This window comes from Centropristis striata, chromosome 16 (assembly GCF_030273125.1).
Source record: "Centropristis striata isolate RG_2023a ecotype Rhode Island chromosome 16, C.striata_1.0, whole genome shotgun sequence".
Taxonomy (NCBI): domain Eukaryota; kingdom Metazoa; phylum Chordata; class Actinopteri; order Perciformes; family Serranidae; genus Centropristis; species Centropristis striata.
This window is the reverse complement of record NC_081532.1, coordinates 27,823,923-27,945,818: the sequence shown is the minus strand read 5'-3', so window position 1 is coordinate 27,945,818 and position 121,896 is coordinate 27,823,923. Positions and strand designations below refer to the sequence as shown.

General features: G+C 41.1%; 2 protein-coding genes across 4 annotated transcripts; one reads left to right on the top strand and one right to left on the bottom strand.

Annotated features, from left to right (window-relative positions):
* Positions 1-260: 260 nt before the first annotated feature.
* Positions 261-56,158, top strand: kidins220a (kinase D-interacting substrate 220a). 3 transcript variants are annotated; one of them, XM_059353231.1, is made up of 33 exons: positions 261-402; positions 6,482-6,640; positions 8,444-8,542; positions 9,232-9,330; positions 11,294-11,392; positions 12,409-12,507; positions 12,672-12,770; positions 14,287-14,484; positions 14,606-14,704; positions 14,982-15,080; positions 15,972-16,070; positions 16,227-16,404; positions 16,549-16,713; positions 17,585-17,764; positions 19,167-19,332; positions 20,401-20,552; positions 21,178-21,278; positions 21,388-21,573; positions 22,155-22,295; positions 23,598-23,835; positions 23,999-24,084; positions 26,886-27,030; positions 27,744-27,906; positions 41,992-42,170; positions 45,191-45,402; positions 45,895-46,008; positions 48,041-48,100; positions 49,847-49,879; positions 51,047-51,163; positions 51,821-51,919; positions 53,470-53,688; positions 54,446-54,667; positions 55,044-56,158. In XM_059353231.1, exons 2-33 carry the CDS (start codon positions 6,509-6,511, stop codon positions 55,932-55,934), a joined length of 5,169 nt encoding a protein of 1,722 aa, XP_059209214.1. In that variant the 5' UTR covers positions 261-402; positions 6,482-6,508; the 3' UTR covers positions 55,935-56,158. The 3 variants fall into 3 exon arrangements, with proteins under 3 accessions (XP_059209214.1, XP_059209212.1, XP_059209213.1); XM_059353229.1 differs by lacking the exons at positions 48,041-48,100; positions 49,847-49,879; XM_059353230.1 differs by lacking the exons at positions 261-402; positions 48,041-48,100; positions 49,847-49,879 and adding an exon at positions 3,465-3,552.
* Positions 56,159-57,912: 1,754 nt separating this feature from the next.
* id2a (inhibitor of DNA binding 2a) lies at positions 57,913-60,173 on the bottom strand. Its single transcript, XM_059353292.1, has 3 exons — positions 59,710-60,173; positions 59,366-59,426; positions 57,913-58,542 (listed from the first exon to the last, which is right to left on the bottom strand). Exons 1-2 carry the CDS (start codon positions 60,061-60,063, stop codon positions 59,370-59,372), a joined length of 411 nt encoding a protein of 136 aa, XP_059209275.1. The 5' UTR covers positions 60,064-60,173; the 3' UTR covers positions 57,913-58,542; positions 59,366-59,369.
* Positions 60,174-121,896: the final 61,723 nt, after the last annotated feature.

Below are 121,896 nucleotides of genomic sequence, written 5' to 3'. Positions count from 1 at the left end.
TGGGTTTCATGAAAACAATTAATATGGTCATAAAGGTTTATTTTTTTTAACCCACAAAAGTAGTTAAAACTGCAGTATATCCTGCCACCATTGGTCCTGACATTTTAAAATGTTCAGTAGAAACATCCCATCTTCCAGCAGTAATCCTGTCAGAGGCCCTGCTGCAGACAGACACCATATAATCAGACTGAGGGGGCTGTGACCCCTCTGCCCCCCCGCCACATGTGACGCCATGGTAACCATGGGGGGGAGGAGCTAGTGACTTACTGTAGCAGCAGGTTAACGTCTGTCTGTCCAACACACACGCACAGAAGCCACAGTATGACGTTAAACAACGGGCTTTGTGACTAGTTTTACCGGGCGGGAACAAAACACACGCGGTAACAGAGCAGCCCTGAGTAGGTAAGAGTACTTCAGTTTGTTCACTGTATTTTTTTCTTTCCTTTTAGAGGTGATAAAAGTGTAGAGGACCTGTTGGGGGAGCTAGCCGCTCTGAGCTAACGTTAGCCTGTTAGCCGCTGGGAGTTAGCGAGTGTTTTTCTGTTGCTTCCTAGTGATAGTAGTAAACACGGAAAGGCAGTCTGCTCCTAACATCCCTGTGAAAACACGTACATTAAAAACGAGAAAAATAACAACTTTACTATTTATTTCCTTATCTTGTCACATTTGTGGACACATGTGATATCTCTCTCTCTGTGGGTGGGTGTCATCCAGATGTTTACTTTTTGGGGAGCGTAGTGTTATCTATATTCTCAGGGTCCTGTTTGATATTAAGAGACACTTCAAATCGTCACCCTGTTAAAATAATCGCCGAACTCATTTTTTTTTTCAAGTTTTGCGGGAAACACAAAAAACTTCACCAAAAGTGTAACATATGACATTTATTTGATCATTTCACTTAAAAATGAAGTAACAAAGGATGGCTATTGGCATAGTAATAACACTATGTGTAAATGATGTAACTTAAGAGAAATAAATGACTTAGGCAATTTTCTGAACATGCCTTTGTGACTTAAGCAAGATATGGTAAGAGTCACACAAGCCTGTCAGAAACATGACATGACAAGCATCATGAGCATTAATGTTAAAAGTGTCATTAATGTTTATGACACGCTCTTATGTAGACACCTTCAAAATAAAGTGTTACCATATCTTGCTTAAGTCACAAAGGCATGTTAAAAAAATTAAATGTAAATAAAATGTGACTTAGGCATAATGAATCCGCTTAAGTCTCACACTTGACATAGGCCATTATCTTAAAGGGGTAAAATCACATGATCTGATCAACTGAGGATGTAGGCGATTTTACCAAAGGTGGCCGGCGTCATGAGGAGATGATATAGGCAAAAAAAAACAGTGTTGACAAAAAATGACTTGGGCGATTATTTTTCTCAGCAGTGTTTTCCCTCGGTCAAATGTTCAATGTACAGTTATGGAAAAAAATATTAGATCATTGTTTTCTTCAATTTGTTGTTCATTTTAATGCCTGGTACAACATAAGGTGCATTTGTTTGGACACATATAATGATAACAACAAAAATAGCTCATAAGAGTTTAATTTAAGAGCTGATATCTAAACATTTTCCATGGTTTTCTTGATAGTAACCAAAATCATTATCAAATGTCTAGATGTCAGCTCTTAAATTAAACTCTTATGAGCTATTTTTGTTGTATCATTTCATGTATCATTATATTTGTCCAAACAATTGTACCTTTAGTTTTACCAGGCATTAAAATGAACAAGAAATTGAAGAAAACAGTGGTAAAATACTTTTTTCCATGACTGAGACATGCAAGACAGTTTTTCTTGACTTTACACATTCAAATCTCTACAGTGGCTTTATATATTTTTACTGTTAAACTTTTTCCCTGTTTTATATAAAAAAAAACAAAGGGCCCTAATAGAAGTGGGAACTTCTGGATGACCTCCATTTTTTGACAACCTGAAGACAGGCAGTCAGGTCAGCTGGTGCACCATACTAGTGTCTGAGAAGGTTTACTTAATGTTGCAGTTGCAGGCAGGAAATATGCAGCAAACCCACACCCTGCTTCTCACAACTATGTTGAAACGGTGTTCTAGTGGTTGTCCGACTTATTTAGTTTCTCTCCAGCAGCTCCTGTGACCAGGGATTAGTTTCAAGTGCAAGGTTTACTTGGTTAGTAACCTTTCAGAGTAAAACCCAGAGCTGCCCTGCGCATAGACTAGTTCAGGTTGTGCTTCTTAAGTTTGTCACATAACTCGACCTGTTTTTTGGAGCAGACCCTGGTATGTGACAGGGAACTGAATCCTCAGCAGTTCCCTACACACATGACCAGCCAAGAAGAGCTGACTGGTTAAATTTAGAGATTGGATCTAGTGCTGTGCCTCACAAGTTCATGTTTGTGTGTGTTCAAAAAGCTGCACAGCTGATAACAGGTTTTAGGAATCTACCTGATAATATCAAGAGTGGTCTTTGTTTTTACACAAATACTGGACCACATATGACCTGAAAATAGATCTTTGGTCTTCTGTTTTTCTCAAGACCAGCCCTAAATGTGTGTTTTCCTGTACAGTTATGTGACAAAGATTTCTTTGATTATTTTAATGTTGTAGTGGTAAGGCTGCAAACAGTGAATGCCTGCGCCTGTTTGGCCTTCGTGTCCACTTTACAACTAATTTCCCTATTCAAAATTCTGCCTTGTGTGCCTTATTTTTCTTCTTTGTAAATGTATGGTAAAAGCACCGACAACATTTTTTTGGCTGAAGTTGATCAATACAAAACTAATTGGCAGCTATTTTGAAGGTTTAATTGAAATAATATTTTTAAGCAAAAAACAAAAAAACTTAAGTGTTTAGTGTTATTTTTTGGAAGAAAACTGATTGTAATCTTGGTTTGGAAAACATTTAAACAAACATTTGCCACAATTTTCTGACATATTATTATTATTTTCAATGAAAGTAATTGTAAGTAGCAGCCCTACTCTAAAATGCTGTGAATTAAATTTAAGGATACAAATGTATGTTGAGGTTTTTAATTTTCAATTTTTCTTCATTTAGATTTTGTCAGTATATCCCAACCCAACCTGAAGGTTAAGAGCTTTCTTATGGCTAACAGTAGTAGATATTGGAATAAAATTAGAGTGTTTCAGCATCAATTTGACATTTTGACTTTGACTGATTAGCAATTAAGCTCTTTAAACAAACCAAAGTAACAAGACAGTAATAATCTGCCTGTGACCGCTCCCTTTGATATAAATGTTACTCTATTTATTGCAGCCATTATTTGTTAAATACAATAACACAAATTAAGCCAACATCTTAATTGTCTCTCCCCTTTTATCTTTATAATTTGGAGCTGAGCCAGTGTATGTAATGAATGGAAATGGTCGCGTGTCTATTGTGTTGGGAAGAGATGGGCGTGGGCCAGCCCCCTCATCTAATATTCAGCCTTGAGTGGAAGGGGGATGCTGAGCGTTTTCCCGGCAGAGCTTGTTGATACTGTGTGCGAGTGAGCAGGGGATAAAGATTTGTGTTGAATAGCCAAATAGATATAAGCTTCACCCTACACCAAGGTAAGGGGTTCTTCTGTTTACTTTTTTTTGTGTTTTCTAGAGACCTCAATTGTGTCTCTTTTAGCATCCTTTAAAGCCTTTGTTATAATAGCTTTTTCATTTTTACTATTGTCATTTTCCCCCTGCTGGTTTTTACTTGTGTGTGTTTTTTGTTGAGAGGTTGTGTGAACTCCCATCTAATTATTGCTCAACACAGAACCGGCAAAATGTTTACTGATTGGTTCTTGTGTGGTGTTACCGTCCACCCATTGTGCTGAGAGGGACAAGGAGCTGAGGAGGGTGTGTCAACAGGCTCCTATTGCCTTCACTGTAAACAAAGGATTTTTTTTATTTAAGCATGCCACTGTCTGATATGGGAGAACAGGTGGCAGGTGAACCCTGACTGAAGAAACAGACTCAGACTTTAAAAAAAAAAAAAAAAAAATGTAGTTAATTATTGGTAGACTGCCCTGAATTTGACTGAACTGAGTATTTTAGGCCTTTGTGCTAACAGCCCAACAGCCATGTGACATTTAAGCGTTTATTGACCTGAGCCTGAGCTGCTTGCCTCACAGATTATGTTGAAATATTGAGCAGCATGTTTGCTAGTCTTTATGTGAAACCCATTGCCAAGGTAACATGCAGGCAATGAATGCAGCTGATTAATTCTGTGTTGCTGCTGTGGCAGGAAGTGAGTCTGACCATGATGGAAGAGCCCAACTTGATGAATCTTTAATGAGTTTTGTTATCGATTGGCTGAATCCCTACAGCTAAAACAACCATTTTGATTGTGGTTTCTTTTGTCAGAAGAAATAATTCATGTAATGTCTGAGAGGTTTTTTATATTTAACAGTGTATTAGAAGAGAGGAAATATTGTCAGAGTCCAATAGATACAGAAATGTTTGTCCTGTGTATTCCAGGATGAAAATGGTTAAAAAGGGTTTGGATGAGCATGGCAGTCTATTTCATGGGTTTAAAATATTTCTTTAGAATGGTGGAGCCTAATTAAAGATAATCTCTTCAAACTGGGCCGTCAGCATTGATTTGTCTGATAGTCATTAGCCTAACTCTTTCTGCTATTCCCATCAATGCAAAGCAGTTTTAGTGCACCTTGTACTTTCAGGCACTTTTCTTTTGTAGGGTACACAAGTTCCACAAGTCCAATTTAAGGCAGTGGATGAGGGCAGAACTGAGGGTTAGTCTTGATATAATTGGAGCACACAGTCGAGTGCACCAATTGTCCAAGTCATCATTAACTTCAAACGATCAAAGTTTAAAGACTATTGTTTGTCTTTAGTGGTATTTGATGACTTCATGGACTTTCTTTAGCGGAGCATTGTGATTGCTCTGCCTTCATTATACTGAGCAGAGCGAGTTTAGATCATGTTTTCAGCATGAGCAGGCAGACTGAACTGAACTAAACTGAACTGACCCAAGTGCCCCCGTTAGCTCTCTACATGAGAGCTAACGGTTTGTTCAGTGCATTGTCTTATTGTAACATCACTTTTACATACTGGTTGAAACAGACACATATAACTGTGTCCTACAGGTTGTTTGTGCACTTTCTTTCTGTTTAATTGTTATTTTTTTAAACAAAGTTCAAAATAATATGCATCACAAAATTTAAATACACCACACCATCCTAAAACTTGTAAACACCACATAAACAGTTGGCCTTGATTGTCCAAAGAAGAGTGGACACAAGAAACAAACAAACAATAGCAAAACAAGTCAGTAAGTAAAGATTTTTGTACATACAGGTGCATCTCAATAAATTAGAATATGATGGAAAAGTCCATTTCCAGTAGTTCAAGTCAAATAGCCCCAACCAAGTCTTGAGTCATATAGATGGACATACTTTTCAGAGGCCAACATTTCCATATTTAATATACTTTTTAAAATTGGTCTTTTGTAATATAACATTTTTTGAGACACTGCATTTTAGCTCTTCATTAAATGTAAGCCATAATTAGAAGAAATTATATAAATTAAGACATGAAATGTTTCATTCTGTGTGTAATGGATCTATATAATGTGTTATTTCCACTTTTTGAATTTAATTACTGAAATAAATAAACTTTCTATGACTTTCTAATTTACTGAGATGCACCTGTACATGTATTAAGACACTAATCACGCAACATGTGAATCCCTACAGAATTTGGCCCATAGCATTAGCCCTCCAAAGAGGTTAAGTACCTGCCTTATAAGTGCTGCCATTCTTGCCACCTTAGCATCTCATTATTTGACTGAAGATGCTCTCTGAAATTTTCCAGAGATAATCATATATCCTGGCCCAAAACTGTTTTCAAAGGAAAATAAATATCAATTACATGACATTACCGTAAATTGCATTTACAGCACTTTAGTGTTTCCCTAATCATAGTCCATACAATCCGAAGGGAGTCCAGTAGAAGTTTCCAGTAATGTTTCCTTTCCTCTCTTCTATTTAAGTGGCTTTGGATAAAACAGACTGCTAAATGACTAAATGTAAATGTAGAATTCATGCATAAATCTGATTCAAATTTTACAGTAAAAAAACAAAACAAAAATGTATGAAAACAACAAGCATATCCATATTGAAGCAAGAGCACACATTTTTTTCCATCTGTGTGTACACAGCAGTATATAGTCCTTTTCCAGTAAGCCTTGCATATGTTTTTGTTTTTTTAAAGATATGCCCCTTTTTCTGATTGTATGTCGTGATGTTTATGTGGCCTCTGTTTTTTGTTTGTAGGGGTGAGTTTGTGCGTGTGAGCTAGTTTTGGCCAGTACTTGTTTATTGCTCACTAGCATCACTTCAAAGATACACCACACCCTCTTCCTGGCTTTAAAGTTTCTGCTTCTCTCTCTCAGCAGTGCTGTACATTTAGCTGTGCTGGCCACATAGATACCATTAGTATCTTTAATCTTTCGTGAATGCTAATCTGCTTTCCTCTCGCTCTGCAGTGGTGTATTGGGGGTTAGCAGTCAGCCATGGATACCACCACCTCCCTGAAGATGACCTCTCTGGCCGTACAGAGTCTCTTCAGCTTCGTGGAGGAGGAGAACCTGGCTGCCATCAAAGCACATTTGGACAAGTTCAAAGATGTGGACAGCAGGAGCGATGTAAGTCAGCCATGTTACAACTCAGCAGTATGAAGTAATGAGAAGCTCTTTGAGAACAGGTGTTTTATTAGTAAAGGGATACTACAATCTATTTTGAAGCTGTTGTGAAGCGATCCTTCTGAGACTAATTTGTAAAACCGTTTGCAAAGAGAAGACACTGTGCCTGATACTCTATTTTTGGCTTATGGAGGGTTAATATTTAAAAAAAAAAAGCATTTATACGCTCAGGAAGTTTCCATGTGTCATTGTCAATTTGTGGAGATGTGAATTTATTTTTGCATTTTTTTCTGTTGATCAATGTGGAAAACAGCACATTTAATCTCCTTTGATTTAATGTTGTAAAAGGGTAAAACATGAAAATGTACAATGGAAGTAAATACTTTTAGAAAAACTTAACATTGATGTAATGTTTAGAGGGGTTTGTGAAAAGCTCAACCCTTGTCCAGTCCATTCTTCTGTTCCATATACCCCCATTGTTGTTGAAAATCTTTTATTAAACATACATTTTTTAGGTGTTTTGGGGACGTATTTATACATACTTAACTCTTTGTTAAGTATGTATAAGTGTTCATCAGTTTTTTTAAGACTTATGCCCTCAGTAAGAACAGAAGGTTGGGTGAAATGTATTGAAAGACACACTAAAGCACTGTTGGTTTTGGTCTTTAAGAGATGTGTTGACATAGGAAAAATGTAGAATAACACCATCTTTGACCTTTAACCTGAATAATTGAAAGCCTTATGTGTAGGTCATATTGCAAAAAGTAATAATTGCTCAGAAATCACCCATTTCATCATTAATCACCTCTTGTGACCATGATTTTTTTTCTTTTGGGGGCGAAACAGTCAAACAAAAATCCCTTGTTTTATTAGAGTAAATGGGGCCACATTTAATAAGCTCACAGGGTTTTTTTTGTTAAGTGTTTATAAATGGATGTTTTGATATAGCTTTGCTGTTGTTAATCAAGCCCCTATTTACTTCATCCATCAAGGATTTACTCCTTGATTTGTGGAGGCATGCAAGAAAAACTAATGTATTTTTTAAGGTAACACAGGCTGACTAACTGATGGTCATACTAAATGGTCATCGTAAGGGTGAAATAGTTTTCTTTAAGGGAATGATTGTCAGGTTGTCTTTTAGTATAGGGCAGGTGTAGGCACATGCGGCTCCGGAGCCACATGTGGCTCTTCAGGCCGTCTGCAGCGGCTCCCTGTGGCTGTGACAAAAAAAAAATTATACAAAATGAAACTTTTATTTCTTAACATTTTTAATTCAATGTATCATTGGTGTAGGTCCAAAGCAATTTGTATTCTTCAGTTGTAAACATGTGTAGATTATATATGGCAGTAAAAATGTTTTAGTCAACTAAAATGTGCACCATAGCTTATGAAAGTCTATGAGCTGGTCTAAATTTTCCCAACTTCAAGTCTAGTTTTCCAAATCCAAATCTTTTGAGATATTTCTTCAGTCTCCAGCCTCTTTTTTGCACTTGGGTCCTCACTGCATTCTGACAAAATCATAGAAATAAATGCTCATTATGACCTTTTATTAGTGTTGGTAGGCTAATTTAGTTTTCGGCTCCATTCCGACTGTTTTTCTCATATTTTGGCCAACAATGGCTCTTCTGTTAGTAAAGGTTGCTGAACCCTGGTAAAGGGTAAGACTTAGTTAAGTACAAAACAAATACAACCTCTATTCCAAAATAGTTGGGATGTTGTCTAAAAAACAAAGTAAGTTCTCAGAGGGTCACAGGGAAAACAGTGTAGTTAATTGGTTTGTGCTCCTTCCCTCTTTCCTTTTTTCAGAATGGACAGACTCCCCTGATGGTGGCAGCAGAGCAGGGCAATCTGGAGATAGTTCAGGAGCTCATTCGGAGAGGAGCCAACGTGAACTTGGATGATGTTGTAAGCATGCGCACACATGTAACATCACAAACTTGCCCTAATACGCACACTAGGCGTTATATTAAACATCAGGAGCCCTAGAGTCCAGGCACAGGTGAAAAACAATGCGGTAATTTTTACCACATTATCCACTTGACAAAGAAGACGTAGCTGAGCTAGTGGTCCTGATGTTCCATCTTGCTGAACTCACCACGCTCGGGCTTAGTCCACAGCTATTATGAGCCATCATGAGCCATAATGACGACTTATTACACACTTTTACCTTCGCTCTTTTGACTAAATGACAGGATCCACTCGCTGGCCAACACCCTGTGCCTTCAGAAGCCAGCCCCTACACACGCACACACTCACGCATGCATACAGTTCGCCTCCCACTTGAGCACACACATGCACGCTCACACACTACACCTCTCATTAACATCTCACGTACATGTAACCTGCTATTACGCATTGGCACACTCAAAACTTGTGCTCACTCTCGCTGAAGAGGAAAGGAGAAGCATCACATGCTCTAGTTGCACTTGTCTTCCACACTTTACTCTCTGACACTCCTGTCCGTCCATGCGACACCGCGTTCCCATGAGCACTTGGTATGACCAGCTGGTAGGTACAAGGATTTGAGCTCACCGGGGCTGGATTTTGGAGTCTGATGGCAGTTCCTGCGATAACGGGTTTGTCTGTGTGTGCAGGACTGCTGGACAGCGTTGATCTCTGCATCGAAGGAGGGCCACATCGAGGTGGTGCGGGAACTGCTGGAGAACAATGCTAACCTGGAACATCGAGACATGGTGAGAACACAGAGTGACTGGGACGTTTTCCTTCATTTGAAATCTGATGTTTTTGGGGTTTTATTTATGAAAAACTTGGTTCTAAAATGCAATTATCCAAAACTGTTTACTGTAGGACAGGGGGAGGCTACTGTGGCCCCGGAGCCACATGTGGCTCTTCAAGCCATCTGCAGTGGCTCCCTGTGGCCGTGATAAAAAATGTTTGTTGCTTTACATTTAAAATTAAAAAATGTTTTTCATTGGTGTATGGCCAAAGTGATTTGTATTCTTCAATTGTAAAAATGTTTAAAATCATTTTAAAAACATCAAAAACAAGTCAGGTTTTGAGTTAGGCTACCTTTCCATTCCAAATCTCCTGAGATATTTCATCGGTTTCCAGCCACTGATTTGCTCCTGGGTCCTCACTGCATTCTGACAAAATTACATAATAAATGCTCATTATGACCTGTTATTAATGTTGCCGCGCTAATTTACTAATTTGACCTAGTTGGCTGTTTTTTCTTCATTCTAAGGTTCAGAAGAAGGTATGCGGCTCATTTTTCGACAGTTTGTGTTTCTTATTTTGGCCGACGATGGCTCTTTTGTTAGCAAAGGTTGCCGCCCCCTGCTGTAGGATAATAATAATGATATCACATTCTCTGGAAAGGCTTTATAGCTTGATCCCAGCTGACTTTGGGTGAGAGGCGGGGTGCACCTTTGACAGGTCACCAGACTATCACAGGGCTGACACATAGAGACAGAAAAAACCATTCACGCTCTCATTCACACCTTTATTAACTTAGAATCACCAGTTAACCTAACCTGAATGTATTTGGACTGTGGAAAGAAGCTGGAGGACCCAGAGAGAACCCACGCTGACACGGGGAAAGCATGTAAACCCCTAGAGAAATTATTATTAAAACTGGGCTGGAGGCTGGTGCAAGATTAAATATACTTCTGTATCCTCCTCAGAGCTGAAATCATTTCACAATAGTCATTTAAGGGGAAAAATATGATAGCCAAACAACATGGAACAATAAGGCACTTCTAAACTACAGAGGTTGATTTACAAGCTCCTTTAATTTGGACTGTAAGTTGACTCTTAATACGAGGCCTACGGTTGAAAATACAGTAAAGTCTTGGTTCTATGTGCATTAGTGGTTCCTGTAAATTGTAATGACCCCAGTGCTGGTTGAACAGAATGATCCATTAGCCTTGATATGGACATAAAATGAAATTACTTGATGTGTGATGGCTCCTCTCCAGAAGTAATACCATTTACTGAGCTCTGGTTGTCTCGGCATGGGGCAGTGATGTGATTTAGTCTAAACCTTTCTGAGGCAGACAGTCTGCAGGCTTGATGTAGCAGCTATCCTGTATATTCATGAGCAGATTATTGGCAACATGCAGATGAGATGCACATATTTATTACCTAAGGATGGGCACATTTGGTATTAGTTGTGATGTAATCCATTTCCAGCAGCCAGAAACCTAAAAACATATAATCCTATCCATCAGTAGGTTGTGCAAGTGATGCATTAAATGTCTACATAGCCACTCAAAGATTACACTTTTTATTTCCTCCACTATATATCAAGTATGATCAGACATTTAGAGTTGGTTTTACATCCTTGGCCTCTGTGACTTTATGGAAATAACTCAGGACATCAACTGACTCATTGGCCTGTGGGGCGTATCTAAGCTGCACAGGACAGATCACAGCCAGTCATCACAGTGGGATTATTATAAACCACACTGTGTGATACTGTTCCCTCACTGGAAAGTGTGTCACACCAGCTGTAAATAGCACATTTTCCAACCACAAAATCTGCTCAGATTTGACCTATTATGCTTGAATTTAATACCAATGTTACCCTTAAGTACACCCTTATCACGTTTAAAAAAAAAAACACCTACACTGCATGTAGAGATGATTTACAGTCATGAACAAATTCTCTCCGCTATGTATGTTTTTTCCTATCAGGGAGGTTGGACTGCTGTCATGTGGGGAGCCTATAAAGGTCGTACAGATGTGGTCCAGCTGCTCTTGGAAAAAGGAGCTAACCCCAACATCACTGGTCAGGTACTGAGACTGGACACACTTTATTTTTTATTTTTTTTGTACTCATTTTTTATTGGTTTTCACAGGTATATGTATGCATCAATACAAAAGACAGAGAATATTTTCTGAAAACATCACCTTTGAATTTACCCTCCCTTCTAGACCTTTCATTCATACAAATTTGAGAGTCATCATCCAGACGATGTCAATTACATTCGACAGTGTCCGTACAACAATTTTCCAAAAGTTATGGTGCAGTCCCACATTATATGCATAAAAGTCCCTGCTGTATTTTGGGAGCATACATACTTGGCAACATACAGAATGACACACTTTATTTTGTATTACCTCCATATAAAAATAAAAGAAATAGCATCATAACATGACATGGAAATAGTCTCTTTAGTTTAATTGAAAGAAGGTTTTGAGAAGGAGATTTTACTCTGATTGCCTCATAAATATTTTCCAATTTTCAGGTCAATTGTTAAAAATGCTAAACATTTCACTTTGAATATTATCATACGTTTTTTAATACCATTATTGCCATTTCTCTTTGATTTTATTTCAATTTGTCATTTCTTTACTTTGATTTTTATTTATTATTATCATGATGATGATGATGATGATGATGATGATTATTGTTGTTGTTGTTGTTGACTTTATTACGTACTATTTCTATATCTCTATCTCTCCATGTATAGAGGCATTTACCTATGTAAATTTACCTGTCTGAAAATGGGCATTGAAACTTAGAAACTGAACAGCTGGTCCATGAATGCCCTGAACATTTCAATAAACAAAACAGGAAAAAAAAAACCTGAAACTTTAGTTATAAATGTCAGTACACATAATTTTACATGAACAAAAATGCGAACGCCAACCACAACCCTGCTCTTCACCTGCGCAGTGCGAAGCCTCCCCCATTACCTGCTGATTCAGTCATGTAAAGTGGCTTAAAGCGTTAGTATGACCGCAGGCCTGACACTGATCATTAGTTACTGTCAGCATGACTTCACCCCTCTCCTCTGGCCCAACAGTACAGCGTCTACCCCATTATCTGGGCGGCGGGTCGAGGCCACGCAGAGATCGTGCATCTCCTGCTGCAGCACGGAGCCAAGGTCAACTGCTCCGACAAGGTAACTACACACTGACAGATGTTCATCATTTACTTGTTTTAATTAGTGCTATAAGAGTTTTGGTCCACATCAGACATTCCATTTCCCAAAGTTCCGCTTCCTTTATTTATTATCCTTCCTTCATGTCCCCATACATAAGAACATATTTCTTTCTTTAATTGCAGTATGGTACCACTCCTTTGATCTGGGCAGCCAGGAAGGGCCACTACGACAGCGTGATGCACCTTCTAGCCAACGGAGCAGATGTGGACCAAGAAGGAGCCGTAAGTAGATTCTGTAGTTCTTGTGAATGCTTGCTTAAGAGATCTAACACCATCATGCTTTCATGTAGAAAGACTTCACAAAGTTTCACTTACAAAGCAATATTGGGACTTTTTGTACTTTTTGTACTCTGTCTATAAGATAAGATAAGATATGACTTTATCTATCCCGCGGTGGGGAAATGTAGTTGTCACAGCAGCTCAAGATGCAGACACATAGATATAGAAGACAAAATATGTATATAAAAAAATAAGACATATACATACATTCTGTACAAATTTTATACATACATTTCAGCTATTTGGCATTTATTATTAATATATATTTTTGTGTTTGTTTGTTCCTGAGAATGCTTTGCATTTTGCAGATATTGCACTTTGGAGAAAATATATTAATTATAAGCATGTTAAATAAGTTTAAATAAGTTGTTACATGTAGTAGTATGAACATCAATGAATAAATATGTTTAAATATATGCAGAGATATACACAGTATAGAATAAGTGATGCGACTAACATATTTTGAATAATTGTCCTGCTTCAATAAAGTAGAATTGAAGTTTACAGCTGAAGTTGACATAATTATAAAATATAGAAATTATTATTTTTTCAGATTCAGATACAATGTCAAGTTATTAATTAAAGTACAATGTGATTCAAATGATCAAATAATAAAATAATTGATTATTACCTTTGGCCACAATAATAGCAGTTTTTATCTTCAGGGGTTTTTGATATGTCTGGAATGGTTGGGGAGCCTTTGCAACTTTGAAGTTATTATTTTAGTTTTTGAGTGCTAATACCCATGTTACGGTGCCTTATATGTGGCTTTGCATGTACAGTTATCTGACATGCTATAACATTTGGTAGTGTTTCTGCAACAATGTTAATATTTGATTCTGTAGTCTGCACAGGTAGTTTAACAGCTGAGCAAGTTTAATTTCGTTTTGGGTTCATCTTGGGTGCTGTGACACACAAAGCGGCCTGTTATCACCAGTGTAGTTTTCACATAATCAAGATTTAATGCTCCCAAGCGCCACAAACTCATTAGTAAACTGAAATATTAAATAATTGATTGCATCCATGACGCAGCGCATCTGTGCTCCTTCGAGTCATGTTGCATCTGTGCTGTCACAAACTGAACGATGCGATAGTTGGATATATGACATCAATAATCAGATGGAACTATAGGAGCTAATGATGCAGAGCAATTAATTTATGTGTGATTTAGAGACTCTAGTGCCTGGAAAAATATATGAGTTATTGGGATTGCTAGACAGTATATCAGGGATAAATTGCCATTAAGCCTGTAGTGTATCCCAGAGCTGCTGAAATAAACTGATAACATTTGTGCAATACAGTTTGTTAATTGTCAGCCATAAATTATTGAACATTTGCCATATTAAACACCAACCAAAACCATGACACCTAGTCAATAAACGGAGGAAACATCTTTAGTCTTGAAATTTTTTGGGTGGAATATTTGTACATTTAAATTCCTAATGTTGTGTCTTTTCAGAACTCAATGACAGCTCTGATTGTGGGAGTGAAAGGTGGCTATACGGAGGTTGTAAAGGAGCTGCTGAAGAGTAACCCAAACGTCAACATGACCGACAAGGATGGTAACACAGCCCTGGCCATCGCTGCCAAGGAAGGTCACACTGAGATTGTACAGGACCTGCTGGATGCCGGCACCTATGTCAACATCCTAGACAGGGTGAGGCCACCTGCAGCAGCACTACACGCTCGCTGTTTGAAGATGTGGAAATAGTAGTTGATATGAAACATAATTCATGCCTCTCTGTGTTTTTCTGTCACTCTTACACCATCTCTGTCAGAGCGGGGAGACGATGCTTATCGGAGCAGTGAGAGGAGGTCATGTGGAGATAGTCCGAGCTCTACTGAACAAATATGCTGATATTGACGTCAGGGGCCAGGTAGGAGCTCCACTCCCACTGTTCTCTCTGCCTTATTGATGTTTGAAAACAGACATGAGGTCTCCTTGTGTTCCCAATGTGATATGTCACAGTGCTACTCAATACTGTTCACCTCTCTTGTTGTCTTGCTAAAGTGAACTTTAATCCATGGGGGTGCACTAATATCATTGCCATATAAACAGACGCTACTTGATGCCCCATGCATAATGCTACACATGTATATACATATGACTTTAAAACAGTTTATTAAGATCAAGCCTTGTCCTTTCCACATCAGGATGGAAAGACTGCCCTCTACTGGGCTGTGGAGAAAGGTAACGCTACCATGGTGAGAGACATCCTTCAGTGTAACCCTGACACCGAGAGCTGCACTAAGGTAGGGCATACTCGGCAGTGAAGAAGTTAAATGCACGATTTCTTGACCATTAAACTCCTTAATTGGTGCCTCTACAGCACATTTCTTAAATTCTACTGATTTCTCTTATACTTATACTTCTACACACATAATCGACAAACAGAACAATACAAAAATAAATAATCTTGCACCATCTGCACTCACTACTGAAAAGAACTTTCGTCCTGAAAACACTTGAGTGTTACACTTTATGTAACTTTTTACTTCTACTCCACTACGTTTTGAGGCAAATATTGTACTTTTTAATCCACTACATTTAGCTGACAGCTTTAGTTACTTTTTCAGGTTGAGATTTAACATAAAAAACATGATCAATTTAAAGTGATTAGACTTTTTTTAATAAAATCTTACAAGACTGTATTAAGTAATTGAATGAGCCCTATCTTTACAAAATTAAAACACTACTTACATAAATGTATTAATACAAATAATGTATTGACATATTCAGAATATAAAAACAGTCTGAATGGGGCCATTCTGTATAACAAGTACTTTTACTTTTGATGATTTAAGTACATTTTGATGCTGATACTTTTGTACTTTTACTCCAGTAAGTTTTGAATGCAGGACTTGACTTGTAGTGGAGTAATTTCACAGTGTTTTATTTGTACTTTTACTTAAAGTAAGTAAGTAAGGGATCTGAATACTTTTTCCACCACTGCTCTCCTTACCTTTGGCTGCATCTGATCTATTTGTTATTGTGTTTAAACAAGTCTCACTCAATGAGAAGTCTTGTTCTTGAATTGATGATCTTTTTTCTCTTCTGTACTGTGGGTCCTGGTCAAAATGTGTTCTGTTCAAAATACATTTTAAAGTGATGTTAATTAAATATTGTGTATTTTTGCATTTTAGGAGGGGGAGACCCCACTTATTAAAGCCACAAAAATGAGGAACATAGAAATAGTGGAACTCCTGCTGGATAAAGGAGCCAAAGTGTCCGCAGTGGAAAAGGTACTTTTTAAAAGACACTTTGCACATAAACACACTTGTCCAAAAAAAATCTTGTCAGAACAGAACTTTGATTATGTTATTTCCTTTTCCCACACTATTTTGGTGTATTTTCCTGATGGTTATTTTTCAGTCAACTCAGTGTTTTTCTCCCCGCAGAAAGGAGACACTCCTCTCCACATCGCCATCCGAGGACGAAGCCGGAAGTTGGCCGAGCTGCTGCTGAGGAACCCAAAAGATGGCCGCCTGCTTTACCGCCCCAACAAAGCTGGAGAGACACCGTACAACATCGACTGTACCCACCAGAAAAGCATCCTCACTCAGATATTTGGAGCCAGTATGAACCATTTTTTCCCATTTCATCCAGAAAGAAATCCATGACAAAACAAATATAGCCTTGTCGTAAAAAAGAAATCAGAAAAGATGCATTACTTTGTCTTCTCTTATCTTCTTCTGCACTGTTTTTCTCTTTCTCTCTCAGAGCACCTGTCCCCCTCTGAGTCAGATGGAGACATGTTGGGTTATGACCTGTATAGCAGCGCTCTAGCCGACATCCTCAGTGAGCCCACCATGCAGCCACCTATCTGTGTTGGACTGTATGCTCAGTGGGGCAGCGGAAAGTCTTTCCTTCTTAAGAAACTGGAGGGTAAGTAAGCCCACGGTCTCTTACAAAGATAAAAAGTACCAAATTGTGAAAAATTATCTTTTAGACTGTGCCTTTTTTCTTGTTTATTCAAGCCCTGTTAAATGGCAATGTTTTTACATGATTTCATATCCTCACATAGTAGAGGTGTGAATCAGCAGAGGCCCCGCAATTTGATTTTATCCTGATACTTGAGTCACGATACGATATTATTGCGATTTTAAGCATTTTGCGATATGGTGAGTATTGCGATAAAATATAATGCGATTTAACTTTTTAACTGCATTTTGTGTCCACAAAATAAAATTCAATCAAGAATTGTTTTGTCAAATAAGAGAAAACTCTCAGTCTATTCATCTCACTTCAGTCTTTTTATTTCTCCACAATGAGAGTCAAACCCACAGACTGACCAACAAAGTATTCAGTCAAACTGAACTCAACTGATATCAAACATGTATGGACGACAACAACTGCAGCATTTTAACAAACTTTCCTCACCTTTAAGCTTCACTGCTCTGAATTTTTTGGAATGGAACATAAAAAAACCCTAACTTTGCAGCGTAATTTCGACAACTTCTCAACATTATATATTGACGCACATTTCCTATAGATTCCTTAGATCTTCTAGTTTCATATGATACCAGTATATCCAGGATATTCTTAAAAGTGAGCCCGCAACAACTCCGGAAAACGGCGAAAATACTGGCGGCCCACCGGAACACTTGAACCATGAATCGATATTAAACTGCCACGCAAAATATCTCGATACTATGCTAAATTTTTTTCCTCCACCTCTTTCATATATTGTACTATATTTTAATATTCCTTTATATGTGATTAAAACATCCAATAAGAGATTCTCTTTCTCCTTCAGATGAGATGAAGACCTTTGCAGGCCAGCAGATAGAGCCATTGTTCCAGTTCTCGTGGCTGGTGGTGTTTCTCACACTGCTGCTCTGCGGCTCAGTGGCCGTGGTTCTGGGCTTCACTGTCGATCCCCGGCTGGCCATCGCCGTCTCCCTCAGCCTCCTCGCTCTGCTTTACATCTTTTTTGGTGAGGAAACAGATGAGGTAGAAATGCAATGAGACTGTGTGGAAATTCAGTGTGCAGCCTCCTTGAAGTGGTTGATTTACATGATGAAATATTTTCATGTTTTGTTTTTGTGACCACAAAACATGGTTGAATTGTTGGAAAACAAATTCCCACAGAATTATTATATAGATTATTAAAATACTAATACTTATTATTTTTTTACAAGATTAAAGAAGATGGGAATAACTGTGCTTGCATCTATTTTTAAGTGTTTTATCTCAAGATGACGAGGTTTATATTTTTTGTCTCAAGAAAACAAGCTTTGCTCTCTTGAGATAATGAAAACAAAAAGTTGTTTCCTCTTTGCTACTTATTCTTGTTAAGCATACAGATGGTCAAACTCTCTTCTTTGGCCACTCTGATCGTCTGCTGTGATGACCACACTGCAGCGGACAAAACTATGCATTTATGCCTTAAATTTGGTGACTGTTCAGTGAGGAATCCTCCCAGACAGTCAGGACTGTAAATTGATGACAAGTCAGGTGTGATAAGATGAAGCAGACTCTAATTTTAAGTTTTCTCATGATAAATCATCTTGTTATCACGATAAATTCAGCATTCTTATCTTGAGATAACAAAACAATTAACGTAATCGCCACATAATAGCATTAAAAAATAATTGCAAGCACATCTGTCCTGTACAAGATAAAGCTTTTCTGTATGATGCTTTAAGATAACATATTCATAGGATAAGATATTTTTCCCCACATTGGGGACATTTAATTTGTTACAGCAGCTGAAAGTACAGACATATAGATATAGAAAGCAGAATAAAGAATTTTAAAAAAGTAAGACATATACATACATTCTATACATACATTTCTGCTATTTGGCATTTATTATTAATAGACATTTGTTGTGTTTGTTTGTTTATGGAAAGTACTTTGATTTTTACAGATATTGCACATTGGAGAAGATATATTTTAGCATGTTAAATAGGTTAAAAATGTTGTAGCATGTAGTAGTATGGACATCAATTAATAAATATATTTAAATATATAAGTGGTATATGCCACATATAATATAGAAAAAATACAGAAGGTCTAATCTAGGCCTAATGTGGTTGGATGTAAACAGATATTGTGCAAATAAACCAGTAAAGTGACCTGGTGGAACAAACAGTGCTGTATTATGTGGTGCTGCTGTTAAACAGTCTGATTGGAGTCGGAATGAAACTCTGCTTTGCTCACTAGAGCATGCCATTATACAACCAATAACAAACATGATGATGAGCTTTTCAGCTTTTTAACACTCATTATTATTGATTTTTAAGAGAGCTTTCTAACCATGGTAATTGTGAAATGATCATTTTTCTGGCATCACTAAGAAGCTAAAACCAAACCACCTCTTCTGTTGTCTCCAGTGTTGGTGTACTTTGGGAGTCGGCGTGAGAGGGAGAGCTGGAACTGGGCGTGGGTCATCAGCACCCGTCTGGCGCGCCAGGTCGGTTACCTGGAGCTGCTGCTCAAACTGATGTTTGTCAACCCCCCTGAACTTCCTGAGCAGACCACCCGCGCACTGCCTGTCAGGTGATGGCCACACACACACACACACACACACACACACAAACACTCACTGCTGAGTTCTATTAGTATTCCCAAGTCCAAGACAAAAAAATGTAATATTTCACGTGCTTTCACACCGCTAGTTCGATTATTTGGTCCGCACCAGGCAGTAAAATTGTTACATTGTAGCATACAGACTACGTGTGGTCCGCGTTCACACATGCAAACGAACCACATTGGTCTGAATGATGTTTCGTCATCTTCCGGTGGAAATAACGCCAATTTCAACTTTCACAATGGAGCGACACGTTCACACACTGTTTCGCGCGCTGGCCCTTGCTTTTTATATCATCAACATTACACATTTCTGGCAAAATATCCAGTTCTAGAATGAGTCGCGGCTGCAGCTGGAGAACAATCATCGGAAATAATGGATCCGGCGAAGGCACATATCACGTCATTTCAGGCAGAGGAGACGCGCTATTTTCACTAATGCTGTCCTGCTGATGTGGATGATATTGTTATCAGTATGCGTACTCTGAGAAGTATTTTGAAATGTATGGGGTTGGATCGAATGAAACATGTATATTACAGATTAAATTAATTTCATACCAGTGTTTCCCCAACATTCTTTCAGCAGCTGCGCAACACATGGCTAATTTGAATATTCAAATTAGCCATGTGTTGGTAGGTCATGACATGAATGAATGTAGGAGAATATACAGGCAGAACGCAAATTAAGCATTGGTGCATTTCGAATAGTTAGTTTAGACCTGAGTTGGTCCAGGTTTGCGTTCTCACCAGAGGGACCGCACCAGAGGTTGGCATTTGGTGCGGAATCAAGCGGACCGAGACCACCTCTTTTTGGAGGACTCGGTCCACTTGATTTAGTGCGCACCCGAGTGCGATTGATGCTTTCACACCGACGAAAACGAACCGAACTAAGGGCTTTTGATTCGAATGGACTGTTTAGAGCGCACCAACTGCTGTTGGTGTGAAAGCACCCACTTTGTTTAGTCCCTGTCCCATGTGCCGTTTGCTGTAATTGTAACTGATCAAATCAAAGCATGATTTCTCTCACACGTCACACAGGTTCCTGTTCACAGACTATAATCGGCTGTCCAGTGTTGGAGGGGAGACCTCCATGGCTGAGATGGTCGCCACGCTCTCTGATGCCTGTGAGAGGGAGTTTGGCTTCATGGCCACCAGGCTCTTCAGGGTTTTCAAGAAAGATGAGATCCAAGGTAACGTTGGCTTTTACATGTCAGTCATATTACCCTAAAAGTTGGAAAGCTGGCTAAACTTGTGTGTTTTTTGATATATATTCAGTTGAAAACATTTTAACCCTACTTATATGTTGTGAAATAAAATAGTAAAAAAAAATTTTTGGGGGGGGGAATGAAACTTGCTTGGCTTAATAAGTGTAATCAACATATACAATGAAAATGGTTAATTTCACATATCAATATCATGTAATACCATTGTATTTTGTAGGTCTTTCCAATTTACATTAAAAAAAGTTTTAACATGCATTTTTAATGAAAAATGTGTGAATTATCCTCATTAAAACATGATCTGTGAAAGGTAAAGAACACCATTGCACTAAACATTGATTGAGATGGTAAGTAATGGAGTTAATGATGAAATATAAACAATGTTTATTGGGATTGGGTTACTGACACTTTTAGATAATGCCCCGGGTCAAATTGACCCGCAAACATTTTTGCTATTCTTGAAAAACGAACAGAACGGGAGGGTTAAATGTGTAAACGTCTCAATTCAGTGTACATAAAAAGATCTAGTTTTTTGGGGGTTTCTAAGCTAAGTGTGTCTCTTTGACATCATCCTCTACTTTCTCTCATACCACAGGTAAGAAGTGGAAGAAAACATGCTGTGTCCCCTCCTTCGTGCTGTTTGCCTTGACACTGGGATGCCTGATCACTGGTATGGCCCTTTTGGCCATCTTCAGGGTGAGTTAGAGCAATGAACTGGTGCCACTGTGTTTAAACAGTGTGCCCTCGAACCACTAGGTCAGTGAAGGCCCCAGCAATCAGTTCCAATGGTTTTATTTTGTTGCAGGTGGACCCTGAGAACTTGACGGTGAATGCAGTGCTGATAGCCATGGCCAGTGTGGTCGGCCTGGCCTTACTGCTCAACTGTAGAACCTGGTGGCAGGTTGCAGACTCCGTCCTTAACTCCCAGAGGAAACGGCTGCACAGTGCTGCCAACAACTTGCACAGACTCAAGAGTGAAGGATTTATGAAGGTAGACTCACACACTTTATTTACTTGATAAATGCAAAGTCTTTTACCTCCTGTTGCCATGGCTTTCCATACTCCCCACACACACACACACACACACACACACTGGCACACACCAAAAAAACACACACTGGCACACAAAATGGCTTAATATTTTAAAATGCAGAGCAAAATATGTCCTTAAGTGGGTTTATACAGACTTTTGATTATTCCATTTTCCTTAACCGATTATCTGAACTCGGGCCGTAGGGGATGAGAGGCAGGGTACACCCTGGACAGGTCTCCAGACTAACTCAGGTCTGACATAGAAACAACCATTCATGCTCTCATTCACTCCTAAGGCCAATTTAGAGTCACCAGTTAAATCTTGGCTGCATGTTTTTTAGACTGGTTTTTTTGTTGGTTTAACAAATATATTGATAACCTCAAAGCAGAGAAAGTTTCGCGCACCCCCTGTGATCTCTGGTGCCTCCCTAAGGGGGGCCCGGACCTCAGGTTGGGAACCCCTGCTGTAGTTCATAATCCAATGAATTTCTTCTTATTTACTTGTTTTGAGCCATTGATTTTCTGCCCGTCTCTCACCAGGTTCTGAAGCATGAAGTGGAACTAATGTCAAAAATGGCGAAAACCATTGATGGCTTTACTCAGAACCAGACACGCATGGCTGTCATCATCGACGGACTGGACGCCTGTGAGCAGGATAAAGTTCTGCAGATGCTGGACACGGTGGGTGTTTTCACATGCTTCTGTGAACATGAATAATGAATGGAGCTTCGTGTTAACTGATAACGAGATAATATGAAGCATTACATTTTCAACATCTGTCACTCAAGCAAATTTCTAACCATGAGACGGACTGTTGTGGAGCTGCTGCCATGTGGCCTGAACTTTCAGTGGGTCTTTCACCTGCACACACAGAGCCCACACATCTCCAGCGCTGTGCAGCCACCCTGGTGTTCCCAGCTGCCTCAGCTCGCCTCCAAGTATAGAATCCTCCTCTCAGCTGCTGTAATAAAATTTCCTTTAGCTAAATGTTATTATTTTATGAAGTAATCCCAGAGAGGATGGCAACCTCCTGTGTGTTAATGTAATCTCCTCATGTCTGCAAGCAAATCCCAGTCACTCTGAAACCATCTTGTATTCAGAGATCCACAAACACAAATGACACAAAACATTTTTTCTTCAGTCTGTTTACTTTTCCTACCAGATAATGTGAGTTAAAGACACAAACATGTGACGGTACGTTAATTGATGGTGCAGCCAGCTGCAGTAGAGGCGGAAGTTCATCATCATCTGAGGGGTGAGGGGTTAACAAGCCGTGTAAGCATGTAGCACAAATCGATGTCCTGTGACACTTGGACAATGTCCTTTAGTTAGCAAAGTGGAAATCCCCGACACCATGTGCTCTCACAGTCCGCTCTCACGGGAGTCATTAGGTTTAAACACAACAGCTGACTGTTGCCTCGAGCTGTCATGCTGTTGTTGGTCATTTAGATTGTAAACTACCTATTTTTGATAACAAATCAGTTGAACATCTGTTTTTTTTTTCTCATTAGATATAGTACAGGTTATCTACCAGTGCTGTAAATCCTTGAAAATTCTTCAATTTAAATATTGGGCTTCCAAGGTTTAAAAAAAAGTGCTTGCATTTTGAATGTACTTGCTTGAAGTTTAGATTAAATGGGATGCCAAGTCTACTTATAACTACTACAGGTGACAACAAACAGGTGACGCATGTGGAAATATGAAACTGTGTTTTAATTTGTCACCATTCTTATTTTGGTTGTTTGTGTCACAATAACATCTCATTTATTGTGATAAAAAAGTGAAGTATAATGTTACCACAGCTATGAGCTGCTGCAAAACCTTCAAAATGTAACCTAAAATGCTTTAAAATTCCTTGAATTTGACTGTAGGAACTGTGTAGCAGTGCAGCAAGTATCTAGTTTAAAAACATTTCATGTAATAATAAAAAATTTGTGAATGATGTCCTATACAAACTCACTTATGGTTCCTTTCGCATTCCAGGTGAGGGTACTCTTCTCCAAAGGCCCTTTTATCTCCATCTTTGCCAGTGACCCCCATATTATCATCAAAGCTATCAACCAAAACCTCAACAGCGTTCTGAGAGACTCCAACATCAACGGGCACGACTACATGAGGAACATCGTCCACCTGCCTGTGTTCCTCAACAGCAGAGGCCTCAGCGCGGCCAAGAAGCTCTGCATGGCAACCCCTGTCAATGGAGAGCCAGCGCCTGCTGAGGGTACATAATAAGGGCTTATATACATCATATTGTATGTACAGTTTTGGGCCATTAGGAGCATGGATTGATAGGTTCTGAAGATTCTGTTCGATAAAAGACATGTAATACTCTCTTCATTCAAAGGCATTCATTAATCTTTGTCCCTACCTCTCTCTCCGTCCAGGATGGCATGAAGAAATGGACAGGAAAATGTCTCTGGGCAGTCAAGACCAGGCCAAGTTTGGCAGCAAGACCGCCCTAAACCGCAGGGTAACACCTACTTAAGTCAAGTTTATTTGTTTCGACCAATATCACAAACAATATTTCATCTGGGATTTTATGGCCCCACATCAATGTTTCCCAACAAAGCTCTCTAACTAAAGAAGACAAGAAAGAACCATGGCACTAGAACAAAAGACTTCTATGGGAAAGGCAACTCAAAGAGAAATCCCTTCTCAGATGGCTGTGGGTGCAATATGAGTCATAGGTGGAAGAATGATAATAAATATAGACAGGCAATTATAGGAATCAAAGTCCAGGGCCCTGTTCCACAGAGCGAGTTTGCCAAATAAGCCACTTTTTTCTGACTTGCTTTCAGTTGATTCAGTTCCATAAAGCAAATTCAGCTTAGTTCAAGCTCAGTTACTATGATAACTTGTGCTGGGGAAACTAGTTGAATTCGCTCTATGGAACCGAATCCACTGAAAATTAGTCAGATAAAATGAAATACGCCTGGCTTATTTGATAAACTTGCTTAATGGAACAGGCTCCAAGAGTAGGATTATACTGTGGCTAATCCAAATTACAAATACCAAGACCAATATATCAAGCACTGTTTATTCTACTTGTCACCCTAAATAGACACAGTTCACACCCCGCCCTAACCCATAAAAACCAAATCAACAAGCCAACAATAATAACAAATTGCAGAGAAGCTCTTGATAGTAAATTAAAAATGGAGACATATGTGTGTTTTTTATAGAAAGAGGTATAATAAAAAAATGTTCCCACCACACTGATTCCCACATGTTATCAGGAAATATACAGCTGGAAATTAATGCTTGACGTCTTGACATTAATCAAGCAAAATTAAAATGCAGTTTGTTCACCACAACATGAATAGAAAACAACGGATTAGGGTTAGAGATGCTGCCTTGGAAACCCTCTCTCTTTTCAGCCTCCTCCCTGAAGGAGGGGGGGTTGAGTACAGGCGTGGTGTTGGCAGGCAGCGTGCAGGCCAGAGGACAGAAGGAGACACACAGAGACGAGAAGAGAGGTGCTCGGTGTGCGGCCAAGGTTCCTGGTGTAATTGATGTAATGACTGTTTATCCTTCCTGCTGCGTTGCCACAGCCTAATGACAAGGCCTAGCAGCAGTGGGTCCCTGTGACAAAACACTGGCACCAGGTCTGCTGGCAGGAGGCTAAGTGACTCTGCTGCTGTCGCTGATGCCTTCCTCCCCCCCTGCGAGACCTTCCCACTACCCCTCCTTCCTTCCCGCCTCCCTCTCTTGTTTGTTTGTTTGACATTTGTTTGTACCTCGGGTTTATCTAGTACCCTCAATTATTGGTGTTGGCCCTTCTATTATGGAGAGCCATGCTCTTTTTATTTGCCCTCCGCCACTAGCTAGCTCTTGGCAGGAGGGCCCTCTCTCTACAAGTGGAGATTAAAATGAGGGCACGAGGGGAAAATGAATTAGTGGCTCTCCATTTTCATGTGGCTTCTCAAGTCGTGGATGACATTAGGACTATCTCTGGCATCTTATTTCTATTTATTGGAATTAAATGAACCCCCTTTACAACGAAGATTACCATCATCTTGAACTGAACTCTGCATTCAGTATTTTTGAAGAATAAATCAAAACCATCGGTACTCAATACCTTTTTAAGGCAAGGACTGAAATAATCATATTTCCTGCTCTAGTGAAATTAAATCATGAAAATCATTTGATTACTTTTGTCCTCAGATCTAGAAAAACAAATCAATCATTGCACCCTCCCAAAGTGTAACCATGTTTCACAGAATGACCAGCATGTCAGCAGGGAGAATGACCAGTCGAAGTAAGAAAACACAGACAGAATTATCTCAGTGAAGCTATAAAGGTGTAAAGCTACCGTAAAATTCAATATGTGTTGAAAAGTCAGCCTTTCTGTCTGTATGATGGACCTTTTCAGTTCTGACTGAGTGGTGGCCATATGTTTCATCTCTCTGAGAAAGAGGTCATGAGACTGGCGTTACGACTTCAAAGTCAACCAAAAGCCTCGCCTTGGCTCATGACCATGGCAGCTGTCTGATATCATCACAGATGTTCTCTGCTAGATCTGTGTCAATAGCTTGCCTGTTTGTCATGACTGTTCAGCTTTGGACAGCGGCTCTTTTTTATCGGCTGTTTCAGGGAATTATATGTTTTACTCATGCAAAGATGGATGATATAGAAGGGAAGATGGAAAAAGCGACTAATTACAGTGACAAAAATCATCAAAAAAATGCTTTTAATTGGTTTCACTCACCACATTCATAGTCAGATAGCACATAAATGTATAAATTGGTTGTATGGTAGTATGCTTAAACATGGATAGGGTGCACAGGGAGTCAGAAGTCAGAATATGAGAGGCCCTAGGCACTTATTTACATGTTTTCCTCAGGGCATAAGGTTTTATGACATGGCCTGAGATCACATGTTGATCCTGAAATGCCTGTTCTCCTGTCTCATGATGCAGCTTGCAGGGATGACGCATAAGTAATCAAAACCTCTGCAAGGGTCAAGAGTAATATTCATGCTTTTGTTCCACTTGTGCTTTCAATTTGCCTTCAGAGAGATCTTATTTTCCCTTCCCTGTTGAGTAGAAGGCTGATAAATGTTTTCTGTGGCTGTATTGGTTTTACAGCTGTAACTGTAGGACACTTCCTGCTCTCCCTGCTGACACAGAGTCCTCATAAAAATGTCATTCTGATTCTTGTCAAGAAATTTGATACAGTAAAAAGTTGCACTGGAACAAGATGACTCACACATCAAATGTCTCTTCTTATCCTGACATCAGTTTTTCTTTGCTTCCTTGTCTGTTCTGTTAAGGACACATACCGGCGTCGGCACATGCAGCGCTCCATCACCAGACAGATGTCCTTCGACTTGACCAAGCTGCTGGTGACTGAGGACTGGTTCAGCGACATCAGCCCACAGACTATGAGGAGGCTGCTCAACATTGTTTCTATCACAGGTGAAGATAATAAACCACATTCTGCTTCAGCACCGCCCTTCCCTTGTTATATGAGCAAATTACATTGTATTTTTCCTTCAACATCCGAGTCATTCATTCCCAATTTAATTGTTAGGTTAAGTCATTGGAAAATATTAGTGGTGATGGAGCAGGAAAAAAACAAAAAACAAAGCTCTGATGGGGGTTACCATGTGGTTGCAGAGGCGGTGCATTTAAGCAAGCATTTTATTAAAGAATTGACAGGCATTTAAATTAAAAATATATGTTATTTGTGTTTGCAATAATGACACGACAGCACATTAAGATTTAAAAGAAGATGGTACACATATGCATCAATATATTGACAACAGATTCTACAGCACTAACAGAACCGATCAGCAGTTTAAGAAGCAGTTGACACTCAACAGTTTGAAGTTGAGACAACAAGCCTCCATAGCTTGTGGGATGGGAACCATAATATGTGACACACGTCATATACTGCAGTTAGAGTATATCAGATGCTTGCAGGAACTAACAATATCCTGTCATGCAACAACTCAGTGGCATTTCTTGGTGATTTAAACTGATAACCAGCCCACTTTTTTAGATTATTTATAGATGAGATGATCAGGACGTTGCACAATCCTGAGATGTTTGTTTTCTCGGGGCAGATTTGCAGAATAAGTACACCAGTGACTTTAAGGCCACTAATTCTCCACACTGTTGTTCGACAGGTCGTCTGCTGAGGGCCAATCAGATCATCTTCAACTGGGACCGGCTGGCATCGTGGATCAACCTGACAGAAGAGTGGCCTTACAGGACGTCATGGATCATCCTGTTTTTGGAAGAGAGTGACGGAGTGTCCGACCAGGTCTCTCTCAAAACCATCTATGAGAGGTACAAACACACAGGAAGACACAACCACCCCCTCTGTGATTACATATCTTATCTACAGGGTGTACACGTTTCTGTAACACAGCTGCATAGTTTCATCACTCTCTTTCTAACTTGTCGTGACATTAGCAGACTGAGGTGACCTTTAACACAAGATAAAATAGAAAGTAGGTCAGATGGATTCAATTTAAGGTAAATCACTGAATCCCTGCTTCTGTTTACTGAGGGGATCAAAAAGCCAGAACAGAATTCAAGGGTTGGAGTGAATAAATAATCACCATTCTTTATGTTCTCTCTTTAAAATGTTGCTATTAGTAGCTTCGACCAGCAGGTGGCAGTAGAGGATTTTGTTCTCTGCGTGGGCAACATTAGTCCACTGTCACTGCCAATGGCTTTGAGTGCCACACTAATTGGCAACTGACAGACAGATTTTGTAATTGATCATAATGCACAAGGCAAATGATGGCTGTATTATAGCCTTGACTTCTCCAGATTCATAAAGTGACACGTTTCCTTAAAACTGAACAGTCAGACATCTCTGGTTGAGCAGTGAAGGGAAAGTCTAGTGTCTGTGTGTGTGTGTGTATACAGTATGACTGTTCCTGCCTTTGTATGTGTGTGGTCACGGATGCTTTTAGGCGTGCTCACCGCAGACAAGAGGAGGAGGCCGACACAGGCCGAGTCGCTGGGTTTGGGTGCTGCTGTGCATCAGTTGATGGCCTTTAAAGGTTGCACTCTGTCACAATACACTAGTGCCTACGACTCCTGCGGCAGAGAAGCGTCACAGACAGTTACTGTCAGCCAGTCAGCCAGCTAGATTCAGCAGACAACCCTCCCTCCCCCGTCTCCAAGGCAAACCACTGCCTCATTAGACTAGGTTTTTGCTGTTCGGTTTTCAGAGGACAATAGGAATTACCTTTCATTTTTTCAAGTGTTTCATGGGACGTGTTCAGCATGAGTTGAGCTGTAACTCCTGATGATCTCTACCTCTTATTATTGTTAATTTATGTGGAAAAATATGTCACGACACTCTGTTGTATATCTTTATTATATTTAAGTATAGTGGATATCTTAAAGGAAATGTCCACACTTTGACCATAATTATTGTGGAAAATAAGACTGGGAGATATAATTATACACTGGTACAGCCATAAAATTCTGCAGTGTTTCTACATCATTCAAGTGCCTTCACCACAGCGTGGGACTGTGCTTACACTGCTCATTAGACTTAATATAGGCGTCATCTTGTTTCTGACCAACGGTCCTGTCTTCCTTCATCTTCCTCCTCACTGGGTGTCTTTCCAAATGGCTGCTCTGTTCTGCAGTGGCCGTCGGAGAAGCGGCCTTAATGATGATGACAGGAAGCCTCAAACAGGCTAAACACAACGCCTTGCCTAGAGGCCTTATCTCCAGCACTAATCTTCCGCTGATAAGACTCAGGCCTCTGTCTGCGTATCTTTTTCTGTCTCTCTGCTCTTTTCTTCCCCTTCCTTATGATCTGAGGCTCTTAAGTCCCTTTTTTGTTCTGGATGAGATATTCTGTCTTTTTCCCTTAGCGATGGATGGGCACTTGACTGGCCTCTCACAACCTCAGGCCCCTCTCTTGACTGTCTGTCTGCTTGAGAAATGGATATCTACTTTCCTTTTTTTAGCAGTACATGTGAATACGCACATGTACCACACATGTGCACACATCGTATATTATTTTGGAACTTAAATTTAACCAGTGGCTCATTTCCTGTATCTCATAGTTAACATCTTTGTATTGTTTTTTTAGATTCTGTTACCACAAAACCAATGTGGTTCAGACTTTGTGTGTGCTTTTTTGGTGTGTTCGAACATGCATACATCGGATGTGTTGTTGTGTTCAACCATTTTTACATCCCCTGAGCGTTACTAAGTGAATATATTAGTGGTGAAGTGAATGTGGGGGTGAGTCAGCCCCTTATAGGTCAACTGTCGCCCTGCATCTCAGTCACAAAGCTGCATGCTCTTCCTCTCCTCTCCTCTTTGTAAGGCTTGCTGCAGCTCAGTAGGCCACTGTACACAGAGCAGAAATATTACATTTTATTCTATGTAAAGCATACAACTGCGGTGGCTCTGAGGAGATCTTTCCAGTTTCCATCTCCATATTTTTAAATGTACAAATAAAATTCAGGTTTGAGCCTTGCCTGAGGTTCTTTAAATTTGGCTCAGTGTCTGTCTCAGTTTAGACTTTAGAAATTAAAACTAAATTGACCCATACACTACTAAACCATGGGGGAATGTTGCATAGAGTGTCTCTCAGTGATGCAGGTGACAGCTACTCTCTTTGACATGTACCTGAACTCTTAGGAAGGAGAGAAAAAATAGAAACCTCCGCCCACCTTCTCTCATATCTCGCACAAACACACACGCTTTCAAAACGGCTAAAAGCTGTTTTTAGCAACTTGCCTGGCAATAACAAGTGCCATGAAGTGTCATTGTAGGACACGGCGTGAAGAGAAATGTGTAGCGCTAATTCCCGTAGCGGGAGTGGGCCAGTACAGCCCTCCTAATCTGATGGAGAATGTGTAATCGGTTAATAACCTCAGCGATTTCTATCATTTACGGTTAGAACCGGGGGGCTGCCCAGACTAATGCAAGGTAGCAGAGGGAAAGAACTGTGTGACAAAAGATGGCACTGTCTGTTGAAGATATTGGCTCAAAGCAATCAAGCTTACAGACACACATGCACACACAAGAGTGCAGCTAAATGTTTGTCTCACTAGTCCTGCAGGGAAAACTACAAATTACACCTCGTGCAGTGAGCCAGCATCGTGGCCTGCCCAGCACACTGACAGAAGCGGAACAGAAAACAAAACAAGAAGTGTTTTGGACCCAGCCTCATATTTGTAGCCGTCAAATTAACAGCCCTAAATCCGTGTTTGAATGCTGTTTTTATTTTTGTTTTTTATCACTAGCAAATTGAATTTAGAGCCTGCAGCCTTGTGACTATCATTTTCAGCTGTATCATTTCTTCCTCCTCTGTATCTCTTCTCAGGAGTCAGTTGTTCCTTGTTCTAGCTGCCATTACAGACTTAATGACTACAGCTAACCTAGCTCTCTCCTGCTTCATGGTTATTGCTTTAAAGCAGCCCTGCCATTTCCAAAGACTGTTAATGGGCTTTTGTATGTTTATTTCCTTGATGTTGTTTAGACTCATTACATTACAGAAAAGCTTCAACTAAATAGCTTAATGTAGAGTGATTTCAAGTGACTGGTACAGCAGGTACAGGTTCTGGATGTTGCTCAGGGACACATGTTAGACACGTGGCTGTTGTTAGGATTTTTGCTATGTTTTTGTAAATCTACCCACTTTTATTGATGCTTTGTGAATTCAATAAGCAAAAAAATGTAATACTTAAGTTGCAGATGGTCACATTAAAGATGCTGATCTGATTTGATTTCAAAGCACCTCACTGCATACATTTGCTTGTGTAGTAGAGACACGGCTGGACATGATGATACTATAAGTCAGATTTTTTTCTTTCGTAGATCACAGAAGCTCCATTTGCAACATCAAAAAAGACAACAATTTAAGACAAGAGACAAGGGTACATATATTTAACATTACATAACATAACAATTACCAAAGATTATATTATATTCAAGACATTTCAATGTACTTTTGATCTGGGATTCAGTGATCACTGTTTCACTGTAATCAACAACTTTCTTTCTTTCAAAGTCAGGTTCGCAATATGAAGATGCTACTGTTTTGTTGATTTTAATTGTTTTCTCTGATAGTAATTTGAATATCTTTGTTTTCTGGATTGTTGATCAGACAAATCAAGCAATTTGAAGATGACAACTTGTGTTCTTGGAAATGGGTGTTTTTGGCATTGTGAGGTTTTTTAGAGTGAAGCTTGAAATGTCTGTCACTGATTTATGACAAACATAATTTCAGCGGAAGATGTCTTTCCCATACATCGGTACATTGGTACAAATAATCATCTGATAGAGGAAATAATTGGCAGATTAATTGATAATGAAAAGAGGAAAAAGCTTAAGGAATCAATCACATAGTCAAACATGAAGTATAAGAGAATCTCATCATAATCAGTCAGCTCCTGTAACTCTGGAAAACAATTTTAAAGGTCTGTTCATGTTGTCTGTAAACAGCAATGTCAGTCAATACCCCTCATTATTAGTTTAACATTTATGACAATGGAGATTTGTTTGAATTAGTTCTGTGTTTCTGTTGAAGGGTTAACATATTTGGGCCTAATGATGTACGGGGGCGGGTACAGTCGGGCCCCTCAGAGAGTTTATTCCTGGATGCCCAGATCCCGTTTTCAGCACGAGAGTCAAAAAAAAAGTGTCACTGGTCCACTGAGCAGGTTCCTGCACTGCTCTGACATCTGGTGCCCTGTCTGTGCCAGGATGCCCCCGCCGCACTCAGGAGTGTGTTTCTGGCGCTGCACCTGAATCCTCTGTTCATTACACACACCCACACATGCGTACATACACACAAACTTTTGCATATAGACACACTTGCACAAATTGTTGCAAAATGCATGCACGCTGTAACTGAAACAGGCACACATACAAACACTATTTGCAAACTACAAGCATTTGCGATTGAACATATGCATGCACACACACCTCAGATCACACATAAAGCTGGTGTGTGTGGTACACATGCAACACACACACACACACACACACACACACACACACACACACACACACACAGCTCTCGCACCAGTGCAAGACCATATGTCACCCCCAACTCCTCTGAGAATCAGTGTAATTAATCAGACCCTGAGATGCAGGCTGCATTCAACAAACACACTTATGTATACACACACACACACACACATACACTCAAACAGTGCAGGTTGCAGAACAGGGCAGAGAAATTGTAGTCAGGTAAAATTGTAGTGTTTAGAAGTGATGTGTCTCTGTATTTGCCCGTATTTGTAAAACAAATCTCCAAATCTTAATGCACTTCATGCTCTTTTTATGTCACAGCTTTATGGAGAATCAAGTCTTCCTGTCTTCATCCGCTCTTCCTCTTTGTTTTGTTGTTCTGACCCTGCATTCATCCACTAAACAATCCCCCTCTCAGAAACGTGACTAGAGCCAGGCACTTCTCGGACACTTCAAAACTTTTCCCTTTTTTTTTTTCTTCACTAATCGCACTCTGAATGAATACATAGCCAAGCAATTCAGTCTTAATTAGAGAGACTCTTATCCCAAGTACTGAAACATTAAGATGACACTCTCTTCATTCAGGATTACTTTAATTGGCACAATTATTATAATTTGGTTGCAATTATGTGCCGGGATAAAAGTGCTGTTCCAAAGCTCATGCGGGTGATTCCCTTTATGTGGAATCCTTTAATAAGCTCTTAAATATCTGGTCGCCAAGAAAAAAAAGGCGAGATCCTATTCTTTTCTTATGATGAATACTTTTGAACTTTTTCTGCCCTCAAATGAAAAGTCTTTATTCTTTTGCGACACGGCCTATTGTTCATGTGAATTTCCCGTCGTATTCGTGACACTTTCTGTCATCTAGATGCAAAAAAAAAAAATCTTTTTCTCCCCCTCTGTGTCCTCTTCAGAGGGAGCCCATTGTCCCCGTGCTAAATCCCTCCAGGAGGTGTTTCAGTGAAAGACAGTCTTTTTCGCCAAGAGGCCTGAAAACTTGTGCAAATCTGTAAAAGGCTGGTGTGAAACCACCTATGTCTCAATAGAATTCTGGCTCCATCGCTGATAGGACACGGGCATTGATTCTACACACCAGCGTGCAGACAGACCCCCTGACTGACGGGCAGATAAAGACAGACGGAGACAAAAAAAGAAAGTATGGTAGGTGTGAGATAAAGATGGAAAACGGAGAGGGTTGGTATTAGATAAGAAAGGGCATTAAGAGAGAGAGAGTGAGGAGAAAAGAGTCCAGTCTCAGGAGGTAAAACGAGGTAAAAGAATTAAAGTGTGTGAATACTGTAGAGGATCAGAGCAGATACCAGCAGGGTTACTGCTAGAGACTAGTTTGCCATTGGTGTAGTCGTGTCTCAGGTGTATTCAAAGCCTCAGGTGATGCTGCTGCTCAGAGTGAGATAGTCTAGATGGTGGACACACACAGATTCATGTGCATGTCCCCTGGATCCCACATGGCTGTTCATACAGTGAAAACGGTCCTCTGCTGATTCAGTGTGTGTGTGTGTGTGTGTGTGTGTGTGTGTGTGTGTGTGTGTGTGTGTGTGTGTGTAGTGTGTGTAGTGTGTGTAGTGTGTGTAGTGTGTGTGTTGGCCATGCTAGCATTGTCGTTCCTGCATCCCTCAGGTGTTTGGCGGTGGTGATTCAGACATGAATCAGCCACAGCCAGCTCCACCACCACTCAGCCCCCACTGAGCTGCTCGAAATATATTTAAAAAAAAAAAAAAAACAACTATTGCAGCCTCAGCCAGTGCATACAGGTGACACAGGAGGAGGTGTGTGTGTGCGCACTAGGTGAGTTTTCGATTGTGTATTCGTGTGCGGAGGCAACCACGTGAGGACGGAAAGAACGTCATGCAGCATTCTTTGTTAGAAAATCCTCAAAGCCCTTTTCATTTCTGCCTGTAAGCCGAGGTTGAAGGATTAGTCTAATTGGTCTGAAACAAGAGAGCTGCTCTGTTCCCTTTTTGTGCAAATGCATAAAGAATCATTTCAAATGCAATAGCAGCCTCGACTACACCTCCGACCGGCCTCTGCTCTTTAGTCATAGAGTCGTCCATCAATGACGACAAGGTTAGATTAACATTTAAATGTGACACTGAGATTCGAGAGCCGAGAAGCAGACATCTGCCTGATACTCTGGTATTTCTGTGGTGTCGAGCATTATCGCTGATCTCTCTCCCGCGCTGCTGTCTCTTTGTGCCGGAACTGCTGGAAGGTGGGGGGCTGATTATAAATAGCAGCGCAGGGTTGCAAGAGGGTCAGCGCTGACCTTTAAGTGGACAACGAGATTTGCCACTCAGCCGCCGCAGGAGCCACGGATACACTTGATAGTTACACACACACAGACACACACATACACACGGTCAGCCCTTAAATGACGTTAACATCTTGGCCCTTCAAAAGTCAATGGAGGTCAGGCCCTTTTAGGGTGTGTGTGTGTGTTTAGAAACCACAATGAAATGGCAAAGAACGACTAGGCAAGCAAGCAGCCCACAGCAAGGCGAAGTAAAGATTGAACTCATCCTGCCTATATTGGGATGGATTCAGGCGTCCCTTTCTTCCCCATCTTTGCTTTGAAAGCGTCTTTTAATTTGGCTTGTGATCATGCTACCAACCACTGTAAAATTCAAGGATTTAGTAATCAGATTTGCCTGCTGAGGTCTCTCAAGCAATGTGCTTCAGGAAGTTTCTAAATAACGAGGAGAGGCTTTTCCTCGCGACACAAACTCGGCACAAATTGAAGTAAAGAAGCTTTTTGTAACTAGAAGGGCATTTGAATGGTGCAGACCACCACCAGGGCCATACCATGTTATATTTTACCAAGGTGAAAAATAATTTGTGTATAACGATAATATTGCGAAAGCACATGGACCAGCGGCTTAGTTTTCGTCCCAATCCCGTCTCCTCCACCACTCTCTACACTCTCCACTCTATTCATTTGCATTAGGAACTATTATTGATAACGTTGTGTGTTCTAGCATTCTATTTTAGTGTCTATTTATACTTATTAAATATTTCTCCCTGTTCTGTCCCTTATTTCATTAAATTTTGCACCACATGGCTCAGGGAGATGCGTCACTGTCTTGCTGCTTCGTACAATGACTGTGAAGATACTTGACTATTCTCCACAGAATTCAGATTTGCTCCACAAGTTAATGGGTTCTGTCTTGGCCAATGCTACACCCTTCCTCCAAGTTTCATGAAAATTGGGCCAGTAGATTTCCATAATCCTTCTGACAAACGGACAAACAAACGAAACTGAAAACATAATCTCACTGGCAGAGGTAATGATCAGTTAAACGACACAACATACTCTCAACTCATTCTCTCCATTGCTCATATGCTCATTGACATTCTCCTATCCCTCTCTAATCTTGTTTCTGATGCACACATCTCGCTCTGTGAGGTTAATCAGAGGATTACTGGTTCAGCCTGAGATTCCCAAGCTTAATTTGTCACATTCATCACTCACTGTATGGATTTTAGCTCCATAACAGACTTATTCCAGATGTAGTCTGATCCTATCTGCTGCAGAAGAGCACATTTGTCTTCACTTTTGCAGTCCAACCCCACTTAACTCAGCATCATACGGCCTATCAACTGACCATTACAGCTATCAAACAACCACATGCGCCGATATGAACTCCGCAGTGCAATTAGTGTCACAATGAACGAACTTTGCCATGGCCCCTAAGATGCTCCAAACTCTCTTCTGGCACATAAATCACCAAGCTGAGGTTTAGTGTTTTAGTATTTGTCAAGAATGAGGCCTTAGTTACTCTGAGTGGAGGGTTCAGTTAAGGTTTTTGGGGTCTGGAACAAGGAGGCTCCGTTTCGGCGCTACACATGAGTTTAATCAACATTTCAGGGAACCACTGAGTCCTGAGCCCGTCTCAAAAGAGAGGCCGCTCGCTCCGAAGCAGTTCGGTTTTTATCAGCCTGGTGTGTTTCCCATTAGCCTGCTTGTCTCTGTGGTTTGCTTTGGGATGCACAGGTCCAGCTTAGTACAAGAGAGTTTCAATTATTGGACTAAACTTTGCCACGAATGTATATGGAAAGCAGACGCTGCCACAAGTTGTCAGTTGGCACCGTCAAGACAAGGAGGCAAGAAAGAGAAAGTTAGAGACGGAGAGGCAAGCAGAGACAGAGGGTGTCCACTTTACTTGAAGCATTTGATTCAAATCAAGCAAATACGTCTGGATTTTAAGGAGACAAAGAACATGGCGTCATCTAAAGTGAAAACATATTTTTGCTCTCCCCCTCTGCCTTTGGGGTGGTGGAGGCTTTGGCAGCTTCCACTGTAACAATAACCTCCCTCAGCATTGATGCTGCGAGTCCACGCGCCAGCTTGCTGGTCTGTCTGCCTGTCCACTGTTATCCCAGAGAGGGCCTCGCTGGGTTCATCCACACGCTTGGCAGACACTGTGGCATCGACTCTGACCAGGAGAGGAATGTGACGGACCCGGGCCTGGTTAACTTCTTCACCCACACACTGTTATACTGGTCACACAGTGTCTGACATTGAAACTCTTGAGCCTCCCAAACACAATGTGCACAGGCGTTTGTCTGTTCTGCAGGCATCTCTCTCTGTCTTTGGGCCCCTTTATGGAAATGTTTGGCAGCAAGACCACCTCTTTGTGGCGTGTGTGCGCATGTCGTCCATAAGCACAGAGCGCAGCTGTAAAGAAAAGTCAAGTGGCACATTCATACTTTCGGCACCCAAATAGCGGATGGAAGGGATAGAGAGATGAATTCTGCTCATTCCCGTCAGCTACAGCGTGTGGGAGGTTGAGAGGAGAAGAAAGGCTATGCTCCAGTCAGCTTTGGGACCTATTAGCATTTGGATAAGCTCAGAAAGCTCCCAGTGGCCACGCCACACAGAGCATCCATCTTGTCATTTGGCAACTGATTGCTGATAAGAATGGCTTTGTTCATTTTGCCTGTATCGTCTGTTCACTGTGAGGATGACTAAGTCTGAAGTGATTAGTGTCAATTTCTTAATGCCAGGGCCAACAACTCATCATTAGTTAACTGCAAAGGATGTCATTTGAAGTGATTTAACCTCATTGACAAACTGCTGTTGTCATTTAATAGGCACTGTTTGTTGTGTAACAAAATGCAGTTAAGCATGCTGGCCAGAATCACTCGAGTGGATTATCATCTGTCAGTTCATCTGTATTCTGGAAGTCTTCCATTTTGCTTTTCTATAATTCTCTTTATCACCCATCCATTTATGGTTGGTGCCCTCTGATCTTTACCAATGGTCTTACAGGGCCGGTGTTAAAGTGTGAGCTGCACTTTGTGTCTGGCCAGCTGTCCTGCAGACATGTCTGTCCAGTCAGCTGGGAACGTCAGGAATGGACCTCTTACTCTCTTGCTCCCCCTTTTTTCTTTCCATCTGTCTGGGTGTAACTCAGTGATGGATGTCCTTGATTTGTTCTTCTCACCAGCTCCCGGTTGTCTTTGGAAGATGCAGCTGTTTGTGCTACTACGTGTTGTACAACAGCAGGCCAGAGCAAACACGCAGGTCAGCAAAAAATGTGCAATTGTAGCTAGCTTCTTGGATGCCATTGTTGTTGGGCAAAGCATGTGAAGGATTTCTTTTGTATGTAGCACTTGTCTTGCAACTGACTGTAATAATGAAACCAGATGGGTTAGTTCTTGAACTATTTAGGCTATAATATATGTATGAAATAAAGAGTTAGTTAGAAGTCATTCTCACTTTTGGCACAGTATGACTAAACTCTGTACACACACCATTGAGTTATGTTAGATGATCCTATCTTTGGATGGTGTTCTCTATATAGCAAAAGGAAGTGCCCTGTGTGTGTGTGTGTGTGTGTGTGTGTGTGTGTGTGTGTGTATATGTGTGTGTGTGTGTGTGTGTGTGTGTGTGTGTATATGTGTGTGTGTGTGTGTGTGTGTGTGTGTGTGTGTGTCTGTGTGTGTTTGTGAGTGAGTCACTGGCTCCTGTTGGTCTGTGTCTGCAGACCCACAAATAAACAGCAGTAAGCCAGCTGGAAATGGGGAAAAGCACAGGCTTCTCTCAGTCTGTATACGGGTTAATACAGTTCATGGGAAAAGGAACCAAACACCCACACGTACTGTACATGTGTTTGCACATGCGCATAAACACACACACTCCACCCTTCATCTGTGCCTTTGAATTTCCACATCGTCACTGTCCAGGTGTACGCGGAGGACATTACACAGTTGTTTTTGGACGATGCTGTTTGAATCGGCACCGGTGCTGCTCACTGGTTGCTGTTTATGTGTGTGTGTGTATGCAGGTAACATCTGTGCCTTCAGAGTCCTACTCATCCTCCCCAGCAGAGGTCACATGAGCGGGGGTTCATCTGTGTGCCAACATGGAGCTTCCTTGACCTTTTGGGTCTTGTTAAAGGTTCTAATAGAAGAAAGACTGAGAGGGCTTTGTCCACCGAGGCCCAGCTGTGCCTCTCTGTCCTCCCTGCTCACAGCCTATTCTCTCTTCTTTCACTCTGTGTGTGTCTGTACTGGCAGTTGGGAGGGGACAGTGGGGCTGGGGTTACCCACCTGGGCTGGACCGTGAGGAGTGAATCTCTGCAGGAGGATCAAACAGGGTTGGGGAGAGGCGTATGAATGAAACACGGATGCAACAATATAGATTTAATATCAATAAGTTAGAATCATTGTTTATTATTAGACATTAGATTGTTATTATTATTAGAATTTGGCGATAATTTTGCACATGGCCAAAACGAGACACGGCTTCCTAGTGAAACATTTGACTCCGTTGCACTTTTTAAGTGCTGTTTAACACCAAACACAGATTTTCATCCAAAAAAATTCCACGGAAATTTACTAAATATTATTTTTATTAATTCAATGTAACTGATGTCAACTACAAAATTCATAATCAGACCACAAATTTGATGCCAACGCGAGATGGGTGATTCTCATGAACATTGTACAGCTCATAGCAAAAATCCAAGAGCATTGAATACATATTTTCTTTTTCCCTTTATAACATATATAATCTAATATCACTGTTCAATATATAATTTATAATCTATTTGAAAAATGTAAATGTATTTAAATTTAAAGGACATTTTAGAGACACTGAGCAAAAAAAAAAAACATTACTGTAACACATTTTTAAATAGAAATTAAAAAAAAAAAAAAAAAATTTGGCAACCACTTAAATATCCTCAAGAGTAGTGGGTGTCACCAAAATGTATTTTATTCTAATATACACATATTTTAATGCAAACAATTCTATCATTACTGTAACATCTAACCAGTTTTTCTCATAAATTTTCATTCTGATTTTGTTTTAAACCAGTAAATTAAATGACAAAATCAAACACACAATAAAGACAGAGTGGCTTGACCCCCTGTGTGGGCAAAATAAAAGGTTACTTACATCACCACTTTCATTGTATCTCAGCTGGGTGATCACACGCTTTATATTGTAGTTTCTCTGTCTGGATAGGTTTTTGTTGTGGTGAATAAAATGGAACACGGCATTGCGGATAATCGGCACTCGACCAGGTGTGCATGGTTGTTCAGATGTGGATTTTTTCATATACTTGCATCACATTTTTGCTTTGCATGAGTGAAAATGTCTTTTAACATGTCAAAATGTCTCTCCAGATCAACCCCATCCCTGTATTTCTAACCAGACTTGTACATTTGGTAAGAGGCATCCTGTATATCCACAAGGTCACAGGTTGAGGCCCTGCAACAGCAGATGTGTCCATCACCAGCCATCTGTCCTGTCAAAATGTCCTTGAGCAGAGGACTGGACCCCTACCTGTTCACTCACAGTCTGGATGGGAGCATCAGCTAAAAGCCTAAAATGAAAATGATGTTACTCCTATCAGTGCAGTGTGGTTCTGCAGTCTTGTTCTGTCCATCACTAAATTGGGCAGACAGGGAACTTTTTTGGCCAGTTTGTTAACTGGATTAGTTTATCTGATTGTTTGGATTATTAGCTAACAGTGTGCTGTGTTGAATCCTCGCCAGATGCTGACCTCACGCTGACTTAGCTAGCATGCTGCAGCGATGGTACTAATCATCCAATCAAGTCACAGAAAGGCCAGCCTGTGCTCACTCTGAAAAACAGATCAGTAGCGGGGAAAAACCCAACTCATCCGGCCGTGTTCTCAGCAGAGCATACCAGCACTCAGACTGGGTGATGTATGGGGAGGAGGGTGAAGCTGAGGTTGAACTGGAAGGAGGGAAGGTTAAGTAGGATGCAGTGAGAGAAAAGTATCCGCTGAGAAAATGATGAAGGGTTCAGATGAGAAATGGAGGCAAAGATGAGAAAAATGTCTGCTCCCTGCTGGAGTCTCCCCATTCATCTGATAAGAGCGGCACATTCTGGTGATGAATGGCCAATGTCATAAGTCACTCCCAGTTTCATATTTTCATGTCCGAATGATGGGATTAACGAGATGAAATGATTGCTCGAGGTTGTTGGTGTTTGCTTTTTCTCGTAGCCTCGGCCACATGTTACACTGTCCTTGATTAAACTGATATCTTTTTTTTAACCTTGTGCAGCTGAAATTGTATTTCTCACCTCAACACTTCAGTATTCATGTTCAGTATTATTCATGCTAATGCCACTTCTAATCTGCAGTACTGGCTTCAGCTTTAGTTCATATTGTATGGTGCCAGAGTTTGTGCATTTTTAAATCGTTTAAAGCTGAGCACACATGTCTGCAAATTGTTTTAATCTGACATTCTTGATATAATAGTGTTGTTTTTCTGCAGCATAGATAGGAAGAAGTATATCACACAGTAATGGAACAATCTCCAAACATGGTGTTTACTTAGACTCTGTGATAACAAACATCATGTTAACTGTAGCAGCGCATCGTGACGCGTTTCCGTCTGCTGCTTGCTAAATTACCCAGATTGTCATCTTCTCAGGTTTCCTCCTCTGCTAAGAAAAGATAACATCCTTCACTCTATCTGTCCTCAAACATCCCCCCTTTCACTATCTTGCCTTCTCTAAATCCAGTTATCTCTCTGCTCTCATGATGATGATGACCGTTGCGTATCTTTTCAATCTTAACAGTACTGCTTGCAGTTTCCTCTTTTCTTTTTTCGTCAGAATGTGATGCTTTGAGCGTGCAGTCAGAATTAAGTGTAAACCGACATGTTGACATATTTGTGTCATATGCTAATAATACTGCACAACTTATTGTAAAGTCTTTAATCAGCTTTTCCTCAGTCGTTTAGTAACTTGTCTTCTTTCATTATCTGAATTTAAAGTTCTAAAAGCATCACGTTCTTTAAGTTATTGACATTATTATTTGCTAGAAAAATATCATGTTGAGTGGATCAAGGAGTGCATCACCACATAAACATCTGCTAAAAATAGACGCTTCTGTTTTTCTCTTTCCTCTCAAGAATCTCTAAGAACATCCCCACCACCAAGGACGTGGAACCGCTGCTGGAGATCGATGGGGACATCCGCAGCTTTGAGGTCTTCCTGTCCTCCAGGACGCCTGTTCTCGCTGCCAGAGATGTGGAGACGTTCCTGCCCTGCACCGTCAACCTGGACCCCAAACTCCGAGAGATCATCGCAGGTTCATACACACTCAATATTTGTACAGATGGGTGGAAAATTTAAAGAAAACTAGTATAAAATCTCTCCTAGTAAGGTGTAAGAACAGCTTCAGTGCACCTTGGCATAGATTTTACAAGTCTTTGGGGCTCTGCTGCAGGGATTAACATTCTTCCAAAAAATATTCCCTCATTTGGTGCTTTGATGATGGTTTATGAGAGGGCTGCCTAACATGTCAAGATGTGTTTTATTTGGTTGAGACCTAGTGACTGCAAAGACCGCAGCATATTTAGCATGGTTTATTCTTGACCTTGAAAACAGCAGTTTGACCAAAAAAAAAACAGCAAAAAAAAGTTTCAGCTCTATGTTTTTTTCCAAAGCAACCACATCTCATGGCCTACCGTGAATGGACTTGCTCAGTTGTCATGGATATGATTAAGATGCTATCACATGACAACAAAACAACAGCTAAACCATCTCTGTGACAACAGCAATGTGGTTGAAAGGGATAGTTTGTTTCCTCTGAAGTGGGGTTGTATGAGGAACTTATCCATAGTTAGTGTATTACCTGCAGTAGATGTCACTCAGCATGCCCCCAATTTGGAGAACCAGGCAACATTATAAACACAGAAGCAACACAATGTACTGTAGTGGAAGTTGGCAGCAGCAAAACACATTTAAGACACCTAAGGAAAATCAATTTGTATGCATTATTTATAATAGTTCAACCACTTTACCTTGCTGTCAACTGAAGCTGTTGAAGCTCTTTTCAAAGCCACCAGGCTCCACTGACAAAGACGGCAATTTTACCTCACAGAACGCAGAAGCTGTTGATCTAGTGCCGCCTCAATTGTTTACTTTGTTTCTATGATTGTGTGACGTTGGTGTTTTATAGGGTGGATTCACTTAAGAAACCCCCTTTAAGGCCTCAGAAACAACACATAACTTGGACTATTTAAAGGTTTTAAATCAACAGGCATTTTTATTTACAATTAGTTTCACTGTTGATCAATACTTTTCGACATTCTTAAACAGACTGATTTTTACTAACTCCATCGAGAATTATTCAGATCTGTAACACACCCTCTTTGCATGTGAATAAAAAAAATATAAAAAATAACTGCTATTCAAAATGCCATTCTACTTAATTTTACACTGCCTAAAACCTGTTAGGTGAATTCAGGAATTGTAAAAGCCCCGCTTATTAAAAATCTTAACATGCCGTAAAAACAGCTATTATGTGGTATTTAAACATAATGCTTACTTGTTTCATCAAAAAATGTTATTTGAGTATAAAAAAAATGTCTTCAGGCTAGCTCAAGATGACATTGTCCTCATATGTGTGTGTTTGTTTGTGTGTGTGTCAGAGAAAGAGGTTAATCATGCAGTTTTGTCCAAAGTACATAAAAGGGTTGAGTATACAATGGCATGGAGAAATGGAGAACTGTCCTCTATGTGATGTGTTGAACTCAGTGCCAGCTCATTTGGCAGTGACATTACTCATAACATTGCAGCAGGGTCTGCTCTAAAATCGCCCACTGCAGGGGCTCTCAGAAACCCACAGCTTGCTTCTCATTTCTAAACAATCAAATGTCGAGCAGGTTTCCACTACAGCACTGTGGGATCAGGACAATGTTTTTCACTCGCTGACACCAATCTGCCTCCACTGCTGCACCAAAATTTCACAGTTCGCAGTTAAAGTGACGTAATAGTGCATCAGTATTAAACTGTAAGCCAGAGCGGCGCTGTACTTTTGCTACCGTGCGTCAGCGTCCGATCAGCCCATACAGGAGTGTCAATGACGCCTAGTGTGAAGCTGCTGCATCATAATGTTATGAGACCACAGAAAACACTCACACACACAAAGTCTGTTCCATTGAGCTACAGTTGAGTCACGCAGGGCGCAGCTGACCAGGCTCTACAACCAGACGTCCAGTCTGTAAGTCCGGGGCTCCACCGTCTATATGTGTCCGCAGAACATGTGTTTGTGTGTGCTCAGAAAGTGTGTAGGTGTTTTCACCGCCACACGTATCCCCAGAGAGCGGAAGGTGACCAGTGCTCCTACCCAGTCATCCCGCTCCCTCCACTCCCTCCGTGGCCAGTCGGTACTTGGTGCCCGGTGTCCTGTGGCCAGCCAGTGGGCAGTGCTGTCAGTGATACCCGCCCATGAGCCTGACTCACATCATAAGGCCCCCATTGTGTTCTCAGGCTGGATTGGGTCTCACTCAGCGTGTCATTCAGCAGCCACTTGTATAACCAGGAGACATTCTGGTGCCTGCTTCTGTTTCTGGTTCTTACTTTCTTGCCAGCCACACAGAGCCACTCTGTTCTGTCTCTGAGCTTATTTAACTTTAATTTGGGAGGTTTTCTTTTTTTTTTTTTTTTTTTACCAAAGCGTCTCCTCAGCGTCTACTCAACTTCTCTCAAAGTCAAATTGCATTTATGTGAAAACAATTGCAAACTCCACGCAGTAGTGTCTCGTAGTTCACGTGGTCTGCTTTGTTTGTTTACATGGGTGAATTTATTTGTCAGGGACAGTAAGGGCCTCCATGTGGCAGAGCCGTCACGTGGCTGGCATACCATTTGGAAAAGACAGAATATCAGCTCGCCTGCTGGTTTGTGAACAAACAGAGTATAGAAATCAAAGTGAGAATGGAATTCACAGTTGAAGATCGTTGTAATCGTAACATCTGCGCTAGTTTTCTCTCCCAGCATTCAGTTGTTTGGTTGTCTTCTATTTTGGATAAGGAGAACATGTTCAGGAACAACGTTCTTGTTGTATTCTCTACAGTGCTTTAAAGGATCAAGGAATTTTTGCTGTCGTGCATGTCAATTGTTTGATTTTTTTTTTTCTCTGTGGAATCACAACTGTTTAAACTCTCGTGAGAAGATGAAATAAAGATAAATTATTGATGCGTGGGTGGATCTGAAGGGTCTTTATAGTCATAGCCAAGACATGATCATCAGCATCGCAGATAAACACTTTCTTCTCTCTCTCTCTCTCCCTTGTTCTCTATTTCCCCCGGCTCCGTCCTCTCTTAGATGTGCGTGCGGCCAGGGAGCAGATGCACATGGGAGGAGTGACCTATCCCACGCTGCCCCTCCAAGAGGCAGTGCCCCGTCCCCAGTCAGGTTACAGCCAGCACTCGGCCGCCTGCTCCCCAGCGGGCTCCTTCACCGGATCCATGCCTCCTCAGCCTCACAGTGCCTACTTCAGTGGGATGACTGGCCCTCAGCACCCCTTCTACAACCGGGTGAGGCAGAAAAGGGACTTATGTGTAAAAAAAATTGGCCCTCAACATACTACTTAAGGTTCCATCAGATGTTTGTAATAATGTAGAAAAGCCCACGTGAGAAAATAATCTTCTTGATAATGTAAAAATAGAAGTGAATAAAATTAGAATCAATCACAAACAACCTTTTTAAAAAGGCCCTTTCTGAATGTAGCTGCTCAGCCCTCTGCACGATATCATAATGTAGCATTGCATTGACCCACTTGGCAGTTACACCTGAATAAATTGTGCAGTAAACAGGTCTTTGAAGGAACCATATGACCATGGTTTTTAAATAACCAGGAGCACCTGATTTCACTGAGAAAGGATGAGCGAGTTAACAACAGTATCTTCTCCCTGCAGCATTTTTGTTTGTGTGCCTGTCTGACCCCCCTCGTATGATTTTCATTTTATTTTTACCTCCTCTCCTCCCCCCATCCTCTTTCTCCACATTTCTTCCTTTTCCCCTCATAGCCTTATTTCCCCCATCATGTGTATCACCTGCCACGGCCTTACTCCCACCATGTCCCCTCATCCTCGCGCCCCTCCATTAAACCACCCGGTCAACCTAAGGACACCAATGGACTTGTAAGTAAAGAAGTAGTGCTAGATCAATCTGACGTGTGCCTCTATCTCCCACAGCTGGAGATGACTACAGCTGCAGATATACTAGTTGTGTTATTTATACCAATACTACAGCATTGTTTCAATGATTGAAGTGTTTAATCCTCCTGTTATGTTCGTTTCTCAGCAACGGCAAAAATGTTCATGGGTCAATTTGACCTGGGGCATGTTTAATCATCCAAAAGTGTCAGAAACCAAAGAATCCCAATAAATCTTGTTTATATTTCATCATTAACTCTATTACTAACCATTGCAATCAATATTTAGTGCTTAACCCCTCACAGATCACGTTTCAATGAGGATTATTCACAAATTTTTCATTAAAAAATGCATGTTCTAAACTTTTTGTACATTGAAAAAATACTTGCATATAAAATGCAATAGTTTTACATCACATTGATATGTGAACTGAATCATTTTCATTTTATATGTTGATTACACTTATTAAGCCAAGCAGAAGAAGTTTCATCCCCAAACAAATACTTTTGTACCATTTTTTTTTTTAGATTTTTAAACTTTAAAATGGGTCAATTTGACCTGTAACATAACAGGAGGGTTAAATAGTTGGAAATGCCTTAGTGGCTCTTTGTCTTCTGTTAATTTAATTTTTGAAAGTTACTCAATGTTTCCTAACAATGATGCAACTATAGTTATAATCAATGATTCAGGACCTATTATCTCAGTAATATTAGTATGTTGTGTTTGATGTGCTATCAGGTCCATAGTGTTGATATACAGCATGACCTTTGACCTCTTTTTTTCTCCTTCCAAACTACCTCTTTCCTCCTTCCCTTCAACTCCTTTTTCCTCAGTGTAATGTCATACCTTTTACCTTTTCATTTTACCTCCTGATGAGTTTTATTTTTTACATAATATCCACCAAACATTTTGTCCTCTCTTCTTTGCATGAAGATAACTTAAAAATGATTTATGATGAATATGAAATAAACCGACTTGAGAGTATATTATGGTAATAATAATAGATTTACGAGGCGAGGAAGATGAAGAGAACCAGAGCAATGTCAATTTTATGCAGATAATATCAGTTTTTGTTGTTTTATACCAAAACACCCAGAGGGGCATTTTAAGTCAGGGTTAACTATAATAATAAAGCCAAGGCAGCATGGTTTCCCCTCTATTTTATACACTGTGTATTCTGATTCACGTTTGCAAAATGATTTTTTCTAAACTGGGTCTTAGGCATGTAATAGAGTTCTTATATTTAATGAGGAGCATTGTATAAAGGTGAGATATTGTTTGCCGCTACTATAAAATTACATAGAGTACTTACTTAGAATTGATGTGACAAGACAAACAAGCTAAATTTACAATAATGAAAGTACATTTCAGATGGATGGAGTACAACGGTGGTAGTTTTATGAAAATAACGTTACAATTTTTAGATATTTACAAAACTCAGCTATTTATTGCAGTATCTCCAAATCTTGTAAGTCCTGTGTTCATTTCCCCCAAGTTTAATATCTAAGAGGAAATTTAAACATGAACATTTTCACCATACATTTCTTTAGCTTCAACCAGTAAAGGCAAATAGAGAGGCAACCCCAGCTTGGAAGTGATCTGTTTTGTTTGCTCGACCTAATCTCCAACACCTTGCACCTGCACATTTCTTCTGTACCCGTGTTATAAAAAAAGATATAAATATATATATTTTTTTCATCTGTGTTCTCTTCAGGATAATGAGCTTGTTGTTTTTCTCTGTCGCTAATTAATCTCCTCCCATTCTTCCACTGATAACGAAACATTTACCTCTTTCTCCCACTTCTCTTTTACATATAATACCGCCTAATGATTTTAATATCCCCATTTTAATTTCCCCTGCCTGTCCAGCTCCTGGCGCTGGTTATATTTCTCAGTTTGTGAGTCTCGGGAATAAAGCGGTGAAAAGTTATTCAATGAACTGAGTGGTGATGAACACAACCTTCACTCGCCTTTCTTTCTCTATACACTCCTTGTCTCCATTCTGTGCCCATGTCAGGATGTTATTGCAGAGGATGCCAGAGAAGGCCTCCCCTCCTGTCCCTCTGACCCTGCCATGGTAACATGTAGTTACAGTTGTGGAGCACGACGGATATGCAAATATGCAACCAGTCCTCCATTATCTGCCTTTTGACAAACCTCATTTCTTGTGCTGCATGCTTTAAATGCACGCCTCTGTTTGACAGACTACTTGTTCTGTTGCTGTGGTTTACAAGAGCAGAGAAAACAAATATAGAGTCACACTTGCTGCTCGCTGCAGAATACTTGCATTAAATACTGCATCCGGTGCGACTGTGACCGCCCGCTAACCATCCAGAGAGGTGTATTTTTTCCACTTCAGCATATGCAAATATAACAAGCTGAATGAAGTTCGCTCTGTTTTCTTGGCACGGTAGCCGTTCCCATTCTCTCACAAATGGATTTGTTCAGAAATGCATGGAGTTGCACGGACAAGAACTGAATCTCTCTTCAGATATTCACACATTTTAAGAGAGAGCAGCCACTATTAGAACAAATTGACGATAACACTACTCGGGAGATTTCAGCTCCACAAAGCCACTTATCAGGGCGCTGCCAGCAAGCATTTAAAGGAGCTGTTTGAAAGATTTAAATATAGATTACTGTGTAATGTTCCTTCCGTTCTCCATCTGTATTTTCATGTCTTTACATTTTGCTTCAATCCTCCTCCTTTTCTTTAAACCTTCATCGCTGTCTTCAATTTTTTCACCCTTTTTTTGTTCCTCATATCTTCTCTTATGCTTTTGTTTCCTTCTTCCTCCTAAGTGTACATTTCCTTAGTTTCATCCCAATCTGGCTTTTCTATGCCCATCTTATCCCCTTTTCGGTTTCACACTTGATCTCTTTGTGTCGTCTTCACATGCGCCTGTATTTCTGCAAATCTGTGAATGTGGACGTGTGTGCACACTCGCTCATTTGTGCGAGTCTTTGGATATGTAAGCGGGGCCTAGCCCAGTGTAATTGCTTAGCTGATATAAGTGTGAGTATGGATTCCTTGGGCTGCCGGGATTATCATCAGAGCAACTGTTGGGGCTGGCAACACACACGTACACACACATACACACACATACACACACACACACACACACACACGCTGACAATGAGCCCAGCGCTGGTAGAGCTTATCTCCTTACCAAGACGCTTCCTCCCTCACAGAGCTCTGTTTCCTCTTCCCCATCCTTCTGCCCAGCCCTGAGCTCAGCCCAGCTGTAATTACAGTCTTATCACACACACACACTGGGAGGGTTCACACAAACACACGCAGACACACCCGCAGACATTTGCGCTCACGTTCTTAGAACACACGCTCGCAGTCTAAAGCGAGGAGTCGCATTCAAGGCCTTTCCCTGAATTGAAACTTCTGCTTTTTCTGTGCAGTGTTAGAGATGTCTCATTTTCTTTCTGGGTCTTTTCGCTCTGTCTCTGTCTCGTCTGCAATCCTTTCCGTCCGCAAAGATTATGACTGCAAAAGCCTCGTGTTATAATTCTACTTCCAATAGCCTCTTCTTTTCCAGTCTGACGTGCGGCTGCTGTAAAGGATCCGTCTCCTCTCCTGCTGCGAGACAGATAAATGTCTGGTGTCAGTGTCTCTCCCGTCCTCCTGATGATGAGTTCAACTTGTGTGCTAGTGTCTTTCTGCTTGTCTGTCTGTCTTTTATGCCTCTGCACCCCCTCCTCCCCCCTCTTTTTCACAGGTCCAGTCCCGGCTTCAGCCTGATGTAAATGTCTGTGTGTATTTTTGTCTGACTATTTGTCCGTCTGCTTCTTTTTTTGTCTCCTTATCAAGCATTTAAAGTCGCCGCCTTACAAATTAAAGCAGGTACACCTTTCGGTTTCACGGCTACTCTCATCTCCGCATCCAACCCTTTTACTCCATCCTCCATGTATCTCCAGCTCATTTTCTAACACCCAGCACTCACGAGCATGCTGTAGAAAGAGATATTATAGACTCATCACTTGGCAGTAAACACAAAGCACAACTCCACGTCCTGTAGTGGTTCAGTAGATTCACTAACATAGTTTTAATCTCGAGTAAATCGACTGTGTGGACATGAACAGTAGCTAAACTCCCCGAGTGCCAGTCTTCATCCTCTTGCCCACCACTACAGAAAGTTGGCACCTACTATTGTGTACTGTATTTTGTGAGCTGCTTGTTTTTTTTTATCCAACAACCACTCACAGTCAGCCTAAGCTTTGCTCTTCTCTCCCTCGAAACCAGAAACAAAGCCGGGGGGCTTAGTCTGAAGCCATGTCTTAATGGTGTTAATAGCTGAGAGAGAGCAGAGATGACGAAGGAGGGAGTAGGAGGGAGAGATAGGGAAGGCAGAAAGGAGAGTAGGAGGTCAGTGCAGGAGGCTGAGAGGGAAGGAATGTGAGAGGAAGGAAGGAAGGGAGGAAGAGAGGGAAGGAAGGAACAAGAGTGAGGGTTCAAGACAAGCAGAACTAGAGGGAGAGGGGCGGATAGAGGAGGTTTGTTTAGTTTTTGTGCCAGCAGGGTGGCATGTTGGCTGTCTGTGCAGCCGAAGACATTATCAACAGGCCACCGGCATTAGTCACATCAAGCCTCGTAGCTGCTTGGCGGCCGCCACTTCAGAGCGGCTCGGCTCAACAGCAACTCACAGACTTACAGACTCCATCCCCTAAGTGTTGCACACACACTTTATGGCTTATATATACACAAAGAAAAAAGAATAAGAGCAGGTAACGGTGTATTTGGATAGGTTGGCAGCTTTGTTTACTTTAACACTTACACTGTATGACTGATAGAGAGAATTATTGTGTGGGATTGTGGTTTTGCACCTCTGTGTGCCTCACAGTAACAGGCATGCACGTCTCCTTGCCGGGAATTGTTGCTCGTTTTGTCCTAATCAATGTGTTAGGAGTGATGAGTTGGTCTAACAGAGTTTGCCCCGGTGACCTGAACTCACGAAAACCCACTCTGAATACGATGTTTGTGTTCTGATTTGATGTGTGTGTTTGTGTTTAGGTGCCTCCTGCGGTGCTGCTGAGCTCCATGAACACAGAGGCAGTGTGTGAGCGTCTCAGACAGATAGAGGGAATCGACCCCAGCATGCTGTCTCCGTACACCTCCACCATCAAGAAGGTGCGCCTGTCAATCACATTCAAAACTGGATCCAGCACGATTACTTAAATTTTTTGTATTTTATAAGAGAAAAAATGGGATAATTTAACTCCAGATGTCTCTTTAATCATCAAAATCTGTGCTTATCCAGATGTGCTGAATGATGACTCTCACTTGATCATAACTGTTTATTAGCACAGGTAACACCTTCTCAGCACTGTGTAAGGACAGGTGTTGCCATGTGCAAATACTCCGGCACATGCCCAAGAATTTGAGAAATGCCACCAAAAAAGGGGTTGTAAGAAGAAAAACTTGAGCTATAGTGAAATGAACCTTCTGTTAAAAAATCTCAAATATAATAAAAATGTATTGTGTATGTATGTTTTTATGCATGCTCCTTAAATTGTAAATGGACTGTGAAAACAAGATGTTTCTTTTTTTTTTTTTTTATCTTGGTCAGGATGCTCTCAAAAGAGCAAAAATAAGAAAATATTGATGAATCCCAGAAATCGAAAGATACTAACAAAATTTGAACAAATTGCAGATGAAAACAAACTCTTACTTGTGCATTTCCTGTTGATTGTGTTCGGTTTTTTTTGGCCTGATGCAACTTTATACATGTTAATAAAGGCAATCAATCACGGGACAAACCAGTCAGTCTTTCGCTGTCCTTTGCAGGCTAATATAAACGGTCGAGTGCTGTCTCAGTGCAACTTGGACGAGCTGAAGAAAGAGATGGAGATGAACTTTGGTGACTGGCAGCTCTTCAGGGGAATGGTGAGTCTGAATTTCTCTTGTGGGCCGTCTTAACTTGCATCACAGTATGATTTTATCAGGGTATCCTTGGGGTCTTAAAAAGTCTAAAATCCAATCATTTGAATTTAAGGCCTTAAAATGTCTAAAATTTTCTTAAAATCTCATAAAATGTCTTAAATACGATTTTGAAAGGTCTTAAAAATGTATTAAGATTTATTAAGGTAAGTGCAAGTTCAACAATTTGTGGCTCCAGAGCGAAAAATGTAATGCATGGTTGATGCCGATGGATGGAAACATACAGGTGCATCTCAATACATTAGAATATGATGTAAAAGTCCATTTCCAGGAGTTCAAGTAAAATAGCCCCAACCAAGTATTGAGTCATTTAGATGGACATACTTTGCAGAGGCCAACATTTCCATATTAAACATACTTTTTACAATTGGTCTTTTGTAATATTAAATATTTTTTTGAGACGCTGAATTTTAGGTCTTCATAGATGTAAGCCATAATCATTATAATTAGAAGAAATTAAATAAACTATATAATGTGTTATTTCCACTTTTTGAATTGAATTGCTGACATAAATAAACTTTTCTATGATATTCTAATTTACTGAGATGCACCTGTATATGAAGTACACTGCACCTTCTGCAGGAAAAATTTTTTGCCAGTATGGATGTGAAATGGGTCTTAAATTGTATTCATTATGGAATTAAAAAGTCTTGAAAAGTCTTAAATTTGACTTGTTGAAACCTGCAGAGACCCTGTTTAATGTTGCTGCTATGGGCCTTTATGTAATTTTAGAAAAAGGATCGATTTTTGTTTGTTGTTTCATATCAAAAAAATGGCCCATCAGTAGACACAAATGATAAAGAAAGCATCAGTCCACCAACATCAATAACGAACTACTCCTTCATTCCTCTTGAGTAAAGGCCTGATAGATTTATAATAGCATACGTTCCCCTCAGTGAGACACTCGGCCCTGCCAGGACCCTCCTGTTGACATATGTCAGCTCTTGTTTATTCCAAAAAGAAGCAAAACAGCATCTCGTAACACGACATCCTGCACTGTACTCAGACATTGGAAGGGAGATTTCGTAATCCGTATTACGAGAAGGGCGCTAGTCAGTCAGCCAGGAGTCCAGTTGGCTGAGCCGGGGCTGAAATCACTTACACATGTAGCCGACTCCGCTTCATCAGATGTCTGTCTGCTCCTAATACCAAACCAGAGCCCTGGATTGGTCGTGTTTTACCGGAGATCCAATGCAGAGCTCGTGTAGAAGCAGCTGGAGAGTGCAGTGGCCTTACAGCTCCGTGCAATAACCAGTGTTGTGTTGCCAGGAAGCAGCCAGCACAGACATCTGGTTCAAGATGGCTGACTGATATCTGGATGAAGGGAGGTTTTGTCAGGGAGGAGTGGACAGCTGAATAGCTCCGCTTAAGCAGCTCATCTCAAAAGCACATGTTGTTTTTTGTCGCTGTCTAACATACTTGTTTTGTACGTCAAAATTAAACAAAAGTCAAATCACGTGTCCACCTGAAACAGTCAGTTTGAATGTCTTCCCCAGGTGATGGAGCAACGTCACGCTGAAAGCCAGGCTCTGATACAAGAGGAGTCCCGAGCCGCTAGCGAGCAGGGCAGCAGCGTGCACCACGGGGAGCCCAGCAGACGCTCCGGGGGGGCCCAGCATGAAGCGGCGGCCTTCAGCCTCAACCTCAGCTTCGAGGAGCTCAGTGGAGCGGGCCTGGAGGAACCTCAGAGATACAACAACAGCTCGCTCTGGCCGGTCAGTCCTCCTGTCAGGAGCTTAGGGAAAACATACCACAAGAGCAGACAGATCTAAACTGTTTGTATGTATATTATATTTGTCAGTATAAACACGTGAAGAGATAAGAAGTGTCACACTCGCAAATGGAATCGCAAGGTCACACGTCTGAAACTGTCACATGGCCACATGTCCTCACCAAGTCAGTGTGTTGGTGACCTCACTGGTTTCACAGTAATGTGGTTCTGAGTGAGAAAAGAGCACAGGGGAAGCTTATGGTGCTTGAAAATGGCAGAATTATAAATACACACATACACACTGCAGCGTACCAAAATGTGTCAAGGGGCCCCCTGTTTGTTATTTTCACCTTCCCTATTCCCAATTTGCAAAATCTCTAAGACACGAGCAAACACTCACACGTAGACAGCTGGCTCCGCTGCTATTTTATATGATCTCACTTTGTGATCTTTTTTAAATTCAAATCATCCGACACTGAGTGGTAATGAAAGCTGTGGTGTGTTTTCAGTCTGCTGTCTATGCCAGTGACTTTTTTCCCTTTATCCAATTCTCATGTTCTTTCTTAATGCGCTAATGTAATGATAGCATCTTTATTTAAGTGCCACATTTATATTTTTATATAAATGCGGTGCCAGATCAGGTTATCAAATCATCCCTGCCACACAGTCTCACCCTTCAGATAACTTTAACACGATTACATTTCTCAACAAACTCACATGGATGTCTGCACACCGATCCAACGTTTTTCTTGTCTCGTCAGGTGGCGAATCTCCGCACCTCGAGCATGTCCAGCCTCAACTCTCAGGAATCCTCCAACGACATCTGCAAGCTGACAGACAAGCAGCAGTCTGAGTATCATGATGCCTACAGGGAGTACATCACTCAGATGGCTCAGCTGGAGTCGTCCGGCATCGGGGGAAAGAGGCCCGTGCAGCCCCACCCCGCACAGTTCCTCCAGGCTGCCAGCTCAGAGGACAAAGGGGTGGGTGGACAGTCACAAGTACACTGTTGAGTTTGGCATTGCATCACTGAGAGCATGAATACTGTAGCAGCTACCACTGTCACATTACAGTGTGGTGACTGTTACAGTTTCTCAGCCTGTATGTTATGTCTTCCTTTAACTTGTGTTTGTAAATGCTGTATTTTTCTGGCTTGTGCAGTGGCAAAAGTCTTATTCTGTGCTGGGAAAGGGGAGATCTCTGCTTCTTGCATTTCTTAATTATTGGCTTATAGTCTTTGTTTCTCTTGGCACATAGCGGAGAGACAGGAATCCCCTCTTCAGAGGCCTCCTGGCCAATAGCACAAGATACTGTATATATATTCATGTCTTCTCATTGAATCCTCTTCTCTCTCCTCAGGCAAAGGAAGGAGCTGACCAAGACGGCCGCAAGTCCTTCACCAAGAGAGGCTCCAAGCCTAGCGATGCCACGGATTTCCCCTCAGGGAACGACGCCCAGCCTCTAGACCCCATCAGTGAAGAGGATGAGAAGCTGGACCACAGCACATCATCTAGGACACCAGGCACCAAGAAGAAGGGAGCGGGGTCGCTGTACCACAAGCTGCCCAGCGATGAAGACTCAGGCCCAGAAGAAGCAGACAACACCACACCTCTCCTCCACAAAGAGGCTGGCGGCTCCCAGCCCACTGGGCTGCTCACCAAGCCTGGCTACCTCAACGAAATCCTCCTGGATAAGAAGGACTCGTCCGACTCAGGGATGCGCTCCAGTGGCAGCTCCTCAGACCGCTCCTCAGACCGCTCTCCCGAGGAGCCTGAAGGAGACAGAGAGAGAGAAGCGCTGAAGCCCAGCCTGATCGAGCTGGAGCTGGAGGGCCTGGTGAAGAAGAGAGGCCTCCTCCCCAGCAGCCTGAGCGGCCTGCAGGACGCCGCCGTGGCCCGCATGTCCATCTGCTCCGAGGCGCCGTCCGAAGCCAGCCTGATGGCCAGCAGCCCAGACGAGGGGTGGCCGTCCAGCGGGGTCAGCAACCTCAACTGCTCCGCCAGCAACAGCACCCTTAATAACAACGCAAACAGCCCCGACGACACCAACACTAACACCAACAACAGCCATCAGCAGCCGGCTAGCATCACAGGCAGCGAGTCCACCACCTCCTCCTCCAGCATCCACATCTCGCCAGCTGTCATCATCACCCCCGGCAGCAGCACCACTGCCAACACCACCACCGCCGCCATCCACAACCAGAACCTGCGCACCATCAGCCTGGGAGACGAGAGGGAGAGCGTCCTCTGAGGAGCTGCTCGTTGTTCTGACGAGGGCCACATAGACTGTTGATTGTGTTGTTGTTGTTGACGATGATATTGTACTGTCGGTGTTTTGACGTGTTCCAAAGAATTAGAGTAGATATGTGTTCTACTGTTAGGACGGAAATGTAGCAAGTGTTGCTGTGAATCAAGAGTTGTACATTTAACTAGTTGGTGAGTAAAAACAACTTTTATTTAAAGATCATAGTTACAGTTGGAAGTTAATGATACCAAAAATGCTTCCCGCAGGTCAAATTTGGATGCTTTAACTCATTTAATTGTGATTTATTTCTTGTGTGAACGTGTTGCTGTTATGGTAATTGTGATAAAATGTTACATGTTGTGGGACATCACGGAAAATAAGAGTTTTTCAGGAAATGTAGTCGTGTTACTGAGGACTTGAAGTGTTTTGTGGTCGTTAGAATATTTCAAATAGATGGCAGTGTAGTCAGTGGTGCAGTAGTCAGTATGTTGTTGGTAGTTTCTGTGATAGAAGAAGTGCATGCACCGGTCTCCAAAGTGGCGGTTGTCTTTCCAAAGTGCATTGTGAAACAGTGTTCTGTGGAACAATAAACATTTTCTCTATGTGGACCCTTACAGTTAGTCTCAATGTCTCTTTTCTGTTCAAACCAGCTGTTTGTAGAGAGAAGTCTTTGAACTCTGATTTCGCTTGTTAATAAACCAAAAAAAAAAAGTTAAAACTAATTCCTGCAGAAATTCAATGTTTCACCTGGTGCAGTTGAGGAGCACAGAGAGGGTGCATGAGGAGGGCGTCACTGACAGGATTTATTTTCTCCGACAGATGGCGCACTCTCCATACAAACGTGCTGCAGGCTGCTGTCACTACTGAAGACACTAAAGTGAAGGTAACAACTTTTCAGTGGCTCAAAGTGGGGTGCGTGGATCTGCAGGGGTCCTCTGGGGAGTTTTGGGGGGGTATGTTTAACTGCAAAACAATCAGTTCATATATTTATATAAATTACTATTGTATTCATCTTGTATCTTCTAAAGAGTGCGTTTTTTCTGCAGTTTATACACTCCATCCATAAAGTGGTCCCCGGGGTCCAATCATCAGCTTAGTTGGCGGGTCTGTGGTGTGAAAATATTTGAGAAGCCATGCTGTGTTTTAAGAAGGAGATGATTGACAGTTGGGTTTTCACTAAATGGTTCTATTCGTTTTTTAGAACCACAGTGATCCAAACCTGATACCACCTTTACAGTACAGTGCGCACTAGCTTTTATAAGGCCGGTAAGAAGCTGAATTACCCAGCCAGCACATCCCATCATCGTTTGGTTCACTGTTCATTTCCCACTGACAACAAACAGCAGCGTCAACTGTCACCAGGTGCTCTCAAAACTTTATCTCATCTGGCTGATAAAGGCTCGCATTGGACACCAGCGTTATTTGGTTTTAGAGGTGTATTTGAATGCACCACGGGCCTAATCAAACTGTTTTGAGAATAAGAAATTACCTCTTTAATGAAGTTTGAATATTACTTTTGGAATCAGTAACGCATCGCCGGCCCAGTTTCACCTTAAGTTAAAATTTCCATAATTTTCTTCCAGTTTTGTTTTAAAACAGCCTACAACCCGGAGCTTTAATGGCTCAGCCTGTCACGCTAAACCCGTTTAATCCTATTTACTTTACATAGCATGTGAGAAAGTAAAAGTGCAGTCAGTGCGCCTTAAATAAGCTTTTATGCAACTGTGTGCCTGCAGGTCGTGTTCGCCTCGGGGAAGTGTTGACGCTGTGTTTTAGGCTATTATAGGTCACATACTGCAGGTCTGATAAGGACACTTTGTTGTGGGATCTGTTGTTGGAGTGCGTCAGATGTTCACTGTACATACAGCTCTGTCATGTTCTTGTATAGAAAGTCAGCTGGGAAACTCATTTCACGCATTGGTTTGATGTCTTTTGAACACTGAATTCTCACTCTCTTCCCCACCCAAAATGAAACATGTTCAACTTGCGTTTTTGATTTATTTTTGTATAAAAAAGGTACAATTTACATTACTTTTATAAAAAGTTTCAGCATAATTAAGTACAACATTACACTTTTGCAGAAGTTTCAAATTCCTGCAACTATACAAGATAAACTCCCGATAAGAGTTCACAAGGTTTCATTCTTTCATTTTAACTTCTTTTTTTTTTTTTAAACAACGTCCAGTCCTTCATGTGCCAACAATTCTGACAAGACAAGACTAAACTTTTTACAGTAACTAACCAAGTTGTCTTTTCTATTCACGTTCCCACCTCCGCAAAAAAAGCGAAGACTTCAACAAGGAGAGGGACAGGGGGTGAGGGGGAATAATCCTTGTGACAATAATCTCGTTTTTCCTCCCACTGTCGGGAATATAGCGCGCCTTCCATTTCCAGAAAGGACCCACAAATAAAAAAAGTCTTAAGTTAAATAATAATGAAGTGTCCAAACAGAAAACACATCACATAAAGATTGTCCCATAATAAGCAAAAGTCTCTTGATTTCAGCGTCAGAAGAAAAAAGGAAAAAAAAATCCAGGCCTGGAGGACAGAGGTTGGAGGGGGGAAAGTCCTGCTCCCCAGGTCCTGTGTGTGTTTTTGCGTCTTGACCAAACACCTGCAAAAGATTGAGAAAGAGAGGCGTGTTTAGAAAATGCAAACAGGGCAGAGATCCGGACAGACTGGCGCCAGGGAGGAAGCCGCAGTTTTTAACATTTAACCAAACACTCCCAATACTAAGCAAACCCTGCGCTCCAGATGTACACACACAGAGCGAGGAGAGAAGGGGGGACGCACACACACACTTTTCGCACAACTTGAGCCTACAATCTGGGGAAGAATCAGCGTAATTGCCGCTCAGCTGGCGCCTACCCACTTCTTGTACCAATTATGTGCAGACATCGTAGTAGCAGTAATCCAAACAGCCATTATTTTCCTGTTGCAGATGCTCTTCATTATAGACACAAGAGGGTATAATACAACCCTGACGACTGCTACTTATATACAGTAACCCAAGCAGCCTGGAGCGAATATCTGCCATTTCATACCACAAAACTCTAAATATGTGGCAGAAAAATACACACGAGTGACAGAATTAGTCGATTAATCGGGAGTGACCTTACTGACATTAAAAATGAGCTCCACAATGTGATTTTTATTTTTTTATTTTTTTGTAAATTTAAGGTTTATGATCAAATTTGGATTCAAGTGTCCGTGCCTTGTCATAACTGACGCCCCACTGATGCAGCGCATTCTCATGCAAAAACATATTGGAAGCATTTACAGCAACGTGAGACGTCAGCCACATTAGCAGGGAACAAATGGATTGGTAAATGGTAATTCTAGCTCCATTCTGCTCCAGCAGACTGGGAGACAGGCTGTAGCGGAGCCTAAAAGCCCTGGACAGAATGCAGCAGCAGACATGAGGACAGCCTACTTACCGCTTTAACGATGCAGAGTCCGGCTGTCATCTGTCATCAGCTCTGATGGCAACTCCGGGGACTGAAAACAAACAAACAAACAAACACACCAAATGTTAATTCTTTACGCAGCATCCGATCGAGGTGTCTGGCGTTACACAGTGTTATGTAGGTCGAATCTCTTCCTCCTCTCATGCTGTACAAAAGAAAAAAAAACATGCCATTTTCTTTTCCAACAAGCCATTTTGTGCGAGTTACGCATAGGCTACAAAGGCGCACCGGCTATGCGCACAAATATACAGGGGAAAAAACCCACAACACACCAGGCTATCGCTGCCCAATTAGTTTAGCTACGGTGTAATTACCTGTAATGACAAGATGCTGATATCTGTGTTGAGGGTGGTCAGGGGGGTCCTGGATGGAGCCTGCCCCGGCCGCGCAGGGTGATGCAGGCTGGTTAGTGCGACACTGGAGTCCAGCGCAATCTGCAGGTCCAGGATGTAGTCGATGACATGCTGCAGGATTTCCATCTTGCTGACGTTCTTGTTCTGGGGGATGCTGGGCACCAGCTCCTTCAGCTTGGAGTAGCAGTCGTTCATGTTGTAGAGCAGGCTGAGCGGGTCATCCACCGGGGTCTTGCTCCGAGAGATTCCCAAGGAGTGCTCCGATAAATTCGCGTTGGTTTTCCGGAAGGACCGCACGGGGCTTATTGCTTTCATTTTGTCAGTGTTGAGAGAGGCGAGAGGGGGTTTGTGTGTGTCGATATCTTGCTTCTTTAAGGTCCTGTTTTTGCCAGACGATCAGCGATCAGACTGGATTACCAAGCTGTCAGAGTGCTTTATATAGGCAGCAGGCTGGGCATGCGACACAGGCGGGTCAAAGGCGCCGATTGGTCGCAAACGCCACGCCACTCAACGCCTTTACGCGCCGCTATTGGCTCTTTGTGTTTAAGTCCCGCCTCTTTTCCGCCGCGTTACCAGTGGCAACGCATGTTGGAGGCGGAACCCAAAGGGCGCTTCAGCAGCTCCGGTGGGCAATTTGGAAAATTAAGCCCTTACCTGTTTCTGATCAGGAAAATTAATGATTCGCATGGTTGTCAATTGACCATGGACACGGCGTGAGCACGCGCCAATACCTCTGCCTGCACTGTTCAATCTGATCAAGTAGTTTATGACGGAGATAAAGCAGAAATGTATTGTAAAATAATGATTATTCAGAATAAAAGTATAACTTTCTACATGTGCGGCAGACAGTGCATGAGTTCATGTGTGATATAAGAGACACAACAGTTCTATACAATGAGCCATGGTTCATTTTTTTGCATGTCTGAGTGGACATGTGCGTGTTTGGAGGTGTGGAGCTGTGATGACAGGGACCATAACAGGCGCGTCTGATTCTTAATTCACTCCAGCCCGGACCGGTGTGAAGGCACGTTATGGCACTGAAAAACAAACGAAATGATTGAATCGGCTTCCACTAGAAAACTGCTCAGACCAGCGATTAGACAAATACTTTTCGTGTGCGTTTTTACGCATAAAAATAGAGCGTTCTTGAGCTTATTTCTTAATAGCTGTCTGAAATATAAGATTCAGTGATTTGACGCACCTTAGGATTTCCTATTTTTTAATACACCGTTACCTGTAAGGTCTAAGATTTACCACAATAAAGTGTTGATGGTGCGCACAGTTCCCTAAAAAGTAAATGAATGCTCAGGAGTTTACGGAAACCTTCTCAGTGCAGCCGGATAACAAACACAACAGTTAGAATCACTCAATGTTTTCTGCCAAATTCCAGTTGTGTTCTTTTTAAGTGGCTGTGCGTATCTAAACGCATCAGTTCAGGTCCCGTGCACCGCAGTGCTAATTGTCACCTGAGTATGTTGGGTGTCAAAGTTCATTTAGTGGCAGTAAAATGTGGCTTTCATATCTAAACACGTGAAGATGTGATTAACTACTATTGACATTTTAATGTTTTCTGAATGAGCCATTTGTTTGTAGGAATTACACGCTTCATTCTTCAGCTGGAGGTGTGTGTGTGTGTGTGTGTGTGTGTGTGTGTGTGTGTGTCTGTCTGTGTCTGTGTTGTTATGATGGGCTCAGTTTTTGTAAATTTTTTTGTATTGAATCTAAAACCAGTGTATGTCTAATAAGGCGAAGGGAGGGTCAGTATTAAACTGTGCAGGACAATTATTCATGTGAAAGACTCCAACAAGGGAATCCTAAAGTGGGACTAGTAATCCTGGAGGAGAAGGAGCCGCAGTCTGCAGGGACAGGTAAGCTCTGTTCTCTGGATTATTGTGAGCAGAGAAAGAAAGTTGCTCTAACTTGTAGCAATCTATATAATGAGTCCTATGTGAGTGAAATGTTTTTCAGTATTTTACAAAAATCCAGCAAAAACACCATCTGTGTCGTTGTTTATTGCGCGCGCTTGTTTTCAGCAGCACGGACAGCTTCTCCTTCAGCTGTCTGCAGATCCGGTTTTTTTTTATTTTTATTATGCATTTCTAATATAATGTGGAGCTCCTGCAGTCTGCGTCCACATCTGGTGCAATCGGATTTTTCCATTTTCTCGCCGTCTTCCTCTCGCTCCCGCAGCTGTGTACATTGCGCACGACGCCCCTGACTGATGGCTGACAGGAGAGGTGATGGATTGGCGCAAGAGCACGTCGGTGCGGAGCTGCGCGAACCTGCAGCTCCGCCGGCAGCAGCAGCAGCCTCTCCTCTTCCCTGTTTCTCTCCTCCTCCTCCCTCTCTCTCCTTCTCTCTCTCTCTCTCTCTCTCTCTCTCTCTCTCTCTCTTTGGAGCAGACTCTCTGGCGCCGGCGCCGTGACGTCACCCCATTCACAGCAGCCCTCGAGCCAGCCCTCGCGGCGCCGCTGAGGCGGTTTCCATGGGGACGGGGTTTCGGGGTTGTCAATCAGAGGTTCTCAGCTGATCGACCCGGGGGCCGGACCGGGGAGGGTTTTGGGACGGGATACGGGTCGCTGCGAGTTTCTTCTTCTGTGGTGGCTTAAGTACTGCTGCACACATGTGATGGGCTACTTGTAGGCCTACTTTTATTTCTGCTCAATTTGTACTTTTTACCTCATTAGCCTGCAGTGTAGTGTTCCAGGTACTTCACAGGTTCTACATAAAATATGATGAGCTCATAAACAATAATGCGCTGTTTAAATGCCCACCAATAGACGTTTTAATGAACTCTAATATGCCCTCTTACACCCTGGGGTGGAGCACATACTCACATCTTTTATTTCAGCAAATGATGAAATACTATACCACCTGTCTGCCGGAATTCAAAATATTGTATTATTATAATAGTATTATCAGAAAAATGTACTTCAAATATAAAAAGTACTGGCTCCCTTAACAGTGTTATATTATAGAATATTATAATAGTGTTTTTATAACTAAAATGAGTAAAAATATTTTATTGGGGTAGTTTGTCAATGTAGTCAATTTTAGATACTTAATTTACATTATTACATACTTACAGTATCATATAAGCAGATCATAGCCTACTGTGTATGTAACTTAAGGTGCAAAATAAACATTTCCCTCTGAAATGTAGTGAAGTAGAAGTATAAAGGAACATAGAATGGAAATACTTAGTAGCCTACAAAGTGTCAGAGTTGTAGCCTACTAAAGTACAGTTAATAGCTTACACTTTACACATCAGTATTAAGAATCCAATAATTGAATTTTAAATATATAAGTGACACGTTGGCCTTTTACTTGTAATTGGGTAATTGTATTGTAGTATTGCTACATAGGGAAATTATCTAAATGCTACATCCACCGGGAAAGCAGTAAAAAATGAATTTTTCTTTAACCCTGTCACTTTGGGTTTAAGAGAGTCAATGTTTTTAAGCTTCAGGGTCGACTGAATGTGGAAGAAATTGACTTGAAAGATATTTTTACTCATTTAGAAGCCATTCTTGGCACAAAAAGTTGGATAAGAAAGTTTATTTATTCATTTTTAAAGGGTTAGAAGTGTTAACATGGCTAAAGTTTGACTCCAATAACACTAAGCTTGTACTGTGGAGCTGTACGTTTTAACTCGACTTGTTTATCCAGGGAGGACTCCATCAGACACGGTGTGTTTCCAGATGTTTCAGTGTCATGAACATCAGCTAAACTCGACCCTGTATAAAAACTGTCAAACTCCACGAATGACCAAGTTAATTTATTTATCTGGCCATCATGCCTTTGCAAACTTCATGGGCGAGAACCTAAAAAAAGTTTGTGACCAAACAGCCAAACTTTTCCAATGCAGCCCACGCACAAGCAAAGAGCCACAAAGAGTCATTTTCTGGAGTTTCACTGCAGTTTCTCCCCCCCTTTTATGTCTCAAAGGCATTCCTCAGTCACGGCGAACAAATACAAGCCTCTACATCCCCCCTTCTCTTCCCGGTCACCAACCTATTAGTTTGGGTTCAGGAGATAAGGTTTAGACAACAAAGCGGAGCTGCCAACCGGCTGAAGTGGCCCTGCAGCCCCGGCGTCAAACTGTCTGCGCTCCGGTCAACATGTTGATCCTCCGCCCTGCAGCTGCACCTCATTCTCCCAGCAAATATCAGGCTCATTTTACATGATTTACCAGTTTTTTTCTTATTATTACTTTCATGACAGAAAATGCCAAGAAACTAACTTTTTGTTGGTGATATGTCCTGAAGTTAAAGTCCCCCTGACACAGAGGCGTTTAGTAAAAAATAAAACTTTCCCATGCGCCTAAAAACGCTGCGGCATTTACGAACCACATTTTCTGTAGGAAAGAGGAACACCGAACACGACTCTTAAAGGAACATGGAGATTAAAAACAACTAAAAAAGTGAGACGAAGTTGCGTTGAGCGTGCTGAGGAGCAAATTTAAAGTCTATAGTCGAGTATTTAAACTCACTGCCTTGATTTAGACTTTTTTTTCTCAAACCTGCGAGTACAAACCGCGAACTTTTACACACTGAATCCCGCTTTGTTTCACAGCTCTTCTCCCTCGAGGTAACAGCCGAGACTCCTTATTATTATGATTATTATTTTCAAATCTCCACAGTCCCAAAATATTAAAAGGTCTCGCGCTCTTCTCTTCTTCGCCGGGTTGCCACGCGCCTGTCGCGTGCAGGAGTGTACACATCAAAGCGTGGCGCGGGACTCTTGTAGCAGCGTGGACCCGGAGGGGCGGGGCCTGCTGCTCTACACCCCAAACACCACTGTTATGGTGTGTGTGTGTGTGTGTGTGTGTGTGTGTGTGTGTGTGTGTGTGTGTGTGTCACCAGGAGCAGCATGCAAAACGGGGGGTTGAGCTGTGATCTCCTCTGCAGCTCAAACACCAACTAACAAATCAGACTTGATTTTAAATATAAGGTGTTAAAGTGCCTGCAATGCAGTCTGGTGCTAAAACTTAACATTATTAAGATTATTTTCTCTGCAGAGTTTATTTACATGTATTACCTCCTTTCATTTTTATGAGGCATCGCTCAACAATCTGCTCTTGCTTCTAATTAAACTCAAGATATGGAAATATTTTTGCTCAAGGTGCATTTATGTATGCAACTCTTTAAGGGTTTGTGCAGGATTTACTGTATGAATTTTTACATTTTAGAGGAGTCATTCAGTGCGTTTACATGCACAGTTTAATCGAGCTATGCTTAAAAATCGATATTGGCGTCCAATAGGACTTCTGTCCTTGTTCCAGTTTACATGCAACTGAGAAAATCGAATAACTGACAAGAACGTGTCCTCCTCCTCAACACTGGGTGGCGATATGCGTCATTTCAGCTGGTTAATATGGCGCCCTTTCTGGTTGACCTCAGTTCGACACTTTGTGCCATGGCTACCATAGATATATATAAGAAAGACTAGATGGCTCGAGGCGGAGTCACCAGCGTCTGTATACGGCGGCCATCTTTCCACAGGCAGCTCGCCCACTCATAACATTAAAGTCTAAGGTGCATGTTGCATATAAATAACCATAGATTACTTAATTTAAAACTGTTTGGTTTGTTATAAACCTCAGAGTTATGGTTATGTTCCTGCATACTCAAGAATAATTTACATAAAAAATGTATTAAAATATTCTTGAGTATGCAGGAACATGAAATTGAAAATCGGTTTAAAATTAAGCAATCTATGGTTATTTATATGCTACATGCAACATGCATGAGCCATCTAGTGTTTATATATATATACATATATATATATATATATATATATATGGTCGCTACTGACCGGCGACCAGCTAATGTGACCAGCGAATGTGCGAGCGGCTTGGATGTTTTTGTTCCGGGTCATACGCCAGCGGGGGTGGAGCAGGTGGAGCATGCGTTGTCTTGTCATACATGCTGTCAAAAATCCTATTCCAATCACATTATCTGGATGTCCTAATCCGAGTTGGAGAACATCTACATTAGTTGGACTAACACGTTTACATGCACTTCAGTTGTCCAGTTTTAGTCAGATTAGGCAATAATTCATTTTTTTCAAGTTTCATGTAAATGTACTGACTGGGTGTGGGAGTGACTAGGCCTGGATGTGTGTGTGAGTGTATTTGTGTGGTTTTACTTTGTGTACTGTGGAATTGTATCTTATTTTTTACATTTGTGTTAAGGACTTCTTGAAAATGCAATGGTAGGCCTACATTTAAAGGGGGTTCTCCTTCTAATTAATGTCTTGTTAGCTGCGTTCTAAATCTCATCCTTTCTTTTTCTTTTTAGTTCATGCTGCAGCTAAGTACATACTGTTCCATACTGTATGCATACATTGGGACACACTGCTTCTTCAACTGTAACATGGCACCTTGACCTTTGACCCTCTTGTTTAAATACTCCGTGTAGAGGATTTTGCTCTGTTAAGGACTGCATAATGTGACTGAATATAGTAAGACATGCTGGTATTTGACATACTATGTACCGGGACATACTAAAGCTGCATACGTTTTCTTTTAACTTTTAGCATATACTCCAGCTGCCCTACAAAGTATTCTCTGTATTGTGCAGTATGCATACAGTCAGGACACACAACGTCATCATAACATGTTTCCTTGAACTCTGACCCTCCAGCTCATATACATATGTGGGGCAGAGCATTTGGTAAGAATAGCCAACATGCATGCTGGCTTGCATACTGCAAATTCGACTGGATGCAGAAAGACATTCTGGTCCTTTTGGAAAACTGCATTCGACATATGTATTGGACAGTTTAAATCTCTTTCTGCCATACTAAATCATATGGTAATGTGGGTATTGGCATGCACAGTATATGTCTCTGTCAGTGGTGGAAAGTAACTAATCCTAATCCTAAATTAAATCTTATAACAGTATATGAAGTAGTTAAATGAGCCCTGTCTTTAAAAACACTGCTTACATCAATGCATCAATACAAATAATGTAATATATTTAGAATACATAAAACAATCTGAGTGGGTCAGTTCTGCATAACAAGTACTTTTACTTTTGATAATCTAATACTTTTGTTACTGAAAATAGAATATGAAATAGTTAAAAAGATTCCTAACTTGAGAAAATGAAAATGTGCTGACATAAATGCATCAATAATAATCATTCAATATTTAGGGCCATTCAGCATAACGACTACTTTTACTTTTGATACTTCAAGTACATTTCGATGGTGATACTTTTGTACTTTTACTTCAGTAAGTTTTGAATGCAGGTCCTTTACTTGTAGTGGAGTAATTTCACAGTGTGTATTAGTACTTTTACTGAAGTAAAGGATCTGAATACTTCTTCCACCACTGGCCTATTTTATAAATAGTGAGGACATAAGTCAAAGTCCACCCCAGACACTAAAAATACCCTAAAAATAAAGTATATGTCTCTGTCAGTGGTGGAAAGTAACTAAGTACATTTACTCAAGTACTGTATTTAAGTACAATTTTACATTTTCTACTACTTTATACTTCTACTGCACTACATCTCAGAGGAAAATATAGACTCCACTAAATGTATGCTAAACAAGCTATTCAGCCGTATAAATAGTAATAAATAAATAAATAAAAAAGCTTCTTTACCAGCTGACTTTACCAACATTAATGCATCTATAACCTGCAACCCCAATTCCAAAAAAGTTGAGACGCTGTTGAGAAATGTTAAATGTTGATGCCATCAATTCAAAATGAGCTAATAACTGTCATAACATGGCTTCAGTTTCAACATCTGATATGTTGTTTATGTTCTATCTGGATTTTTGGAATTGGGGTTGTACATTATTCTGAAAAGGGCCCCTCTGCTTGATGACTACTTTTACTTTTTATACTTTAAGTATATTTTGATGTTGATATTTTGTATGCACAGTTTGATTGCAGGACTTTTCCTACTTAGTATTTCTACACTGTGGTATTGTAATTTATTGACTATTTCTGCCACTACTGGTCTCTATCTGATACTTATTATTTTTATATTTAATTATCATTAAATCAGTTTTGATTAATTGGGTAGGCCTAATTATTATGTCCGAAAAATAACAATAATAATTTCATTGGGCCCAAGATATCATCTTCAGGCTCTTTGTTTTATCCCAACCACGCTCCAAAATCCAAATAGATTTACTTTTCTATCATATATACATATTACAACTCAAATCCTCATATCTGAGAAGCTGAAACTAGATAATTTACATAAATTAACTTATTATCAGAATACTTACTGATAGTTTTCTGTGAATATTTGAATATAACCTTCATTCCAGCTCGTATGCAGTCACAAAATATAATATAATAATCAGATAAAAAGTTAAGTAAACTGAGTTTAGCAGTTGGTTAATATTCAGAACTTAATTAGTGTGAAATAATGAAGTACAGATCCCTGCAGGTAGTTTTTGAGTGTTATTGAACACATTTTCATTAAAAAGCTCTCTGAAACAATCATAAATTCAGCGTGAGTTCATCTGTTTGGAATGTGTTTTTTTATTTTTTGTGAAAATACAAAAACACTGCATCAAGGTAGAAAGTAGCTCTGATTCAATCAGTCTTTGGCCCTGACTAAAATACATCTGGTGTGTCGCTGTCATCTCTCTGTCCACCTCCCGCCTCTCTTCAGTCTCTCCTGTGCTCCAGATGGGACTCTCTCTGCTCTCTGAGCAACAGCCATCGAGGCTTGGCTTTATTGTAACGTGAGAGGCTGCAGCAGGCACACGGGCGGGCAGGAAGCACTGGGAGAGATGGATGGATGGGAGAGATGAGGTGGCCAGATTGGACTGGGAGACAAAGGCACCATGGCTGCCCGAGTGCCTTCCAGGCTGGTCGTGGAGTGGCCACTCCAAACCTCCCTGGAGGCCGGCCCTCCTCTGCCCCGCACACACCACTCCTGCACAACACACAGCTGGCTGCAGCGGATCATGAGACAGGAGGTAGAGGATGGAGGTGGGCAGCTGAGCCATGCAAATATATAGAACGTTATACCCCGCAAAGTGCAGACAACTTAAGAATTTACTTATTTTCCGTCAGAGTCGAACTACTCAGATCTTTTGGCCAGCGTGACAACCACCAACCAGTTGGCAGTGTGGAAAAGTTGGCTGCAGTTTAACTTTTGGGCAATATTGCCCGTTGGCATACAATCACACGCTAACATTGCTGTGTCGCCCACCTATCACGGTGGCACAGCTGTCACTGCAGCTAGCAGTCTGTACCCCAGTAATCAGATATCTGCATATCTCCACTTTCACACAGGGACTCTGGTTTCCAGTGGAAGCCACCGTCACACGATGATTGTTCAAAATCAGATTTTCTTTTGATGCAGCAGGGAGGACAGAGGTGTCTGTTCTGTCACAGAGTTGTGTTGCTGAAAATGATCAACATTAGCATTTGGTGTTAATGACCACTGAGTCAGTTACTGCAGGGATTTGACAGGTGCTGTAACAATATCATGTCATTTCACCGAGCCTCTGCTAGTCATCTCTTACAGGAGCTCTGGTGAGCAAATCGATGACGATGGTGTCCTTTTCGATCCCGGTGAGCAGGCTGTCAGGTTCCTCTATTCCAAGGGGAATTGAGAATGTTTATGAGACCTGAAAGTAGCTTCTGATACCACCTCGGCCAGAGACTTCTTGGATTCTGAGGTAACGGGTAGGATTCAGTTTTGTGTGTGTGTGTCTTGATGTCTTGAACGAGGCGTGCATCAAACCATCCTCTCTGCAGTTCCATTTCATGTAACTAGACCCTAGGGTCTTTGATTTACAGTTTTTTCTTTCTGTTTTTATGCACAAAGCAAAAAGCGACGCTATCATGTTCATTAAAGTCATCATTCATATGTTGCAACTTTGCATCAGTAGTGGACAAAACAATCTCACCACAAGGTCCTTTTAGTAGCTGTCCTGGAGCTTCAGATCGTATCTCCGTCAGCAGACTTTAGTACAAGAACAACCTTTTAAGCCAAAGTGGACAAGAAGTCCATAAAGTGCACAAATAAATTATTACAGGTAAATTTTCTCACAAAGTACCTTTAACTATGACAGTGTTTGGGTCATAACCAGTGGTGGAAAGTAACTAAGTACATTTACTCAAGTACTGTACTTAAGTACAACTTTGAGGTACTTGAGTATTTCCATTTTATGTAACTTTGTACTACTACTCCACCACATTTTTGGGCAAACATTGTACTTTTTACTCCACTACAGGCTGACAGCTTTAGTTACTTTACAAGTTGAGATTTAACATAAAACATGATAACTTTAAATTGATTAAACTTTTTTTTAAAACCTCATAATAGAATATTAAGTAGTTAAAAAGAGCCCTACCTTGAGAATATGAAAATGTGCTTACACAAATGCATCAATAATAATAATACAATATTTTGGGCCATTCAGCAAGTATTTATACTTTTGATACTTCAAGTACATTTTGATGCTGATACTTTTGTACTTTAACTTCAGTCAGTTTTGAATGCAGGACTTACTTGTTGTTAGAACCATTTTTTGGTTTGATATTGTTTTTGATTTATTGTTTAATATGCAAGATGAATTTGGCTTGGTTTTTTAAGATACTTGTTTGTTTTGTCTGTTTTTATTTTGTCAAAATATTTTGCTTTTGACATACTGGGGATGCCATAGCTGGCTTGATGAGCACACTTGTATGTATTTAGGAGAGGAGCCACCGGTAGACGGGAAGCGGTACAGTTTTTGACCACTCAGTGACAGCCTTTTGGTTTATATTTTGGTAGAAAAGCTTATCTTGATGAGTCATGTTTTTCTTTTGCTAATTGTAAAATAAATACAGCAAAGATGACGGATGATCTCGGTATTTTATTTTTTGAACCGCCACAATACCGAAGGACCGTGATTATATTTACAAAATAGGTCACAACACTTAGCATTAGTACTTTTACTGAAGTAAGGAATCTAAATACTTCTTCCACCACTGGTCTGTTCCACCATTAACAATAGCCGTGTTTCCTTTAGGCCACCGAGAAAGTCTCAGGCCACGCCCTCTCAAAAGTCCACTCAGTCTGCGTGTCTCCATTACAAAAAGGCCCCCAGAGGGATTTAAGGGATTCACAAGACTCTGGAGGTGACGTATGGTTTTCGATCATCGCAACAGATTAAACACGGGAGACGCAACTGTGGCCGCCGTCTCTAACTGTGCACAACGTCAGCAGCTGATCATAAACAAAGCAGCATGGTTAATTATGCACAGCGTCTCCTCTGATCATAAACATACTGAATGTGAATTACCGGCATCACTAACTGTGCACAGAGTGTCCGGTGCTCGTTGTAAACAAACAGAGATCGCTAAGTGAACACCTCCTGCAGCAGCAGCACATACACACTGTACTGCTACAGAGCTAACTGTTAGCCTGTTAGCACATACACACTGTACTGCTACAGAGCTAACTGTTAGCCGGCTCTGTGACTGCAGCTGGGAGAGACTGCTGCAGGAGGAATGTGCTGCTTCTACTCCTTCTTACTCTTCTTAACGAGCTGCCGCCCCGCAGCTCGTTAAGAAGAGTCGAAAAGTTGCTAATTATAGCCAGAAAGTCGCTAAGTTGGCAACACTGCTTCGCTGGCTTTTAAAAATGGCGCGTGTTGTTGTGCCGTCGAGTACTATGTCACATCCTGCTTAGTGATCTATCCAATCAGTAACCAGGCTGTTTTCAGGGGAGAAAAAGCCCCTGCTCCTCGACGGGGATGAAAAAAGCCCCGACAAAAGCCCGCTCCGGACGGCTTGTATTTAAATTAGGGGCATTTCGCCTAGTGAGACCCGCCTCATTCCGGGTATTGCCCGGTAGTGGAAACAGCCCTAATACAAAGCAATGACTACAGGTAAATTGTCTCACAATGTCCCTTTAACTATGACAGTGTTTGGGTCATGAGTAGGAACAGGAGCAGACAACATTCAGGGCCCAGCTCTCCACCTCAGCAGAACTCTGTTTCCTCCTGCTGTATCTCTTTACTGCAGCAGAGCCCACTTCCTTCTAACTCTAAACCCTCTGACCACAGTCATCTCGCTCTTACTCAATCTTTATCTATTTATACAGCGCAGAGGGAAGAGAGAGTTAATGTAGGAAACACAGTCCTTTCTGTGAAAACAGAGAACAGGTCAGTCCTGTGTGATTCATTGCTCCGTCCTTTATGCCATCGCTGACCACCCATGCTTGTGTTGTTTCCACTGAGGTGAATTATGTGTCTGGTGTTTGGAGAAAGGTGCACCGGTAGGCTACGAGCTGCTGGGTGCTGCCATAACAAATGGTATTCTGGTGTAATATGGGTGCTGGAAGAGCCATAAGCACATTCATAACTCCTCAGGAGATTTTTGAAGAGATCAAGTGACACAAGGAACTATTTTTCTGCTTTCGTAGGCTTTAACCCTCCACTTATGTTCGTTTTTCAGGAATGGCAATAACTTGGGGCATGTTTAATCATCTAAATGTGTCAGAAACTAAAAAATCCCAATAAACCTTGTTTATTGCTTAATGAACATTTTCACATAAATCAATATTTAGTGCAGTGGTGTTCTTTACCTCTATCAGATCGGGTTCAATGAGGATAATTCACTCGTTTTTCATAAAACATGCAAGTTAAAACTTTTTTAAATGTAGATTGGAAGGACCTACATATAAATACAATAGTTTTACCTGACATTGATTTAAAAATATATATTTTACATTTTTAATTTTTGTTCTTTTTATGAAAAAATACTTAACTTTTTTATTTTTTATTTTTTAACTTTGAAATGGGTCAATTTGACCAACATAGGAGGAGGGTTAATACACATGGTTATACTACAGAAATGTCAACACTAGTAGAGAGTACAGTATGTAAAAATCCCAAAAGCGTTTTTTGATTATTTAGCAGAAATCTTCCACCCACACGGACATGCCAAAACAAAAGACAAATCTATTCTATTCTAAGCCAACAGCTTAACACCATCACTGCCAAGATGCTTTCCACTGTCTTTGAAGCATTATTTATTGTTTACAGAGCAAGTGTGAAAGTAGTTCACCAGTAAGTCCAGGTTTTCATCTGTGGCTGTGTCCGAAGTCATTCACTTCATCTCTCGTTCACTATTTTGCCATTTTATGTAACTTTTTACTACATTTTTAGGCACTAAGTCACATTTAGCTGACAGCTTTAGTGACTTTTAAGGTCGAGATTTAACATAAAAACATGATCAATTTAAAGAGATTAGACTTTTTTTTAAATGAAATCTTATAACAGTATATTATGTAGTTAAATAAGCTTATTAAACGCTGCTTAGATCAATGCAACAATACAAATAATCTTATAATATATTTAGAATACATAAATCAATCTGAGTGGGTCCATTCTGCATAAAAAGTACTTTACTTTTGATACTCTAGTACTTTTGTTACTTTACATTTTGATGCTGATACTTTTGTATTTTCACTTCAGTAAGTTTTGAATGCAGGACTTTTATTTTTTTTATTTTTTATTTTTTTACTAAATTCACAGTGTGGTATTAGTACTTTTACTGAAGTAAGGGATCTGAATACTTTTTCCACCACTGGCCGTAGCCACTATTTTAGAAATAGTGAGGACATAAGTCAAAGTCCACCCCAGACACTAAAAATAATGTCTTAACTAATTATTATACTCTATGCCAATTGTATTAAATAGAGCACTTTCTCAAAGAAAGAATATGTTTTCCCATACCAGAAAGTCTAACAGGTTTATTTTTATTTACGATGTTTAATCCTGAAATACTTTAATACAGTGAGTTTATCTGGCGATCAACAAGTCAACACAGCTAAGTTTAATTTCAAACAACTGTCTCAGATGTTTGTCTCTTTTCTCCTTGTAATTAGTACCAGATTACATAGCTCCTTCCAGGAAACTTCTCAGAAAATTATGGACCAATAAAATAAGATATTATGGCTTTATTTTCCAACATGAAGGTCTAAACGCTGCTTCAGTGCCCTCTCTGTGCTGCCAGGAACAAAAGTCTGAAGGAGAAATATTGGATCATGTCAAATTTTAAGATGGAGGATTATTATTTTAACACTGGATGGAATTTGTAAACGAAAAGGATCGCTCATAGTGATAAACCCATAGATCTATCTATCTATCTCCCAGCCCCGCAGTTTCTCTTAGAATCTCTTAACTCTGATGTCACAGCCCACAACTTTACTATTTCAGTTCATTCTCACGGTTGTCATTGTGTCATTTTTGTTCACAGCACACAAATGTTTTCATTGGAAAAATTAACTCCTCTTCCCGAATTTCCCCCCCAAAACCGAGAGGACGTGACCTCATTGTCCTCGTATTGGCACTGCTTGGGGACTATGTAGGCTAGTGTGTGGTCTGAAAATAAAATAAAAAATGTAAGTTTGCACTAGTTTGGAGACTTTTATGAAGTGGGATAATTTGCCTCCACTGCAGGGATATTTTTGAAAATAGGATTTTTCCGTCATTGTTCTAAAAAAGTCATTCTGCACAAGCACTGTTTAAAAAAAAAAAAAAAAAAAAATCTTCACCCAATTAAAAAGGCACAAACACAATTCTGTCTAGAGCATGCCAAACCAACACACAGTGATATTTTGGCAGTCTTGGAAGTGTGGGGTTATTATGATTGAAGCCATGGGTTTGTGAGGATACGGAGTACAAAGAACAACAAAGTCCGCTTAGGGCTTGTGGTGGTCGATGGGTCAAACAAACACACAACTTAAACCCAAGTCCAAACCAATGTTGTTATTTTATGTTATATATTATTAAACCTACATACATAGAGTCAAGTTTATAGTCACTATGTAACTACTAGGGATGGACGTTTGGAAGAAACCTGCCAACTTGAGCATCTTCAACGTTAATGATCTATTAATCGATTAATTGCTATGTTTTTATACATACTCCAGTATGTATAAAAACATGCAAACATGGGCAAAAATAAAATAAATATATACAGTACTATGTAGAAGCCTGTTTTGATAATGGACGCTTTTATTAAGAAAGGACCAAAAGAGACTTCCTGTGAATTGTAAAACTAACTCAGGTGAGCTGATACTGTAAAGAAAATGTCAAGGAGTTCAGTGTTTTATGTTTTAGCCCCCGAAGTAGCCTGGGTATACCCAGACTGCCTTGCGCGCTCGAATTTAATTTCGAACCTCCAGACGGTCTGGAAACCACGGCAGTTTCTTAGCCCTGTTTTAGGGATCCAATCACAGAGCGGGGAGGGACGGTGAGACGATGAAGCGTACTACTCGGCACTTGGAAGCTTTCCGGATCCAATATGGCTGCTGCAGACGCGAAACTCTCTTGAGCTGTAGATGGTGTTTTAAATAGTTTAGAGCGAAAGTTGAAAGGCGAAAGGTCTCTCGGCGGCTCCGCTGTCCCCCGGCTCGTAGCGAGATCACCGGTAGCGGGGCTATTACCGCCGGTCACCGCCGGTGATCTCGCTCCGAGCCGGGGGACAGCGGAGCCGCCGAGAGACCCGCAGCAGCTTGTTTGTTGCCCATAAAATCAGTGGATGTGTGTGGCAGAATGACATGAGGGGGAATAAAGCGTGAAAATAAATAATCTTGCAGAAAGCGAGAACTGGAGAAGCAAAGCAGCAAACAACACTCTCTCACAGACACACACACAACAAACATCCATTTCTGTCGCTCTACTACGTCATCTGGTATAACTGATCTGATTGGCTAAGAGACAGATGCTACAGACGCTTTTGATAGACATTCTAAGCGCCCAATAAACGGCTCTGGAGGATCGTAAACCACACCTCCTCTACGGAGAAATGAACGGCAGGTGTCCAGACCTAATCTCAAATGAGATTTGGTCTGGTGTTAGCCAGGCTACCCCCGAAGAGGCATGAGGTTAGTTTTCACAGTAATCTTGCGTATTTAAGTGTTTTGTGTTTAAATAAATTTTGGATCAAATTAAACTCAGTAATTCATGCTAGCAAGGATTGATACAGTAAGCTAGTTTTGCTTAAATTAACACTCTTGTATTTCTTTGTGTTTTATAATTGTTATTGCAACTTTCAAACTGTAGCTTTATCCAACTTAATTCTCAGCTCGTTGGCTTATTGACGTACGGCCGCAAAACTGAACGCTCGGCGTGTTTCAGTTCAGTGATACTGATACCAGTCATCAAATTAAAATAAAAAAATACACAGATTGATTATAAATTCCACATGATCTACCAAATTCTTAAAGAACATTAATTGATCATTGATTAATTATTCCCATCCCTAGTAACTACTTTTTACTTTTGTTGCCGAAACAAAACCAAACTGTGACCATTTGACAACATCAGCCATGTGTTTAAATGCAACCTTTCAGTGTGATGATGCAGTGATCTCCTGCTACCACTCGGTGTGCAGACACAAACAACCTATGCAGTCATATTGTTTTGAGGACTTAAACATAATATGGTAACATAATATAGTTATAGACATATAAAAAGTCCTGTTAGCCGGTTAGAACTAGCTCTGTTTTTGCCACGTCCACCACCATTGCACAAAATATGTCATGAGCCAAAAACTGTTTCACCTGTCTACATGTTCACCCTGGAAGGAGTTCTGTAAAAGGTCAGTTTCAGTGACCTAATACAGTTTTAGTGTGGACTTAAAGCCTAAACGAGGAGAAAAAGCTTCACTTAAAAGTGAATAAAATAAAATGTGATAAAATACTTGTGTATGTGTTAGGGGAGTGAATCATCAGAGGCCCCCGCTACGATTTTATCCCGATACTTGAGTCACGATCCCATTATTATTGTGATTTTAAGCATTTTGCGATATGGTGAGTATGGCAATACAATATATTCCAATTTAACTGTTTTATTGCATTTTGTGTCCACAAAATTAAATCAAGAATTGTTTTGTCAAATCAGAGAAAATTCTAAAGTCTATTCATCTCACTTCAGTCTTTTTATTTCTCCACAATGAGAGTCAAACCCACAGACTGACCAACAAAGGATTCAGTCAAACTGAACTCAACTGATATCAAACATCTATGGAGGACAACAACTGCAGCATTTTATCAAACTTTAAAAAACTTTAAGCTCTGGATTTTTTTTTAATGGAACATGAAAAAAGCCTAATTTTGCAGCATTATTTCAACAACTTCCCAACATAATATCCTGACACACTTGGTGCCTGTAGATTTCTTAGATCGTCTAGTTTCATATGCTACCAGTATCTCCAGTACATTCCTAAGAGTGAGTGTGCCACTCAAAATATCGCAATTTCCCCCACCTCTAGTATGTGTGGACCAGGCCTCAGTATAATGAAAATATATAGTGAGCTATATGGTGAATAGTGACTAGTTAGACACAAGGTACATGCCAATCATCCATCAGTATACTATTTTCTTCAATCACACTGAATGTGACACTTTTATTTTCCACACTTGTGCCCTTTGGAGAGACTTTTAAACAAACAGAGGTAAAGAATGTGCCTGTGCATTGCTCGTTCTGTTTCAAAGAGCTGCTGAAGATCTTCTCGTCCTCCTCACATGCAGATCTGCTGCTGTAAGCACGTTGAAGTGGTCAGGTGGATCATTGAGACCCAGTGCTTTTAACTGATCACAACAACAAAGGTTCTCACGGCCCTAATCCTCTTTGGCTCTTATCTCTCACCCCTCCTCACCCGCCAACCATCTCATCGGCTCACGTAGGATCAGACCGACCGGCGCAGACTTTCTCATGCCTTTCTCATGCCTTTCTCTTCTGGCGTGCTCTTAATATCCCTATTACTTTCTCTTTCTCTTCTCTCTCAGATCATCTGTCTCGCGCCGCCGTGGTTTTCTCCTTCTGTCTGTCTTTTTTTTTGTCTCAATTTCTTTTCTGTCTCCTCTCTTACTTTCACCAGTTTTATCAGTTCTTTCCCACCAAGGGCATCTGGGTCTTAAAGGGCCCTCTCCACACTTTGACTAACAAAAGCTGAGTCACTTTTGAAATGAAGAGTCTTTGAACGGCACTTGCTAAGCCCCATTTAAAGAGAAGCTTCAGTCTCTTATCAACAATAGCTTCAGCCCTGTGTGCGGACTACGATCAAGCATGAGGCGGTTCATTCAGGATGGTGGGAAACTAAGCAGCAGCGGGAGAGAGGGGGAAAAAGCATTTGAATAACAACTTTCTTCAGCTGTGGCATCTTTAAATCTTTGTGATGTAATTATATTAAATCCTCAAAACCTGCTGTGTTTCATATTGCCACCAGTTTTTTTACTTCCCCGCTATGACAAGCTCCACTACAGTTAGTCCCAGCCAGCACAGGTTAATGTGGCCATTTACTTTGATATCAGCAGAATGAATCAACCTTTAAAGGCTATTAGTGTTATTAAAAATGCCCCAGAGGGAGCAGCTATGGCTCGGGTATTTCCAGGGTCTGTGTATGTGTTGCAGTTAGCTTTAGATTATTGGGACTTATTGGAGTAACAAGCTAATGGAATTAAGGTGCTGGATTTCATGCGCCGTTGCCAAGATTCAGCATTAAAAGGATGTGTGCTGAATAAATAGTGCTTTAAGTAGATGAGATTCCGACACGGGAGAGATTCGCTTGTCAGAGCAGCATTGTTTGCTTGGCTCCTGAGCCAGTGAAACTGTCAAGTGTGCTGCTGGCCACGGATAGATGGATGGATGTAGGATTCAGAGAGCGGATTTCTCTTCTTAAAGTGCATTTTTAGAAGCTGAAGTTGACAAACTCTTCAAAATGCATGAACGCAAAGAAACTTTTCTTCTCATATCTAGTTTTCTACGCATGAAGCAGTTCTGAAAGGAAACTGCTGGAAGCACACCTAAAGACACCAACACCCTCTTGATGAAAAAGCAAGGATTTTTCTATACAGATCTATATTTGCCAGCTAATTACGTACATGAAAAGCAGAATCAAAATGAAATCCAAATATTTACCAAAATAAACTCATGTTTTGTTTCATTTCTCCGTCAGCGGTGCCAGAACAGAGTCCTCTCCATTACAGATAATTCATCTGATGTTTGTGTTTGTTGGTGGATTAGCTGGGAGGCGTTGCTGTTGGCCCAGGCTGTAAAACACTCTCATCTGTATTTTAATGGACTATGAAGCAGTGGGAGGATGTGGCTCCGTGCCACGATTTCACAGTGAAAGAGGGGATCGTATGTAGCAGGTAATCTATTTGTGAGAGTGTTTTATCCGTATAAATGGAATTAGTGGATGGTTTGACGACACATTAAAAAGGCAACACTGAGTGTGTGTGTGCACGCGTGTGCCTCCGTGCTCGAGGAGCCATATTTGATCGGCCCTAATTGGGATTTCTGTGCAAAATGTTTGTTTGCTTTAATGATGCCGAGGATGTGAGGTAAAATAAAAAATAATGAAACGCATTGGTATGAAATTAGAGCGCACACAGACTTGAAGTGGGAGTGGATTCACGAAATACACATGGCATGAAATCCACACTGAAAGAGACACAGCTGTATGTAAATGTATGTGTGAAGTACATTAGCTGCTGCGGCTGAGATGGAGGTGATTATGTTTGGTAGTGTGATGTGGTGTCTTATTACACAGAAGCAACAATACATTTTTAAATGTTCAATCATCACCACCAGTTTCCTGTTCGGATAAAGACGTCGGACCTAGGGATGGGAATAATTAATCCATGATTGATTAATGGTCGTTAAGAATTTGGTCGATCACGTGGAATTTTTAATTGATCTGTGTATTTTTTAATTTTTATTTTATTATCTCTGACTGCGTATCAGTTTTCACTGAACTGAAACACGTACGCCAATAAGCCAACGAGCTGAGAATTAAGTTGGATAAAGCTACAGTTTGCAAAGTGAAAGATGCAATAACAATTATAAAACACACAGAAATACAAGATTATTATGTTAATTTGAGCAATCTTACTGTATTAAACCTTGCTAGCATGAATTACTGAGTTTAATTTGATCCAAAACTTATGTAAATATGAAGATTACTGTGAAAACTAACCTCATGCCTCTTCGGGGGCTAAGACATAAAACATTGAACTAGAGCTGCAACAATTATTCGATGAATCGAACAATAATCGATTATTCAATTAATCGTCAACTATTTTGATAATCTAATAATTGGTTTGAGCAGTTTTTTTTAAAGACAATAAGATCAAATTCTCTGATTTCAGCTCCTTCAATGTGAATATTTCTGGTTTCTTTGTTCCTTTATGACAATAAACTGAATATCTCTTTGGTTTGTGGACAAAACAAGAGATTTGAGGACGTCATCTTGTGGTTTGGGAAACACTGATTGATATTTTTCAACATTTTATTGACCAAACAACTAATCGATTAAGCGTTCAAATAATTGACAGATTAATCGATAATGAAAATAATCGTTAGTTGCAGCCCTACATTGAACTCCTTGATGTTGTCTTTACAGTATAATCTCATTTGAGTTATTTTAAGATCGTCAGGAAAGTCTTTATTTGTCCTTTCAAAATAAAAGCTTCCATTATCAAAAAAGCCTTTTTGCATAGTACTGTATCTTTTATTTTGCCCATGTATGCATGTTTTTTATATATACTGTTTTTACGTAGCAGTTTTTATATTTTTATTATATAAAAACAATGTTAAATAACAAATACGCACTCAAAACTGTTTTTTTGCTGGCTGGTAGGGATGACAGCCATGTGACACCTCTACCCAACAACCCGGTTCTAATATTGAGGTTAACCAATGTCATTATTACAGATAATGGCAAAGCAGTCTTGACAGTGTATTTAATTTAGGGGAACCTTGTGAGACGTTAATGTGTTTCTATATTGAGAATGATAAGAGTCACATGGACATACTGGAGTATGTATAAAAACATAGAGATTAATCGGTTAATTGATCATTAATGTTATAGATGCTGGAGTTGGCAGGTTTCTTCTAAATGCCCATCCCTAGTCGGACCTGCGGATGCTTCACTGGATGCTTTATTTTTAATAAATTTTGCAGCAAACGATTGAAAGTTGAAAGCGAAATGGCAGCATGCGTGCGTCACACACACACAAATCCACACACAGAGCTTGCAGATGGTAGGGTCTCTCTAACCCGGCTCTTTGTAGCCCTTTCACAGTGTGAGTAGAGGAGGAAAAGGCTTGTCTTTTATCAGGCGCTGAACGCAGCAGTGTTGACATTGGGATGGCACCTAATTAGGTTAGGCCCAGCACAGCATGCATGGTTAACTAGGCTGGCCTAGGCCTCGGGCTCCACAGATCCCAAGGTGAATGCCACACTACAACTGAGAAATGATACCTACGCCTACTAATGTACTTTTAACGTTATCTATCTTGTCTAAAAATATGACCACATGAAAAAAAACACACACACAGCCGCAGTTATTTTTCCTCTCCCTCTGCAATTAGCAGGTAAAACTCTCCGAGCTGGCAGAGTTTGATAAATATGCAGGCATCATTCTGTTCAGGGAGGTGGGATTTAAACAAAAGCCAAGTTTTGTCTGTCAGAGATACAGTTCCCATTATAAAACCGTCTAATGGGATAAATACACTGCTCATATTTTTAGGATTTTGACATCCTGTAGCAAGAGGTCAAAGGTCAGAAGAAAAGTTTGTGTAATACAGAGCAAAATTCAGTGCTTTTTCTCAAAGGAAATCTAGAATGTATTACAACTTGGTATATTTTTGGAGATCTGGCTATTTAATTGTGATTTTATTCAGAAAAGTATAATGACTAAAGAGAAGATAAGACAGGTTGTATTTTGTCTACAAACTGCTTCTGTTTGTTGTCCCCCAGGATCTGTTTTTAGTGATGTTGCTGCGTCTTGACATCTCAGCAATTACTTTGGTGAGTAAAGTGTTTTCATAGCTGCAAGAACTGATGCCCCGAGCCATTAACATATAATAATAAAATGTTTCAATGCATAGATTAGGTGGCTTTCCGGTCAAAAGATGTGAAGACATCTTGGTCAAAACCAGGCCAAATCTGGAAGGAAAACCTTTTTTTCCCCAGAAAAATCAAGTACAATAAATTACAAATACATATTGTTGCTAAAGCATTTCATTGTTTTATTACTGTATTTGTTTCACTGTATTTCACTAAGGTATAGTCAGGTAAATGCACATGATGTAATCACTTTTTAATCAAATTGCTCTCATTTTTATGTAAAACTTCTGTAATTGACTGAATTTCTGAAGGTTGAAACTAGAATTTAACTGAACTAAAAACTGATTTATGCAAAGAGAGAAAAGAATGCAGAAGAGAACCTTATTTCCTCTGGAATATCTCTTAACGACATTGTTAAAAACACCATAATGACGTGCTTGAGCTTGAGGAGGAGAGCCTTAGCGAGAGGTCACTGTCTGTCCGTTTATTATCCGTTCCACCTGACAGATATTGGCAAAACCACACTGATAGAGGATCACCAGTTTAGAGTGCTATATAAGTAGCGGGGCTTAATTAAAATGGCATATTTGTGAATACAAATAGTCTCAATCCTTTAGTCCGCTGACTAAAGGACTATGTGGGACAGAGAGAGGCTGACAGAAGCTCTGTTTGGGTTTAGTTTCACAGTCCCCTTACTTCCCCCAAGGGGCTTCGCTTTGTAGCATCATTAACAGTTTCCTTGTGTGGAATCCCCTTCTCTGATTCCATTTCCGCTTTATTGCCAGTTTGGCCTCATTGAAGTGCGACGGTCAAGCTGGAAAGGGGATGTGAGCTGAAAAAAGAGGATGTAGTCTGGGAGGATCCAATCTTTGTACTGACATGTGACACAGATGATGAATAATAAAAAAAAAAAAGACATTTCGACTTATTGCTGCTTCAGTAAATAAATGTTATGTGTTGGGGATAGAGGCGTGTGTGTGTGTGTGTAGTGAGACTGGCAACAGAACATCTTGGCCACTTAAGGTCACATTAGCTCTTCACAGGTGTCAGGAAATGAAATGAGATCATTTGAATGTCTGAGAGTGGGTAAAGGGAGGAGAGGAGTGTCTGGGCTGCTTATAAAGAAAGACAGAAGGAGAGAACAGCAAGAGGAGGAGGACGAGGAGGAGGAGGAGGAGGAGGGAAAGTAATAGGAAGAGAACAGGAGGGAAGGAGGAGGAGGAGGAGGGGGGGGTGTCCGGTCATGCTCAAGCCCGCCGTCTTTGAGAGAAGAGGGGAAAGACACAGGGAGAAAGAGGGGAAAAAAGAAAGGAGAGCTCTTTGCAAGCCACCCAGGCTTCATTACCACGTCAATCTGAAGAGAGAGAGATAGAGAGGGAGAAACAGGCCGGCCAGGGCCCAGCAGTGGGGCCGGATCCATATGGTGCTGCCGGCTCTGGAATGAATAGTGAATGGAGCGGCTGGGCGCTGGGCTGCTGGAATCTGCCTCCAAGCCTTTGTGAACAGGATGACCAAAGACAAGAGGGAGCTCTGCAGATGGCCCGGGCTATAAATAGGTAGCTAGTCTATCTCCGTGCTGTCACTCTTCTTGTCTATCTGCCTCCCAGCTTCCCCTCACCCCACCCTCACCCCACCCCACATGCTGCCAGGCCCCTGGACACCACTAAACCCAGGAAATAAAAGCCGATGGTTGCATGCCTCCATGATATCGCCACCAGGGCTGAGAATCCAAGTCGTCCCTTTTACTCACTCTGTCTTTCTCTCTTTTATTATTTTTTTCCCTCAACCCCCTCCCCCCCATCTTCAAACATTCATCATTCAGATTTGTTACAGAAACAGGACAGGTGTGTGTTTGAAAGAGTGTGGTCTGCACAGAGGGAGAGTTTCTAAGTTGCTCAGCTGAGGAGATTGAGCAGTTGTGTTTTCAGTCCAAACTTCTCGCAGATGGACTTTAAAGTGAGTGATAAATCCGTGTCCAGATTGAGGGTCCTTTTGTCATTAAACTAAGCCTTAGCACTGCTGTCCATCTGGCTCTGTGTATGTGTGTGTGTGTGTGTGTGTGTGTGTGCATGTTTGTAGTGTATCTTGTGTCTTTGTGTGTGTAGACTCTGGACATGATCCGGTAGCGGGAAGAGCACTACAAGCCTTCCTTTTAAAGTGTTGCTGACTGTAGCACACTATAAGCTAGCCTTCTGCTCTTACTTTTCATGCACTTTATTTCTCACACACTTACACACATACACACACACACACACTATACCCACAGTTCTTGTAAACACATCTCGAAGCCAGCGTGTGTTTCGTCTGTAACAGCCCCAGACTCCGAGGTGCCTGATCTGTGAGCTAACACCAAAGATAATTGTTAGGAGTGATGGAGCTCAGAAGCAGACCTGTGGAGACAGAGTGGGAGATGACGTGTGTGTGTGTCTGTGTGTGAGTGTGTGTGTGTGTGTGTGTGTGTGTGTGTAAGAACTTACCCACTAGTAAACAGAGTGAAGCAAGTGGCCTGGATGACTTACGTCTGGACCACACAGAGCAGAGGCATCAGTCAAGGCTGGTGCTGCGTAAAAGCTGTGGCATCACAACCGAGACTGGGTGGTGCCAGAGCCAACCAGGCAGACAGACAGATAGATAGATAGACATGCAGACATGCAGACAGACAGACAGACAGACAGACAGACAGACAGACAGACAGACAGTGATAGAGAATGCTTTCCAAATTTACCAGGTTTCTGTACCATCCAATGCATTGTGATGTTCCAAGTTTCATTGTTTTGTGCAGTTGGAGTTGTACACCAGCTGCTGCCTCTATGTATGTGTGTGTGTGTGTGTATATGTGTCTGTGTGTGTGTGCACGTGTGTGTGTGTAATGATGGTACGCTCTTAACACCCCTCTGACATGTAATGGCTCTCTCGTGGTGAAAGCAGCCAGGTGCTCACCGCAGGCGACATCACCGGGTCAGCCACAGATGTGATGCACCAGTTTGGCTTGATGACATCATCGCCCCACTTCTCCTTGACAGACTCGTCTGGGCCCGAACACGCAGCTTGTGTGTGTGTGTGTGTGTGTGTATGTGTGTGCACAATGGGAAAAATATCTTCAGCCATTAAAAAAGAATATTAAAATCACATTTTTTTCCCAGAACAAATAAAAAAACAATCTTCCAAAAGCTAATTAGCAGATAATTTCAGTTGTTTCCAATACGTATGAAATTGTTTCAAGATTTTATCGAGGTCAAGTAATATCTTGAACATATTTTCACCCATTCTGAAGTGAAAATGCTTTGGAAACAATTACCTCTAACAGCGGGTATTGTTCTGTCTCTAAATGAAACCAAGCTTTTAAGGCTGAATACGAGAATAAATGGCTTGTTAAGAGAGACCTATTTTGCCGTGCTTTTCAGGGGGAAAACTCTTTCAAAGCTCTTCCCAGTAGAGGCCCTCCATCTGTTTAAACTCCAGCAGACACTTTGTATCTGTATCTTTACTCCTAGAAGACAGTACAGAGCGGAGACAGATGAATTTGCATTAGTTATCCGGCCAAACAGTCAGATATGCTGCTGCGAAAATAAAAAATACAGTGTTTATCAGCTGGAGTGAGTTTTTTGTTTTGGTGCGTGGCAACAGTCATTATCCATCACAGTGGTGTTGTGTTGTGTCACAGCAACCAGAGGTTGTTAAGTGTCTGCGACTATGGCTGCGGTGTTCATCCCTGAGATTATCAAGCGTGCTCTGCGCAGATGAACATAAAAATATCTGCACTGTGGCGCCATGACATCACAAACGCTCTATTTGGGTGGGGAAAAGGTCATGTAATTGCAACATGCTCTGTCATTAGAAGGGCACTGTGTCGTTATATTTCATGAGTTATTACTGAGATTAAAAAAACACATTCTCCTGCTTTGAGCTCAAGTTTCTGCTGGTGTTGTCTCTCTGTGGGTGTGCAGCTCTAAGTTGGAAGAAAAACTTTTTGGCATCAGTGATGGGCAAAAATGAATGACTTCAAACTTTTTTTTAGCGTCCATCCAGGCCAGCCTGTCAAACTGACTGAGTGCTCATGATCCCCCACTCATCCTGCCTGCTACAGTGGTTCAGTCATTCAAAACACAAGACGAGTTTCCATTGGGTACTTTTCCCTCTAGCTGCTATGGGCATGGCTTGAGAGAGAGGATCCGCCCAACTTCACCGGTTAGCGGCTCAGAAAGTACCTGCCTCGGGTAGGTACTTTCTGAGCTGCTACTAACTAGTCGATGCTGGTAGAGGCGGGATATGAAGTGAGTAGAACTCGACACAACCACAACATAACTGCACCATTTTTTACCCTCTGGAGTCCATCTGTTTATTGAAAATACACATGTTTTATTTACAGTAATAACTTTCTTTATATGTGATATGTAGACAAGCTGAGAAAGCCATTTAAAGTACAAACATAGGAGCTTTCACAGTGTACCATTTGTGTTTCTAGACCATTTTTAAAATGTGAATTTTCTTTCTACAATGAAAACTATTACTATTTTTAATTTACATGCACATAGACTGTTTTGTAGTTTTATTATTTATTTATTTTTTTCTGCTGTTTTTGTGTGTATAAATGGTAAAAAAAAAAAAAAAAAAAAAAAAATTTTAAAGGCATTTTTTCCAAAGACACCTGTGTCTTTTGTTTGTATTTTGGGTCCCTGGCAGCTTTATACTTTGTTAATTAAAATAAAATGAAAAATCTGACTGATAGCCAAGTTTGTGTGGAGAAAAAGGAGCCATGCATGTGATGTAAGGACAGACTGAAAGATGCTAAACAGAGACAGAAACGAATGCATAAACAGTTGAACTGTTTGGATGTCTGTCTGTTGTCAGCGTCGGGTCACTGACGTCATAGTCAAAATTGTGTCACAGAACTATTTACGTCACATTTGAACTCCGTTGGTTAGCCGATATAAAAGTACTGTATGGGAACAGCCGCTTTCCAAAAGTAATCAGTGGAAACACACTCGAACACTCTTGAACCAAGCGGAAACCTACAGACCTGAAAAGTAATTTCCTTAAAGCTGCATTCTATCTAAAGGCCAGTAGGGGGCGACTCCACTAGATCCAAAAAGAAGTCCGCTTGTATGCATTTTTAATTTATCATCTCAGTAAACAAGTCTTCTTCATGACTTTATGGTCTCAATTGGAAGTTTCAAATCTTCTTCAATACAGCATGATGTTCATTTTGTAAATTATGGTCTCATTTAGAGGAAAATAGACGAGCAGGATATGCTATCCTATGATTGACAACTCACTATGTATGTAAAACCATCCACTTCCACATTAGAGCAAGTGTTACAGAAGTCAGGACAAGACCAGGGTGGTTGACTGTTACCCAGTACACGGCTGTTCTTGTCCCAGGTGTGATTTTGAACATTTTTTATTTAAACCCAAACCACAGTCTTTTCTTCAACTTTACCAAGTAGTTTTGTGGCCTAAACCTAACCAAGTAGTTGTATTTAAAACTACAACCCAGTGTGTACGGCAAGAGGTCCCTGACAAAGTGACAGTAATGTGTATCTGCCATTTGCAGAAATGTAGCCTACAAAACCAACGTGTTATTCTGCGACTGCGTTGGCGTGTGTATATCTGTCTGTCTGTCTGCTAAAAGCTTTGACTCGCAGTTGGCCAGGGCGTGATTCAGCTCACCTCCGTGCTGTTCAGGCTTTAGGACATTGAAGGACTTAGTAGGTTTAGACCAAAGCAAACAGGAGACCACCATAGTGGGAGGGATGAAGGAGTTAGAGGGAGCTGCGAGAAGCAGGACAGATGGGGCAGGGATCAAGGCCCTGCGTCTCTCTGTCCGTCTGCCTCTCTGCCACTCTCTTTGACTTGTCGTCTTCTTTTTGGTTCAGGTCTTTTTAGTCATTATGTGGGACCAGATGACAACCAGTCTGTGAGTCTCTCTCATTATAGCAGCAGATGTCTTCTCACCACTGCTCTTAGACTGTTATTATAATACTTTTTCTAGGATGCTATGACATTCTATTTCTAAGACACTGTTTTTTTTTATTTTTGCACACTACTTTGGGTGTAAAGGATTTCACCCAGCAGAGCTTAATCTGGCAACCTGCCTTTCCCATGACCCCCCTCCTCAGCACCACCACCACCATCGACACATGCACATAGAAAGCACCAGAAAATGACAGACAGTGAGACAGAAGTTGTTTTTGTCTTTTCCTTTTTCTCCCTCGCTTCCGCATATGGTCATCCGTTCTGCCTGTCTATCTGTCTGTCTGTCATTACAGTAAATCAGAGGGCTCTTCGGCTTTATCCGAGCGTCCTTCTGGCTGGGACGGCTGCAGCAGATGTTGGAGCCTGGGACAAAATGGATTTCCCCCCGCTGAGAGCAGCTTTTCTTGCCCTCCTTAATGGAGGCTCCTTGAAATGCTAATGCCCCACCATTAGTATAGCGGTGGTCTAGCATAGTGATGGTGGGAAAAAAAGGAAAGACCGCGAACCCGACAGAAAAACCTTTGTCGCCGAACAACCCCTGGAAAACATACTTTGCTGATCCACACAGACAAGCGTCTAGTGGAGGTTTGAGAAAGCAAGAGAGGGACATATTTGTCCCACCACACACAGAGTTAGGGTGTGTGATGGCATCTCATCCACTGGCCTCCTCCCCTTTCTTCACCCCCCTCTCCATCCCTTTCCTCAAAGTTCAGCTCAAAAGAGGGATAATGATAATCAAGCATATGAATGGAACAAAAAAAGAACCAATTTCTACTTTGCACCAAGCACTGGCATTTAAAGGATCAGGCGGCGATTCCAAAATTACGAGGCTTAACTCAAACATTTGATGATCAGCCGCTGCTTGCTGTTATCGGAGGAATCAAACGGCGGAAAGGCAAAGCTGCTTTGCTGAACAGCATGTACCACATGTTTTCACTCCTGGAGGCGTACTGCAGGTACAGAGGACAGCAGTTGTAAGAATTTGTGTTTCTGTTTTGTGCAAAGAGGCAGCTTACGAGCAGATGAAAGGGTTTGCAGGTACGACGGTGGCAAATATTGCAGCAGCTTTTCAGGCTAACTTCACATTTTCATGCAAATCTGCCGCTGCTAGATGCTACACGCTGACTTTTGTGTAGCATGTAATGCTAGAAGAGGCTTTTTGCTCTTTTGCTATTTCTTGCCCACCCCCCACCCCCCTCTCTCTCACACACACACATGCTCACAGATTTATCGCTCTGGACACTCTTGTCCCTGTCAGCAGCTGGCGGGCTGAGTCTTGTTTGAGCTTGTGTGTGTATGAATGCTTGTGCATGTGTGTGTGTGTGTGTGTGTGTGTGTGTGTGCAGAGCCCCAGTAAAGCCTGCTGCTCTGCTCTGCTGTGCTGGCCAGGCCATGTGGCCACTTTAAAGCTCCTTTCTGAGAGTCCTGTGAAGTTGTTAAGGAGCTCCTCTACACTGGCAGTTGGCTCTGGGAATCCCTCTGCCAGCTGTAGCCTGCACACACCCCTCCCTGCTTCACTTCCCTCTCTCTGTCTCTCATGTCCTCCCTCTCATGCTTACACTTGCTCCGTTCCTCTGTGTTCGCTCCCATCTCTGTCCTCTCTTTCTGTCTGTATTCGTTTGTCGGCAGATCTCCGTCTCTCTGTCTGTTTCCCGTGTTCTCTTTCTCCCTCTCCCCCCGTTTCCCTCTCTCTGTCTGTTCCTCGTTCTGACCGCGGTATCTGCATAATCTATGTAGTGAAACATCATTGCGGACCTTCTGTCTCTTCTGGCACTGCTCCGGCTGCACATGTTTTCTCCTGTATACCTGCTCAGATCGCTGGAAATGCACTTTGGCAACCGACACGAAGCCACGTGTGGCAATGATGGCTATTTAGAAAAAAAAAAGTCTGCTCGGAAGATAGTTACAGAAAAAAGATGAGCTGCGGGGAAAGATTACAGCACTAATTCTGCAAATAATAGAGCTTAATAGATGCTTACTGTACTTATGCAGACTATAAATTTACCACAATGGTTTCTTGTATCACTCTTTCACACTTTCAGCTTTTTATACTAGCTCACACACATCCACACAAACACTGGAAGGTTGCATCCCTCTCTGAATTTGGCTGACCTTTCATCGAGAGCAGAGAGCAGGTGCACCTGTGTCCTGTTCCCTGGCTCATACTCCCAAGGTCTGCAGTGCACATCTGCTTGAGTGCACTTGCTTGTACACACAAGGAGGACATTTGCTTGTATTGTCATAAACTCCATTTGCCGCAGAACTCCCTGGCTGCAGGGTTATGAATGAATTGTTGAAGAAGGCCAACGTTTCCAATATCTATTTGCTGATCTGCTGACATTCACTGAGAGCACTTGTAGACTATTTTTCACTGAGAGAAGCCCTTGTTCATATGGACTCATCACTAAGGCAGACATGACCAATACTTGTATTTATTGAACGGCTTTCATGTCCAAGGTTTAGGTTCTTAAAGTTGTCATACAAGAGTGAATCGTTCATTTATTGCTCAGCTCAACCATTATCAACTTAATACTGTGGGCCAGGAGTACAACAAAGAAAACTGAAGAATATTCATCTTAAAGTGTTTTTTGAATACGGCTGACAGAAACACATCACTTGAAGGGATAACAAATAGTTAATCCTTTCATTTCAAGAGCAGTCTTGAAATACAAAAAGTATATTTTCTAAAACTAGAAGGACACTTAGAGTGCAGGCCTCCACCCAGACATGCCCCATCTCACAATATTTCCACTTCAGGGCGACGATCATGTGAATTTTTCAGTTTCTTTCTGATTATTCTGACCCCACATGAATGCAGCAGTAGTAATGACGTTTTCCTTTATTATTCTGCACTGAGTTTGCATGATAGCCCTAGAAATATGACCAATTGCAGTTTTAACCACTTACCATTCAGGTCCTTTTTTTGGAGAATTTATTTTTGTGGGCAGTAGATGTTTTGGGGGAGATAGCAGGTCAACAATATATACTACATATAAGTGGACATCATCTGAAAGCTGTGAACCTGAAGATTAATGCAGCTCAGCATTGTGTGTCAAGTTGTTCTGGTCAAAAATATCTAATAAAAATGACTTAATTAATTTATTATTTATCTATTATAACCGATTATGGTGTATAAAGGGTCATAACATTAGTGTTGGCTTTCTGAAGTCCATTTCCATGTTCAACTATGTCCCATACATTTTTGCGTTGAAACCATTTGTTGCACACATTTGGTGCTGAATAATACATTTTTTCGCCAACTTCAACTCCAGTATAATCCTAAAATTGAGCCCGCTACGCCCTCTGGAAGAAAAAAAATGGCAAAAATTGCGAGGTTCTGCCAGCGGGACACCTGAACATTACATGTTAACATTGTGAAACTGAACTACTTGGTTAGGTTTAGGCAGCAAAACTACTTAAGGTTAGAAAAAGGAGTTAGTGTTATATAAAAAACTGCTTCTGTACATTCCAACAGGACATAAACACGGGTCTCCTGGTTCAAATCGGGGTTGTTGTTTTTTTATCTATCCACTCTGAAGGAACCTACATGGCTTTCATACTACGTCACTGGGCAAAATTTAATAGGAAACAGGTTTCATAGGAAACAATAGGACAGGTTGGAGCTGCCTCCCCTCCACACCCATGCAGCGCTGTCCCTGAATGTTTTTAAGTCTCACATGATGACCCACCTCTTTTCTATTGCCTTCGATTAACGTCTTCCTCTTGCAAGTGCTAGGGAATAGTGTCCTCTTGTAATCCCTCAGTTTGCTTTATTTTAACTCTTGTAGGCAATGTCTTTCAACACTTTTTGTTTCTTTTACCTTTGTCAATCCTGTATTTTTTGCACTCTATGCGCCTTTATGTGAAGCACTTTGGTGCGGCTCAGCCATCTGTAAATGCCCTATAGAAATAAAATTTGACTTGACTTGACTTTGAAATTCCAGTGAATTACTTGTCGAAGGCAATCATACCAAGGGTTAATGAGAACAGCCAGTAGTTTTTACTAATCCTGATGACAGACAGACAAGCTGAGCTGAAATCATCGAGGTTATAAGGTTATAATATGACTTGATTTGTCTTGTTCCCTTAAAAAAGTTGTAAAAACTGAAATAAATGTAAAGTTAACTGCCACATTCACTTTTTTTGTTGTTGCTTTGGGACTCAGTACACAATCGGGCAACTTGTTCTGATGAAACATTTCCATCTCTGTCTCAACTAGACAGGACTTCTCCTCTAATTATCGGCTGACAGACAGACAAGGTTTGGAGCTCCTGCCGACTGTCCTCCATCCTCCTGCCCGTTCCTCTTCCTCTTCCTACTCCTCTCCTCTCCTCATCCTCTCCTCCTCCCATCCTCTTCTTTCTCCAGAGACGGCCATGCAAGCTGGCGTCCTTTCACTCCACAGATGTCTCTGTTCCTATAGGGCTCTCGCTGCGAGGAGATGTGTTGGCAATCCTGTGAAACACACCTAACACACGCGCCCGGGCACACACACACATTCGCAGACGCTCGCAGAAACACCCAAACACACGGTGTGATACTGCTGTTGTCGCTGCTGGAGTCGGTGTCTGTGAAGACTCTCTCATCTTCGCTCCCTCACTCTGTTGTTCCTTCCTTTTCCTGTGTGTCTCCGTTCAAAAGACAGACAGGGAAAAAGTGAAGAAGCAGAATGTGTGTATCTGTGTGTGTGTGTGTGTGTGTACGCACAACACATCCTGTGTGACAACCTGGCGTAGCCTAGATCCGCCAGAGCTCTCAAGTTGGGTGTGAGAAGGTTGTCACCACATACCTGAGGCTGGCAGGATTAACACCTGTTATGAGCGTGAGTGTGTCATGTATGTTTGTCAGCGAACATCTCACTGTATTCATTGTGGATTTTACCTTTTAGGCATTTAGCTGAGATTTTATGCAAAGAAACTTACAGTGAATTCATCAATCACGGCTCAATTCCTTGATTAAACTGTGGAGAGGAGTTCTCTGAAGCTAATACAGACGACGTCTCGCGAAGTGAACTTTGGCGCGTGTACTTTTGTTTGCATATTTCACCCGTTTTCCTCAAATGTGCCGCGTGTGTCCGTGACGCCTGTTTAGGCTAGCATGTTGGTGTGTTTTTCTGTTTTCAGCAGTCGTGCTCTGATATGTTCTCTTGTTGGCTGTACTGTTGTGTGTCACTCTCTGTGTGTGCGAGTGTGTGTGTGTGTGTGTGTGTCCACAGCATGGCAGTCCATCTGTCTCCAGGAGAGCAGCTTCCTGTTCTCTCCCTCTCATCTCTGCCACTGCAGGAACACACAACCTGGTCTGACATCCGCTCACACACACACACATACACACACACACACACACACGCACACATATACACATGCACGCACAAACACACATGTATATATACCTTCTGTCTGTCTATCTGTCTGTCTGTTTGCCGACACACATTTGTCTGTCTGTCTTTCCGCACACATCCCCATAAAGCTCATCAAAGCCAGTCATCTGCCTTCCTTCTGTCTCTCTGTCTGCCTGTGTGTCTGCCCATCTATTTGTCTGTCATCCAAACGGTCACAAATGATGGGGTGGGGTGTGTGTGTATGGGGGGGGTTTCACACGTGCCATTTGGCGTCCCCAGCTGAAGCTCAATAGAGTGCTAAATGGCAGGGACACAAAATGGCTGCAACAAAGTAGCTGCTGCAAAATGGCGACAGATGGGAGGTGAGACGTCGAGTCAAAGGTTTCGGGATCTCTCCGGCCGAATCTTGATTATTCTGATGTCTGATTAAAGTTCGAGGAGGATGCAAAACGGCCCTGTTGACTCTCTCTCTCTCTCTATACGAGCTGATCGATCGGCCTAGCCGGGTGGTTTACAGTGATTGTTCCATAGATCCTTGTTTGCTGGATGGAGAACAGCGGTGCCGGGGGTGTGTGTGTGAGCATAGCATGTGTATGTGGGTGTGTGTGCGTGCGTGTGTGTGTCCGAGGGGGACATTGATTGGAGCTATTTCTGCTTTGCCACATGACAGATGCAGCCTGTTCACAGCAGAAACGTCAATGCCCACACCTGCTTGGGTGGTGAATGTGAGGCATCACTGACGATTGCCTCCGTGGAGCCAGAATGAGGGACTGACAAAGTAGGAGGAAGGACTTTGTGAGGACGTAGATACAAAGCAGAATGTGAATTATCACTGTGACACACCGTCAGCACTTCATGTGTCTCTTTTAACCAATCCACAGAATACCAGCTCTGTCCAGGGTGTGTCTATCGTCACTGACAGTCAGAAACATGAGCTGATTTCAAATGAAGGCCTGTTTATTGTTGCTGTGATTGCAGTATATAGGCTAAAACAGTCAATGTTATGGAAATAAATATGATTGTGTATGACTCTCCTTTACAGTTGGTGAAAATTACCGTACACCGCATGCTGCGCCTGCATTTCCATCCAGTACTATCAGCCTCCAGATCCGCACCATCGTGGGGCAATCTGTTGACTGTTGATTTAAAGGAAAGATAACCCTATATCATATTATCCCTGCACATATGTGGCAACCACGCAGTTTGCAGATTAAAAATACAGACAGAGATAGAGAGACAGAGAAAATCGTGATGAGGACTTTTCTGGCACATCTAACTGTTTTAAATGAGGCAAAAAAAAGAAGAAAAAAAGAGAGCCAGCCCTAAGCATCGGGGCGTGTTTGACGCAGGTAGGATTATAGGCCCTAATAAGTTATAAATGATAGTAATGGCCATCTGTTCGCCTATAGGGAGCTCCTAGCCAGCTCTGATTTGGCACGCCGAGCCGCGGCACGACAGACACTCCTTTGAGCATTGGGCATTTAGAACGCAGCCACCTCGTGCCTGGGCATTTGCTAAATTCAGACGTGACACTCTGACAGCAGATGCTCAAAGCTAGACTTCAAGACGAGGATAAGTAGAGATTTTTCCCTCCTCACCAGGAGCATTTTGAACACTGTAGTTAAGGAACTGTCAAATGTGCCTCCTCCACGGACGATTAATACCAACCAATTAGGACGGATGGTTGCAGCGTAGGGACAGAAAATACACACACCGCAGGAAATACACAAGACTAAATGTAAAATATGGCTTTAAACGGTACAAAAACACCTGAATGTCACACTGCTTGGGCAGTAATCGAGTGGCTGCTTTGTCCATGGTAACTGTGGCCTCTCCATCTGTGTGTGTTTGTGCGTCAGGGCTCTGGTCTTAGCCCTGTGGCAGGTGTCTCATCCCAGTGCAGTGTTTGCAGTCTGGCCCCTCTAAGCGCTGTAGCCTGTCTGAGGCAGATTACACACACACACGAGCAGATGGGTGCAGACCTCAGCACCCACAAATACACAAAGCAAGGCCGGGCCAGCTGAACGTACTGCATCTATACGAGTCTATATATTCATGGACTGCATAGATGTGAAATTATGCATGTGCAACACGTCTGTTCTTTCATTTATGTTTGCATGTACAGTATCTAGATTGTGTGTTTGTATTGGTGTGTGTGTCTCTTGCTTCAGCGTAGCTAAAGACATTAGCGGGTAAACATTCTAATCCTGCTGCCCAGAGATGAGGAGAAGAGTCTCGCTGCTTCTTCCTCTATCTCCCACACATGTCTCGTCCCATATCAAGGCTAGCTTAACTGGTGTGGCTGGCTAAGATATTTCTCTCGTCCTCCTCAGGTTCGCTCATATCAAAGCGAGGAATTACGAGCATGGCTGGCTAAGATGCTACACTAATGCACCACATGCCTCATCCCTTATCAGAGAACCTTGTGTGGCTGGGATAAAATGCTACGCCATGCTAAAAGTGCCCAAGGGTGGAATCACACCAAAGCTTGCTGACACAAGAACATGGGTGGAAATGCTGTTGTAAATCTAGACAGGCATCTTAAGGGCCCTATATTCTTAAAGCTACACTCAGGCAATGTTTTTATGTGAAAATACTCCAGTCAGATCAGAGTCATTCACAAAGAGCACTGCATTTAAGCACCAGATTCCCCTACAGTGATTAATTTGGCATTTACATTAGAGCTGAAGAGAGAAAGCTTGGCTCACAATAAATAGATTTTGAGAGTTTGAGAGGAAGGCCAGAAGAGTGCATAGTAAATGAATCCAGCGTTAGGGATCGGTGTTTAATGTTTTTGTTAATGTTTTTATACATACATATAGCATATAAAATATACATACATGGGGATAAAAAAAGATAAATATACAGTATTATGTGAAAGCCTGTTTTGATAAGGGACAGTTTTATTTTGAAAGGACAATCTGTTGAATCTACATATTTAAGTGTGTTTTGTGTTTAAATATGTTTTGGATAAAATTAAACCTAGTAATTCATGCTAGCAAGGTAGCCAGTTTGCAAACTGTAGCTTTATCCAACTAAATTCTCAGCTCATTGGCTGATTGACGTACGGCCGCAGAACTGAGCGATCAGCCATGTTTCAGTTCAGTCATACTGATACGCAGTCAGGGATAAAATTAAATTAAAAAATACTCAGATCAATTAAAAAATCCGATGTGATCAACCAAATTCTTAAAAATCATTAATCGATCGTTGATTAATTATTCCCATCCCTATCCAGCATCCTTAATGTATAGTTGATGAAGCCTGCTCAACATGGTATGGTCTGAGTTTCCTCTGCTATAGAGCCCATGGATACTTCCTGTGGCTGTGACCAGCAGGTAGTGTGGATGGGAGGTCATGCATAAAACATTTGTTTATTTGAAGTTGAATATGATCACTAAATTGATTTGGACTGAATATTATTCCATTGCCTCCACCAAGGAGCTAATCCTTTTGGTTTCTTTTGTTTATCAAGGTTTATGAAGAAAACAAATACTGGATACTTGATTTTCATGAAAATAGGTGAAAGGGTGAAGCATGAGCCAAGGAGCGGCCCATTATATTTTGAAGTGGATCTGACTCACGGGGTGGAATCACAAATTATTTTTCACTTCCATTAACATTCCCAGATACACCATGGCCTTGGCGGAGTTCTGTGCTCTTTGAGTGCCCTTCGAGTTAACAATATGAATGATGACAGCACGCATACTGAATTTACCAGTAATTATGTTTGCTGGCAGTAGCTTCAACCACATGTGCTCCCTATGCTGACACAAGTTAGCCACAGAGGCCTGGACTACACAACTAGAGCTACTGAGCTTTTGTGCCAGCAGGATGGAAGAAATAATGAAACTGCAGAAACTGGAAAGTGTTTGGCCAATGTGCAACCTGCTCTTGTAGGGCATCGGTTAATACTGATAGCTGTGTTTCCATTCAGCTGTTAAATAAATTGTAAACCAACTTTTGAAATGTCACAAAAAAAGGGTTTTTCCCTCGACTTGTGACAGGGGAAAGAACTAGCCTACAGTGAAGTTTTGTTGAAGTTGGTGCTTTAGGGTATGCAGTAGAAAAGTAAGAGTTTGTTAACTGGAAACAAAACAAGTCGCTTTGGCCGTCTCACCCATTCACAAGAGAAAAATGGTGAGAATTTCAGAAATTTGACCAACAGAAGAAACAGCTGATTAGTCATCACTTATTTGATCAAGCTGTATTGATATCAGGCTACACGGTGTAGTGGTTAGCACTCTTGCCTCACAGCAAGAGGGTTGCTGGTTCAACTCTGGCTCCTCTGTGTGGCTCTTCTTTATGGACTTTGCAATTTCTCCCTGTGTCAGCGTGGGTTCTGACTGGGTACTCCGGCTTCCTCCCACAGTCCAAAAACAAGCACTTTTTATTTGGTGACTCTAAACAGTCCGTAGTGAATGAGAGCGTGACTGGTTGTCTGTCTCTGTGTGTCAGCCCTGTGATAGTCTGGAGACCTGTCCACGGTGTACCCCGTCTTGGCTCCAGCTTGGTTGCAGATAAACGGTTAAAGAGTGCGGATAAGCGGTGAAGGATAATGAATGAATGAATGAATCTATTGATATCCCATTGAACATTCCACCTGACATTATTGGTAATTAAACAAGTTTTTATTAAATGTTCCTTTTCTATTCAGCTTTTCTAATGCACTACTTTAAAATCTGCATGAAAAAAATATGTGAATGGACACACAGCTAGTCACAATTTCCTGTTTTTTGTGTGGACTATGTCTTGGTCGGGGTTGTTTACTTCCTGGACTCTCAGCTGGTTGCGTGGCCTAGGCTCTAAGTTAAAGGGCATTGTCATTTTGACACAGAAAAGGGCCTTCCCCAATCACAAAGTGGTTGCTATTGTGTGAAACATCACAGTGTGTTGTAGAATTAAGATTCCCCTTAAAGTTTACAGTTTATGACATGCAAGTAATGTGATTTATTGTGGGGATTTGTTATGGTTATTTTGGTGGTATTTGGGTATTTCCAGTAGACTCACTTCAATGTCTTTGGGAAGTATCAGTTTGATTTGTATATTTTTTAACTCAGATTGCAAACTCAAGCAAACTGAGCATGATAAGAGAAAAAAAAACAGTGCATTTGGATCTAACTGCTTCAAACAAAGCAGGTGTGAGACCTTGATTTGTATTTTTTTGTCTCTATACTTTGTGACAGTTGACTCATCCTGCTAAGAGATGCAGCTGTGCTTTTACACTGATTTGTTGCATTTTTTCTTCTGTCACGGTCTTTTTCTGGATACTGTAGTTTCACAGAGATGACAAGGTGATGTCAGAAGAAACTTGTTTGGCTCAGACTCAACCGACATCAACATGCACAAACACACACACACACACACACAGTCACACACCCATGCGTATATACAGATGCTCCTCTGTGTGTTCCTCACAGCTGCTGTTACATCCTTCATGTGACCATGGACTGCTGGTCACACATGAAAAGGAGAATGTGTCGCCAACAAGTTTGATATATGGGACCTTATGGGCGACACTGTGTTTGTGTGTGTGTGTGTGTGTGTGTGTGTGTGTGTGTGTGAGGATGCAAAGAGAGGGAGCTAGCTTTGTCCTGTCCCCAGCTGTGTGTGTCCTCAGGGGCCTGATGTCCAAACAGGAAGAGGTGTCAGATGGCCCGGGGACCCATCTCTGGGACACAACAACTGGAGAACTGTCTGTCTGTCTGTCTGTCTGTCTGTCTGCTTCACATACACACAAACTTCCATCCATACGTCACAGCAGCAGTTTATCTTCATTCCCCCAGCCTCTGCCTCTTTCCTACAGTGTGTGCCTGCCTCCTGTTAGCACACACACGCATATACAAATCCATACACACGCCTGCTGAAGCTCTCATAATGAGTAATTAGCCGACCAAACAGGTAATGCCTCAGCTAATGGCTGAGGGTGCAGTATTGAATCTGGAGGTAGGAAAGATGTTGCAGAAGAGAAGGAGGGAGGAGAAACGTCCTCTTCCATCATCCAATGGAGTCTCAGTTTGACTTTAATAACCATAATGTGTTTGGTCCATTGACGCCGACATCCGCCACAGCAGCAGTGTCCTTTTGTGACATCGGATTCATATTGTTTGATACTACAATTCATGACTGTCATGTGAAATTACCATCAATTATCTCTATTTGGAATTGAGATTGGACATGGCTATGGTCTATGTGTGTGTGTGTGTGTGTATTTGTGCTGTTTGTTCTGTCCGTACATTGTTCCACCTCTCTTATCCTCGCTCTGTTGATAGTGTTTCTGCTTGTGGGCGTGAGAAAGTGTGTGTGTCAGTTCACGAGTGTATCCTTGTATTTGTGTACGTTGGGACAAATTAGTTTTCAGCTTGACTGCTTGTGTGTGTAAATGAGTTTGAAAGGCTATGTAATCACCCAAGATGGGGACTAAGTGTGCCCTGTGTGTATGTGCCCTGTGTGTGTGTGTGTGTGTGTGTGTGTATGTGTGTGTGCGCGTGCGAGTGTGAGTGTGAGTGAGCGGGAGAAGGCAGCTGGACCTTAGCCAAACCCTTGCCAGGTCCTTTTTGGTACATCCTCTCAAAAATGAAGCACACACTTGAGAGAGAGAGTGAGTGTGTGCATGTGTAAGTAAGAGAGAAAATTGAGAGTCTTATAACATAATTAACATCAAGAAAATGTCAATCTCCACTCTCCTTCTGAGCTACGAACGAAGAAACAAAATGTTGATGTCACAGAGCAGTAACGTGCCATCCTGTCCCTCAAGACCACTACACTACGACGCTGAAAGTAAGCTGTGTTAAACGTTGAGAGCGTAGAGCTGCGTTAGGGGAAATTCTACTTAATCTTTTTGGAAGTGTAGCCGGCCTGATTCAATCAAACATCTGGGATGAAGAGTGCCCCCTGCATAACCCCACAGACACACCCACACTCACCCCTCATCCTCCGGTTAGCTCGCTCTCTACATACAGATGGAGCCGTCCAAAAATAGTACAAAAGACAGTGTTGTATGGTAAACTGTGTACGAGGTCAGTCCAGTCTCATGAAAGACGAATCGCCCTTTGTACACACATATTCAGCCTTAAATTTTTTATTAAAGGCCTGGCCAATGAAATTAAATTCAGCTGCCCATCCTCCCTTGGCTGGCTACTTACAGAGCTAGTTGGTTACTTTTGTGTATGATCATTGCAGAAAAATAAGCTCTGTGGCAAACACACATTTGTGATGCTCACGCGCTTTGTTCAGCAGGATAATCTTCACAAATTAACACCACTTTTATGATGTTTGAAGTGTCAATGCAGGCGACAGAAGTACAAAGCTAACATTATGCTAACGTGAACTATACCACGATTGCATGACTTGAACGTCACAGCTGTTAAGCCCTTTGTATACTCCACAAGAAGAGAAATTTGTTTATGTTCTCGAGGTGGCAAGAACAAGAAAGAAGTTTCTTTCTGGCCAGGACATTTCATACTTCACGAGAAACTGCAGAACTCCTGGGAAATCGTCATAGGGCCCTCACACTGCAGCACACGTCTCATTCAAATTTCTGACCAATCAAACAATAGTTCTTGGACACCACACAAGAACAAAGTTCTACCCAGATGATGAGTCAGGAACAGAGAAATGTATTCTCTCTCCCTGGGCTGCAAGAACAAATTTCTCTATTCTTAGCTTTTATCCTTAAGACTGTTTTTTTATCCTAGCCTGTTTATTAACATAATCTACAAGAGTTCGCAAGAGCACTGAAAAACACGACTAGAGGCTGTGAGGCGAACTAGTGAGAAAGTTGCACTACAAAAAAGGTGTGTCTAAAAACAAGATAAAAACACTAAATCTGAGGGAAATGATCTTGCTGCATGGACAGATAATTTCACTTGACAAGATTTCTTAAATTAAGATTGTTAAATCTAGAAATAAGCATGTTGTACGCTACAAGAAATTAACTCTTAAAACAAGATAAATTATCTAACACTTCTAAATCTAAAGTTTTTTTTTTTTTATCTTGGTAAGAAACAAATAATTTGCAGTGCACTCTGCTCGGGCCAGTTCATCGCTGCTTTCAGCTTTAATTTATCTTGTTTTAAGAGTTAATTTCTTATTTTAAGCATACAACATGCTTATTTCTAGATTCAATCATCTTAAGCAATATTGTCAAGTGAAATTATTTGTCCATGCAACAAGATCATTTCCCTCAGATTTAGTGTTTTTATCTTGTTTTTAGACACACCTTTTTTGTGTGCCTCCTGTGTCCGGTGTAATGACGTTTAATATCCCTCACAACTGCTGTAGTCTCATTTAGCCACTTGTTAGCAACCGCCTTTTTAAGGACACATAAAAACTCCAAAATGTGTAGGTATTTACTAATGTATTTTATGTCGTACAACAAAACACGAACATCTCCTCAGCTTGTGTTAACCACAGAACTTATTTCAGGCATCTAACCACCAACACATTCAAAATCGTCGTTGAGTTTGAGAGGACGGACCCCAGGGTGCTAACATGCTAACGTATTCCCGGTTTAAGAACTCATTCCTGTGGCGCCCTATTTTGTTAATTCTGAGATCTAGGCAGGATAAGTGACAGCAGTGCCATCATAAGTGGTATATAAGTTCTTAAATCAAGCATGTTGTGACAATGGGCTACACTGCCCCGACTGTTCACGTGTACTGCGTTAACTTCTGGCGACGTGCACAACCAACACTCCAAACAGAAGCAGGATACGCGAGGAAGCCATCATGTGAACGCATAGTTAACAGCAAGTACTGTATATTTCCGGCCTTACGTGTGCCCCAGGCAAACCATGACTGCCTTGAAATCCACAAAACCAGCCTGAAATTAAAGAAAATTTGAAATGATAGCATGAGAGTCGGTGCAGAGCCATATATTTGTCGGGCCCGAGTCAGAGCTGAACGGCATTTCTGCATTTGAGTAGCAGGAGTTTGCAAATGGCCAATGAAAGAGAGGGAAAAGTTGGGAGCATGTCTATGTTCCCCTCTTTGTATGAGACTGGGGAACATTGGACCCTTTTTTCCGCTTTTCCCAAAAAGGGTCCTATGTTCCCCGGTCTGTTCCTTTTTCCACTATTACTGCCAAATTCCATGGCAAATAGGCCATTATTATGAACCCTAACCCTAATATGTATTGCTACAGGGGAATATAGGACCTTTTTTGGGAAAAATGGGGAACATAGGATCTTTTTTCTAAAAAAGCGTCCTATGTTCCCTGCTCCCAGGAACATAGGGATGAAAAGACCCCGAAAAGGGAACCAAGCTAACAAGATTGCTAATCATTACCTCAGCTGCTAACATGGCAGAAAGTTTATTAAATTTCATACCATAGGCTCCTGTCTAAAGGCTTCCACCTTTGTGTAAGTTAACAAAGGAGACTTTTTGTCTCTTTCTTATTTTTGATCATCAATGTTTTGTAAGTGTATATACTTCATCTGTCATCCATCTATCCATCCATTGCCTTTAAATGTTCCCACGCTACCCACGGTTGAATTCTTTTTCCATTTCACTCATTCCTCCTCTCTCTCATTTGCTTTCTCACCATTTCCACTGTTATTCCTGCTTCTCTCTCCTCTGATATATTTAAATCATCCCCCTGGGGAGAACAGAAGCCCGCCTCAATCTGGAACCAATTGTTTTGTTCGGTTCATGAATCCAGAACCAAACCCTGACAAAAGAACTCTTGTAAGGACCGCTGTGTTATTTGTTTTTGCTCGAGTTACAGATTGTGCTGTTATCAAAGTATTTATTGTGCTGCTGTGTTGCAGTTGTGGATGCAGAGAGGGCCTGAAGCCTCGCAGCACATCAAAGCTGTCACAAAATATGGAGCGGGAGCCAAATGGCAAGAAATGCTGTGGGCAGGAATGAAATAAACTGTTACTGATAAGAAGCCACTTTAACGTCTCTCTCTCTCAGTGTTGCAGTGATTGTGCTTCTCAAGTTTGGGCTACTGGTTGAAATTCTCACACTTGTATCACTTTGCTGGCTGCTCATATCAACTGACTTTAGTTCCACTCACATTGTCAAAGGACTAACTAATTGGAATGAGCCTTGGCATTGCAGAACAATGATAAGCAACTGATTAACAAGCTCAACTTGGAATTACTCCTCCGTCAAACTAAATGAATAATAACAAACTCAGGCCTTGCTCCACTTCTGTCCCCATCAGAGGAGCCTTATGCAGCAGCACATGTGAGATCAGGGAATTACAGATGAGAGCAGACTGCAGGATGTCTATCCCCTGGAGGTCATCTTGGACGGGGCCTCTGGCTGTGTGTTCACAGCTGATATAGGTGTGTTTGTAAATGTGCATGTGTGCGTCTGCTACAGCCTGAGCCACTCAGCTGGGAGCCTGTCAGCATATGCCAACAAGCTGAGTAATGCTGCCGAGAGTTAGCTTAGAGGCTGCAGCCACCTGACCCCAATAGGTCACCTAATGACCTTTACTTCAGATGTGGAGCTGCAGACACGGGTCCAAATTTACCAACTGCCAAGTGCCAAATGCCAGATCAATCATTAAGGGTCAGCCACATGTGCCAAAACTTTTATAATAATAACATTTAAATGCCTTTGTTTGTGTCCCTGCTGGCTGACACACACTCATTTTGAGCAAGTGTGTCATAACAAATTAAAAAATAGCACTTTATTTCAAGCTGCATCACATTCCACCTATAAAACATAATGAGTGGAATGCCAACAAGTCACCAGATCACTACGCTGTGTTCTGGTGACTTGTTGGCTTCTTGACCTCGCACGCGTCTTTCCTATGCAGTCACATGCAGAGACAGGAGACACGAGGGCTCAGGTCTGGACAGAAGAGCAGGAGGATCTCCGACTGCTCTTAAACCCATTAAGGCCACCTGGGTGTGTAGCCATGCGTGGCTAGAAAGATGGCCAGGAGGTGTGTGCAAGCGTGTGTATTTGTGTGTGCACGGGCCGAGAGGTGGCCAGGAGGAGCAGGCTGCTCGGTGAGATTAGCAGCCTCTCACATGTTGCATAACAGATTCCCTGTCTCGTGAAAAACCTGCCTGCATGCTGCCGCCCGCTAAGCAGGATGGCCTTTCACTAACGCCCTCTATACTCACACGCGGACACGTATGCATGAACACGCCCAACACTTAAGCAAATTCATTGTTAAGCCTCACCACCAAGATGCTTTTGCTTGCTTTGTTTCATTTGTATGGCTATTCTCTATTTATACCAGTGATGTGTGAGAGGAAAAGTAGCCAGACCGGCCTCCTTACTCACGCAGGTTGAGTCAAAGCCTTAACAAATGTCATTATCCAGACCAGCCTGGGGGTGATTAGGTAGTGTGCTGCTTATGGCTCTGTGTTTAGCATGGGCCTGCTGCATCCATCCAGGCCAACTGCTGTGTGTGTGTTTGTGCATATGGGCCTGGGCTTGCTGGGGGCTGTGATCCGATGGGTCCTATAACACCAAATCAAACACAGAGGGAGACGCAGCCTGCCTATTTCTCTGTCATAGCGTGTGTGTGTGTGTTTGTGAGCAAGGGGGGGTTAAGTAATAAACAAGGTCTCCATGGTGACAACAGATGCAGCTGCAGCAAAGAATGAAGTTGAGTGTCAGCAGTAAGGACCCACTGTGTGCATGTTTGTGTGTGTATGTGTGTGTGTGCGGGAAAAAACACCAGCAGTAGGGGCCCAGTGAGAATCGTAAACACCAGCAGGCCATGACTTCCACAAATAGACCTCTTAGGAAAAAAAAGGAGAGCTGGAGCAAGAGGGAAGAAAGATGATTTCACACACAATATAAAAAGAAAGAGACGTGTAGCGAAATAACGCTCGGAATGTAATGGGTTTACAAGGCAAATAAAAAACTAGCTTACATTAAAGAAAATGCACAAACAAGCAATCACTTGTATAAGTACAGCTGAGGAAAAAAAATCAGCACATTTCTTTGCACTGGAAATCCTAAGCTCTGGCATCCACGCTTGAAATGTCAAGTTCCTCACAGAAGCACGTCGTCCTCCCTCCCCCATAGCTAAAGCGCCAACAATCTATTCATCAGTCTTCATCATCTTTCATCATTATATGGTAATCCTCCCAGCTCACTCTGGGTCTGTCTTGACAGCCCCCTGCAGTGTCTCTTTCTAGTCCTGTTGTGTGGTGAGTGTGCCATCTTGATTCACACATCCTGTCAGTGGTTCATAATCCCTTCTTTATGGAGACAGAATAGCACACTGCTGTCTCCCTTCAACGCCTAACTTCAAGGCCAGATATCCGCGCAGCAGCCTCACAATCTCATTGTCAGAGCACCTCTGCTGGCAGTCCGCATCTCACCCCAGCATGACCCCCCCCTCGCCCAGGCTATTTTCCAATATTATTTATGCAGGGACTCTCTTTAGTCCTCTCTAAGATGGCTTTTTCAAGGCTTTTCACTGAATGGCTAAAAACATACAAATCCTCCCCAAAACCCTCTGAAAAACCATATGGAGCACTATACCTTAATCAGAGCAGTCACTGTGTGTGTGCTCACTAATATTAGAATAATCCCTGGTGATTATGGGAGTGGTTATTAGGATGAATATGGCAGCAGGGTTGGGTCAGGCCGAGCTGAGCTGAGCCCAGGCTGTAGTGAGAAACAGATGTCAGTTGACCCACATCTGCCGAGCATGCTGGGACGCTGGAGTGTCAGGTCACAGCTCTGATCACCTCAGGGACACTGTACATCTGGGCCCCCGAAAGATCATTGGCTTTTTCTCTTGGTTCACTGTGTCCCCTGAAAGCTGTCCCTAACTGTCTCTCTCTCTCTATCTCTGTGTACCTGTCTGTCTCTCAGTCATACCCACATACACAAATACACAGACACACATGCGCAAATACAAATATTTCTGGCACAAAGAGCAAGTTCCACACTCTGATCTCGAGATCAAACGTTTTAGCCAATCTCGCCTCTGGATTGTGACCCAGACTGGTAAAGTCTAGGGATGCTTGAACGTTAACACTCGACACTATGGTTGAAAGGGAAACTGGATAAAACCCTGGCAATGAACAGAAATAGCTGCACTAATTCTATTATTATTATGTGTATATATAATATGTGCATCTTTTGCATCTTGGCCCCATCTCTCTCTCTGTGCTGCCAATCTTTACTGGTCACCTCAGACCAGAGGCAGAATATATTCATTTCAATAATATTCATGTATTTATGTGATTATTGGCCCAAAATGCACCTCACTGGAAGGAATGTGTTATCCAAATAGATTACTTACTATATTGCTGTCAAAATATGCTCTTTCTTATGTGTTTTTTTTGTTTTGAGTTTTTCTCTCTAGACCAGACGTGGCTGTCCCTGTCTGGCAGTGTGAGGTTACCCGGAAATTAGAAATCAATACAACTGCTGTGCTTTTATTTTGAAGGAGATTTAAATATGCGCGGTTGTTCCACAAAAAAACTGAGTTACCTTGTTACCTTGTCAAAAACACTTATTGCTTTTTGAATAAAGTAAATAAATTGCTGCTTTTCTGCACAACATACATGCTCTAGATTGTTTTTTGTGTGGTTTGAATGTATGTTGTGTTTAAAGTAAGTGGACAGTAAGTGGGAGATAATGTTTGTAGTTTTTACTATTATTACTGCTATATTTGAGTTACTTCACATTAACATAGTCTTATCATAACATGTATTCTTACCAGTTACAGCTCAAAACCAGATAATTTAGTGGTTTTTATAAAGCGATGAAATTAATATTAAGCAGAATTAAGTTCAGAGTATTGGTCTGGTCCTACGCAACTTTAGCAGTATCTCATGTGGCCCCTTGGGAAAATGAATTGCCCACCCCTGCTCTAGAACCTAGGCTGTAAGTCAGGAGCCATAGCTTTGAAAACCACTGAGACATTGCATGTGATATTAGGCTGAACGGTAATGGTTCATTGGGGAAGTTGGGAAAGCTCAGTTATACCACTGAGTTATTAAATTCCAAAAAAGTATGTCAACCATTCCTGAGCTACTATAACAATGCCTCCAGTAGAAGAACCATAACCTCATGCCTGTAACTAATAACCATAACTGTGTAGAATTGCTGTATAATCTTTATATAATCTATTTTATTTTAGCCTAAGTGGTTAAAGACAATGAATGAATGAATGAATGATATTTTTGTTGGCCTGTTTCCTTGGTGGGAGGGTGGGTGTGATACAGAGGTTAGAAGTTTTGATGACAGATTGGCAGTTTAGGGAGTCAGCATTTGATTCATATGTGCACAGAGACGTCATTATCTCTATCTGTATTCATTCAACCCACAAAATTATTTCCCTCTGTATTTGGATAGAAGGCCAGAAATGGCTGTGGTTTACTGGACGTCACATTAAATCGAGCAAATATTGTATTTTCTAACCTAATATTTATTGGCAATGCATTTTTGTGCCTTCAAAACATCAAATTGATATAATATTGGCAAGACATGACAATCATGGCTTCTCTCCCGAATAATAACGAGCAACTTTGCATAGAAAGAATTTCTATTTCTGTGAAATTATTTGTGTTTTCCTGAATAGCGTGATAAGCTCTAATTTCAGCTAACAGCACTAGCTTTGATAAGAGAGTTGCCATGCAACCAGTAGCTCACTACAAGTATTCTTACTTGACAGATGCTCGTTAGGGGAGTATAAGGCAGTAGCCGAGTTGTGTATTAAAGTAAGATGATATCTAGCCATTTCCATGGTTTTCCTAATTATGATTTTGGTTATTATCAAGAAAACCATGGAACATGTCTAGATATCAGCTCTAAATTAAACTTTTATCAGCTATTTTTGTTGTTATCATTATATTTGTCCAAACAAATGTACCTTTAGTTGTACCAGGCAATAAAATGAACAAGAAATTGAAGAAAACAAGGGTCTAATAATTTTTTCCATGATTGTAAGTACTTTGTGTAACGTCCAAGGGCCACACAAATTGTTCCTGAGGGACGCTGCTGGCCCACGGGCCGCACTTTGAACAATTATGGCATACTGCATGATGTGTAAATGTTTGAAAACCCAATAAAAACATTTGAATATAAACGATATCAGGCTGTACAAATAAACTTTACTAATAAAGCACTGCTGCACACACACACACACACACACACACACACACCATTCCCTGGAGAACATCTGCGAAGAAGTATATTCTACATTTATTCTGATTATAAAACTGGCATATTTTGCTCTCTGTTGCCATTTTCTATCATCTGGTGGTTGCTGCAGTTGAGTGGGTGAGTTTAGTATTACACTTTCATAACATTACATCACTGTAAAACATAAAAGTAAGACTTTGTCTGCAGCACTACTAAAGAATAGATACACGCTAGAGGACTTCTGCAGTGGCTACCACTGACAAGAGAAAGGAGAAAGATCTCCTCATGGCCAAACCAAACATTGTGGCTTTAAGTTATGGTTGCATTTACTTGAAATGATGCGGTAGACCAACACTGAGAATCAGCGAGCGCTAATTGAAAACAGCTTGCTGGAGCTCCGGCGAATACTGACTGTGGGATAGAGTCTCTTTTTCTATTGTGTTCTAATGTACTGGTTCCCTGGTCATTCCTCTGTGTTCCCAGGAGGCCTGAGGGGTTACGGGCCTAGATAGCTGCAGGATGACTCATATGGGCCTCTGGCCGTCAAATGACAAGTTCACACAGTGTCATATTGCCTACTAAGGAGAGGGACATCAAATATTTCATTTCCCCAAGGTAGCTGGCTCCATGGTGGAGCTCAAATTGAAAAATGAATAGCTGCAATTTCACTGTGTGTTACAGAACGGTGCAAACTTCACGAGGTTACACAATGTTGGGATTAGTTTTCCACAATATAAGTTAAACTACATCAGTACATCTCTTGAATAAATAATCAGCTTGCCAACGATCTCTCCACCAACTCTCTCCCTCTGTCTGTCTCTCACTGATCTTTTCTCATTTCTCTGTCTTGCCTTTCCGACGCTCCTCCTCGTCTCCCTCACTCTCTCTCTTCCTCTCTCAGGATTAAGGCCCATCCTTGTCATCCCATAGGGCAGAGTTGTTTGATTGACAGCTGGGTTCAGCATCTTGACACAGGTCCGTGCCCCCGTCATCATTGCTGATCGTCCCATGCTGGCCCCTCAGAGTGACAGCCGCCTGCAGAGCCATTTACTCCTGTTGCAGCCGAAAAAAGCCCTCCTTGATCATCGTCTTCCACCAGGACAACACACGCACACACTCCCTCCTTCCCTTTCTCTTCTTCTTAACTTATTTCCTTTTTATTTAACAGCTTATCCCTTTTTATTTCTCCTTTAACAACCAATTTTCATTTCTTTTTAGATATTTTTCAGGTCTCCCTCCACCTTCCTCCTCCTCCTCGTCTTGACCTCGTCTAATCCTCTTTTCTCTCTCCTCTGATATCAACCTCTCTAGTATCTAATGCAGGCTACTATTAATCTAAAGGAATCTGCCAGATCTTAATTAGGGTAATTACTGTGTTTGTTTTAACTCAACACGGATGACTCCACTTGAGCTACTATCTTTGAGCAGGCCATAACAGATGGGGTGCTTAGTACTCTTTTGGGAAGGCTGACAGGAGTCAGGACGGAGCTGTATGATTTTTTGGAGCTTGATGTTTGTCAGCTTAATTTACCTTGAAAAAACTGTTTCACAGGAATTCCTCCCCAAAATTTTCAACTGATTTTGTATGGTGTCAGTCATGTGCTACATGATACTAAATGATTCCTATGATTGCTTTATTTCTCAAGCAAAATTGTATTTATGCCCTCAAAATACAACATATAACATCACCTGAGGCTGGTCAGGGAGAGACCCGGTGCAGGTGTAACATCTAATTCAGATTTTCCTCCAATTGTAACGCTGAAAAAATATTTCACATGAACCCCCCTGAACACATTTATCTTAATACACCCTTTTTGAATGTAATTTTACGTTTCAATTTACTGAAATATGTTCATTTTCTAAAAGAAAAGTATGTCATCACAGACAAACAAGGTGCTTACTTTGGGCCATCTGTCTAATTCTAACAGTCACAATTGGCTCAAATTTTGCAGCCATGATCAAATCTGGTATGCTAGCTATAGCGACAACTATGGAGACAGAGAGCACTTAAGCCCCGCCCCCACCAGAGGGGAAAACAGTCCATCTCTCCCCATTGACTTTGTTTGAAAGAAGTTTTCTTGTCAATTCTGACAAAAAATTGTATAAAAGTTGCTCTGTTATGAAATGCACTACCAACAGGGTAAAGAACCCACAACTTAGTTTTTAAAATCTGATCAACCGAAAAACTGATCTTTTAAGAGGAGAAAAGTGGATACAGACGTGAGACATCAGCTGTTACAATGGGGAAAACTGAGTATATTTTAACTTTGACACTAAGTCATATAACCAAAAGTCAGTTTTAGGCTTTTGTTCATTTAACAAACATAGAATACAAAATAGTAAAGCACATCTAATAAATAAAAACAAGAAACAAAAGGGGATTTGCAATAAAACTAATAATTTGCATTCATAAAAATGTGTGCTTCAGTGAAAAGATAACATTATCTATACCTCAATAAAAAATAAAATCAACAACTCCTATTTGTCATCCATCCAACCATCTACATCCACATTGTTATTCTCAAGAAAATTATAGAAAATGTTCCATATTTTCCAGAACTTGTGAAGCTTGTTCTTTGTTGTGTTATGTAGTTTATTTTGGATAACTACATTTATGTAAGTTAAGCTAAAACATTTGACTCGATATAACTTGTGTTGTAGAGTATGAATAAATCGGAAAGCTATGCAGCATTAAGGGCCTTAGCTTGCTAACATATAGCTAACATTAGCTTGCTAACAGCCAATTTGTCCTTTCTGGTAGACATAGCATGCTAAAATAATTATATTTCATGCTTAAATCTAATAATTTTAGCTGGAAACAGGCATGTTGTTAGCATTTCAGTGCCTGGTTGTGTACTATGGCACCAATAGTTTCCCCTCCTGTGAGTGTCTGGCGCTCTGTCTCAATATTCATATAGGTTGTTCATGTTCGTTTTTAAGGTATAACCTTGAGACAAAATTAAATTTGCTGTCAACTAAACTTTAGACGGCAGTGAAAACTTCTGCTGAGGTGAAATGATCCTGCTCCTCCGCAGAAAGAGAGAATCCTACTGAGCATGTGCAGAGAAAGTGTCATCACCCTGGCTTGTTTCTGATTGGAGGACTTAAATGTGTCACAATTTCCCCTGGACTTCCCTACTGTTGCTTTTGTTCTTTTGTTCTTTTCACATCTGTTGAACCACAAGTGTCTGGTTTATCATGCTAGATTTGTCTTAAAGCCTGTTGCGGAGGTGCTGAGCTCAAGGTTAGGATCCACTGATATATATTATAAAAAACATATATATATATATATGAAGAGTGTCTCCTTCTGTCTTTTTATTCACTCCCAGGCTACAGTAGAAAGTCATTTGATGAACAAGTTGCTCTGAGAAAGCAGGCATAACATCTTGTGTAACTACTCTGTCTTCCAGGGGACAGCAGACTCACTGCGAGGCCTCACGATGTATAACAAAGACACAATTCACGTGGTTGAACACACTGTAATATAACAGTACGGTTATGACCAAGTTACATATTGTGTGTGTGTGTGTGTGTGCGTGTTTGTGTGTGTGTGTGTGTGTGTGTGTGTGTGTGTGTGTGTGTGAGAGGGAGAGCGCAGAAGGACAGGAGGGCATCAGATGAGTACAGACTGTTTCCACCTGCCAGGTGCCTGGTCTCTAATCCCCCCTCTCTGTCTGATTAAACACACACACACACACACACACACACACACACACACACACACACACACACACACACACACACACACACACACACACACACACACACACACACGTACAGGCGCAACAAGGTCATCTCTCTGTCAGCCATACAATAGCGCTGTGTACCCATCTGGCCTACATCCTAAATACTTCCTCTTTAGAAAACAAATAAAAAAGCGAGTGGTGCCTTAGAAACTGGACACAAGAAAGTTACAGCACTACATTTGTCTTTAGTTTTATTGCATGTAGTTACAACATATTCTTTATTTCAAATGTCAGTTGGGAGTGCTGCTGATGTCATCGTGGCGCTGTGTGTGAGAGGAGACCAAAAAACAGTTCAGCTCGGTGAGAAAGATGCTCACACAATACTTTATTTGAATCATATCAAAAACATCTTTTTAGGAAACTGTTGTGTGACCACATGAAACCACATGAAATCCCCTCTTCTTTCTCTCTCTCTTTTTCTTTCTCTTTCTCACTCACTCACTCACTCACTCACTCACTCACTCACTCACTCACTCACTCACTCACTCACTCACTCACTCACTCACTCACTCTCTCTCTTTCTTTTCACTCTCTCTTTCCCTCTTTTTCTCTCTTCCCCTCTCTCTCTCTCTTTTACTTTCACTCTCTCTCTCTCCATCTCTCTCTGTCTTTTTTTCTTCCATTCTTTTTTCTTCCTTCTTTCTTTCTTTCTCTCTCTCTTTCCCACACTTTCTCTCTCCCTCCCTCCTTTTCTTTTTTCTTTATTCTCTCTCTCCCTAACTCTTTCTTTCTTTCTTTCTTTCTTTCTTTCTTCCCTCTCTCTCTCTCTCTCTCTCTCTCTCTCTCTCTCCCTCTCTCTCTTTACTTTGGAGTTGGACAGGCTCCCCCTGTGGTGAGTCATATCATTCTGACGGTATTTTATGCTGGGGAGTGCAGCGCTTTGATATCTAGAGGATAAGAGGGCTTTGTAGAGACAGTGACACCCACCCTCCTCCTCCTTCTCCTCCTTCTCCTCCTCCGTCTCCTCCCACTCCTCTGCTTTTCCTTCCCCTGGGGAGGTTTGGCTTCTTCTGCCCCCTCCGACGGCTTTTATGTCTGACGAGGTTCGGTGCTGTCGAGGTGAGGACGAGGTCAAACGACTTCAAACGCTTTTGCTGAGGAACATCACATCATAAATGAATAAATAATAATGCAATGATGTTTGTGTACACTTTAACGGATGCCTGCACACTGTGGTTTCTGTCTTGCATTTGTTATAAACCCTTGTGGAGTTGATCCTGTTGATGCTGACAGTAAATGTTTCCACACTGTAACTTAATATAGTATGATGTACTGTGTGTGCTGTAATATATTCTGTGAATTATTTACTATATATACCACCACAGTAGAGACCCTTATATATTTACCATAAATCATGGATGCTGTGTGTGTGGTTTGATCTACATTATGATAGTGTAGGAATTCCATGTGGTGCCATGCTGTCTGCGCCGTCTCCTCTCCTCACCTGTTGAGGCTGTGATTAGATACTGTCAGCCCCCAGGCCATAGCTATCACATACAGGTAGAGCACAGCCAGGCTATAGCTTCCCCTTATGCTGTGGGATGGGAGAGAAGCTGGTTAACTCCAGAAACTGCAGACGGTGCTGAAAGTTTGTGTCACACTAATGAGCAATCTGTCAACAAGTGTGCGCTACAGGGAACTTGGAAAAAAAAGAAACAGTTGGAAAAAAATGTAGATTATATGGTGGATATCCTTGTATGAGTCCCCCTCCTCCCAGCCACACACATACACACACACACACAGGCACACACACCACTATACATGACAGAAAAAATTACAAAATAATCCCTCTGTTACAGTTTGTAGGTGTCATGGTTCCCTACCTCTCATGTTTTTTTTAAATTGCAGTGTTTGGACTACTGGGTGGCTGTGATTTATAGGGGTAGTTCAACATATTTGGACTGTGGTTATTCCCTTTTTTCTCCAAGAGCATTATGAGATAATATCAATCTGCATTTCTGTGTTAAGGCCTAGGAAACCATAAACTAGTCAGGTAGGTTGCCAACATTTTAGGTATATTTATTTCTTTACTTTTGCTCAATGGTAAATTAATCTCTAAATAATAAATAAATTGCCTTCACAAAAAAATCATCAATCATTACTCATTAGCTATTTAAAGTTTTCATCACAAGCTTTTCACAGATGAGATTGAACGTTAGCAAGTTAAAAAGCTATCAAATGGACATTAAGCCAAGATTATTTCCGTGGCCAAATAATAACTTTTTCAGTTCAAATAAATGCTTTATTACTATTATTATTATTATTATTATTATTTTATTTTAATTTTAAAAAGGCTGTGGTTTGACCAAATGGCCTCCTGTAGTTACACTTAACCAAAAACAGTTAGCTTGACATTAGTTATCAACTGTCAGATGTGACTATTTTTCCCCTCAAAACTTTTGTTGTAAGTTGTAAGAAAATTGAGTCCCTTTCCCCGGCATTAAATCTCATATTCATCACTGCACATTTACCTATTTGCCTGAGCCTGTAACACATGATGAGTGGAATACATACGGTCTATGGTGGCATTGAGCCTTTTTTAGCTGACGTCACAAAATGTTGTATTGTAAAATGAGTATTGTTTTTTTATTTACTTCCAAAGTGTATTAGCTTGAACATTGAAAAATTGCCTTTGTAACGTTACAGTTTTAATTGAATATCATTATTATTTGATTTACGTTTTAGACAGTCCCAACTTTTTGGAATCTGTGTGAGTTTGACGTCATAGACTGAAACAAAGCCTCGCGCTATAGCTTATATTTTATGTGGCCGTGTTCGTATACTGGAAACCTCAACCCCTCCTGTCATCTTTTCCACAAGTTATCAGCAAGAATTATGGACACCGAAAAGCAAGGTACGTGGCCTGTAACGTCAGATCTTTACTAAAAGGGCATACTGTTGTGACTTGTATGCTAAGTAGCTAAAGTAGCTTTTATTCTGTACAGCTATTACAGTTTACTTTGTATATTGTCATAATTGTGGGATGGTTTTGCGTTGTCAGCAAATAAGTTAGTATGTGGTCTGATTTGACAGTTTCATCAAATCTTATGTCAACAGTCATACATTTCATATTCATATTCAACTCTCCCAATCTAGACTAGTCTATTTTTTGACCAAAGAATAAAACTGCTATCCTCCAGTTTACACCTTTATTTGGACAATTTTTCTCCACTATACTAAATGAATTGTTTATCCAAATTACAAAAATAAATCATACTTTCCAAATATTTTAAGAGTGGCTAATGATTTACAAATCTAGTTTATGAAAAATGCTTGAAGGAGGTTTAGGCCTCTCAACAAAACAAAACAATAGAGTTGAATGCAACGGTTGAATGTAACTAAGTACATTTACTCAAGTACTGTAGTTAAGTACAACTTTAAGGTACTTTTACTTTACTTGAGTATTTCCATTTTATGTAACTTTATACTTCTACTTCACGATATTGAGGCAAATATTGTAGATTTTACTCCACTATATTTAGCTGACAGCTTTAGTTACTTTTCACGTCGAGATTTAACATGAAAAACATGATGTATTTTAAGTGAAAAGACATTAAGATATGAAGTAGTTTACATATATGTTTACAACATTCAAATGCTGCTTACATAAATTCACCAACACAAGTCATCTAATATTTGGAACCTATAAAACAGTCCATGTGGTTCAATTCTGCATAATTAGAACTTTTACTTTTGATACTTTAAGTACATTTTGATGTTGATACTTTTGTACTTTTACTTCAGTAAGTTTTGAATGCAGGACTTTTAATTGTAGTGGAGTAATTTCACAGTGTGGTATCAGTACTTTTACTTAAGTTAGTGATCTGAATACTTATTCCACCACTGGTTGGATGGAAGTCAGTGTGTTCAGCTTCCAGTGTTGCAAAATTACATTTGAAAAAATTAAAGAGGAAGTTTCCAGATTACACTTTATAATCCACACACCACTGTCAACACATTTTCACTGTCACCACTTCTTCTGTAAAAAATAGTACATTTAATTCTTCTGTTTTGGGTATAGGGGCAATATCTCAGAACCTCGGCACATAAATCATCTACATGTCTACATACCAGTAAGGGTAAGTGAGAAATTATGTCTGTGTGTATTTTTGGTGAGCCGACCAAGCTTTTAGCCTAAAGGTACTATAAAGCGGCTATATATCATTCCACCCGGCAATCTCTTTTACAAGATGGTTCCTGATTGTGCACTGAAGGGCCCCATCTTGCGAGCAGGGAGGCTGACAAAGTGGGCTTGACCCTGGACTGAGGCTTGTTGTGGCGCTGCGTCTCTGGAGGGCTCGTCTGGAGGTTGGCTGGGCTCTGTCTGGGCCGTGCTGCTCTCTAATCACCCTGACACTGCACTTACAGGGCTGACAGCTATGGCGCCACAGAGAGAGAGAGGGAGAGAGAGATTGTACACGTGACAAGGCCCACCTTGGCTCTCCACTTGTTCCCTCTCAAGATAATCACTTTCTATTGATTTTCTTGGAGCACACAGATCCCTGCTACCTTTCAACCTCTGGTGCTGCTTGTCAAAATACCTAAGGGCCACAGCATACAGACCTGTTACCTATTACCTTTCCTCATCCACTTAATAATTGATTATGCGAGTGAAAGAAGTAGAATAGTGAAGCTGCTGCAGGCCTCCATTTTTTGCACCGTGATCAATAATGAAACTTAATCATAAGCACAAATTTAATCCATCCCTTTTGAAAACAATCAGGGCTATTATTGAGGTTAGGGGGGTGGTGTGTGTGTGTGTGTAACATAAACCCAAACTCTGTGTGTGAGTATGTGTGCACAGTCGATGCTTCATTCCTTTACAGCTCGTATCAGTGAGCTGAGGCGTCACAGCCGGCGCCCTCTGCTACTTACCTAATTAGCTCTAGGAGCCCCTGCATTATTAACAGACCCCCTAAATCATTCAGAGGGGCCCTAATGTATGTGTGTGTGTGCAAGGGAACACACAGAGGGGGTACGGAGGATCACTGCGATAATGTCCCTCCCTATTCACGACATGTCAGACGTAATTATTCACCCTGGGAAGACACGGGTCCAGAACACTGGTAATGGCACTCTTCTTATCCCCTCCTCCGTCTCCTCCTCCTCCTCCCTCCTTTCTCCCACTGCTTTTATGACTGACAAGGTGCTAGCTGGCGGAGACACACTCTATACATAGAGAGGACGATTGGTATTGTTAGACAAGAATATTCCTGTCACAAAGGTTGTGTGTTAATGTGGCGAGATCAGCAGGAATAGATGGATAATGTTTATTTTATTGTGTACATGGAGCTCATTAACTATGTCATTTGTAGGCCTCATTTGGTTATATTACATGTAATGTACTAATCATTTTAGTGGAATATTACTGTGATAATGGTGTGAGTGTCATTTAGCTACTTTAACCACTGCGTGACTCACAATTGTGGTGGTAGAGCAGCACAAGTGCTTGATAAAAAAAGAAAAAAAAAACTAATTTGAGAAGCAAAATGCAGCTGAATCATGTTCAGCAGAATGTGGTTGTTTTCTCTAGGTTTAGCAGCTGGAAGTGGTTTGGTCCTTTTTGTCAGCACAGTCAGCAAGACACAAATGAAAAGTCAATATACATCACTTCCTCCCTCTCAGCCAATAGCTGCTATGTAAGGTGGTGGGGGTGATATTGTTCTGTATGAGATAATATTTGGCTAGGCTGGTGACCAGGAGCTCTTGCCCTGGTAATTCCACGTGTTTACTGGAATGTGACTGTTTCCTGAAGCTCTGCAGTAGCTCTGGTATGTGGGTTGAATTCCAAAACATTTGCTCCCCTTTCTTTGCGGTATTCTTCACTCTTCCCACATAGATTTTGTAGAGAATTGTGGATGAGGTTTGTGGAGACGAGGAGAGGGCGACCAGCGTTTAAACTCTTCAGATTTCTTGCAGCAGAGGGCAGCTGGAGTAGAATTGGTGGTTTTGTTGAAATAATGTCAAGGTGTTAATTGTGCAAGTGGCAGACCAATTCATGCAATTTATTTGGTTTATGTTAGTGAACAAACAAGATGTATTACAGTTTTGTTTCTTCCCACTGATTCGTTCATTTTGCATTTATCATAAAATAATGGATTTTGCAAGCAACTGCACTGTCTACAGCAGGCTTTAATCCACATAGACACTTCTTACAGAGATTTTAAAGAGGGATAGGAGAAAGGTGATACTCTATTATTCTCTTCCTCTGCAGTGTAACTTGGACCAACAGTGTTAGCAGGGTGCATGGGTGATGTATCAGATTTTATTTTCAGTCACGATTTGGATTATGAAAACAATCGAGGATAATAGATGATTATCGCATATTATGTTTCACAATGATGCTCTCATTTGGTCTTGTTTTGTAACCACTATTACAGTGTTTACATTTACATGTAAAATATAGTTAATCGTATGTTAAACTATGCTCCACGCCTCTGGAAATACTTTCCCACTGAACTCAAGAAGATTGACTCTCTTTCACTGTTCAAATCCCATATGTTTAAACTGGCATATTGTAGCTAAAAATCTCATATTACATCCCCATTCTGTTCACTATTATTATTTGTTATTTATTAGTTGTTGTTTTTTGTTGTTGTCACTGTATGGTGACCTTGACTGATATGAAAGGTGCCTATAAATGTATTATTATTACCATTATTATTATTATTATTATTATTATATTGAATATACAGTATGTTAAGGAGTATTCTCTAAGTTTTGACCTTGCACTGCAACATATTTTATGTAATTTATTTGGTGTCATTTAAGTGAAGTGCACTAACATAGCGTAGATCTAATTTATTTTAATCTAATTTATTTTTTATTTTTCACATTATTTTGTTGAATGTATGTTTATTTCATATAATATTTCATTTACTTATCTACATTTTTACATTTGTCTTTTCAGTTGAGTTTCAGTTTATATTTATATTTAAAGTTCAAGAAAATCCTTTCCTGTTTAATATACAATAGATGCCTCAAATTTCCAAAGTCAGTGAGTTAAATAATCATGATCTCAATATCGAACAAAATAATCGTGATAATGATTCTTGTCATAATCGAGCAGCTCAAGGGTGATCATGATTGCACAAGTGTATTTACACGTTATGTTTGGTGTACATGTGCATATGGCTGCACAATTTATCTAAATTCTTTGGAAAATTGCAAGATGAAGAAATGCAATATCCAAATTGCAGGTGGCACAATATTTGTTAAAAAGGCAAAATATGTATCAAGAAACCACATGAATTAAGTCCCAGCCTACAAATACTATTTTGCAGACTACAGAAATATTTGTTTGGTAGAGACTCAATGTATGTGTAATGTAAAAATAAAAAATAAATAATAATGAGACTAATGATGAAAATTTGATAATTCCCTCCAAAATCACAACTGCAATATCAGTCAGTATAATGGCACATAGATATTCATCCATACTGTGTAGCCGTACATGTGCATAATGTATATGTAGCTGCTTTAACACATGCAGCCTTTGCCATCAGTTTACAGCATTTAACAGGGCACATATGAATAGAAAGTTGATATATATCCAATGATGGTAAATCAGACAAATTTGGCAAAGCAACATTAGCGCTAAAGATCCATAATTCCATATTGTGTAAACAAAGGTGTTACATTACAGCAGTGGACATGCACAACACTCGGATGCTCCGATGTATAACGCTTCCAGTTCCTGGCAACAGAGGACCTTCAGTGGTAGTGGCGGTTGTGTTTGAATGGTCACATTAAGGCGTTGCTTGTGTGAATGACAAAACAATTTATGTGATCAATGCCAGGGAAATATACGTGTGAAAAAGGCTATAGGCTTCTGGCAAACAAGCATTTTAGAGCACAAGCGGCGACTGTTCTGCAGAAATGTTTTAGCATAACCCTGTCTTGATTTTAACATGGGTGTGAGGCTAAGTATATTATTGGCTTTTTTTACTGCAAGCGCAGGATGGGGAGAAAAAATGATGGTGAGAACTGTAATGGGAAAAAGAATTAGACAAGATAAAAGTCTCAAGATGTTGGGGGGGGTGGGGGGGTGAAAGTGAGAGCGAGGGAAAGAGAGAGAAACACTCCTTTACATCGTTAATCTGCTCCGGCCCTCCCCCCTCTGTTTCAATTAAGAAAATTACTTTTTAGTTCAATTAACAATAATTCACGGTTAACTGAATAAAGTTTATTACACAATCAAGGCGACAACAGAGCAGGACACGCACATTTACACTCAGAAGTGCACACACACACACACACACACACACACACACACACACACACACACACACACAAACACACACACACAAACACAAGGGCTCCTAGCAGGTGCCGGGGCCCCTGATCTGTTGACCCATGCAGGCTTTGGTGAACTGCGGCTGGGGGAGGCAGGATGCTGGTGAGGGGCTTGATGCTGGAGGTCGGGGGAGGACGGTGTTGTTATGGGATGTTAGGGAGAAATGTGTCATCACACTCTTAGATGGAGGGGCCTCTCTATCCTCTATCCTTGGCCTCAGGCAGCAGCTTGCATCACAGCGATTAGCTCCCAAACACAGACAATAACACTAGCAGCCACATCGTCATAATCGCCATTATCTCCCCCTCATACACCGCCACCACCACAAAACATGGCAGGGACTCATTTCTGGAAGCTTCCACCCTCTTTTTATGCAACTGAAGATGAGCTGTCTGCCTATAAACATTTAGAAAAATGAAAGCGTTTAAATTGTCCTCTTTTACATTTTCATACCAACAATAAGGTGTTCTTCCTTTGTTCCATCCCTCCTGCTCTTCTCCCCCTCTCTCCTTCTTTCTTTCTCCCCCACTACTGAAATGATTTACGCTGCCACAATTATTGGGTAATCTCCACTGTCATTACTCTTAACATCTGCTCTGTCACAATGCTAAGGGCTTTTGGCTGTGCTCTGCGACAGTTATTCTATGTGCTTACAGTCCTGTGATGCAGACAGACAACTTCCTCCCCCCGTATCCACTGCTCTGTATCTGCATTAGAGAGATGAAATAGCTTTTTATAAGAGTGGGAGCAGCATGGTGGCATGATTTGCTCGTGCGGGTGCAAAGAAGAGTATGGCTGGAGAGACAGTAGAGGTGCGAATCAGCAGAGTCCCACAATACGATTTTATCCCCATACTTGAGTCATGATACGATATTACTGCGATTTTTAAACATTTTGCGATATGGTGAGTATTGCGATACATTATATTGCGATTTAACTCTTTAACTGCATTTTGTGTCCACAAAATTAAATTCAATCAAGAATTGTTTTGTCAAACAAGAGAAAATTCTCAGTCTGTTCATCTCACTTCAGTCTTTTTATTTCTCCACAATGAGAGTCAAACCCACAGACTGACCAACAAAGTATTCAGTCAAACTGAACTGAACTGACATCAAACATGTATGGACGACAACAACCGAAGCATTTTATCAAACTTTCCTCAACTTCAAGATTCACTGCTCTGATTTTTTTGGAATTGAACATAAAAAAAGCCTAACTTTGCAGTGTTATTTCGACAATTTCCCGACATGATATCACTATATATTGATGCAAATGATGCCTATAGATTCCTTAGATCTCCTAGTTTCAGATGATGATGCAGATGAAGATGAAGTACCAGTAAAATCGGCAAAAAATCGCGATACTATGCTGTATCGACCCCCACCTCTACTATTTTCATGCACATAAGTTAAACTCTTTTGGCTTCATGTAGGCCTACCACTGAGCAACTTGGAAGGAATGAACGGAGCCCCGCCTCCAACACTGTATCCAGTTATCATCATACACCAACATCTGACAACCACAATGATTAAAGTTGTTGGAAACATTTAGGTATATAATGTAAGCACACAACTCAACAAAATATACAACATAGGTCTAGTCGGTTTTGGAAATGTATACATAGAAAATTGCATGTTGTAACTTTAAGCAATGATATTTGACCTGAAAATATTGTGCTACCAAACATAAAAAATGTTATCTATGTATCTCCAATATATTCCTAAAAGTGAGCCTGCTACAGCCACTGAAAAAAAAGAAAAAGGCAAAAATACTGATGCTAAATATCGATACTTGGCGGCCATGAATCGATTGCCACATTGCCACGCAAAATATTGTGATACTATGCTGTATCCATTTTTTCCAGCACCACTAAGA

Bases quoted from the DNA above. Each gene is read 5' to 3' on its own strand.
- kidins220a (XM_059353231.1), top strand. From the start codon at position 6,509: ATGGATACCACCACCTCCCTGAAGATGACCTCTCTGGCCGTACAGAGT. The intron at 9,331-11,293 runs GTGAGAACACAG...TTTTCCTATCAG, and splicing joins ACCTGGAACATCGAGACATG to GGAGGTTGGACTGCTGTCAT. The intron at 15,081-15,971 runs GTAGGGCATACT...TTTGCATTTTAG, and splicing joins ACACCGAGAGCTGCACTAAG to GAGGGGGAGACCCCACTTAT.
- id2a (XM_059353292.1), bottom strand. From the start codon at position 60,063: ATGAAAGCAATAAGCCCCGTGCGGTCCTTCCGGAAAACCAACGCGAAT. The intron at 59,427-59,709 runs GTAATTACACCG...GTTTGTTTTCAG, and splicing joins TCAGCATCTTGTCATTACAG to TCCCCGGAGTTGCCATCAGA.